This window comes from Microchirus variegatus (genome assembly GCF_963457635.1).
Source record: "Microchirus variegatus genome assembly, chromosome: 22".
Taxonomy (NCBI): Eukaryota; Metazoa; Chordata; class Actinopteri; order Pleuronectiformes; family Soleidae; genus Microchirus; species Microchirus variegatus.
In genome coordinates, this window is record NC_139823.1 from 1820738 (window position 1) to 1964916 (window position 144179).

Genomic DNA, 144179 nt, shown 5'->3' on the forward strand with positions numbered 1-144179 from the left:
TTTCTGGATACATGCAAACAGACATCTAACAATAATGTGCAAGAGTTTACTAAAGAGTTTTGCAAGTAAAAGGGTGATCAGGGGCTTGAAAGAAATGCAAAGGAACAGGAAAAACTGAATGACAGATAGAGCAGCTGGTTTGGAAACAATGGCGGCTCACTGACTGGAGAACAATGGAGAAACAGGATACGGAGCAGCTGATAGGAAACAGGAAGATTCACTCTGCAGAGAAGGAGATGCATTTCACAGTAAAAACAAACAGCAGAATGATTCCAGACAAAAGAGAGAAAAAAAGGTCTGGGGTCACTTGTCGGTCCAAGATGCCTGCAGCCCTGTGTTGATCTCATGCAAATCACCTCCATCTAGTGGACATGGCAGGAAATACTCTCTCCCAAAGGTCATAGGGTTTTTGAATCGTCTCGGACAGAAACCAGAGGCTGTGTGAGACTGTAGGAAATATTTGGTATTAGAACCCAACAAGTCAAACTGTGGATGTCCATGTGTTTCTTGTGCACATGGTTTTCAATGAGGGTTCTGGACCTGGTTTTTCAGTGATAATTTGATTTGTGTTTCATGTGTGCTTTTGATTTCTGAAGCTGATAGAGAGGCTGCCCTCACAGTGGGTGAGATATTTTCACTTGATGAACCTATTTCCAAAGGTAAGCTATCGATTAGCATTAGCGTAGCTAGCTGTTTTGTGCCTGTCAGCCAGCGTTTGTACCTTATGAGGTTGCACACTGGTTTTATTATATTAGCCTTTACGTTCCTTATCATGCATTACCAAAACTGAAAAATCTTCTTCAGCTCCCACTATAGAAATGCATACCTCCTACGGGCACTGCACTAGTTTCACAAAATAAAGTTGAGCTGTCTGTCTTCAACATTGGGAATTTTAGCTACTAGATCAAGGAATCATCTGCATTGATGAACCCCATGTAACATAGTAAAATGTGTCTTATTGTATTTGGAAATATCACACAAAATATCTGTATATAAAATATCTAAAATTTGAGTTTGCTTATATTACACACTGATCATCTAATCTGACCCATAGCCATACAGCATAAATCACTGAAGCGTTTGAGGAAGATTAATCCCATATTTGGAGCTGCATTTGTAATCTTTTGTCACATCTTGCTGCACATAATGATCAAGATCAAAATTTCAGCATTTTCACTTTGCCATTACCTCAGTCGCCACACATTTACCAAATCATTAGTTGTCTGATCCCTTCATTTTCAGTCTGCACAAAATATATTTCCTTATAAATACATAGAGACCACGATTAGCTGCTGGTTTGATCTGTGCAGACATGAATATTTCAAATGTGCATGGAACTGACTTAAAAAGGCCATCATTAAATCCTTTCCTTGGCAACAGATATAAGTAGGTGGATTTAAAACCCAGTAGATATCTATTCGTTCAGTTCTTTGTGACTGCCTGTTTATGTTGGGTTTTTAATTTAAACCAGTGTTAAAATGTTTAGCACATCGAGCACAGAAGTGCGAGAAAGAGCCGATGTGTTTTCAAATAAATGAGAATTGATTAACTTTTGTGCTTATATTTGTTGACATTGTTACACCATTGAACTTCTGGAAAGATTATGCTGATTTGGTTATAGACTGAAAATAAGACCTAATAAATCAGTACCAGATATTTATTACATTTAATGTAATACTAATAAGGAAAATATCACAATAAATAAACAAAAGTCTTTTCATCATTTTTATTTACTGCCTAGACATAAACATATCTATACCAGAATAATCATCCTTATTCTGCAGCCACAAACTACAAGAATATTAATTATTGCAATGCAGCATGCGTTTTCCAAAAACACTCACAACTGTTATCTATTGAGCATCAGAGCAGTGAAACTATTTGAATGGAATCCAAGTGAAGAACATGAGAAAAAATGTTTAAAGATAGATTAACATTTTAAAGCGATGAGCAATACAAGCACCTAACTGAATAAACAATTTCACAAATGAATTATTCATAAGAACAAGACTGATGTTCTGTTTTACCAAGCAGATACAGCTGTCAGATCCATGTAGATACTTTTCTTGAATGATACTGGTATAAAAAAAATGGAAACTATTCAGAACATGAAGATAGTATATAATATGTTTGCCATACATGTCTGAACCCAAATATACAATAGTCTCCTGAATACATTTAGTTATTAACAGATACCTTTCACAGAGGACATTTTTCTCTCCTGATATGAAACACCAGGCAGTACAAATTACAACTGTTTCATATTTACCCATTTCAAATTACACTGTTCCTGGCATCAGTCTGTCCAAGTGTTTAAATGCAGACTGGAGACTAGAAGGGCTGGAAAAACCCACCAAGTTTTTCTAATCAGGAAAGAGCAGAGATAGTATTTATTTCTATATTTGTAAGATTGTAGGGACTTAAAATGAAACGCAAATTAAATGAACTTAAAAATCCAGGTGCATATCTGTGTGCTTTCTAACCTAAACATCTTAGGCTAATGAAAAGACAGTTGAGAGTTAATTAATGCTTAATAATGTACTAACTAAAGTCAATTAAGGGACCCTTATTGTAAAGTGTCTTGAAGTCTTGAAATATGACTTTCTCTAGTCCTGGGTAGCTTTGTACTGGTATATTTTAATACAATGATGCATACTGTCTGACACAGCAAGTTGGCCATCGGGAAGCAGTGTCAGGCCACGTGGACTACTCAAGCCTTGGTCTACTATGGGCCACCCCACTCCCTGTGCTGGGTATAACAAGACTCTGTGGTCCTCTGCCCAGTCCGCTACCAGCACATTACCATCTGTATCTATACAGATGCCCCAGGGGCAAACCAGGACCGGTCCCATACCAGCACATACACCCAGAATTCTCACTGTGTTCCAGCCAGGCTCTAGGACTTTGATGCAAGGCACACGACCGGTTTCATTGCCTCTTTCAGACACTGCTACCATACCTGAGCTCAAACAAGCTGTCACTAAGTAGGGTCGATGAAACCCAGTTACCACTGTACGCTCGATACGAGAGCCTGTTTTGGGGTCAAGCTTGAGGGCAACAAGAGTACCTTTACGGATATCGGCAACCAAGAACTCATCCAACCTGGTTACTGTCACGCCTCTGGGAGCTTCTAGTTCATGTTTTGCAGAGCCCAGTCCTGATGCTCCAAAGGTCTGGAGCAGGCGACCATGCCGGCTGAACACCAGTAAGGCCCGTTCTGCTGCACAGCTTAGTGCAATCAAACCCTTGGCATTGACAGCAATGTCGAAGTAGTTCCGACATCGCCTGGCAGAGCCATCCGAAGTTGGGGAAGTCACTTGCTGGAGGACATTGCCACGAGGGTCAGTCACCTGTTTTAAAATGTACATTTAGTTTTAGTTTTAATATAATTGTCAAGTTAATCAAAAACGCTCATCACAACCCTTACCTGAACACGTGCATTTCCACAGTCGACTATGAAGAGTTGGCCCTGTGGTGTGGCATGGATACCACTTGGCAGGGTAAGGTCTGCCCTACCTGATCCCTGCTTCCCAAACTGCCTGATCAAATGAGGACTTGCGGGATTGAATACTGCAAAAGATGTGTCTCTCTCCTCCTCCAACTCAACCAAGGCTGGTTCTCCTCTTTCACCTCTGATTTGCTTTGGTTCTTGTGAGAGACCATCTATGACAGACATGGATAAAGACCTAGACCCAAGGGGCTGACTTGGGCCAGCCACTGTATTTTTTTTCTGTTGGTGGGACATAATATTATGACCTTTATATGAAGGGTAAGAAAGTGTTTGTCCCATTTCAGAAGCCCTTGGACTATGACTGAGAATTGGTGAGACTGAAGTCGAGCTTGACATAGAGTTGAATTTGCTACACTTCACCCTCCACACTCCTACCTGATCATTTGAACCACCACTGATCAGTGGCCGTGTCTTGTGTGTCAAGTCTACTGCAGACTTTGACAAACGGTTGTTGTGGTTCAAAGAGCCTCTGTTCATGCTATAGTCGTGAGATGGGCTAACGATGAAAGTGTAACTAGAGTCAAGGCTGTCAGTTGGTGACGGTGCTCGGCCCGAGTCTCCGAATGTACCATGAGAGTGTTCATCAGAAGACTGGCTGAGACGGGAATGAGGTCGGCCTCTAGAGGTAAGGTCGAAGCAGCTTTGGCTGGTCAGAGGCTCTCTAGAAGTCATCCTAGGGGATGTTAAAGCACTGTTGCCATATCTCAAATTTTGACTGACTTTTCCTCTATCACCTCCCTGGCTGTCTAAACTCATGTGGTAACTCAGCTTACCATGCTCCTGTCTTCTTTCTGGTGAAGGTGATGACCTCCGACCAGAGACCACAGAGAGTGACCTCCTTTGGTTCCTTTGAGAGTAATGTTTTCCATTAATATTCATCTTGTGCATCTGCTCCCTACCCTCAGTATCCATGTTTTTGAGTACAGTGGGTACAGCCAGGAATACATCATCCTGTGGTTGCTGTAAGGAGGCTGATTCCGTTCCATCCTCTTGAAATGACTCCCTCTCATTGTGCTCACTTTTTGGAAGCCAGTGACATATCTTTGTTCGATCCCCCTCTGATTCTAAATCACTTCGAGTAGAAAGGCTGATCTTTCTGACAACCCTGCCTGTTGGTGAAGTCCACCCCTGTTCAAGAACTGCTTTTTCTCCTCCAGCACTTTGATGAGTTGTGCCTTCAGATTCTATCTCACATGAATGTAAAGCACACATTTGTCCCTGTGGCCCACAACCTCCAACATGCAGACACAGGCTTTGTTGTTGCATGCTGATATCTCCAAAGGTGACAGCGTTTGTTTGGGAGCTGGGCTTGAAGTTCACTTTCTTTAGGGAAACAGAGATTTCCCAAGGTTGTAGAAACTCTGTGACCTCATTCAGCAGCTGATTTGACCCACTTAGGTCTAGAGCTGGTTGGTGACCTATTTCCTGGATCTTTTGTTGAAGCTGGGCCAGTTTGCTTAGCCTTTGGTCTAACAAAGACTGGCTAACCCGGACTGCTGCCATGTTCTCCTTCTTGACCTGCTCCAACCACTGCTGAGTGTCTCGGTGGTCTTGCTCTACCCTCTCCAGCAGACGCCGCTCCTCTCTGTGTGCTCCCAGGATTGCCCGCTCTATACCCTTCTTCACAGATTCGGTCTCAGTTGCATGATGCTCTTGTTGTCGATGCAGGTCTACTTCTGCCTGGGCAAGGTCATTTTGTGCCTGTATTACCCAACATGGAGGGGACCGAGACAGGAAAGTAGGAGACGGACTATCTGAGTAGTAATCAGGACTGAGGCTATGGGCTGGGTTAGGGGAGGCGGGACTGCTTTCCAAAGACGATCCCACAAACATAATTGCAGATTAAAGGATCCTCTTTTTAGCATTCAACTTCAGCTCCTGTAGAAACAAAATGGAAAGGGATTCTTTACACACAAATTTCACACTTATTAAAAACATTAATATCAACCAGAACTGTAGAAGCTCACAATGTCACATGCCTCACTCGGGTTAGAATGAATTCATTACAATTACAGTTAATTTGTAACACATATTGTGGAGTTGGTTAAATGGTGACACATTTAAAAACAAGACTTGTTGCGTTCATTTAAAAATGTTGTAAAATTATATCCTATCAATTTCTGCAATTGTATACTCAAAGTGATTTAAAATAGTTTAGAGGTATTACCTTTTCTTATTTTATATTGTTACAAATGGATTTGTCCACAAACTAAATCACCAACTGTGGGTTATACAGTAGCTACACATAGTATCTACAGAACAATGTATTGTGACAGTAATATAGAATGTTGCCCTTTACATTTCAATGAAAAGTTCCTATGACCAGACATAATATTTCTCATGGGGGAACTATATAACAGAAACTTCATCAAAGAATGAAGCTCAATTGAATTTGTTATAGCTATTTGGGCCAAGCAAAGGTGACTGAGTTACATCTCCTTCTTTTTTTTTTCCATATACTTCTTTTATTAGATCTATTGTGAAGCCTCCAAGTGCACAGATGCTCATTGATGTGCAATGAGGAGAGGCTGCAGGATGTGGGCAGAAAATTAGCTTCATGGAGGAAGACATTTTTGAGTTTTGCGCAGAGAAACCATTAGCAATTCAGATGTTGGCGGACAGCCAGAGGCTCCAAGAATGAGGGCTAGAGTGGGAGGTAAAGAGACAGCCAGAACAACAATATCTCTTGACTCCCCACTTCTGCACATCGTCTCGATTTTGATATTTTATTCATGAGCGATACAAAGTGATGGAGAGAAAAACGTCACTGAAAGATGTCTCTCCTTTGTCTCATGTATTGTGATAACAGTAGAACCACGAGGGGAGCATCATATTATAAACAGTTGTAAATAATAAGAAATGTATGGCCTCATCTTGTAGAAATGCATAGCTACAGCTCCGTCTTGTCTAATGTTTCAAACTTTCTTTAAATATCAAGCATCTGCAACTGAAAAAAACCTGTCTCAAATTGCAAAGTTTCTGTTTTAAATGAAGAATAATATGAATCAGTTTATGCCACTGGCTACTGGTTATGATTCCATGCAACACTGGGTTTTCTGTCATGACAAAATGTGGGTCGGCGAACTGTAAATGCTGCCATTGTGATGGTAAAGAAAGCTATATGCCCATTTTGAACATGCATTCTACAGAAATTACAGAATATAGGGGCATTTTGATTATAAAAAAAAAACACATCACAGTATCTGCAATCTATATAGAAATACACTGGTTGGTCTAGAAAATTCACGACTGGATGAAAATAGTGAAAGTATTGTGAGTGATTATTTCTGGCAGCCCTCCTCCCTATCATCCTCTGAGTATAAAGCTCTTCAAAATGTTTCAAACACAAATACCCTGAAACTCTGCAATTATCAAGAAGGCTATTACACTTATCTGACTGTGGAAACGTTAAGTGCAAACAGTTTAGTAAAGGGGAGCAAATCATTCGGGTCGAAGAAAGTGGAAGAAACCCTATCATGTCTGTCTCCTTTTGTGTGTCCCTCTGCTTTATTTTGTAGTTCTCTTTCCTGTGTGTGCTTGTGTTTCTCCCACTTACCTGCTGTCTCTGCTCACTTCCCCCTCCCTTCCCTGTTCTCTTGATGAGCCTCATCCGGTTCACCTGCGTCTGATCTGCCACACCTGATTTCTGTTCTCCGCTCACCTTCCTCCCTACATAAGCCTGCCCTTCCCAGTGCGTCTTTGTCAGATTGTCTCTCGGTGTCTCGCTTTCCATGTGTTCATCTGTCTCCCTGCCCTGATTCCTGATAACATGTGTTTTTTTTATATACACTCAACAAAAATATAAACGCACAAAGAAAAACTTGTAGCTATTGTTATGTGACAAAACATATCCAAAAATAACAATACAACTTTATCATTAAAGTGGCTTTAAATTGCAAGCATTAGGATCAATTTCAAAACAAAAGTCCTGTAGTAATGGCAGGAAGAACACAATGGGGGTCGATGATCCGAGTTCACAAACTTCATTAACGTGTGTGTTCACCATTAGCCTCACGCAGAGCGGTACACCGGCGACGCATGGACATCACCAGGTTGTCGATCGTGGCCTGGGGGGGTGTTGTCCCATTCCTCCTGCAGAGCCGCTTGAAGTTGGCGGCCGTTCTGGGGAACTGGAACTCGCTGGCAGACACGCCTATTCAGAACATCCCAAAGGTGTTCGATAGGTGACATGTCTGGTGAATACGGGGTCATTCAGTTGTGTTGCCACAGCTGTAACGCTCTGTGGCATATTGACAAGTGACAAAAGTCCACATTTTGGTGTGCCCTTTTATTGACCAGACCATAAGGAGTGTCTGTGTACTGGTAACACATATTGACCACCACTCTGCCATGACTCTTGTGAGTTGAAATATATATAGAAATATAGAAATATAGTCAGTAGGAGTGGCCAAGTGACACTGGACTACTGGGTTTGAGCAAAACAAATCATTCCATAAACAAATGCATCAAGAATCTGAACAAATGTCATGACATTCTATTTTTGTTCACCACTTCAAGTTTGTGCGTTTATATTTTTATTGAGTATATTTATCTGCCTGCCTGTTTTTCCTGACTGTCTCTTGTTTTGTTTGACCATGCTGTTGAATAAATCCTGCCTTTTTGAACTCTGAAACGCTGCCTGTGCTTGGGTCCTCTGTACAGCCTGACACTCCTTTGTCTCGTGTTTTGTGATAACAGTAGAACCATGAGGGAGGAGGTCATATTAACAGTTGACAGTACAACAGTTCTAAATAAGAAATGTATGGCATCATCTAGTAAAAATGCATATCTACTAGCTCCATTTAATGAATACTACATAGTACAATGCTTCGTTGTTGCTTTTTTTTTAGGTCTTGACTAATGTTTCAAAGTTAAAACCCCAAGGATAAAAAATATATATATATTTCTTTAAATAACAAGCATCTACAAGTGGAAAAATCCTGACTCAAATTGCTTGATTATAAAAGACCACACAAATACCTCAACTACAACTCACTTAAGTCCAAACAGTTTAGTAAAGGGGAGCAAATAATTTGGAACGAACTTAGAGTAAGAAACCCAAAGCTTAAATCTTCTGTTTCCAGATCGTAAACCTGACCAGTGTGGACATGATATTCCAAACACTATTCTATTGATAGATAAAATCAACTGCCATCTTTTATTGCGTTCTTATTCCCAACTCTAATGAATAAATGTCTTAACATGATCGATATCAATCATACACACCTTAAATTGATTGAATTTCAATTTTTTTTAGTTTGAGCAGCAACATCGGCTGTGCACATTTTGAAATAACAGCAGTTTTATAAATTGTAAAAGTAGTAGTTGACGATATTATTAAGGGAGTGTATTTATTAAATTGTTAGTATTGTATTTCTATCGTGGGGACATTTTAAAGGTGCATTATGTAATAAATCTAAAGCAACTGGCCATAAAATCCTCCTAATATGTCACAGAGACTCAGGAATAATGTTTATATAACAAACTGAACTCACCAACAACAACAGTACAGACAAAATAGTTGCATTAATACAAATATTTTGCAGACTGCAAATCATGTTTATGTTTTTGAAATCATATTTTGGCATGTGGCGCCACCTACCACCGTCTACCAATCATTGCATTCAGTAGAGTCTCAGCTGCCGAGCAACCACGGGTTGCCAGTTACTTCAGAAAATGAAACCTAAAAGACCTCTGTATTTTGAATTTGAATGTAGTAACTGTTTTTGGCCACATTCTTACATATGGCACCTTTAAGGAATTAAGTCCACTATAAAGTTTCTTTCCAAACACATAAACAATTAACCTTTCCTGAAGATTGTTTTCTACATACAGTTTGTGACAATTGTTCTTGTGATCTGGAGAAAAATGTTTGTTGACTTGCAGAAACCTACATGTTTCTTCATGTAACCGTCTTTTTTCTTTTCCAATACTCGTCTTGAAAGGTTACTGATACTGTGACTGGTGACTGTGAAGCCACTCGCATCTTTGTGTTTCAGACCAGGTTTCTACTCGTATTACTAAGCTGCATTATAGATGAGGAGGGTCCAGTTGCTCATCTGGTTAGTGCTCAGGTCAATTTAATTCGATGAGGAAGACTGTCAATGAGCACAGTGTTTATAATCCATGAAAATGATTCCAATTTGGTACAAAAATATATTTTAAAAAACTGTCAGATAATTTAATTTTATATTGGTTGTCAACTATTATACTTTTTTTTTTTTTTTTTTTTTAATCTTCACAATCATACAGAACTCAGCAACAATCAAGGACAGATCATAACAAACATATTTCATAATAAACCCGTGAAAAATACAAATCTGTCAGTGTATCTCACCTGCAGACGGGCACCAGCACTGCTATGACCCAATACTCAGCTCTCCTTTAATCCATCTCACCTTCCCTCTACTTGTGCCATCAACCTCTGGCCCATGCGCTGGCTTCTCTCCTCTCTTGTTGGTTGTTGCTAGGAGACCAGCAAGCGCTCTCCAATTTCCTCTATGCAAACTCAGAAGAGGAGTGTATCTGCCCGTGACATTTTTCTTCATCTTTAAGTTGTGTAATTAATACTTAATTGAATTCCTGATGCGCCTTAGATACGAGTTAATAATAGAGAGGCAGAGATGACAAAACACGAATGAGGAACTCTTCCGCCTTGCTTTGGGAACCGACGTTGGTGTACCCATTTAAAATACACCAGTTATCATTAGCTGCGCAGGTTTACCATCAGTCTACACTTGGAAATAGAAGTGCCAAGTAGAACCATATAAGGTTCTTCGGCTTGTCCTCATAGGAGAACCCTTTTGGAGGGTTCCACGAAGAACCCTTTTAAAACTCTTTATTCAGGAAAGGGGTTTTAAAGGGTTCTCTGGATCAAAATGGTTCTTACTGGAACCATTAGTGTTACCAAGAACCCTTGAAAAACCCTTTCTTCGGGAATGTTTTTTTTTTCAGAAGCAAGTGTTTCCAGGTAGAACCTCAGCTCTTGTAGAAGGACCATTTTGGAACCCTTATTTCTAAGAGTGTAGGGGCCTGTATACAAACCCTTAAAATATTTTAGATGTTAAATCATAAAGAAAAATTCCTCCAAGAATGTAGGAAGAGCATGATGGTTACACGGAGCACACATTAAAGCCGATGTAAATTCATACGGACACAAAACACAAAAAGAACACAACGACACAGACCTATTGCTAGGCAAAGAATTTATAAATTAATAAAAACATTCCCTTTGTAGTGTTCTTCTGACAGCTTTTTCCCCCAATTTGTATTTTGTCCTTTTTTTCCTAATGATTTGAAAATATAGAAAAATATTTCTGACAACATTCAACATCATTTTTTTTTTTTTTAGCATGATTTCCATTCTAACCTGTTAATTATAACCACATACCTCTGCATTTCTGACCCATTCCTCATTTTCTACAGTATTTACACGTGTACTCATTCTCAGTTAAAACGGGGGACAGGAGAGCATGTTTTGCATAGATCACAGCGGAGGAAACGCGAGACGCAAGTCAAAGCTTTCCAAAGAAAGAGGAACAAAGTGAAAAGATACTGTACATCCCATGATAAGCGATCCAAATTAGAAAAATCTAAAACCATGGCACAGAGAGAACATGACGACAAACTCTAGTTCCAAACTGAGGCTTTCAAACAAATGTGAGAAACAGTGAAGCTGTAATACATAATATAGCACATATGTATGAGGTGCATTTACAGTGAAAACATGTTGCAAAGTAAAATTCTCATCTGGCACAAATATTTGCTATGTGACGCTCATCCACTGCTAAGTATTCTTGCTGCTTGTCATTTAAAAATAGGACTTTGTTTTCTTTCTTTTTTTACTTTGGCTTGTTGTTTACAACATGTTTGCATGTACCCATGAATATACAAAACACAGATTCTCGAGACTTAATAATGCCGAAAATGTATGCAAAACAAAACAAAAAAAAAATTTCTTTAACTGACAGAAAAAAAATGTAGTGTTCAAGTAGATCGGTCTGAAACAGACAGCAAGAAAACAACAAACAATTGCTTTTTTTTAAGCTTAGCTTTGGGTTTACCACTTGGTGCAATCTTTGTCAGTTTGAAGTAAATAAAAAAAAAAAAGAAGACACATTTATCAAGCTGTGTAATTTTTGACAGACTGTCCCTCCTGTTGTTTGAACACACCTCCACACCAGTCGTTCATTCTCGGAGTTTAAAACAATGTCCATAAAGTCACATCATCTATCAAAGTAACCATGGAGCTTTGCTTGTTCTTGTATTCTTAAAAATAAAAAAAAGGGGTTAGAAATAAATACAAAATATAAGGAGTGAACAATGAATGTGGTAGTGTAGAAATGTACATAGGCTAAAATACATATTGTTTTACCTGCAACTGTGAGCGTTACAAAGCAGTTCCTTTACAACAGGGGTTCTCAAAGTTTGATACCTGAGGGCCAATTTAGGAACCCAACATTGGACTGAGGGCCGCCAAAGGAAAAAAAAAAAGTGAAAAAAAGAAATCCCATTTGTAATAATTTGAATGACCAGATTGCAGTTCTACAGTTTAGCGTTAATATAATGTAATTTAAGCATTAATATAATAACGCTTTATAATTTACTGTGTAATTACCCAGTATTTTGGCCATTGTTCTTACCTTCTAATTACAGGTTAATACCAAGTAACACATTTCTGTTACCATATATTTACTGGGTAAATAGCTAGTAATTGGGGGCTGTAGCTACCTAATACACTAAAATTCACCATATAGAAACCAGGTAAATACCCGGTATTTTTGTTTACACTTATTGGTCTGTATCCAGTAATGTCCAATAAACATTTAACAAGCTTAGTAGCTCCTGGATTAAAACTATCAACTGTAATTCATTGTGGGCCGCTAGAAATGTTTCTGCGGGCCGCCATTGGCCCCAGGGCCGCACTTTGAGAACCAATGCCTTACAACAAACCTAAAAACACAACTTTCCTTGTCCAAGCTTCAGCTGATAAATCACCTACTTAAGAATCATTCTGGGTTTTTACAGTGTGGGTCTTAATTTCATTGATTTGGCAATAGGTTCTCTCATCAGGCAACGTCATAGCACCAGTAAATTTTGTGAATACAACTTTTTGTCATATTTGGTCATTTAAATGCCTCTATATCACATGCCAGCCTTATTATTTGGGTGTTGTGGAATATGTGTATAATTGTCAGGAGTGTGAACCTTTAAAAACGGTCTATAATTGCCTCAACAAACACACTGGGAGTGGTGCAGTTATTGGTAGAGAGATTGTCTTTGGTGTCTGCATAAGTGTTACAGAGATTCATAAAACAGACGTTTACCTACGCGCTCCAAAAACGTGCTCCGTCTTTGACACAACGATTTGTAAATCGGTTAGAAAGCAGACAATATTGAGAGTAAAAGCAGGGGAAACTTTGTGCACAGCAACACCTTCTGGGCCTCTTTATCTGTGCAAAGGAAACAATCCCGTCCCAAACACATGGATGTGCGACAGACTAGGTGAACAGATGGACCGGCAGAAGGCGTCGGGTCAAATACACAAGTGATTTCTCTACCAATTTAATTAGCCGTGAGCAAAACATTCAGTGTGAAACATGTTCTTGTTGTCGCTGTTGATCTCTGCAGGCACCAGAACGACTCACTAAAATCACTAAATCCTACTGCATGGAAGCTAACGGAAGCTTGGCACTATTGCACAAACTGAAGGAAACTTATTCTACACGGTTTCATTGTTATTTAATTATAAATCTGACCTTAACTGGCATGCAGAAACTCCTAACTAATGATATTTAACAAAAACAAAAACTATAAATTCTGTAGAAAAGTGAATTACAGCAGTGATAAAAGATCGACATGTGCAAAACAGGACAACCCACAGCTATGGCTTTGACAGGTCGAGATGACGAGAAATGATGTGCTAATCGATTTCAGAGATTAAGACTTTGCAGAACGGCAGGCAGTTTCTCGACTGCTGAGAGTCTACAGAGAATGGCTAGTATGTGCAAAAAAACAAATGACTTCACAAGACACTATGGATTTTACAACGCAGTCATACTGGTGTCATGCTTCATTTTACAGGCTATTTCCCCAATATTTGCAGCCTAACTGCAGCCCTATAACATGAAGAATCACCCCGTCTAAAACTACCCACACTCAAAACAAATCCAAGCCTCAAAAGTCCACTTTAAACTTCAGAATTTGTCTTGGCATAACTCAAAACACTGTGATTGCGACTTCATTCGACCCCAAACACAAGACAATAAATTAAAAGCCGATCGAAACACAGGCACAGACTCCTCCTCCTCCTCACATACACATTAATACTTTGTACCTAACAATGAAATGAAGTGATCATTAAAAAAAAGTGTTAGTGTTAGAAAAAAAGAAATAGCAGCACATTAAGTTCCACGATGAACAGTTTTATGTTCAGTTTGGCCAAAACATTTAGAAGCTACCTAAAACCTCATCCCAAAAACTGAAATGGGGGGAGAGCAAATAAATTTTGAGCTCAGAGCTCAAAGAAAGATTTGTTTAAAGAGAAGTCAGTGAATGCATCCTTCGGACCTTAACTGTCAGTTTCCTTTCCTTAGTCAGTTAGGTCTTTTGAAAAGACTAAATGACACTTTAAAGGTATGAATTGGGAGACAATGAAGCCTTTCTTTCCCCAGTCTCCCTATGGCCACAGGTGAATGGCTTACAGATGGCCTGAAGACTGCACGTCACCACGTCACCGTCTCGATTTAAAAATAAACTCACACACACTCACACACACACACACCTGCTCCCACGTGCTGCTGATATGTCTAAAAATTGGAGCAAATGCAAAAAGACAAACACATTAAAACACAATATTGAACAAAAATGACATCAACTACCAAAAAATGTCCAGTACATTTGTGATGGTCGTGCTGATTCACAGGAAAAGTAAAGCGGTGCTCTCGCCTCACCCTCTTCCAGTTATTATCTCATTCATCCATGTCTAGTATTTGCAGCAGTGGAGCTTTTTCTGAATAAAATGAGGTTCTTGAATCTTACCGCAACTCTTTTTTCTTTTTTTCTCATGAGCTTTCACTATCGGCTTGTTCTTGATGGAGTTCTTTTTGGTGTTTGTCACACTTTTCTTGAGAATAAAACCGTCTTCTCCTCTGTGCCACCTGAACGCATCCTTTCAGCTTCAAAGATGAGAGTATCGACTAGCACCAGTATGTGCACCTATTTCTTTTTTTATCTGTGGCTTAAGTGTGTCACATGATACCATGACATAGTATGTGCATGTATAAGCTCCCAAATCTCACACATTTACTGAGATCTTCTGTGTATACAATGTAAATATAATACATGATATGCACACTATTGTTAGTTTACAGATGAGGACTTCCAGTCTATAATATCCTATAATGATTTTGGTACAAAAATGCCACTGATTTCCTCTTGCCGTCGTCTGTGTCATGGCAGACGACTCGCTTCTTTAACAGAAAAGTCTCAGTGCTGCAGTCTGGTGATGGGAGAATCCTATGAATCTCTTTTTACAGTCTTAACAAAAAAAAGAAGTGGAGGCTAAAAGACAGATTGAGGAGTCCATGTTTACCGTCTATTCCTCTGCCTCCTGGCTGTGAGCGAAGGGCAGGGTAACGGCGTGCTCTTGTGCCAGGGCAGCCAGCTCCTTGAGGAACTCACAGAAGATAACAGCACAGTAGACAGCATTCTTTACTCGCAGCGCCTCCGCTTGCTTCTCCAGGCCAGATGGTCCTCCACCTCCGCTGCCCCGGAACAGAGCGCTGTGCAGGGATTGGCTGCCGTCCCGTACGTGTGCGAGGGCCAGCTGAGCAGCATGCCGAGCGCGGGTTGGGCTGTTGGTGTGACGAAGGATCAAGTCTCCAAGAGATGGCTTACGACTCTTCACTGGAAGAAAGCATTAAATATACACGGTGTAACCTTTGTTGAATGACAGTGCCCTCTGCAGCCACAAGGGGGATTTTATGCCATTACAGAAACAAATCCTGTCAATGACTTGACCTCACCCCTGCCTTCCTCACCCACACATGCTGTCTGTTCTGCATATTTTATAAGCTCCTCACTGAATGACATAATAAACACTGTTTTGTAATGACTTTGGTCCAGTGTGTAAAATTTAGGGGGCATGAATGGAATATAAAGTAATTATGCTTATGTGTTTCTTGGTTGTTGTCTTCATTATGACAGAATGAGCCTTTTATACGAACATCACGAGTGAGTGCTTTCTATAAATGGCTGCCATGTTGGACTACCATGTTTTTAATTTTGGCTTTTAATACTTTTAATGATAACTGAAGGGTACAATAGGTTCTCCCACATGGTTGGAAGGGAAACATAAGGTGCAAAGATATATTCAGCTGCAACGCACAACCAATAGCTAAATATTACACACAATTTTCTACAATTCAGCATTAGCTGTTGTCCTAATGTTTACAGATGAGAGTTTTGTTTTAGAGCTGCAACTAACTAATTTTTTTCCCGATTAATCGTTTGGCCCATAAAATGTCATAAAAATGTTAAAAAATGTTGATGAAATGACGATGGCTTTGGATGTCTTGTTTGGTCCAAAAACCAAAATGATTCAGTTTTAATGATTTCTTTGTTATGTGGAGCAAAGAAACAAGGAAAATATTCACATTTAAGAAGCAGAAAAATTTGAAATCTTGTTTTAATCATGAAAAAAGCTTCAAACCGATTGATCGATTATCAAAATAGTTGACGATTAATTGAGTAATCGGCTCTATTTAGTTTTTTGCCCAAAACTGTATGTCTGCCCAATAATTTCTCCTCTTCCAGGCTCACCTAATGAATCCGAGCGCCGCAGGGTGGGAATAGCTCCAGACGAGTCAGTCCAGTCCACTTTGCCTCGGGCCACAAGGTACTGCTGGGCTTTCTTCAGCATGGCAGGAAAGTCCTCATGGGAGGCTGCGAATGCCTCAATGCGATTCTTCACAGAACCTAGAACCTAAAGTGAATCAGGGAACAAAGTTTCAGAGGTTTGTCTGATCTGCAAGGACAGTCGTCTTGTTCTGACAGATTTTTGCATCGGAAATATTAATTTAGGACTTGAAGATAAGACGAGCAGTCTTTTCCTACATAATTAATTACACTCCACAATTTTACCAGGTTAAATAGAGAGACAGATTATTGTAGCAGGAAGATAATTCATGTGAAATCAGTGTTTGCCTGCTTATGATTGTGTATGAATCACTCTGAGCTGAGTTCAGTATCATATTTTCGGATACTGTACATTGCCTTAGAATATGCAAATATCATCGTAGGCCTAATGGAGCGAGCACAGAAGTGAGGTGGGCTGAAAAGCTGTGCTTCAAAAAAACTGCACTGCAAGAGCAAATACAGAAACCTTTTTATGCAGTTTATCTGTATGTTCAGACACAAAAGCATACAAGACATTCCTTCACAATGCCATTATATACCAGGTGTCACCGGATGCGACGTACCTGGATCAGTGACTTGACACTGGGCTGGAAGACCATGTTGGTGTTGAGCAGGAAGGAACGCAGGAGGGGCTGAGGATAACAGGCCAGCTGGGCTACGATGCCCGTGAGCAGAATGTTGACGTACAGTGAGTTTTGGAGCATGTTCTCCAGCTTGGAAAAGAGAACCAGCATAAATGGCCCTGCAGAGAGAAAAGAGCAATGGATCACTGGAGGAAAAAAAAAAGACGTGGCACACAGCGAGCACTGAGCTGCATGTGAATGAAGTCGGTATGAAATCAGTCGTGTCCCTGGCAGCATTTTAAACAGCCAAGGTGGCAAAGAGGCTGTCTAACTGCGAGTAAGAGATTTAATGGGTAAAAGTGATTAAACGGTACGATATATCTTGACCCCATTTGTGCAGATGCTCTGTCTGCGAGTAAAAATTCAATCTATCTCCAATGAACTGTTCCCGTGGAAGAAATTTTGATGATCTGAACTCATAAACTTTGATGACTGACTAAAGTCAGTACTCCTCACTATTTCAGTGATTTAACATAATAAAAGTGCATCATTTATAAAGCAGTTTTAAGATAATTTGAGGTGAGAAATTGGCCATTTAGAGTCTAAACATGTGCTGTGTGTGTTAAGATATGACGTATTTATAGTTTGGCAGCGACGTTGTCGGCGGTGATCAGCTCGGCCTCTGTGGACGATCGGTGCGCACTGTGAGCCGGCACAGAGCAGCTTAGCTCGGCCTGTCCTGAGGACCAATCGCAGCTCTTGCCGTCTCAGTTGTCCCTTGACAGAGTGACGGACACTTAAAAAATATTTTGTGCAGTCGGAGACGACGCAGAGGCTCTGTGACAGGCTCTACGCACTTTACGCAGGAGTATAAATTGGGCTTTACCCTAATTTGAAGGAAAAAAAAAAGATACATGCAACATAATTAATTACCAAACATGTGGGTCTCACCTGTGTATGGCTGAGTGGCCGGCTGATTGAGTGGTCTGGACGGACTATAAATGCCCAACACCGACTCCTCTGCTTTTGTGTCACCTGACGGCTTCGCCTCCAGGGCCGAGGACTGCTGCTGTTCCTCCTCCTGCCGCTCAGCGTTCTGGGATTCTATGGCCGTGTCCTCCTTCTGAAAGACGGCTGTTCTGCTGCGCTCCCTCACCCGATCCTCCAGCTCCCTCAGTTCCTGCGTGAAGGCCTCGATGCTGATGCCCTGACCATTGGAGTCGCCAGGTGGCGGAGGGTCTCCTGGTGCCTGCTCCAGCAGCTCCTCAATGAGACTCTCTACGGACTGTTGCATCTGGTTGGTTTCTGGAAGATCTGTGGATGCGCTGTGTGAGTTTGAGGTGTCGCTGGTCAGCAGTCTGGTGTCAGATGTTGGCAGGGAAACAGAATTCTGGTTCGGACAAAGAGGTTTTGCGTCACTGATGTCACTGTTGTTAAAAATGGACTGTGGGACACTAGTGCAGCTTTGGGGGGGATGTGAGATGAGGGAACCATTTTGATTGGCATTTTCATCCAAATACTGCCTCTCTCCCAAGTCTCTCTTCACTTTCTTGACCTCCAAGCCTCTGTCTCGACTGTCTGAGCATCCATCGACCTGCCTAACCGTTCCATTATACATGGCCTGATAGCTAACAGTGATGGCTGAGGAGGGAGTGTGAGGGGCGGGGGACGAGGCAGCGTGGGAGGTTGATAGAGCGGTGGCTGAAGATGAGGATGGGACGAGAGGAGGTACAGGCTTCGGCTGAAGTTCCTCTCTCTGCAGGCTGCGTTTCTTGGAGCGTGGTGTGAGGGTGATGCAGCTGTTTTTGCCGATCGTAATATCCCACTCGCCGCTGTCCCGCTCCGAGCTGCTCCACTCGGACCGCGCAGCTGCCACAATGGCTGCCCTCTGCTGGCCAGGAGGGGTATTAGTGCTTCCTCCCTGCTGAAAAGAAAAGTGCTCAGGGAATATAGTCATGGAGGGGTTTGAGGCAAGGGGGGGCGGGGGTGGAGGAGCTGTGTTGGGGGAGGGGTTTTCTCCATCATAGGGTGCCGACCAGTCACGACAGGCCCAAGAGCAGAGCTCAATGTCCCGTCGGGCATCTTTGAGGTACTCCAGGTAACCAGAGTCCCAGTCCAGACACTCTGTGTGTGTGTGCTGCTGGTGCATCGGGCTGTCAGGGGATAAGGGGTGGGGGCTGGAAGTACCCGTCTGCAGAGGTTCCATGCTGCTGGGGGTAGAGGGACCCCCTCCTCCTGACCCCCCGCTGCTGCTCTGTTGGCGGATGAAGAAGGCTAAGCGGGATGGAGTGCTGGGTCTTGGCGGGACCGATGTCTCTGTGCTTGGACTGTTCAGCACTGTTTGATGAAAGGATTCAGACACAATATTTTTTTTTACTACACTGCGGCTATTAGCAAGGCAACAGCGATTGACTTGTTTTACATACACATGAAAGAGTATGTCCAGTATGCTTTATGTTATATTTTCTACAAAGTAGCCACAAGATTAGATTTGATTATTCAATTACTGAAACATTTGCTTTGTTTTACACGGAATAGGCTACATGTAGACACTAGGTACCAAAGCTGGTAGAAGGGGCATCACAAAACATTTAAAGCCCAAACTCAAAATCAACTGGTATATTTCTACGAACAGTCCTTTTCAAGAACAAAGGTGGCACTGGAAAAGCTTTGAAGGCATGTTCTCCATTTCAAATGGTCCACAAAAATCATGAAAAAAGACTTTATAGTTACTCACCCTTGCCCCAGAACGGATTGTCTTCATCCCGCTCAGTAGAGGACGCTGCATTCAACCGACAGCACTCTGGGATGAGTGATAGGAACTTGTCTGCCGACTTTCCATAAATGTCAGTCTCCTTGATAGCACGACGTTGACTCAACATTACATGGGTACAGGGCAGTAGATACCTGAGAGCACAGGCACAATGTTCAATCACTTCTTATACATGGTCTATGTTGATAACAGTGTTGAACTGTGGCAAACTGACACACGTTACTTGACACTGCAAGAACAAACTTTAACTTGAGGTGTTTAGATTCTCAATAATTCTGGTCGATAAATACCAAAGGTTCATAGTCACAGGCAGTTGAAATTATGCTAAGGTCCTGAAGATAAACTTACACAGGTACTAGTGGCCATGAATGTTTACTTACTAAAACACATTGGCACAGTGTGCCATCCATTAATGAGGTTTGTGGACAGACCTTATTTATGTGGACTTATTTTATTATTTGGACATTACATTACAAAAACAGATATGATTTGCCAATATGTAAATTTATTTCACAGTGTTGCACCTTGCGATTATCACGACTAGTGAGCAAGGTGACTGTGTGGCACATGACGTAAACAAACAGCTTATCAAAAAAGAAAAGAAAATGCTGTGTTATTCATAATAAACAAGCTTGTTGAAAGCATAACACTTAGGTAGAGGTGTTCAAATGTGCAAGCAAACCTGAGAACAAGCTGCAGCATGATGTCTTCACAGTGCAGGGAGAGCAGAGTCCTGAAAAGGCTCAGTGATACCATACAGAGCTGCAACAAGCACAAGGAAATTAGAAATTATTATAAAATAGAGACATATTTTGCAGTCTGACCATTGTAGTGTCTTGCATACATTTCTAAAAAATGTGTCACTTTTCAGGTGAAAGAAGTCATGACATGTGGGTTCCTCTTTTTCAGTGATTATTTCAGTGAGTATTACTTTTAAAGCGGACCTAGACCGGAAGTTCCAATTAACCCTGTTTTTTAGTGTGTATCTGCGTCATTACCTTGTTTAAGAAGCTCTGAATGTTCTAAACAAACAGTTCAGCCACTGCTGAGAACGCTGTTTTATTGTAATCTCGGCAATTTCTGCTGTCAGCCCACTCACCGCCCACTCAACTGTGTTCACATAAGGGCCTTGAGACTCTTTCACTCAAAGATGCACACAAGGAGTATATAAATACAGACCCTTGAATTGCTGCTGATGCGCGTGAGAAGTGTGTCCAGGATGGTGTCGTTGTCGTGGCAATGCAGAAGGATGAATCGAAGGAAGGTTTTGAGGAGGGAAGTTTCCGTCACACTACGCAAGAAAAGCTCCAGGTAGGCGGTGCTGGCGATCATCTCATCCACCGATGACTGTAAATATGTTTGATTCAGGAAAAAGCTTTTTACGATTTTGCCACATACAAAACTGAAGTTTTCTCACATAAAAATACTGAAAAAAATATAAGGAGGTCATTGATTATTCAGTGTAACTCTTATCTTATTTCAACCCTTTCCTACCTTGTGCAGAGCAGGCCCCATCACAGGTACAAGGAAGCCATTGTGGAGGTAATCCAGGAGCTGGTAGCGGACCAGGGGATGAGCTACTTGCACCACAGCATTGCAGAACTCCAGGGAGTTCATAAATAGCACAAGTGACGACACGCCTATCCAGTCCTCCCGCCGCAGGGCATGCCAGTCGTCTCCTCGAACCTCAATCTTCCTGGGCAGAGAGGAGTACAGGGCGCTGAGGCCTGTCGCTAACACCTGAGGAGAAACAGACAGGGATTCAGATGGGACTAGTGATTCTCAACAGCAGCACAGGCTGCATTTTTAATGTATCCTCAAAGCACACTGTGCCTCATACAACGGCACTTTAAGTAAATTATCATACACAAATATTTGGGGGTTTAGGGCTGTTGATCTCTTTTTTTTTTTAGTAAGTAGATTCTGTATGCATGCACACCTTAGCTCATGTCCAACATTTGTTCAACCCTGTTAAATGTGTTAAATGAATGTCTTCAAATGCAATGAGTTAAAAGGCTCTTTTGTAACATCTAGCGGCAGCTGTGAGAAACACAAGCAGAAACAAGTCTGACTCTATTTTTATTTTCAGGAAGTTAGACATTGTCGATTTGTACCGAGTAGCAGTTGAAGTAGGGAGTCTGTGACACTGTATGTGCTTATCTTACACACCGTGCTTGTCTTAAAAAGTGTAAGTGTGTGATGTTGCATGATGTGGTTATTTTTCTACGATGTTCAGAGGAAGTCCTTCAAGAGCTGATAGATGTAGATAAGGACGAAGAATGTTCTGTCAGAATGCATAGTCATCTCCTTCCTCTTCCATTAACACACACCATCACTGGTGCATCAGACTGAGAAAAACACACACACACACACACACACACAAGCAGGCTCATGCCGCTATCCTTTTAAGGACATGCATAGACTATCATTCATTTGTACAGCCTAAACAAAGTGTTATCCCCAACCTTTACCATAACCAGTTAATGCTTAACCCTAACCTTAACTAACTAAACACAAGATCATTGGAAATTAGGTTCTGCCAGGTTTTGACACCATGAAGACAACTAGACAACTAGGCTTCTCATACACACACAAACATAGAGACCTATTCATGTACGCATCATTCTAATGTCTCTTTTCTGTGAGAAGATTACATTGGAAAGCAAAGTAGTGTGAAACAAATCCTTAATTATCTCATAATAATAATGGATAATTGTACATATTTCACCGTGGGAATAAACAACATGACAGTAAACTGAGGACATTATTAAAAATGTCCCTATAAAGTCACTTCAGTTACAGCCATTGTTGTACACGCTCATATACTATTCTGGTCTAGCTGCCCAAGTGGGGACCAGAGTCCGTGAACGTTGCGGTTCAGTGTTTGTACAGAACGTTAACGCGAACACTCCAACAGAATATAGAGCCGCAATTTCACCGTTTTGGTGGCATTTTAATGACAAATATGCACATAAATAGAGCTAGTTTAGCAGCAGTCCTCCACCCTCTCTTCTCCCCTCGCCCTCTTTATCAGCAGCACCTGCAAACTTACTTTCTGTTCTTCTTCTCTACTTCACTTCCTCATCTTTAGGAATTTAACATAGAGTGTCAGAGCTTTTCTGTGTGTTTTCACATCCAACTAAGACACATATGTGGGACAAAGACATCTCAGCTGGCTAGGAACACAAAGGCAGTAGTGTCGGAGCAGGTGCAGATAATTCTTTACAAGTGTATTTTTTTTCATATGTTCTCAGCCACTAGACAAGAAATGCTGAATTTACAGGATCTTTAAATCCAAACAATAAGATCTCTGCTTTTACTTAAAGTTGTGAATTTTTGCATCCATGCCGTTCATGTTTAGTTGTAATATTTATTTGCTTTCCATGAAAAAGTTTGGTTTTCATGAACAACATCTCTTACCGGGCAGAAGTAGGAGTTCTCAGCAATGTAACGCGCCACAGCCTCATGGCTGGCCGAAGCCGCCATGACCAGCAGCAGTGCGTCTCGGGCCTGCTGTCCGATGGCTCCGTCTCGGTGGATAAATGGCACGAGGAGGGAAAAGATCAGAAGATTGGTGGAGCCCTGCTGGGCCGGTGCTGCCCGGAACAACATCTCCAGAACCACTGGTTGTCGAGCCATGGTCACACACACCTGGTGGGATTTTAGAGTCAGACAATCAGTGTTGTACACTACCAGCTAACATTCATATGTAGGTTATTATAAGTAACATGAACAGTCACTTGACGAGCATATTTCTTTTAAGCATTTGCCTGCCGTTTTAAGTAATCTGGGAATTATGCCCCATTAGTGTCCGTTCACATGTTTGCATTGAAATTAATAATAAAAAGGTTTTCAAACTGAAGGTGAATATACCTGATTGAGCAGCAGCACCAGACTGTTTTCCAGGACTGGAGGACAACCTAGATCTGGGTCTGCACAAGCTCCCATCAGCCTCAGCAGGGGGTGGAGAACGGCCGTGTGCTGCAGCAGAGGCTGCTGGGACTGGCCGATGAGCATCTCAAACAGCTTGAGCAGCGCCCCCTGGCTGTCTGGGTCCAGGCCACGTCGGAGATGCCACTGAACCAGGCACTCTAGAATGTTCTCTGTGACTACCAGCTCCAGTATGGGACCCATGGGTGGGACACTGGCACCGCCCTCCGAGCACTCGGCAGGCCGCTCCTCTGCCAGCAAACATAACATCTGGTCGGTGTGATTCCTCACTGCCGTCAGGTCATCGCTGGAGGAAGAAGGCTCGTGCTGCTCCAAAACCCAAGAGACCTGCATAAAGGAACAGTGTTTTGTGTGAGATGTAACTCTTGACATGATGATACACAGAAATGTAGCATTTCATTTCTACAGGGCTCTGGATCCTTATAATGGGCTTATGAAGTTTTATGAAATGGATCATTATGGAATATATTACATCTTTTTGTGAGGCTTCATCGCAGCACACATACTGTGGTCACATGGGCGTAAATAATAAAATAAATGATGGCTGAAGGTCACTCGGATGCTTTGGTCAAGCTCCTGCCACAGACATTGGCATGAGCTTGACCAAAACAGTTAAGAGAAATGGGACACAGCCAAAATTTAAAGCACTTAATACATTAAGTATTAAGTACTTGAAGGCATTTAAATAGCCTCCATTTATGTCATTAGTGGCAGCTGTGCACCATTTCTCCCATGTGAGGTCAGATCCCTGCTGTCATACGCATGATCAGACCTTCTGTTGTGCTGAAGTTAGTTTAAGTGGAAGTTTTTTTTTTTCTTTATTCTTAAAGGTGCATTATGTAATAAATCTAAAGCAACTGGCCATAAAATCCTCCTAATATTTTGCAGACTGCAAATCATGTTTATGTTTTGAAATCATGTTTTGGCATGTGGCGCCACCTACCACCGTCTACCAATCATTGCAGTCAGTAGAGTCTCAGCTGCCGAGCAACCACGGGTTGCCAGTTACGTTGGAAAACGAAACTTAAAAGACCTCGGTATTTAGAATTTTAGTGTAGTAACCGTTTTTGGCCACATTCTTACATATGGCACCTTTAATACATGAAAAACATGCACCACTAAAATAATAGTGTGTATATTATTTTGAGTAGTTCAACTCAAAAACTGACCGATGTTCTACTTTGACATTACTGACACCACAACTGCTATTTTATCAGATAGAATGTGACAAAATTGCACTAGCTTGTAAAAGAGCAGAACTAACCCATGAAATAGGGTTTCATAACATTTATCAAAAGGGTCAATCAGTCAGCACGACTGTAATGATGATGAATCGGCAGCTCTGCCATAGGCTTGTGCGGCTAAGAGACGTTCTTCTTTGTTTGAAGTATGTGGTAGCCAAAGACAGGAACCTATTTCGTGAAAGCTGTAGGCTACATACTTTGTTTGTACTCCCCCACAAAAGTTAGTTCAGTTACATACAACTGAACAATCAAGACTTAAAACATGGATTGGTTGATCAAAAAGGAAAAGACTATCTGCTCCAGTTTCCCTCCACTACCACATGCATGTTACTGTACCTACAGAAGTAGGAATCTTGCACAGACATGCAGAAATGATTCATCATCTTGCGGCTATGTTGGAATCTGTTCGTCTATAAAGAGTTCAGTTTCACACAGCATCTAAGGCAAGACTAACGAGAACCACTCAGATGCACTTTGCCTCAGAACAGCGTCAACATTCAGGCAGCGTCAAGGCTCTGTAACCTATAAACTTTTAGTCAGTAATTGAACATGAGCCAATCACTTACAGAAGCCAACTGAGTGTGTGTGCGTGTATGTGTGTTTTCACACCATGCGTCTGGACAGATAATCATTCACCGAAGGAGCCTTTAAATTCTAGCCACTCTCTAGTCTAAGAGAGACCAGTGTGTGTCTCTCTTTGGCTCCAGTTTGTCACGAGTGAAGCTCCAACTCGACAAGATAACCCATTTATTCTGAGGGGAGACAAGTGATCACACTGGGGTTGGGCAATGTCCACTTAATTGGCATTGTGAAGCTTATGCAGTAAAACACTGCGATGGATATGTGGTGTGTCAGAGAATTACCTTTCTAATATAATTTAGGTTATTCTGCATATGACAATGCAGCATTCTTACTCTGTGTGTAGCACTGCAACAGCGGCATATGCTGTAGTTACAACGATGGAGCTAAAAATAAGTTTCTTGTGTAATATAGTTCAACTGAGGACTTTATTTAAAACCTTTTTTAAAGAGTCGGTATAACAGCTGAACCTTGTGAATCAATTTGTGCACAGTGTAAACAATGTGCCATTATTAAAATAAAACATTTCATTGGAATTCAGAGAAGAGGTATTTTTCCTGTTCACCTGTCTCCAGTGGTTCTGAAACACCATTAGGCAGGTCTCTGGGTCAGCAGTGCAAGGGCTGGAGGGGGCAGCGCTCCGGCCAGATCTTGTCCCGGGACCCCGGGGGTTCAGTCTGCTCAGCCAGCTCATGCTGGACCAAGAGGGGGGCAGGTCAAAAGTGACAAGAATTCAAAAGAAGTTGTAAGGGGGTCTATTGAAAGGTTAGAATATGCCAGAAAAAGAAATTCAGAGGGACAGAAAAGACGGTGCAAGATGGAGAATGGGAACGTTAGGGGAGGAAAGAAGGGTGAAAAGGGAAAAGGAAAGTGTATCCAGAGAGGAGGAGGTCGGCTGTAGGGGGCCGTCAGTGCCAGTCAGGGTACATCCAAGAAAACGGCTTTACAGACTGTGTGACCCTGTCCGCCCTGTAGACCCTGTCATCCAGTCTGAAGCCAACACCACTCCATAGCCGGTCAGGATGGGCACTCTGCAATGTGGAAGCAAAAAAACAAAACATATTTATCAACATAAACATCATTTCACAAAAATACTCTTACAATATAATAGAATACACCAATTGTGGAAGGGGATGATGGATGTTGTCTATTATATTTACAGTGGACACATTGGTATTTTCACACCAACCCTGAAAAGCCTATTACGTCCTGGAAGTGTATTTTGACTGTCAACATTTAAGATGGGCAGCATGGATCACATATTCTCACTATATTATACATATAATTTCAAGCCTACATAAAAATACAACGTGAACCTGTGTACTCTGTTCTAACTTTTTTTTTCAAACCTAGTAATGTAGGTGGGAGCATTCAGAACCTAGAGAATTAAATATCAAGAAAAATAACAAAATACTGACAAAATTAATAATAATTTGTAAGATGATCATGACTGTAACACTAAATTATACAGGTTTCCAACACTACAATAAATAATTCATTTTTAGAATTATGTGCTCAGGATTCTCGATCTTTCCTATAGTCTAATAAACAAACAAAAGCAAGCCTCTACAGTTTGTTGTTTCCAGGGAAACCATGCAGCCCACCTACAGCCAATCTTCTGCTTAACATGAAATATTTCAACCACTTTTTCCTTTACTGTATTCATCTGCTAAATAAATAAATAAATTATTAATCAGTAAACTGACAGCGTGTCACCACATGTCATCCAGATTATTGTTAATTGGAAATCTATTTCTGTGAAATGGTTTGCTTTTTATATACAATTAATTTAAATGGCCCAATGTGGTGGTTAGTGCAATTATGCTCAAAAGGGTAACCAAGTTCATTCTCACAGTGTTAAAACCTAGGTGTAGATAACTAAATCTGTAAATGTTATTGCAACCAACTAAGTGTCCCTTTCTTTTCATGTGTAAATTAAACATGAAACAACACTAGTAAAAACATGGTGGTGCATATGCAAGCTCTGCAGAAGAGGACACATTTCTCATGCTCATTCTAAACTAATTACACCAAAACTTTTTTTCAGTTTTGGAATCATTATAGACTAATGGAAATGATGATGATGATATGAAAATGATATAACATTTATCATTTGTGGTAATATGACTAGGGATGAAGATACATGACATTTGAAGAGACAGGACTATAAGATTTCATGACTTGACTGAACAATCGATCAGTCCTTATTGCTACTGAATGTCACGCACAGTTACTGAATGACAAACAGCACTAACAGAGTGACAGGTTGTCATCAGGTGGGTCTCCGTTAATGATATACATACATCCTGCAATGGATTCAGTCTTCAAAGACGCTGCATGAATCCATAGTTACACATAAGGTGGAAAGAAATTTAACCTCCAAAAAGTAAAAACAGAGACATCTGCAGCAGCATAAAAACACAATACAGTCTACAATACATCACCAGTCACCACAATGCTTTTCATCTAGTCTGTTTCATGAAATAATGGTTAATTTACCACATAGGAATGTAAAGTGTGTTTTATTTTCAGGTTGCACACAGAGTATCATAAAACTGTTCAAGTAAGTTCAAAGCTCAACTACATTCCTCTTAAGGGAGCCCGTGTGCTTATTTGACTGTTATAATCTCAGAGCACAAAGTCTACAAGCAAAGATATACTGTGTCAGATGTTTAGACACAGTGGAGAGTGAGGAAAGCCTCTTTGTGATTTCACCACATTGCATACATACTGAACTCCACACCTGTTTTCTGAAAGTGCTTGCTATTCTAGATATGTTGTACCTGTCTGTTTTCAAGATTTAACCACATTGATCATGCCTGATGAAAGTTGCAGCGAAATGCTCATTGAGCGCTCATGGCTGACAATGAGAATTGTGAACGAGACCCTGAGCGAGAGAGCGGAGAGAGACACGAGCCAACATTTGCTTCACATTATTCACTGTGGCAAAGGTGGTCTTTAACACATCAGTGAGCTCTTGTACTAACAAACTGTGTCAGTCCATTCACTTTGACAGCAAGCTTCTCAAATCACCTTTAAAAAGGTACGAGCAGATTTACATAAATATAATGTGCACAATTTTTCCGATGTGCTGACAATACACTATATAAGGTGAATTACTGTATAGTTGAAGTTCTACTGTATACTGACACTTGTTTTAGTACCTTTACATGTTTCATAAAGAAGTCCATATGTGCCATATGTAAGAATGTGGCCAAAAACGGTTATTACATTCAAATTCAAAATACAGAGGTCTTTTAGGTTGGATTTTCAGACATAACTGGCAACCCGTGGTTGCTCGGCAGCTGCGACTCTACTGACTGCGATGATTGGTAGATGGCGGTAGGTGGCACCACATGCCAAAACATGATTTCAAAACATAAACATGATTTGCAGTCTGCAAAATGTTTTTTTTAATGCAAATATTTTGTCTGTACTGTTGTTGTTGGTGAGTTTAGTTTGTTATATGAACATTATTTCTGAGTCTCTGTGACATATTAGGAGGATTTTATGGCCAGTTGCATTTAGATTTATTACATAATGTACCTTTAAGTGTCAGACATCAAAATTCCCAAATGCAACAGTGTGTAGATGAGGTGGCTGTACAGGAACTTTGCATATAGAGTATTTAAACTGCCTGAGGAGATAATTAATATAATCCATCACTGAGACTTGGATACCAGAAATGAATCACATTTGAAAAGCAGAATGTGGTCATCATATTTGACTAATAATGAGTCAATTTAGTTTTTGTTTAAAGATAATAATAATAATGATAATCTTGAATCTTTCAACAAAACAATACCTTCAGAATAATATAGCATATGTTTATTTTCTTAATTTGAAGCTTGTAATATTCTGCGCTGAAAACTGCACATTAGAGGACAACTCCTGAAGCACTCCGTCCATGTGAGTTCCAGGACAACAACGACAACAACAACAACAACAACAACAACAACAACAACATCCACTTAGTTAATTCAGGACAGAGCAACGTTCACGGCCAAGTCAAGCATCAATCACTGCAGCGTTTTGGGTCATGTGTCCCTTTCCCTCTGACAGTCTGATAGCGCAAATAGTTTGCTTTAAACTACGAAAACGAACGATCTTGTCTGGAAACGGACTGGTTTGTTGACAATATCTCTTACATCTGACCTTACAGTTATCAACCTGCACCACATCTCATATTAAACATAGAAGACATAGGAGAACGATGGTTTCCACCTGAAAACAACAACCAGTGCATTTCAATGGCGAGATGGTGTAGCAAGCTAGTTGACTCTGCAAATATAATTAGCTGTCTTATATATGCAAACCATGTGAGAGATGTATTTATCTAGTTGACGTGCTGTTGCTACTTCAATGGGATATCTCGAGGTCACTCACCTTGGATGTTTGTGTATGTCTTAACAGTTGTTGTGAGGCGCTGAGGTCCACGGATGCCTGTTAGCTGGCTGCTGGTAAGTTAGCGCTGCTTGGATGCTAACGACTAGCTGCTAATGAATTCCACAATGTCAGAGCAGTAAACGGACGATCAGAGAGGAAGAAACCTGGAGACAACTGGCGAGCTAGGTCATAGTGAACCGGGGAAGCTGACACATTAACCACTCCTTCGTTCGAGCTGCTGTGCATCCTGTTAACGACAGATAAACATCCCACTTGGTCATTTCTTAGACACTCTTCCCTTTCCCGCAGCCATCTTACTTAGACTCCTCCTCCACGGCCTGACTCACACCTCTACACTGCTGCTCCTCACTGCTGGCAAAGGGCGTTGAGTAACAATAACAAAGCAGAAAACCCCACTTTCACAGTAACTCTGTTAAGTATATTGTACACTGTGTATTATATTGTGGAGATAGTTGTTGGTCAGTAAACTATAGACCTACAAGAAATGATGGATATTCTGATCAGGGGCGTTACAAAAACAAGGTACGGGGCCCTGAGTTGTGGGGCACCCCTAAAGTTGTGGGCGCTTTAACATTAGTTGACACACTTGCACTGCAACTGTTTTTGTTGCTGTTGTGATTGACTTAATTATTTTCTGTGTCATTGTCTTCCTATTTCAGTCTTGACTGAACTCTTAAACTTTGACCTGAGTGTGCAGATGTCATCACGTTAGCTAGTGGAAAGTAATAGGTCAACATACTTTAAACATGTTTTAATATATTATCAGTCAAGCAGTTTATCATTCAGTGCTAGCAAATAAATAAAAAAATGTTGTATTATTATTTTATTTTTATTTTTTTAAAGGAGATAAACAACCAAACTATTTACACTCTGTGTGTTCCACCCCTTGTCTGTAGGGGGTGCTCTATGGAAATATTTGTGTCAATAAATATTTTCACAAATCAATTAACATTTTTTAAGAAGCAAACAACACTTTTTAAGGATAAAAAAAAAAATAGATTTAATTATTTAAAAATATTGTTTTAAAATACACTTGTGTTTTGTCCTCCGTGATTTGTTCTTTTCGCCATGGGTTTTTTGTTTGCGGACAGGAAGCTGCCTGCTGATTGGCTTGAGTTTTGGAGTTTTTACATTAATGTCTCTTCTTTAAACCAACGTTAATTCAGTTCGATCCCTTGAAATCGATTCTGCTGATTCTGACACCTACTGGTCATGATGACTGATCATCATTTTTCTGCTCAGCTGCCACAGAGCTTGATATGTTCATTTAATCAATGTGGTAAGTCAAGTAACACAACTATACAGAAATATAAATATTATAATAAGAAAGTTAAAATAAAGACTTTAGAAAGAGCATGCATGAGGGTTCTGGATATGGACAAAACAGAGATGTCAGCTCTCTATCACAACACTCCTGTCTTTGTATATTTCTTTCAAATGTTCCACTTAGAGATACAGACTTTTTATTTACATATCACATGATTTCCTCCTTTTAATCATAATCAATAGAATAATAACACAATAGTTTGTATATTTATTCATTAAATGTCTATGTTAACTAAATGATGTACATGTAGTAAACTGTGTTTATTTTTTCTATAGTGACATATAAAGGCACATATCTATTGCTTGTGCTCTTTATTTCAATAATAAGACATCTGGTTTTCTAGATGATTAGAAGCGTTCCCAGAGGACACGACTGTTGTGCTTTCCTTCCATAGAGACCAGCGTCACCAGGCAGTGTACAGATACACCTGGTATGTTGTTAGGTGAACCACACAGTGCTGCCTGCCTAATGCAACTCATCCAGTTTGTTTGAATTATTGCCCGAGAAATTGTGATGCTCACGCAGAGGGCAGCGAGGTTAAGAGCAAAGAAATATGTGCTAAACTTTGGAGAATGGATAAAACAGGTGATGTTCATGTGAGAGGCAACCAATGGCAGAGACTCCTCAGGTGGCAACGGGGACAGAAGGTGAATGAGGAAGGAGAAGATGGGGCCAAGGATGAAGGGAAACATAATATCCTTCTGAATCTGAAGAGAGTCAAGTGAGTAATGAAAGCCTCAGGTTTGGTGTTTTGGATCAATTTCAATCTTCAAATTAATGTTTGTAGTTCAGCTAAAAACATATACCTGGAAGCTTCTACTATGTACCACAACGTTCATGTAAAACATGTTAAAACATTAACTTTGTTTATCCCAGTGAGACAAATGTGGATGTGCAAAATCAAATATTCTTTTAATTTTGGTGTCCTTTCTTTCATCATTTTGTTTTCAGTTGGAAAGACTGGGTGGTTGATCCCGCAGAACAATTTTATTATGTGTGGCTACAGGTCATGATCCTCCCAATTGTCTACAACTGGGTGATCATAATTTTGAGGTACAATCATGTATAATATATATAATATATACTGTGTATATTTACTAGGTTTCCTGAAATTACATTTTCCTGGAGGCTCTGTCTTTCTGTTTTCTCAGGACATGTTTCACTACTATTGCACTGAGCTACCTGCCTGTGTGGCTTACACTGGACTATCTGGCAGACCTCATGTATTTGCTTGACATGATCATCACTGTTCACACAGGTTAAAAAAAAAAAACTTTTAACTGAGTGTCTGAAATGGAACACAGCTCTATAAACTTTAACTTCACTCACGACAGTCATGAAAGAAAAGACAATAAAGTGCAAGTCATCTAAAAAGATGAAGTGCACTCCTAACTTTTTTGCGCTTTGCTCTTCCTTCTCCAGGCTACTTGGAACAGGGCATCCTGATTAAAGAACTAAGTCAACTGAAGAAGCACTACCTGCACTCTAAACGTTTCTTAAGAGACATTGTTTCCCTGCTTCCAACTGACTTCCTCTACTTTGTCTTTGGCATCCAAACTCCAATGGTGAGGATCAACCGCTTTCTGCGTTTGCCACGGCTTAATGAGGCCTTGGACCGAATGGAGACAAGAACCTCCTACCCCAACACTTTTCGCATCACCAAGCTCATGATCTACATCTTCGTGTTGATCCACTGGAATGCCTGTCTCTACTTTGCGCTCTCCAACTACATCGGCTTCGGAAGTGATCGTTGGGCCTATCCAAACATCACCAACCCAGAGTTTGCCTCCATGCGCCGTCAGTACTTTTACTGCTTCTGGTTTTCTGCCCAGATTTTCACCACAGTAGGGGACACCCCCCTGCCAAAAAGGGAAGAGGAGCAGTTGTTTATGATTGCAGACTTGCTCATTGCTGTGCTAGTATTTGCATCTATTGTTGGGAATGTTGGGAACGTCATCTCAAGCTTAAGAGACCGTGATAATGTCTTTTTCCCAAACCATGAACTGGTAAGTTGGACGATGAATTTCATATGCCTTCATGTTTGATTTCATATCAATTGTACTCACAATTGTAGAAAATAAACATTTTCTTTTTTTCATTTAGGTGAAGGCCTACTTGCGTAGCCATCACATTAGCAAGGAGCTTCGACAGCGAATTGACGACTGGTATCAGCACCTTCACATCAACAAGAAGATCATGCGAGAGAATGAAATTCTGCAGCAGCTGCCCTTGCACCTGAGGACGGAGATCGCCGTCAGTGTCCACCTCCCCATACTCTCTAAAGTCACCATCTTCCAGAACTGTGAGAAAAGTTTGCTGGAGGAGTTGGTGCTTAAGCTAACACCTCAGGTCAGGGAAAGAAAGGCTCAAGGTCATATGGCAGACATTGGGAGAATTCACCTAAATTCAACCATGTTGCCTTGCTGGTACAACACAAGTTCTCACCAAAAATATTTTTTTCAGGATTAAAATGTTTCTTGCGTCTCTTTCATGCAGGTATTTAGTCCTGGGGAGTACGTCTGCAGGAAAGGAGATGTGGGCCATGAAATGTATATCATCAAAGAGGGGAAACTAGCAGTTGTGGCAGATGATGGGGTCACAGAATTTGCTGTGCTGAGTGATGGGAATTTCTTTGGGGAAATTAGTATCCTCAACATCAAAGGTAACTAAAAATAGCAAGCACACTTTGCACTTGTTTAAACAACATACAAATGTATGTAGGTTAAAGCTCACATAGAGTGGTCCTGTTGCACATATATGTTAGTTATGGAGGTCTACTTACATACATTAACTTGTTTTTATGGTCAAAAACCTCCTAGTTGCTGTAAACGAGCCGATAGAAATCCTCTTTTCTGACGGTGTTCCCCAGCCGTGATATTTCAGACTCAACTCTCACCCCTGCTTCCCAACTGTCTTGTCATTGGCCAATACCCAGAAGTGACATATTCAGCACACCCGCTCTCAGAAGCGCAGCTCCCCCCTCTGGAACGGTGGATGCACTGCTACTCATTATCAAAACATTGTTTTAACAATGTTTAAAAATAGCTTTGTCATGACTCCCCTCCACACCGCAGTCCCTTTTATGACTTTGACCCGGAGTCAGACCCAGAGTCAGAAGACACTGTCGCTCACCTCCACAACGGACGTTCTTCTTCTTCTTCTGCGGTTCAATGTACGCAACCGGATGTGCAACTAGTGACTGGAGCAGCACGATCTGCTGTTCCGGAGAACCGTTGTAAGACCGGGTTTTTTCAGAGATCTCCCTGAGCCTGAGATTACAATAAAACACAGCGTTCTCAGCAGTGCCTGAACTGTTTGTTTAGAACCTTCAGGGCTTCTTAAACAAGGTAATGATGCAGATACACACTAAAAAACAGCGTTAATTGGAACTTCCGGTCTAGGTCCACTTTGATAAACTCAGAGGAGACTTTCTTTGCTTTAATGTGAGATTTTTTTTTTAGAATACTGATGTGATTAAACAGCTACTTTCTTTTTCAGGTAACAGATCTGGGAATCGCCGCACTGCTAATATTCGAAGCATTGGCCACTCTGACCTGTTTAGCTTGTCTAAAGAAGATCTTACAGATGTATTATCAGAGTTCCCTGCCGCCAAACATCACCTGGAGGAAAAAGGCAGGCAGATCCTCATCAAGATGGGAATGTTAGAGGAGAGTGGGGAGGGAGAGCCAAAGGAGGAAGAGAAAGTTGAAACCAAGATAAACAAGCTTGAGACCAGCCTGGAGGTCTTGCAAACAAAACTAGCTCGACTTATGATGGAACTGGAGTCGAGCAATCGCAAGATGCAGGCCAGGGTAGAGCAGCTGGAGATGGAGGCTGCAACCCTGAAAACTCAGCTACCAGAAGATGGGGAAGAAGGAGAGAGTGCAGATGGAAGAGGTGAAGGAGTTGGAGGAGAGTTTCAATGGGAGAGAGAAGAGGCAGAGGGTGAGGAAGAGCAGGGTTCTGATGCAAAGGTGAAAAAGGTAGGACAGGGAGAAGATAGTAATGATATTACCAAGGAGGGAGATGGAGAAAGCACTAAAAGCACAAAAGACGATGTTGAGGGGATGACTGAAAGAGATAAATCTGCTTTGAAGGACCAGTATGACCAGGAAAATGAAAAAGGGATGGATGGAGACAAAAACCAAGAAAAAGGAGACGATAGGCCTGGGAAAGGAGATGGAGCTGAGATTGAATCTGAAGACAAGACAGATGAGAAAACTGGAGAAAGAAAATCTGAAGAGGGGAGTGAAAAGGGTGACGAAGAAAAAAAGAATGGAGCTGAACAATGAAGAGCAGAAAAACATAAATTATTATTCAAATGTTGAAAATACAGGTTTCTCTTGGTTCTCCGGTTCCCCCCCCCACAATCCAGAAACATGCAGATTTTGGGATTAGGGAAATTGGATAGATAGATAGATAGATACTTTATTCATCTCACAGAGAAATTCACAAGTACACTGAATTGTGGCTATGTGTTGAATTGGGAGTGAGAGTGGATGGTTGTTTTCGCCCTATGTCAGCTGGGATTGGCACAGCACCAACCACAACCTTCACATGGAGGATAAAGCAATAGAAGATGGATGGATGGATGGATGGATGTTGAAAAAACCTCAACATTTCAGTCACCTAATATGTAACACAATTATGTCTCACTAGATGGCAGCATTGTGCTAAAAGTGTAGAGAAAATGTATATCATCAACATCGAAAACATCCCTGTGTTGCAAATAGAGATGATGTAGTTATATATTTTTAATGAACTTTGTTGATGTACAAAGAAAATAAAATGCAATAATTTGTGTTTACACTTTTGTGTCTTGTGAGTGGTTATGTTGTTGAATGGGACTTTTACTAAGGTACATTTACTTCTAATAGTTGAATACATAGATTTTTCTTGATCCGTGCACACGTTTATATTTTAATACAGGACTTGGAATTTAGTATTTTTTTCTGACTCAAATTAAACGTCTCATTTTAAAAAAGCACAGGTCGGCCCTTTAATGACGCACATTTTACGCACTTCCCGGAAGTGCAGTGGGGACATAGGCCCCATCGATTCAACACAACTGCACACATAAGCACTTACTAATAATAAAGCTCTGTTTGAATGTCATTTTCATGGAGTCCTACCGCTAACACATATGGAGGTCCAAGAGGAAAAACCAATCATCTATACTATGGAAAACAAGCCGATTGTGACATGTGAGTGTTTTTGAAAAGGAGACGTTCCGTCTTGTTTTTTCTGGTCTTGACAGTTAGCTTGTTAGCTACAGTCATTAGCTCGTTTAAGCTAAGCTACCAGGAACACCTTTACCAACCAGCCTGGGTGCATTGCGTGTGTGTTTATCGATTGGTTGCTGAGATTCCACTTGTCACTTCTATAATACTTGCACATGCTCATACTTAATAGCTGTCTGTGTAGTTTTAATGGAAAGCAGTGTCGCTCACAGTTAGCTAGTGGCTTTATTAATCAACAGGCCGAGCTACCGATATAACGTCATGACTAGTTGCTGCAGTTCTGTGAATTATTTCACCTTATTCCCCACTGGACAGTCACCTTTTCCAACAGCAGCCACCACAAGATATTCAGGCGGTGGAATCGGTTTTCCATTCACAAATCCCTTGGCGTCTAAAAGAAGCTACTTAGACAGAGGTTATTTTAGGAGGCAACTCGTGTACTGGGTGACAGCTTCACCCCACGACGCGGACTGCTCCATTTTTAGGACATAAAGGTTTACACGGATCCAGTAAAGGCGAGGACCTTAGAACGGAGTAGTCGGAATATGAAAGGAAATGATATGTGTGACGCTCAACCAGTTTTAGTACATACAAAGCCACAGGTTGCTTCTTTGGGGTGATATTTTGTGTCGTCTTTAGATTGTACACTCAATGGCCACTTCTTAAAGGTATCAGGTGTAGCTACTAAAGTGTCCGGTGTGGTCTTGCGGTGGCCCACCTATCCGCTTACCGCCACCTGGTACAGAAGGTAGACTGACTCTGATGAGCATGTGAAATACGCAATACAAAGCTAATGTCCAATACATTTTAAAGCACACACCTACCAGTAAATTAATGAACTATACATATACATTAATCCATGTTGCAAACCCTGACACATATGGTATGATGAGGAACCAGAGAGCAGTACAGGGCATTGACCCATACAAGCTCTGGACTATGTGCAGCAAGTTGGCTAAACTCGGCTAAACCTCAACATCCAAGAATAAAATGACCTCAGGTTGCTAGCTCCATTTGTTCTTCTGAGTGCTTTCTTAACACATTTCCTGATGCAGTTTATTTTCCCACAGTCAGAACATGGGACTTTCTGCATCTTCATGCATCGAGTTTGCGTGTTCTCCCCCGTTTGTGTGTGTGGGTTTTCTCCAGGTTTCCTCCCACAGTCCCAAAACATGGAGATTTGGACACTCTAAATTGACTGGAGGTGTGAATGTGAAAATGAATGGTTGTTTGTCTGTGTGTGGCGATCTGTTCAGGGTGTACCTTTTGCCATATGTCAGCTGGGATTGGCACCAGCGTCCCTGCAACCCTCATGGTGGATTGTTAAGTGTTTGTTTTTACCAATTTCAAAGGAAATCCTAAATTTAAAAGATTATCATCTTTTACATATGTCTTTGTGTTTTATATTTTACTGCACTGAAGTCTTAAAGTGATAGTTCCAGTTGTGACCTTGGTCCTTCGGTGTCCTCCCTCAGGTGCTGGAGACCAGGGCTTGTTTACATCTCTCTATACATCATTGGCCCAACAACTTCCCAGGGAGCCAATGGAATGGAGGAGGTGAGTACTGCATTTTGGGAAAAAATTGGTATTGTGAATGTTTTTTTTTTTATTGTCTACACTGCATTAGAGAGTTCCTGTCATTTCCGTTATGCATTTCATAAGCTTGAACTTTTTCTCTTACACATTAAAGCTCTGCTGTGTAATATCCTATAGCTAGGTCACTACTCTCCAAATGTGTAGTGTATAGAACAAGCTAAGTGACAAGTGATTGAAATACACTAAAGGTATTGTTCTCATAGCTTCTCAGTGGTTACTGTCTAAAGCTTGAAAACAAACTGCTGGGAATAAAAACAGAAATGAACTGAGCTTCTGCAGTGAGTGACCCAGGTTCTGTTGTGAGGAAGACGTATCATCCTCTGCTGCTGCTTTGTGGCATGCACACACACATAGAAGGCTGTCTGCACAAGTTAGGACTATGAGGGTTAGAAGGGTTAGTTTCATCTAAAGGGGTGGGCAGTAATATTGTTCACTCCTAAGGAGGGCCTGGACAACTCTCAGTAATTATTCCAACTGTCTGCTGACTTTATTAGGAGAGCTGTTATGTTCTTCTGCCTTACCTCTGTCACTCTGTGCAGTGCGGTAATGTCGCCACAGACATAAAACACTGCAATACTGATAAACACAGAGAAAGTGTAGATGATTGGCTTAATCAGCTTTGAGTGAACTCATTTTTACAGTGGTTTGGATGTGATGGATATTTGTTTATATTTAAAAGTTATGCAGTACAGCTTTAATGTCAGTTTGTTTTTGTGAAGTGTGGTCCAGGGTTTAACATCATTATTCATGTTTTTTATATATCTTTTTCATAGCCACAACAGTAAATGCAAAACATTACATCTATGAATCATTTTCACAACATTTATTAGGCAGCGGGATGTAGATTAATATAAAACTCTTCATTGACTTTTATAGTTGGAGTTTTAATAGTTGAAGTGTACCAGTTCAGAGATTTGCATCACTTTACTCCCCTCTTTACTTTCTAGATAGAGACATTTAATCTTGGGGTAGGAGTGCCTGTGATTCTGGATGACATTCTCATTCATATTGTTGTGACATATCGCCGTGCATAATGTTAGGATGTTTTTATGATGGTTAAATAAACATGGAGGAGGAGGTATTGCCTCACCTTGAATTTTTATGAACTGAAACGGGATGTCCTGTTTGGTTTTGTTATGTGTACATTAATATTCCATATAAGGTTATAACTTACTGTATGAGCACCATAAAATCTTGAATGAATGATGATGAAGGTCACCAGTGATGGCTATCAGTTTTTTGGTCTGTAGCATTATATGTTTTTTTTTTTTGCATGTTCAGACAGAGATTGTTGACCGTGAGCAGGCTAAATGCATTTGTGCACTGTTTTGTTCTGTATTGTAATGAACACAGCAGCAGGGGGTTCTTTTACTAAACGTTATTGCCACTGTTTTGCAGAGACAGCAAGATAACATAGCAACTGTTTTGTTTCACAGAGGGTGTATTGGAAATGGAAATTTGGAAATACTGCAAACGTTTGTCTCATGTAATATCCTGAATAATAGCACTGTCCTGTCTTTTGTAGTTGGATTTGTTCAAGGACAACATTGGTAAAGAAGATTATAGCAATACACCAGAGATTGCTTATACAATTTTAATGCAGCCTATAGAAGAAAGTTTGTAATCAGTTTGATGTTTATTTGAGAATTAAACTGCATTAATTCTATAACCCATGTAAATTGATTCATTTTCTGTACAGGACATATGGCCGTGCTCCAAAAATGATCCACCTTGAAGCTAATTTTGTCCAGTTTAAAGAGGAGCTCCTCCCCAAGGATGGCAACAAGGCTCTCCTCACCTTCCCCTTCCTCCATATCTACTGGACTGACTGCTGTGTGAGTCATAACACACACACACACACACACACACACACACACACACACACACACACACACACACACACACGCACACTCACACTCACACTCACACACACACAGCACTGAGGTTTTGCATTGTGCAATATCAGTCTATGTTGAGACACAAAGGAGGCCACCTGTAAGGCAACACATCTTTGTCATCCCACTTATATATCAGATGCAATAAAAGGCATTAATGCACGTGTATATCATACATTGTTAAGGAACAGGGTTCCATTATACCACTATACCCTCTTTCATAAGGAGATGTAGGAAGGAGGGAAGGAGGAATGCTTATGGCAGCTTCAGACATGAAGCCAAAAGACAGCTTTAGTGTGTTATTGTTTGACAGCCAAATAATGAATAGCATTCTTGTCATAACTGCTAACTGCTGTCTAACAAAGACTACTGCTCTGTTTGCTCTTAATGTCAGTCACTTAACTGTGTTTAAGCGAATGTTCTGCGAATGGGAAGACAAATCAACGAGAATGTTAATTAAAACATATGCAGTGGGAACGCAGAGAAGAATTGAGTCGACTTAATACTTGTTTCTTAAATGTGTGGCCACTATATGAACATTGGGAAGTTGCTATACTAAGCACATCCCAGGTCCTTTCTCGATTCATTGTGCATTCTCTTTGTGTATGTTTGGGATTTCTACTGGTGCTCCAATTGCCTCCTACCATCCAAACATTTTTTCATGTAATGCTCCTGTCAGTGCCCCTGACCAAGGCACTGACGTTCAATCTGGTGTTGGTCCCTGGGCACTGCACAGTTGCTGACACTGCTCCTAGTTCTTGGAGGGTTCCTAATAGAGGACAGTAAAATTCAAAGGAAGAATTTCCTCATTTGGATTAATAAAAAACTTACATTTGGAAGTTGTGAGAAAAGAGTCTTGATAAAGTTGATTTGGTCCATGTACAGTATTTGTAGGAGAGGTAAAGCCTGCTTGTCTACCTTCCTAGAATAGATTGGTGCTTGTGTTTTTTTATCTGGGGTAAAATAGGCCACAGGTATCTCTATGTGCAAAATATGCAAGGTCATTGAGTTAAGATAATGTCGATGCTGTGTTTTTAGGAAGTCAGTTTTTGGGGTGAAAAAATGTTGCTTTGTGTTAATAAAGGGAAACTAGAATGCAAATGTTCTCGCATTATTGATTGTGGAACTTTGCTTTAGAAAAGCAGAGAGGAGAAATATAAGATGGGAAGCAGGAACCTGCTGTTGCTGACTGAGCTGATGGTCAAATTAAGGAAGTACTGTCATTATTATGACATTTCCTAAAGATTATTGTACCAACTCACTTACCCTCTCTAATTTTATTGAAACAATGCACTTACAGGCAGTTATTTTACCATTCAAATAATTCACATGTAACATAACCTCTGCATTAATCTGTTGCAACCAACTATAAAATGTAGAAACCAAGAAATGGACAAAAATTATATGGCCATTGTCTCTAAAACACTTTAAAAATGACATTACATTCCTGACAGTTCAAACCACATTTATCATTGTATACCTAAACGATTGTTGAGAGACATGTTAATTTTTTAAAAGGTACGTTTAAATGTTCCTTTTAAGCCTAAGTCATGTGAATTGCATCTGTTGGATTGCAGGATACAGAGGTGTATAAGAGCACAGTAAAGGAGGACATGATGCGCTGGCAGAACAGCTTGCGGTCCCACAGCTCACCAGACTGGGTCATCATTGTTGTGGAGACCAATGATACTAAGAAAAAGAACAAGACCAACATCCTGCCTCGGTCATCCATTGTGGACAAGATCCGGAGTGATTTTTGCAACAAACAGAACGACAGGTGAAGAGAATCTGCAGAAAAGTGAATTTAATTAGAATTGACATAAGACATCAAAAGTAGTGGTCTGACTTCCTTAAACAGATTGGTCAGTCCCCACTTCCTGCTATTGCCACATTAATGGTATATAGTGGTTGTGATTTATCTCCTCTTTTACAGTGTTATTTATTATCATATGCAACCCTAACATTATAGCACTTTATATATATATTCTTCCATTTGAATATTTGGATAAAAGTCAGACAAATAAAGAATTAATATAATAAAACATTTATACACATATTTATAACCTCCATTATCAAAGCAGAGAATGTAATATGGGCTGAATATCAGAAACCATGTTGATTTGCCTTTGCTTCTGTGGTGCAGGTGTGTGGTGCTGTCCGATCCTCTCAAGGACTCATCTCGGTCTCAGGAATCCTGGAATTCTTTATTACTCAAACTGCGAACGCTCCTCCTCATGTCCTTCACCAAGAACCTTGGCCGCTTTGAAGATGACATGCGAACTCTCCGAGAGAAGCGCACCCAGCCTGGCTGGAGCTTCTGTGAATACTTCATGGTCCAGGTATAAGCCTTGGTAGAACAAGAATGGACTTGCACACTTTGATTTGGATTTTTCTCACAATCCTAACAAAATCAGAATCCACACATTGATCTCTGAAGTCTTGTACTGTGTTTGTGTATGTGCAGGAAGAGTTGGCCTTTGTTTTTGAGATGTTGCAGCAGTTTGAGGATGCTTTGGTCCAGTATGATGAACTTGATGCTCTTTTTACCCAATATGTCCTCAACTTTGGAGCAGGGGGTATGTATCCACTTCTGTGGTTGGTTTGCTATAGCAGTCCATTAGAATAAAATTAAAATGAGGAATTTTTGTATACATGGTGTAACTTGTGCATATCTATCTACAGATACAGCTAACTGGCTCGGCTCATTCTGTGCTCCGGTGCGCAACTGGAGTGGCTTGCTCCTTCGGCGGCCCATCGACATGGAGAAGAGGGATGGGATCCAGCGAGGGGAGGCCAGCTTGTTGGATTTAAGGAGCTACCTCTTTTCCCGCCAATGCACCTTACTCATCTTCCTCCAGAGGCCCTGGGAGGTCACTCAGAGAGCACTGGACCTGCTGCACAACTGTGTTCAGGAGTTGCGCCTGCTTGAAGTAATTTTGAAACCTATCTTTATTACATATATACACATGTACATGCACGTGTGTATAAAATATTAACAATATTTACACTTTATTGATATTGTTAAGAATCCAGTTTGAGGACTTGACCTGACGTCATTCCATATTAAACTGAATGTTCTTGCCATTTTTTGTCGCCAAGGTGTCTGTGCTGGAGGGGGCACTGGACTGCTGGGTGTTCCTCAGCTGCTTGGAGGTTTTGCACAGGATTGAGGGCTGTTGTGATCAGGCCCAGTTAGCTTCAAACTGCTCCCATACTGTTGGACTCTGGGCATATGCAACTGACAAGGTAACAAAATATTTAATCATATAAAGCTGTTGCTCCCTTGACTCTTGTAGCTTCCATGGTTTGTCATTGTAGACGACAGGTTAATTTGAGACATGTTTCATCATCTTCTTGCCTCACACTATTAGTCTCATAATGTGATCATTAATTTGTCCTGTAATTTGTGCTCACAGAGTAATTGGAGTTAACTTTGACTGAGGCTGTTTGTTAAAAATGTGTTAATTTTTCATTCAGTCATTAGTAGAGCAAGTACTAAATATTTTATACAACGGTTTCCTCCAAATAATACATAATAAGATGTTTTTTCCCCCTCTGTGTGTCAGCTGAAGTCCCTGGGGGAACTCTGTGGCCTGGTGTCAGAGAAGGGACCCACATCAGAGGACCTGAACAGGACAGTAGATCTACTGGCTGGACTGGGAGATGAGAGACCTGAGACTGGTGAGTTTTAAGATTCTCTCATTACAAAAAAGATTGATCTAAAAAAAAAAAACAACAACTTGTTAATTCCCAGTTAGATTGTGAACACCATCAAACAAGTACATATGGTGCCCGGGTCAGCCATATGTAATTGTCTGTAGCCTGTAGTTGTTAACAATGTATCCCACAATGGTGGCCTTACTTAGCTCTGGTTAGCTCTGGTTAGCTCTGGTTAGCTCTGGTTAGCTCTGGTTAGCTCTGGTTAGCTCTGATTAGCTCTGATTAGCTCTGATTAGCAGTTTAGCTCATTCAGGACTGACTGGATAGTCAGCCTGACACTCCTGTTATTTTAAGCTCTTCTAAGTTGTGACTTTCAACTGAAATTAGCACTTAAAACCTTTATCTGATTCATAGTTCAGTTTAAAACACATCTCCTCTGGTCTTTTACAATATCTTAGTTAAATTTGTCTGGTGGAAAATATGTATACACTGTTAGTTTATGCAGAATAAATGCAGCTTGTAACACCAGACGCACAGCAATGCAGCAGTCTGACTGTGTGTGTCAGTGCCATTAGGGTTTGGTTTGCCTTGTAAATGTCACTTGTGAGTCTAATTTGAATAATTATAAACAGTGCATTCCTAATGTCTAAGTCTCATGTCTTCCTCCACAGTCAACAGTTTGCAGAGCCCTTACAAAAAGCTGAAAGAAGCTTTGTCGTCTGTTGAAGCTTTTGAAAGACACTATCTTGTAAGTCAAATTCTTGCCACTGTTTTATTTTTTCATGTTAATGGTACTCAGCATAGCATGACATTAACGTACATTCTTTGAATTCCAATATTATTCATGACGTGATGTGTTGGAAACTCACTAAGCAGTCGATCTTGTTATGTCTGTCCCCTGTTGTTGTTCTCGTTTCCCTCAACCTCTGCCTACATCACCATGCTGTTGGCCTCCTTTCATCATCTTTCATCAGGAACTGTCTCATGCTGCTATGGAGATGTACACAGCCATTGGGCGGCTAAGGTCTGCCAGACTGGTGGGAAAAAGCCTGGCTGAGTTTTACATGTAAGGAAGGTTAAAGCAATTCAGTACTTGCAAACACCCATACATTCCAAGAGAAATGTCGAATAAGGCAGAATAGAACACTGTAACACTTTTATAATGAATATGAAGCCATAAAAGTCCATTTGAGACTTCATGTAATGACATTATGGCCAAAACAAATAATGTAAAAGTGTGATGATGCTTCGTAAAAACAAATAGTAGTTTATTATTGTGAAATTGTGCTTTCACTGTCCAATGTTATGTTGTTAATATATATGATACATTTACAAATATTTAATTGTTATTATTAATTGTCATGTACACGGAGCATAGCATTAATCTTAGTTTTTAATCTCTGTGTTTATTGCTTTAAAATGCTAAAAAGATTGTGTTGCCCAGAAAAGAGCTTGTATTTGTCTTTCTAGCTAACGTTGATGAATTTCTGTGTGTGTAGGAGAAAGGGGGACCCTGAGCGAGCAGAAACCCTCTTACAGGAAGCGCTGAAGTCGTATGTATCGGAGGGCTGGAGCCTCCCTGTCACTCACACCAGGAAACAGATTGCTGAGTGTCAGAAACTGCTGGGCAGAACTGAAGAGTATCTTTTACAGCACCAGTGTCAGCATATTTTTCCAGTGGCTATCTAAGGGCAAATATGTCCACTTACCTGTGCTCTGAGACTCGATGACTAGAGGGAATAATCATTGTCTGGTCATCAAAATTGTTCTATATGCCTTTTTATTTTTATACCAGAAAGTAGTTACTCAATGTGCCAATTTATAGTTGTAATTCTCATGAAAGATCCAATGATTTTTTTAGTTAGTCTTGGTTTAAGACTATGAGCATAGATGCTAACTGATTTTTGGGCTGGTGCACCTTGGTGTTTGATTTTCCTTTACAACCCTCCACAGTTACCTGCAGACCAGTGCCTTGTTGGCAGGTGATGTGAATCTGACCACCGAAGAGAGGAAGCACTTTTGTCAGGAACTTCTGACCTTTGCTGCCAAGTCTGGAGGTCAGTGTAAGTAATCAGGTTATTTACATGTTTACCTTCAAAAAGAAAGGAATAGACCACTATATCCTCTATATATATGAAGCCCTATTTTTTTCTTAAATGTCATTTTCTTCCTTCACAGCCCCAAAAGTGACTCTCAGTATGGGTGTTTTTGCTCAACTCACACGACTACAATTCCATCCAGCGACAGCCTCTGTACACTCTGGTGCCGTCTTGCAGGTGGAGCTCACCCTCAGATGTTTGATGCCTGTGTCAGTGCACATACAACAAGTAGCTGCTAGTATTCACTTTGACGTGGATCACGGGGGGACTCATGGGAGGTCCAAATCAATTCAGAGGCAAAAAAACCCAGCAACAGTTGAGTTTAATCAGGCTAGCTTGTCAGCAGGTCCCCCTTCCTCTTCAGCTGGGGGTCCCTCTTTAGAAATGGATGAAATTCAGGACAGGAGTCCTTCGGACAATTCTCTCAACTCTACAGGAGTGGTGTGTAAAAACACTCACCTGATCATGCGTCGTCATGACAGCAACTCGCCGCCAGACACGCCCAACTGTTTCAGTCCTCCTGCAGTTGCCATGAAGGAAGGAGCACAGATGCTGAAAGTGCAGGATGTAACGTTAGAGCCTGGGAATAACAGCATTACCTTCACAGCACCAGTAAGATACTTTTTGTGCCTTAATAAGAATGAATGATGTTTGACGTGATGGAATTTGAGGTTAAGGAGGAGATATACTTTTTCTTTGATGAGCTTTTTACACATTTCCCTCTTATATGACAACTTTGACAATCTTTGCCCTGTCTTGCTGTTTTCCTTCTTAGAGTGGACAACCAGGTACATATACATTGCGTCAGCTGTGTGCCATTGTGGGTCAAGTGCAGCTTGTGCTGCCTCATATCTACCCATCAGTCCAATATGAAGTTTATTCTCAGGAGCCCCAGCTCACTGTGGAGCCTCTCTCAGGTCAGATATTTATATATGATTGGTCACATTTAAGGCTTAACAAATCTGTTTTATGTATTTGTCACAGTTTTAAATTTTTTTTTATAAATAATTTGCATTGCTTTAAATAGGAGCTATATTTGGATTATCTCTTTGTAGCTGGACAACAAACCTTGTATTGGATGTTTCTCTTCTGCTTGTCACTTATGTGTATTGGCTTCACTGAAGTTGTTTTTCTGCTTCCAGAGCCACTGTTAGCCGGTCTGCCTCAGATGGTGAAGTTCACCCTGTTGACGGGTCATTACGCTGTGAAGAAAGGAGATGCTCTGCAGCTCAGCAACACAGACACCATGCCCATCCTACCGTCCACCAGCTGCACCGCCCGCATCAGTGACCCAACTACTGGTCAGTTCACATTTGAATCTGTTAATTCAATTCTTTTAAATTTCTTTAAAACTCATTTGTCTTTCATGGACAAGTCCCATAGGTTGAGTTTGGGGGATGGCAGTGGGGAACAGTGTCCCCCCAGTGGCTAAAATTATACATTAAGTCTAAAAATGTGTCCAATAAAAACATTTCTTGTTATTGTTTCTGTTCGACTATTTATATCCTTTTATTTTTTTTAAGGCCTTAAAATGTCTTAAATTCTCCCTAAAATCTCATAATAGGTCTTAAATACAGTTGTGAAAGGTCTTAAAAATCTATTACAATACTTTTATTTAAAACATGCATAAACTTCAGTCTCGCTTTAAATTGTTTCTATTTTTGAGGATGCGATAACATAACTACAACACGGAACTAAAGTAGGTCACCTTTGCTGCCCGGTGAGAATTTATTGAGCACCACTAGCAAGTGTGCTGTGCGCGCGCCGCGGTGCGTTACAGCTTAGCATAGCAGCGGTTTTGTCAACGATTTGTGGCTCTAATTTTCCTTCATGTCTTTTGTACTTTTTTGTCAGTATGGATTTGAAATGAGTCTTAAATTGTATTCATTATGGTCTTAAAAAAGTCTTAAAAAGTCTTAAATTTGACTTGTTGAGTTTCCATGACGACTGACCGGAAAAAGGCACGCACAATGTCATGTTTACGTGCCTCCCGATTGTTAAAATCCGGCACCGGAGTTCAGGCACCGTTTGACAGTTAGCGATGTTAGCTCCTCGAGTGTCGTTTAGCGTGCCTACAGTCGAACTAGAGCGGTCTGTTAATTAAAGGAAAAGAGCAGCACTACAAATAATCAGTGTACCTGTGTACTGCGTATGTGTGCCTCGGTTTTTAAAGTTTAGTGTTACTTTAGAGACTCATATTAACAATCGGGAGTCACGTAAACATGACGTCACATGCGTCTTTTTCTGGTCAGTTGCCATGGAAACGCGTCATGCGTGAAATATTCGTGAAAAAATTAGGTAACCAGTAGGGCTGCAACGATTAATTAATCTATTCTAGAGAGATTTTTTTGTTTTTTTAACAATTCATTCAAGCTTTGCGATTTTTTTTAGCTTCTTAAATGTGAATATTGTCTGGACAAAAAAAAAATCATTAAAACTAGGTTCCAGGTTTGCTAAACACTGATCAACAGTTCAACTATATTTTATGGACAAAAAAATATTAGATTAATCGAGAAAATAATTGACAGATTCTAAAACTAAACAGTATATTTCATTAAACACTGAAAAGACATCTCTAGCAGTGTTTCTTTGACAACCACTTTCACTTCAAGATGGAAATTGTGGCACTGATTTAACATGGTTTAACTCTCTTCCATGTAGGCTACTGCACTTTATTTTAATTTTTGAAACAATACAATGCCATCGCATCATGGTAGGTGCACCGTATATTTTCTTTTGTTTTTGTCTTTTGCCAATCACACCCCTGTGTGTGATTGAAGTTGTCAGAAACTGACGAAGCTTATGTGATACATTTTTTTGTTTTACTTAATCCTCTTGTACTGTACTCTACTATGTACGTCCATCTCTGCCTATGACTACGTCCTGAAGAGAACTTCTTTTAGAACCAGAGATAATTTGGTGGCACATATTATATTCTCATTGCTTGTTATTCTGTTGTCGTCCTGTGTTTAGAATCGGTGAGTGAAAGCGTCCTCTTCATTCAGTCGTCTGAGAAGGTGACCAGCATTAGTCTGCCCCCGACCCCTCCCTACCACACTCTGGAATTCCAGCTGGAGGTTTTGTGTATCATCCCATCTGGGACAGACCGACCTGCCAATGAGAGGCTGACCAATGGGGAGGTCCGTCATCGCCCACGTAGCTACAGTCATCCTGACACGCCTATGACCGCTATCGACCAGAGGGTAAGGCCCACTTAAAAATACATTTTTTTATTTTTCAGACCAAACCCCTAATAATAATGGATTTATTAATATATAATAATATCATATTAATTAGTAACAAAATAATTAAGATTTGTTTTTCTGTGTCTGTCTACAGATGTCTATCGACTGCCCCTGGTCAATCTACTCCACACTGTTAGCCCTGACCTTTTACATCCCCTTCAAGACCAAACACTCGCTGCTCTCTGCTGGTAACAGGTGTGCTTTCCATTCTCATTTACTGTATCTTCTGTATATATAAAAAAGACATCACATTATTTCAAAATGTTGAGTTGTAGACATCAATGTTTTGTAAATGTTCAGGCAAAACAAACTTCTTCAGTTTGTTTGGTTTGAAATAAGCGATGAGAATAAATGTTTAGAAAAAAACAGGAGTAGCTCTTTGCCATCTTCGTTTTGTCAAATTACCAAGGTCAGCGCACACCAGAAGTAAACAAACGTGCGGTAACAATTATTGTGTTCAATCATTCTATCTTGTTAATCTCATCTGTATTAATCGCAATGATTAATGCGTTAACTTTGACAGCCCTAATTTATTTAGTTCATTGACGTCCTTAACACGGTGCCGGTGTATTACATTAGTGTTTTGTATTGTTCAACCAACGATAATCATCCATGAGAATCGTTGGAAATATCTAACGTTAATAAAAATTCTTCAAAATACAAGACCATCATTTCTGATATGAACATAAAATGTTCTGCTCTGTATATTCTGTCTACTCATACACATGTATGATCTGTATTTTTTTTTTTTATCTCACCCAACAGGAAGTACCTCCAGGTGTGTGTGCACAATGTGTCAGATGTGAACTTTACGCTGGCAGAAATGAAGCTGACAGAGAAGCAGCATGCGTCACTGGAGCTACAGTCCCTTAACTCTAAAACCCAACAGGTGAGCAGAAAAAAACCCAACAAAACAAAAGAGAGCTTTGTTTTCGAACACTTTCAGAATAAATTGTGGTAGTTATTATAATGAATTAACTTCCACATGAACTCTGGGCATTGACAGAATGATTATTATTAGTTATTATTATTATTATTAGTGACAAAACACTCCCTTGTTTCCTTAGCCGGGTTGAAAAGTAGGCGAAGGGTGTGGAGATATATCAGATATCCACAACAAAGTGAGAGTTTTAATGTGCAGGTACTAAGCAGAGGACAGTATAATACCGTATCTAAACAATCTTTCAACCACATGCTTTACCATGTGATGACAGGTGTTATATGGGAGATCTAGCAGCTGATCTGTTATCTTGTGAAAGTTTTGCATGGTTTAGAAAACAGTTGGAAAAAAGGTTGTTAACTAACAATCATTGCTGATTTCTGTTGTGCTTTTTTTTGCCCTGTGTGCAGCTCTTGTGCAGTAAGCACAGCGTGTTCTGCTTGTGGGAGGTGAGCTGGAAGGATGACCTGCCTTCCTGTCTCCAGTGTGTTTTCTCTGCCAACTTCTCTCCACTCAAGCAAGATGTCTCTTCCTTCAAACCCTTTCACTACCAGTTTCAGTTTGAGACAGTCACTGTAAGTCATTTAAATATGTCTTCCTTTGCACTGAATCCCCTGGTTATATAGAAACATAATGATTTACACAGCATGTGGACAGTGAGTTTATTGCCTCAACAAGAGTCACTCCTACTGTAAATATGACCACTCTTTGATATTGTGTATCTCAGACATTGTACAGCGTGAGAGCTGAGATCCTGCCCCCTGCTGGTGAGCAACACTGTCGCTCAGGATTCCTCTGTGGACTGGAGGTTTGTATAACACGACTGACTGAGCCTGCAGAGGGAGAGTTGGCAGAGGAAAGCAAGACTGACACTGATGGTCCTAAAACCACCAAACTCATGTATGAAGGTATGTGTGCAGATTATTTTCTGTTTTCTCAGAGGACAAGTTAACTTAAGAAATTACACATTACGCTTTTTATACAGACACACAGTTAAATAAAATAAAACATTTTTTGAACAGCAGAGTATTTGTGATTATATGATTGTTCCTTGTGAATATAAGGGGGGAATACAATCATATTACTGCAAATTACAAATGTAGACATGACTGACCTTTAAATGGCCTAAAATAGTATAGTTAACCAATATATACTTTGAAATAAATATTTAGGGTTGATTGGTTGTGTTGTCTAATTGATAATCTATTGAGGAAAATTGTCACAAATTTGTCACAAAAAAACAGCCAAATAATCCAAAGTCTCAGCTTTGACTTGCTATTTTCGTTTGTTCTTATTTCGCTTCTCCATTATATCTTACATTTTATAGATGAAAAACGTTAAATGAAAAACCATCTCAATGTTTGTTATGTCAGTTTTTTACTAGAAGCCCAGCTGAGGCTCATTACCTCCACCAAGGAGATAATGTTTCCAGCCATATCCGTGTGTGTGTTTGTGTTTGTCAGCAGGATTATGCTGAAAGCACTGAGGCAATTTTTACCAGCCTCATTGGAAAGATAGAGTCAGGAAGAGGCTATACATTTTTTGCATGGATCTCGTTAAAGAGACAGATCCAGGAATTTTCACTTTTCTTAACATTTGGAGAAAAGCTGTTTTTAGATATTGTCAGTTTCTCAGGAATAGTTGTGTCTCTCTTCATCTTTAATATCCACCCTTAGTGCCATTCTAGTTCATGCATTTAATTTATCAACACACCCATGTTTTCTAGTAGTACTGATTTACTTGTATTTATATTTATTCAGTATTTAGTGCATATGATATCATATTTGTAATTTATGACCAGTCCATCGGCCCATTGTGACTTTGTATGTGTTCACAGTGGCTGACAGCAGCAGTAACTGGGCCGTGTGCGGGAAGAGTTCAGGGATGGTGTCGATGCCCATTACGGCCAACGCCACACACAAGGTGCAGATTGAGGTGATGCCGTTGTTCGCAGGTCACCTTCCGTTCCCCAAAATCAAAGTGCTGAAGTACCTGCCTCACACTGCAGCAGTGGCCATTCAACCAGACCCTGGTAAGACACTACAAATGTAAACCCACACAATTCTGTTTATTTACCAATGAAGGAATGGAGACTTGAACTTCTGGGAAACGCAGATGCAATTTTATTAAATGGGCCTCTTTTCAACTTGTTAGTATTGGGCCTGTTTGTGTTTGGCCAATGACATCACAGTCTGCAACAGCTTTGGTTAGCGGCTAGTTGTTAGCAAGTCTGACTGAATTATGCATTAGTAATTGGACTTCTATTATTAATTGTGTGTTTGTTTGTTGTTGTCTAACTTTGAGAAGTTAATACAATTTCGGAGGGACTACTGTGTGTGTTTAAACTCTGTGTTTAGTTTGATTAACACACTTATTCAGTTTATTCTAACATCATATAAATGTACTGAATACTGAGTTTAAATGGAGAGGGAAATCCCACTGACCCCTCACAAAGCTGTACTCTGTTTTCAGTTACATTGATAATGTTGGAATTTGTGGTTCACTTATAAGCTGTTGTGTTCTTTGATGTAAAACTGTATCCTGAACATGTAAATATAAAACAAAAGTGTTTTACAAAAAAAAGAACAGATTTTATTTTCATCACATTACACTGAAAGATGTTAATCTTCTTATCCTGTGGATGGTAAATAATCCAGTTTTTTGTTGCCATCTTCAGACAGCTGTGTGGAAAATGACAGTCTGTCCCTCCTGGACAAGACGCTGGACGACCAGGCAGACACTGCAAGCATTCGCAGCAGGGGAAGCGTCCACTCTGTTGGCAGTGTCGAACAGCAGCAGAAAGGCGTGGCGATGCCACGTCTGGAGCCCTTCAGCCCCGGACAGGTGTTCAACCACAGCCACGCACGGCAGGTGCTGGTGCTGCCCTCCACTGACGACCACATCATGGAGGTCAACGCTACATGACACCAGTGACAAGAGCTCCCACCCCCTTCTTAATAGGACTAAACCGAGGCCCTGGATGGACTCTGCTGAGCTTTTGCTCTGTGGCAGAACGGGTTCATGAGTCCATGTCGAATAACTCTGCGGTTTGCCCGTGTGGATTCCCCCTCCCCAAGCATGAAACATTCACATCACTGGAGACATTACAGACAAGAGGCAGCGACCAGCCAGTGACATCTGCTGATAGATTTAATAAAGATTTTTTCTTTGCCATATTTTGTACATAGGTCATTGAATGGATTTATAGTTATAAAGATAAAAATATATATAGATATATATATGAACTGATCAATCAGATTGGCACTTCCTCTGTGCTCCTTCAAGCTGAAGAATAACACTCCTGATTGTCCCATGATGCACCAAAGCCCTAGATGTGTGTACGCCTGGATGAGCTGTAACTCAAGTGCTGTAACTTTGACCGAGTGTTTCCAGCTGTGTTCATGTGCCTCTCATGTGGTCAGTCGTTTTTATATTTGAGACCGTGAGAAGTTGATTTACAAACCAAATTATCAAATCTTTTTTTTTGGAGAAAGATTCATCGTCCTCACAGATGGTGCCTTGCAGCCGACACAGGAAACATTCCCACTTATGTGTGATGAAGTAGAATATTAAAGCTGGGGTCAGACTACATCATATCAGCCTGATAATGTATCTCAATGACTTTCAAAGGTTATAAGAGCTCTTAGCTACTCTGTGGCAACCATGTAATACTGAAGTTGTATAAGACGGTGAGCTTTGATTGTTGGTTGTGCAAGTAATTGCAAGAACATATGACTCTAAAATACATTTTGTGTAATCTGGTCCCAGTCTCTAGAGTCTAGACAAGCAACTGCCAATTTTGTGAGTCACCTTAATGGATTTGCACATTGATTCAAGTAGAGTTGCCTCTGACAACAGTGTAAAAAAAACAGTCCCCAAAACTGATAATGCAAGTTGTGCTGTATTTGAAAAGATATAAGAAATCAAATACTAGACCCACAATATATTGAACTTGCTCTTTGAGAGTTACTTGATAATTTTAGAATTGTTTCTTCTTTTAAAGAGGGACAGAAATCAAGTAATTTCATTTTAAATATTAAACAAGTATTTAGAATTTCAAAAACAAGTTCCTGTTCGGGTAAAGCATCCTCCCCCTAAATATAATGTTAAATGAATGAAAACGTTTTATTGCTGCAGGAAGAATGTTCGTCACAAATATCAACAGTAAGATTAATTAAATTACTCCTTTTTTTCTTCTTTTTTTCTCTCAAAAGCAAAACGATCGATGACATGAGAGGCTCGGGCTGAATCGAGCGAGGTGTTGAGTGTCTGTTCAGATGTAGTTCTGTGTATGAATGTGTGAGTGAATTCAGTTGAGACTTAAATGAGGATCATACAGTGCACATTATTGTCTATCTGTTGTCTTACCTAGCAGTGGATTGTTCATATATTGTGTCTATATTTATTCTATGCATGAGTGAAGTGTGTGCGTGTGTGTGTGAGTGATTGTACGTCTGTCGTTAAAACTCCTTTTCCGAGCTATGCACACATACCGATAGGAGTTGAATAAATGAGTGAAATAAGTCGTTGTTGGATTTATTCATTCATTTATTTGAATTGATGAATGTCGGCTACTTCTCCCTCTAGTGCGCACTCATACAGTGTAACTGCAGCCTCCTGCTCTTGACCACTGTACATACTGACCTGTAAATAATGATTCAAATCAAAAATCATCTTTGATTGCCAACTATATTAAAAAAAAATCATTGGAACTGGTTTTCTGTATAGTGTTTACGTAGAACGTGACAACATTCTTTTTCAGGAAATATATTTTTCTAATGGGGCTACTGGCATGAAATTTTCACAAGGTGTCAGTAACAGTCCAAGTAGTGAAATGACACAGGGAATAAGTATTGGAAAAGGTGGTAAGCCAAGAAACCAAAATATGTCTGTATTTTGAAAGCAATCCTGGGCCCTATCAGTGCAAATTAATATCAGCTGGTTCATTCCTATCTCATGGCCTATAAAAAGGTTTCTCATTACTGAGGTGTCATACAAGAAGCATCTCATGATGGGTACAGGCACCTCTCTCAAAGCATTTGGCATCTTGGGGCCTTTCTGCATGGAGTTTGCTTGTTTATTGTTGCAAAACATATGGATGGCATTGGTTACAGGTGTATTTCTAAACATCTGAATGTACCAGTGAGCACCACTGAGGCTTTAATCTGGAAGTGGAAAGAGCATAATTGGAGTTTTCCAAGAGCCAAGGACCGCTCGTGGAGAGCTTCGGAAAGACCTGGAATTAGCAGGTACAGTTGTTTCAATAAGTAATGCACTCAACCACCATGGTCTCTATGCACACTTACTCCGTCGCTGAAGAGAAAGCATGTGGAAGTTTGTTTAACGTTTGATGAACAACATTTGGATAAACCTATGAAACACTGGGAGAATATCAAGACCAACATTGAACTCTTTGGATGCCATAGCACACATCATGTTTTGGAGGAGAAATATCGCTGCACATCACCCTAAAAACACCATACCAACAGTGAAGTTAAGAGGTGGGAACAGCATGTGGGGATGTTTTTCAGCGTATGATACTGGCAGAATTGAAGGAAGGATGAAGAGACAAGGGAAAAAAATCTATGGAAATAATTTAAGATCAGAGTTTATTGAAGAGGCTCACAGAACCTTTCAAGATTTGGAGATAGATTGTGTGGAAGAATGCCCTGTTTATTTGTGGATTAGTTGTGTTGTTAATGACATCTGCTGAACAGTTCATGTCAATAGCCCCATTAGAAATACATTTACTGAGAAAGACCTGTTCAATACAAAATTTCCCCACTGTATATAAAAAGTGGATGTAGTAGTTTTCCAGTTTGCTTGTTGGGGCTAATCAGGAAGCTAAAATATACTCAATAGCCACCAGGGGGCGACTCCACTAGTTGGAAAAATAACTCTCCTTGAGTGGAAGACAATGGGAAAATGATTTTCTCACCTGATTTAAAATATCAGTAGACATTTTCCTGAGAAGTTAATGCTCTCAACCACTTGTTTTAGCTCCTCATAGATCAATATGTCAATTTTGTAAATTATGTTCCCATGTAGAGGAAATAAGAATGGCACACAAGTGGACACCAGCGTGATTGACAGCTGGCCCCAACAGCCTATTGTTGATTGATTTTTCCATATGAACCACAGTTTTGTCATGTGTTTGGTGAACAAACCTGGAATTATTTTAGTCATGAATGAGTGACTGGACACAAATATAAAATGAAACCCTTATTCAACATAATTTAAACTTGGTAACTCTTGTTTTACATTGAGGTTTTACTTTGCTTTTTGGTTCATGATGAGCTTCACTCGCTCTGAGCACCTGACCTGAGATCAGTGTCTCCGTGTCCCCGCCCCTCCCTCACCTTATCTCCGGCCTGTCCGCCTCATTCTCATTAACATAATGATGCAGCTGCTCACCGGGTGGTGTCAGAGGTTAAAACTAACGTAACTGCGCCTTTTGGCACAAAAACCAGATCAGGTGAAGAACCAGAGCAGTGACGCGTTAAAAGCCAACATGAGGCCGACCGACCTGACCAGTGTCCTGCTGCTGCTCGCTGCGTGTTGTTGCGTGTGCGTGTGTGATCTCTCACACGTGGAGGAGATGAAGAGCCAGGAGCGGTTCTTCCTCAGCTCCCTCGGGCTCTCAGCGCGGCCCCAGCCCGCAGGGAGCCACCAGCCCCGGCGCCACGTCCCCTCTGCGCTGTGGAGGATGTTCCGGAGGTCGGAGAGCGTTCAGCCGCAGGAGAGCGACCCGTGTACGGTGTCCGAGTACGGAGTCCGCGGGAACATCATCCGATATGTACAAGACCAAGGTATCAAGATTACATATAATGATAATGAGATTGACTTTAAAGCCCCTAGATGATTACATAAGGTTTAAGATGTATATGTAATAATATGATGGATTTATATTATGCAACTCAATTATTGTTTTTATACTTTATAAATCATGGGAACATAACGTTTTTGGATAATATATAAGGTTTCTGACCATTTTACTACAATTTATGTAACTGCACTTATGTTTATTATAACATTGCATTGCCAAGAGCTGTGATTGATTAATTAATGTTATTTTTTATTTACTATGTAAAAGTGTATTTAGCAACACATACATCCAACACAGTCTCTGACATAATGTATTTAAATGAAAAAAAAGAATCGTATGTAAATTCTTGTATTTCTATAGCCAAAAAAGTGAAGTTATAATAAAGTGAAACTGCAGGGCTTACAAGCCTTAACACATGTTATCTGCACACACAGTTTAATGAATAGATAGATTACTTTTATTATGAGACAAATGTCTCAAAATGTCCATGTCTTTTTACTATAGCACTGTCTCACAATGCAATGTTAGAAAATTCAGAGTTAAATCCTTTCAAACTGAATAAAATGACTCACAAGAAAAGAGTAAAACGTGTTATCCTAAGACATTTTAAGTAATCATAAATCTAATTCAGTGAAATACTTGAGCCTCTCATGTCAAACTATTATTGACCTCCGGTCTCTGCAAACAACAAGAAACTAGAGCTGCAACTAACGGTTATTTTCGTCATCGATTAATCTGTCGATTATTTTCTCGATTAATCGGTTGGTCCATAAAATGTTGATCAGTGTTCGTCAAACCTGGAAATGACGATGTTCATCAATGTCTTGTTTTGTCCACAAACCAAAATGATTCAGTTTTAATGATTTCTTTGTTATGTGGAGCCAAGAAACAAAGAAAATATTCGCATTTAAGAAGCTGAAAGAATCAGGAATCTTGTTTTAATCATGAAAAAAGCTTCAAACTGATTATCAAAATAGTTGCCGATTAATTGAGTCATCGATTAATCGTTTCAGCTCTACAAGAAACTAAATAAACTGTGACGAAATCTAATCCCCCTGCTGATGTTTTGCAGGCAGACTGGTGTCTGGGTGGAACAGCGTCTGTCAAGCTTGTGTGGAGAAGCAGCTTTTCTTCAACATGTCTGTCCTGCAGCCTGTGGAGTTGCTGTCTCTGGCTCAGCTGGAAGTCAAGTTCCACTGGAAACCCTTCAGACCTGCGAACCTGCTGCAGGGCCCTCGCACCCTCAGCGTGTCTCTGTACAAAGTGATGCGAGCCACGCTGAGGGGGGCCGATCCCCAGGCCAATCGCAGGCTCCTCCTGTCCCAGTCCATCCAGCTCCGGCCCGAACCCATCTCCATCACCATGGACCTCACCTCGCTCGCGGAAAACTGGCGCAAACCGGGACGCAACTACGGTTTGGTTTTAGAGCAGCTTCCTCTCATCGAAGACCCAGAGGAGCTTCTTCCCTTTCACCCTGGGAACTCTCTCCCGCTGGAACCGGCGTTCACTCTGCCGCTCATCCAGGCCTCTCTGGTGGCCGTGTCCCTCAACCCCCACCAGTGTCGCTCCAGACAGAGGAGAAGCGCCGTGCACCTCCCTGTGACGCCCAGCAACGTGTGCAAGGCCCGGCGCCTCTACATCGACTTCAAAGACGTGGGCTGGCAGGACTGGATCATTGCTCCACAGGGCTACATGGCCAACTACTGCAACGGCGAGTGTCCGTTCCCGTTGAGCGAGAGCCTGAACGGCACCAACCACGCCATCCTGCAGACCCTGGTGCACTCCCTGGACCCGCACGGCACGCCTCAGCCCTGCTGCGTCCCCATCCGCCTCTCACCGATCTCCATGCTCTACTACGACAACAACGACAACGTCGTGCTGCGACATTACCAGGACATGGTCGTGGACGAGTGCGGGTGTCGATGAATTTCCGCGTCAGCTTTTTCAGTGTCTACAGTTAGAAAGTGTTGAATTCCTTCTGTCACTGCAGTAACGACATCGGTGCTTTTAAAGAATGTAAAACATTTTTATGAACTAGTTCTCAGACATTTTGAGAAGATTCTTTAAAAAAAAAAACATGATAATAAAAATGGAACATGACACACTTGAGGGCTGGTTTTGAAACACAAGTGTTGTTTTTTTTATTAATCCACTCCATCACAGCAACCTCAAAGTCAGATTACCTGCCTCCTACTCGGTTTGACTTTTTTATTAAACGATCAAAGTTAAAGTTAAATTTTTCAATGAAATTCTCAAAGATTACAATCTACACTAAAGTCGAGCTGTAGCACCACAGCAAATGTTTTCCCTTCAAAGTTCTTGAAAAATTTAAATTTTCCATAAGAGCACAGTGTTGGATTAACCCTTAATGCAAACCTTCACGTTAAATGTAATTTTAACTTCTTTTTTGTGTAACTCAAACTATATAAAAAATAAAATTAATGACAAAAAAAGCAGCTTAAACCTTGATATTGATACAAAGGTTCACAGTAGTGAAAGATAAGCACACACCGATATATGGAGATTAAGTTTCAGCCTTCATCACCACCGTTCCCCTGTGATACAAATGTTTCACCGACAGTCTCCGGCTACTCTTTATCTTTATCTACCTAGAAATTAACTCTCTTATCTCAACTCTTCCTGCATGATAAGACTCACCACCTCCTCCCTCCCAGACCCAGACAGACCACTGGGGGGTTGCCATGACGACAGCTGGTCGCCACAGCAACCGGGAGAGGCTGACAGGTTGTAGTAATTAGTGCGGGAGGGTGAGAGAAATGTTTTTTTTAGGTGTGAAAGAGTGAAGAGAAACATGTCCAAGAAGCTTGTTTTGACTACATACATGTTCCCAGTGAGTCATACAGTGTTAAAAAACAAAACACAAAAATTTTTTTTTCAAAGGTCCAGTCTGTAGAATTTGTTCTATATCATATGGTGAAACTGCAGATTATAACAAACTCCAAAGTAAAAGATTCATGATTAAATATGTCGTATTTTTCACAATGGGGTGCAGAACTCTTTTGAGATATATTCCTGAAAATTTATCATGATTGGGAAATATTGTAATTTTTCATGAACACTTCAGATTTATTTAGAATTTACAAGTATATGCTCACAGCGCTGTTGACAGTCGAGCATTCATAATAAAAGCGTACTTTTAGTGCTACAACTAATAATATACATTTTAAGGAAAACAACATATTTTAGACATTTTTCCTGTCATGTTTGAAAAATGTCTGGGCCCCATATCACTTTTGGAAAAACCAAGGAACCAATCAAAGATTTATGTGGTTTAATTTAGTGGGAAAAAAACCACAAAAAAGTCCTGAAAAGCTGAACATTATTGGCACATACAATGTCTGACATGTTGGTTTTCATGCGTGAGTTTGAAGAACTTTACATTACAGCAGGATATTAAATCTCTTACATTATCAGTCTGATCCACTTCAGCCTCTAATGCTCTGTCATGGGGGATTGGAGGCAGGGTGTCACATATTTAGATCATCTAAATCAGCAGCTGACAACAGCTATACTTTGTTTTTTAACACATAATCTGCCAAATCAACAAATCCATGCATATTTAATTCTACATTTAACAATATGGGATGATTTATTTCGCCTTGATCACTAATTAAATCAAATTCAAATATTTCTAATTATTAAAAAAAAAAGTTTGATCTGAAAGAAAGGAAGAGTTTTCTCCACCATTCAGCTTTTTGTTTACCTCCTTATACCTTGCTGTTATAAATTCTGCCAGTTCCCTCACTCACAGTGTTCCCCTCTGATGTGTAATATCAGTGAGCTGAAACAGAAGATGAAGGAAAGTGAGAGGGAGGGGGACAGCGGGGAGACGGGGAGCGAAAAAGGGAGACACCTCAGGCACTTCCACAGAACTTTGCTGTCAAAGACAAAGTCATTTCCACTTCTTCCCTCTGGGGCTGAGTCCACACACACACCACACTCAGATTTACAGAAGCATTTGTCTTCCTGTCTCCAAAAGTAAAACACACACTCAGTCACTCTCTCTCCCCCTTTCCTAAATGAATCTTCACAAGGTTACGCACACGGGAAATTATCTTCACTCTGCTTTACACCGATGCCTCTCTTGCTCTGAGCAAAACATTGTTCGTTACTGTTAGACACTGGTTTTTGAGAAAAAGTTTGTCTAAGGGCCAATTTCAATTCCTATCCCTATCTTAACCCTCAAGCTCAAGCCTTAATCTTAACTGGCCCTAAAAACCAAGTGTTGAGGGTTATTCTGTCACTTAGAAATGGGACGCCCCTTAAATGCAGATACGTCTTCAGACTGTAGGGGGCAGAATAACGCGAAAGCTGCGTCCAGTCTGTCAACTCCAAAAAAGAAGAAGAAGAACACATTTACGTCACGATTATTTATTACGATCCGTTTATCAGTCAAGTTATTAGGTTGTCAGTTAGTTATAAGATGATACTCATACAAATACCACAACCACAGACATATTCAGCTGACAGTTACCACACACCACGGCTTATTGAAAAGTAAACAAAAGCAAACGATCGATTGTCTGCACCGGCCGGCTATTGACAAAAGATCGTAAAATAAAATAAAAATAAATGTTACGCAACAATGAAGTCAGTAATCCATAATATGGGCCTAAACTAAGATAATACAATGGTTTTCATCATTTTTATATCTCTATTAACAAAGAAAATACTTAATTTGTAGCGTACTCGTTTCGCTGCTTTCATCTTTGTTATGTGAAAACATGCAATGCATTCTGGGTAGCCCTTGCTCCCAAGGGTGGTCTCGGAAAATCTCAATATTGAGGGCGATACAGCCCTTAAACTTGCGCCTCAACTTAATTTTTCTCAAGAATCGGGACAGCACTTGCACTTTACACATTTTTGAGATTGAGGGTTAAGTAAGGAATTGGAATATGTTGACTTGAGCCAGTTGTCATGTAGGGTGAATTAAGTCACTTCACATTTACACATCTTTAATTTGGTCATTTACTTTGGTTTGATTCAGACCGAAAATGGTGCTTGATGATCAGATATTTTTAATTTGCTCTAGAACAGGTCTTTTCAATCCTGTACTGCATGTTTTAGATGTTTCCAAACGGTCAACTCTTCAACAAGCTCTTCAAAAGCCTGTTAATGACCCATTCATTTGCCTCAGGTGTGTTGGAGCAGGGAAACATGCTAAAACATGCAGGTCAGTGGGAGAAACACTGCTCGAGAAGATAATATATCACCACTGCACGTGTCTTTACTTTTGTTCCATGATGATTTTTTTTGTGGCAACTGAGAAAACTAACAGCTGCTTGATCTGGTGATTAAACCGGGATGTCGTATAACTAGATAGAGTATATTTCCGTGTATTGTGGACTGCAAATAGTAGGAATCAATGCATGCACACACACTCGGTAATCATTTTCTGTGCACATTCATCGACTGGTGCCACAAAATGATATAGATCTTTGCTCGGCTTGTTCAATGACGTTTAAATTAATAATCAATAGCAGCTGTGATGGAGGCTGATTCCTCAGCCGTCCCGTCTGAATGTAGCTTCCTCACTCCATCTGTATCTCTGTCTTCAATCCATGACCATTCTTCCATGCTGCAGCACAGAGTTTTTTGGGGAAGATTGATCTGTCCATGACAGTTTTTATATCTACGACTGAAAAAGGTTTTTATTCAGAAGTCCTTTTAACTAAACTTTTTTCATGCTAGTACTTATAGATTGTTCTTCTCAACTTAGTTTTCTTTCAAATATTTTTCATTTTTGGGTTTAAAATGTTTCTTTATAGCAGGGTTTCTCATTCCTGGAGACCCACTGTCCTGAGTATTTGACTCAGGGGTGTTGGAGCAGGGAAACATCAATACATGCAGGGCATTGGGTCTCCAGGACCAGGATTGGTAATAATATATAATCTACCATTGTGTATGAAACTTGCTTTTATAAATAAATCTTAAGTGGCTGAACTGGAACTCCAACTGTATTAACCCTCAGGTTTATCATGAAACAGGTCGAAATTCATCTTCACCTCATAGGATTTATTCTTCATGTCATCATCTGCTATATGGTTAGAGTTTTGCTTGACTTTTAGAAGCTGTAATCATCAACACAGCATTTACACCATACTTTTTTCTACTTTTCTGTTGATATGTCAGTTATATTCTACTATTTATTTAACTTACTTACTCCAATTCAGATTAAGTTTAAATACAGCAAGCAGTAGGAAGACAAAGTCAGAATCAGCTTCTCCTGGATCAGCTATGGCATAAAACTGTTGCTGGCTTTACATAATTGAAAACTCTTACAGGAAACGTCCTTTATCTGCTTTGACACTAGACTACATTTTAGATCAAATGCAAGATTAATTCTTCTTGAGAGGTGGTTGTAGTGGAACATGGGACAGAGTGGAATTGCCATTATTTCAGTCAGGGATCTAAGTATTTGTGACAGAGTGGAAAATGTTCCTCTATCCACCAGCAGGGGGCAATGTGGCTTCAGCTCAAAGACCAGTAAAGGTATACGTGTGTGTGTGTGTGTGTGTGTGTGTGTGTATAAACTCTTATCAGTCTGAGCTGACCACTGCAGAGACCATCACTACTGATATGAATGTGGTCGTGTGTCTGTGTGAAGCTTAAAGATTAGTTTTTATCAATTATACATTAGCATTTGATTTAAGAGTTGGCTTATTATCAATAATATTATCAAAATATTAAACCTATATTTGTCCTGGTGTATCACATTGTATGCTTATTGCAATGTTTAAGCAAGTATAAAATATACTGTATATAAGTGGCTCTTTTTTGGGGGGTTCCCAAACAAATGTTATATTTCCTCAACCTTTTGGTTAAGATTTATGTAAATATATTTTGAGTTCCAATACAACAGTGTTTCTCGATTGTGGTCCTGTGAACCCACTGACCTGCATGTTTCCCTGCTTCAACACACTTGATTCAAATGACCGTAGTCGTAATCAGGATTTTGCAGTGCTCGATGATGATGATGAGGTGACCGTTTTGTGTGTTGAAAGCAGGGAAACATGCAGGTCAGTGGGTTCACAGGACCAGAGGAAGCCTGTCGTGTAGAAAGTTTGGGAAACACTGGTCTCGCTCGTATCAAGCAGTTTGTAGTTATTCTCGGTGCCTGACTGTCAACGTTTTCTTCACAAGGGATCCATACACACAACAGCTTAGCCAATAGGAGCATTATCTGTCTGAAAATGCTCTGTGAGTGGTCAAAGTCTCCTGTCACGGGCCAGATTGCCCAAAGGCTGTAAACCAAGGCTTACTAAGAGAGTTTGTGTCTATACATGGTGGTGGTTTATCCCATCAAACCGCTAAATCAGTGTGTTTCCTGATTTACTGACACAGTTCCAGCACGACAGGGCTCGACTCTACTCTGTTTATTTTGCTTTTCCATTAGCGACAGTACCTGGTACCTGGCACTTTTTAGTACCTGCTCTGGTGAGGTTCCAAATGAGCTGAGCCGATACTAAAATGTGATGTCGACAGACTGCCGGACATTTCTAAAATCTCAATATTTTGTCTGGAATCTGGTGTATTTAGTGACGGCACTGCTGAAAGCCTGCAATAGTGAGCGGCATCACGACCCCTTTTGCAGTATTTGCGTCTGGCCTCTTCTCTCCGGTCATGCAGGAAGTACTGAACTAATCTTTTTAATGAACTGATTCCAACGATTCACTACACTGAAAACAACTGCTTTGCTCATCACTACTTTGTGTGTGTGGCGTATCAAACGACGTCACAGCAGTTTTAATGAAAAACCCAGTGCCTGGTACCCAAACCGTGTAGAGTCAAGCCGTGCCATGCTGAGTGGTGCTAGAACTGTATGGTGGAAAAGTGCAATTAATCAGCATTGTGTGAACTCATTTACCTGTATTTAAAAGCTAGGAACTACAGCTTTAAGGTAATTATACAATTATTTCTCAGTAAAACTAGAACTATGTTGCCTATCCCAGCTTTAAAAGTAGAACACAACACTCAGTTTATATTACGATAATTATTATTAAATGGCAGAAACTTTGCTGTGATGCAATTTCACATTTGCTCACATAAAAAAACATGTAAATAAATATTTGACACTGCAAAATGTGATATGTTAATGTTGTTGTTCCCCATCTCTGTGACTAGATGTTACTTAAGAGTCACAACTGTGACTGTGGGCACCGCTGATGGGAGCAGACGATCACATGAGTGGCAAAGATGAATTTGAGGCACTGATGTCCACAGTGAGTACTGTAATACACCATGTAATACGACAAGCACTCTGACTAATGTTCTGTCAACACACACACACACACACGCACACACCCCCCCCCCCACACACACACACACGCACACACACACACTTCTTGGCTTGCATGTCTCTAATCCTTTTACAGTCTATGTCACACTGACACACACTTGGCGCACACACACACACACACATACTCTCTCTTGCTCTCTCTCTCTCGCCTAATCAATGGTAATGCAATCTCTGTGTATCCTGCCCAGTAACACAAGCAGCTCTGTCATTAACATGCTAACCTACACCTTTGGTCACACACACACACACACACACACACACACACACACACACACACACACACACACACACACACACACACACACACACACACACACACACGCGCGCGCATGCTGTTTGCATGTAGGAACATGTACGTACAATCATCGGCACACTCAGCCAGATGTTGCACAGGAGACGTTGTTATCACTGTGCTGTGAAAGTCCCAGCAAGAATATGAGATAATTAACAATGTTTAAAACTACGCAAATTAGTTTTTTTTTTAAATATTATAACCAATTAATCATATAACTTTGTGAGTGTGCGTGTGTTGCAGTGAGGGCAGAAGAAAAAAAGATTGCAATCCCTGCTGTTCTACAGAGCTTTACTTCAAGCTTGTTGTGATTTATAAAGTTTGTGCAGCATTTTAAAAGCCTGATAAGCTTCACAGGAGTCAGTAGAGTACAAACCAGAGCAACATTTGTTATGTAGATGCTAACACAACTCCACAGTGGCAGATACTTTTTCCTATTTTCCTGCACAAAATACTGTAGCTCAAAACTCAGGATCAACAGCATTAGCTATAGGGTGATGCGTTTGTTGAATGCAGCAATATTTGCAGCACAGTTCACAAAGAAGAAAGCTCTGTCTGGGAATTCTGTTTTCCAGTTGTCCACCTGTACCATCCTTTGTTCAACCTCGACGATACTTCTTCAAATACAGTAGAGACATTCAGTCTTACTCACTGAGCAATCAACTGAATAGAAATTGGTGGTCAAACTTCAAAGTCACCGTGACCTCAGGAAACAAGATTTTAGACCCTTTAACATTTCATTTCTCTTCAGTCTTTTCAGTTTCTCTTCTTCTCTTCATCTAAGAAAAGTATGAAAAGAAATGTGTAGACTGAAACTGCATTAGTGTGCTGAGGCACACAACTGGGAGATGGACGTCGAGTTTCATTTTCAGTTCTTTAGCTTGTTATACATGTTAAACCTTATTTTGGCAGGCATACTTCTGATTACCATAACTCATAGATAAACGTTTTTCATATCTATGAAATTCAAAAATTATGGACTGGCAATCTGTCCAAGGTGTACCCCACCTTCCACCCTATGTCAGCTGAGGATAAAGTGGTAGACGGTGGATGGATTAATACCGGAAAGCAGATAGATAGCACTCACTCATTTAATATTTTTTGAAAATTCTACAGCCATAAAATCAATATAATAATAATAATAATAATACATTTTATTTGAAGGGCTTTTACTCAAAGATACTTACACACAATACATCATAAAAGCAGTAAAAACAGCATCAAATAATAAGTTTTTGTCATTGATATGAAAGTTCAGAGGTCAGTGCAGTCACGGATTTGTATGGGGAGAGAGTTCCAGAGGGAGGGGCCAGCAACAGAGAAGGCTCTGTCGCCCCAGGTTTGGTGCTTGGTCCTGGGTGGTAGAGACAGGAGGTTTGCGTTGGATGAGCGGAGGCTACGGGATGGGTTGTGGCGGTGGAGCAGGTCAGTGAGGTAGGAAGGGGCCTGGTTATGGAGGTGCTTTGTGTGTGAGGAGGAGGATTTTGAATTGAATTCGTTGTGGGACAGGAAGCCAGTGGAGGTTCTGGAGGACAGGGGTAATGTGGTCACGGGAGCGGGTGTGGGTGAGCAGACGAGCAGCAGAGTTCTGGATGTACTGGAGTTTATTATATATATTTAATATATAAGGTTTTTGATGGTGTGCTGTAGAGGATGCTGTTGCAGTAGTCAAGTCTGGAGGTGATGAAGGTGTGGATGAGGGTTTCAGCAGCAGAGAAAGAGAGTGATGGGCGGAGTCGAATATAAATCCAGGCGGCCTGAATATCATCATGGTCATAAGAGGGTTAAACATGCAGTGGCGTGGTTGCCATATATTTTTGGAAAATATGTAAATGTGATGCTACACTTATACCCGGGGTTACACTGTGCACTAATGCATCCGCATACATAACTGTCCCACTGTCAGTTTTATAGTTTTCATTTTCACATGTCAGCAACAGGCAGAGATTTAAAGTAAAAATGTGTTTGCAAGAGCAGCACCAGAGAATTGTCACATGATAAGAGATGACAAGACAATAATAACAGACAGTAAAGTCATTATTTACATGAAATATCCAGCAACAACATGTGTAGTAGAACTTATCTATAAGCAGAGTTACGTCTTACTTCCTTGTCTGAGAGAAAAATATCCACACAGGCATTCCTGTCACGGTCCGTCGTCAGAGGCGATTCTAGAGTCTGTAGGGGCCCTAGGCAAAAATTCCCAGGGGGCCCTTCTAACCAGTGTTCATCACCATTATGTTACAAATAATCTGACACCAATGAAAAATGTATGCGTTCAAAATATTTTTTTTTCAAAATAAATGAAATGAACTTGCAGAACGATAACTTCACAGAGGTTAAAGTGAGGTGGGGCCCCTTTAGGGAGGTTTACTACTGAGATGTCATTGCAAATTGCCCAATGTTTTTTAAGGGGGACGGGGATGCGGCTGGTCACTGCACATTTCAGTATAAACAACCCTCAGACTGGGGCCCCTATCGGCTCGGGGCCCCAAGCAGTTACCTGCCTTGCCTGTTCACAAGCTGCGCCTCTTTCCGTCGTCAACGTCCTCTTCACTTTCAGGTGTCTGTATATTTAAATTCTTCTGCAGACAATCATTTTCCTTCTCCTCTGGTCAAAACATTTTTGGGAGGTGTACTGAGCCTGTTTAAATTTGATATCTATATTCAATATCTTCGACGCATAGTTGCTGCTCCTTCTGCTCGCGTTCTGTGTGTTATTGTATTATTTGGCTGGGTGGCCCAATCGTCCAAAACACCAAACCAAAACATAAAAGCAGTCTGAGGCCCTCAATTGAAAATGTAATTTGTGAATACATAGTGGCTGTGCCAATATAACATGTTTCCTTAATTTCTGATGACACATCATTGTCATTTTATGTTATGTTATTTTATGTTAATATAATACATATAGTCTTTTTTACATAGAACCTTTAAGTTTCTGTAATGCTACCTATTAGAGTGAAATTATATATGCAGGCGCTATTACAGTGTTTAGAGACATGATGTGTTTCCTCAGGTGTGGACTAAATGAAAAAAACAAACATAAAAATATATTGCATTGAGACAAAGTCATTTGACACAACGATTACACCCATAGTGGTTCAGTTTTGGTAGACTCTGCTAACAAGGTCAAAAGCAGTTCAAGCACATTGCATTTAAATGTGTAATAAGTAAATGTAAAGGTCTCTGAGTGCAGTGCGATGTTTTTTTTTTTGTTACACTGATCAGACCACAGAACGGTTAGTGCAGGATAAGAGGAATATCGTTTTTATTGCACTGTCTTTAATAGTTTCCTTCAACCCCCAGTAAAAATGGCTCCCAGCAGCTTTGTGAAAGGGTCTTAAGATGAAAAAACTCTTAGCTCAGAAGTTTTTTCGGTGCCATTTAGGAGATCTCCTGGTGGTAAAATAAAATACTCTGTGAATATGGCCCCTGGACGTCAGCGTGAGTTGTGGCTGGTGGTGTCCTGTAATGAGGTGACAGCAGGTTCCACCAACACACATTTTAACACACACACACACACATAGAGGTGAGACGATTACCCCTGACCCTCGAGCCTGCATATGTGTGTGTGTGCGTGCGTGTGTGCGTGTGCACAGCGGCATGGGCTGAGGCAGTTGAGTACTTAACTCAAAGCTCACACTGCTTCACACTTGGACAGTTCAGTGCGTTCACATTAATTCTTACACAAATATGATTTTAATGAGCTTCAATGAACATCAGCGTCACTTATTTAGACACTTGAAGATCTTGTGGTCAATGACCCTCCCCAGGTTAAGGAGCCATATTTATGGAGGATATTTTTGGTCACTGAGCCAGTGCCATGACAGAAGTGGAACTTCTACCGTGATGTTCATTAACTTAATTGCGACCGGAGTCTATTTTATACATTTTTTAGCCCATTATGTCCGTTCTGTGGCTCCCTGCTGTTTCAGGTAGTCATTGTCGAGGTTATGCTTTTTTTAGTAGGTGTAGTTTGTGGGATCTTTGCAGGATTATGCAAATACTATACTGAAATTATTTTGATTAAACTTGGTGGGAGGGTGCAGACCAAGGACAAACTCATTATCTTTAAGAGTGGATCCAATTAAGGGGGTGTACATAGGATTACTTTTTTTTTGTTTTACTTTGTGACTTTGTCATCTGAGTCTAGAGTGTGAGATTTGGTGTGGATCCAGGACACATTTTAATTTGCGCAACAATTAACATCTACACATGTGAACTAGTGGATGTCTGAAATGGTAAAACACTTATACTGTAAACATCTTTGATCCTTTATGTGTGATGGCAGTTTTTATTTTGAGGGGGACATATTATGCAAAATCAACTTAATCATTTAAATCCTCATATTTGGGACTCTGGAGGTCCTATTTGTTGCCAAAGTGTGAAAAAAGATGACTCACTCATGTTTTTGTGGCACTTCTCAGTCAAAGTACAGTAGATAATACATGTGATGTTGACTTCCGCACTCATTGGGACTTTATAAGACGCTTAATTCCTGGAATTGTTGTCTCGTGGTGTTCCGTTTTGTCCGTAAAACATGCAAGAGTGCTGGCGAGGGCAACGGTATCCGAAAAACGGAAGTCCGCAAAGTCTGAGAAAAGTTCTATTCTTGGCTCCTCAGTGCAGCACAGAGTCCTACACAAACTTCCAGCCTCAGAGGATTTATCTGTCCAGTGGATACATGTTTTATACGACGGCAATGTGCCTGCTATGAGCCTGCAAATGATCACTTTTCCACTCCCAGTAGCCTCTGTGGCTGATGTTATTTCCTGTCCCTTAAGATTCGTTTTACTTTTTTTTAAGGTGGACCTAAAGAGATACTACTAAACCGAGCATTCTGAACAGGACTGTTTTGGCAGGGTGATTGAACTGCTGTGGTGCTTCATCCTTATGGTATTTTGAACAAAGCATGTCACAGACATGTTCATTAGGACACCAGGGAACTAGGTTAACTTGGAGAAATAGGGTATAATGTTCCCTTTAAATGTTTTTGACCATTTGGGTGCCTTGAATCACTGCTGGAAGAAAGCCACAATAAAAAAAAAATCACACCCATACGAGTTCCAGACAGGATTGAAATCACTGATCAGCACATGCAATATTAAAATCACAAATTCCCCAGAGGAACAAATCCTTTTCTGAACGAGGCCTCAATGCATCTGAGTTTGGAGTGATGAAGGGGGAGTCGCTGACAGGATTTTTTATTTTTTTTAATCTGTGCACACTAAACCAGAGATACAACAGGTATTGAAGATAGGAAGACATATATATATATATATATAGATCTGACATTGGTTGAACACCGTGTGTCTTTGTTTGTGCATGTGTGTGCATGCACTGGCGAACACATACACGGCAGTGTTTTTTTTTTCCCCACTAGGACTTTCAGACCAGCAACCAGTCGAATTTACAGCATATTGATTAAATTAGCATTCGTTCCACAAACTGAATATTAACTCAGCCAACACACACACACGCATGCACTCACGCATGCATGCACATTTGCATACATGCACACGCACACACACACATCTTTGCCATGATTTGCACACAGGTCATAATGAAGGACAGTCAGTCTCGCACGCACTCACACACACACACACACACACACACACACACACACACACACACACACACACACACACACACACACACACACACACACACACACACACACACACACACACACACACACACACACACACACACACACAGTAGGCGTACACGGCAGTGATTAATTTCTCCTCAGAGACTGAAAATTGACTCTTTGGAAAAAAAATCCTTGGTCATAAGGCTGAAGGTGCGTCTGGTTTGTAGGTCAGTGAGAAATGGCGACAGGCGATGATCACCTGTCCCCTTCTGCAGGGAAGAAAGGAAATTTTATTTTCTCTCTCATTTTATTTCTCCAGGGAATATTGACAGAACCGATGTACAGAAACATTCAGCACCACATTAATGCAGGCAGCTGTCCAGTAATAGTCGGTACACCTGAAACAGAGTGAGGCCAGAAACCCAGTGACTCGTTGTGTAAGCAAATGTAATATTAACTTGTGTAAAACATGACAAATATTGTTGTAAATCACCACACATCAACTTTCTGCTAGGGACGTTGTCTGGTATTTCTTTTTCACAAAGGGATGACATAACATGAAGAAACAGTGTCTACAATAACAGCAAAAATCCTTCATACAATACAATTTCACAATAACATTATATGTGTCTACAGTAAACCAGTTACAGTACTTTAAATATCTACAGCAGTGGTTCTCAAAGTTTTTATACCAACTGACACCTGAGAAAATATTGAGTAAGTAACACAATTATCGCGTTATACAGTGGTGTAAATACGCACTCTGGTCAAAATTCTGTTGAGGAAAAGGTTGGAATGGAACAGTCTCTGCAGATTTGGCATATTTAACAAAATAAGAGTTTGATTATATTTTGAGAGAAATGCAGAATCGCTCTGTTTATGAGTGAATACAAGTGTTACTATAATCCCACACAGCAGCTCAGGAGCTCCATGATTTCTGATAAGACCCAAGGCCTAAGTTAAAAAAAAGGGCACTGAAACAGACAGACACCTCTGTTGTTGGAGGTCTGTGAACTGGGCTGAGATGTGCATTAAAAAAACACTTCATGAAAAAATAGCCTGTGGGAACTGAAAGGAGAATTCTGTGTTTAGTTACAACTTAGCAGAGAGCGGGGGAAACTTTGTCGGGACAACGCCAGTATAACCAAGATTAATAATATTTAATACAAAATATAACGTTTTTAATGTCACATGTGTTTTCAATAACAAGTGTAGCAATCAGGTGTGAATCAAGACGTGAAGGTAAAATTTCGGGGGTAAAATGAATGACTGTGCCAGAAGCACACGATAAGCACGTGTGAGCCTCATGCTCGCATGCGCACAAGGAGTAAACAATGATCACCTTTAGGTGCATGGATTTTTGCACATACGCAATTAAACCAAATAATGGGAAGCTAATGGTGGAAAGGCTATGTGATGGACAGAGAGAAAAAAGAGGGTCTAGGGAGGAGTTTACCCCCTGACCCAGAGAAGAAAAGGAGGTGCACAACGAGCGCAACTTCAGTATGTACTTGGTGCTGCTCACTTGGTTTTCTTTGTGGATCCTCAAATAAATACCTTTTGGACCTGAAGACAACAGATTCAACTCTTTGTTGTAAGGTCTTGCACGATAATTCCTCAGGTCCATTACGATCACATACCCTGGTTTATACAGTCGAAGAGTAGTTGCGTACCACTGGTGGTACACGTACCACAGTTTAACAACCAGCAACACAGTAACAGTACATCATGTACTGTATCTACAGGGACAATATATCACACATCTACATAAACACAATAACATTACTTCATATAGTAACAATACTTGTATCTACACAGTAACATTAGTATCTACAACACAACAGTAACAATACTTAATATATCTATACAGTAACAATACTTTAAGTATCTACAGTAACACTGAAACAATACTTCATATTATAGAGTAACAGTACTTTAAGTATATGCAGCACCACAGTAAGCATACTTCATATATCTACAGTAACATTAGTACTTTATGTATCTACAATGACACAGTGAGGATATATCACAATAACAATACCTTATGTATCTACAGTAGCACAGTAACAGTACATGATCGATGTACATCAGTACATGTACTTCATGAATCGTGAAGGCCTTGTGTAGGACAGAGGGGTCCTTGTACACTGTCTCATAGTCAGTCCATGTACAAAAGGTATTTCCTTCTTTCTGAAGGTCCTGAAGCTTTGGTCAGACTGTTGTATGTATACTGTCTAAAGGTGAACAATAACAATGAGCAAACAGAAAGGCTCTCCTGAATAAAAGAACATTATGTTAATTCTGCGCTCTCTTTAAACAATACCTGCAATTTAACGGATTCTTCTCCCCCTGAAATCAACTAAAAGGCATCTTACTTAAATAATTAAAAACAATCTCATTAAAATGCATGAAACCCCTTGATATACCAGCCTAGCAGGAGACTAATGATATGCACTAATTAGGCTTTTCGGATCATTTGCTTCCTCGTTCGTTCCACTGACTTTTGTCTTCCTTCTGTCCCTGTTGACAATTTTCATTCATGAAATTCCATCATCATTATTTATGGTCATTTCATAATTTCATCATCATAGTTACATTCTAATGCAAAATCAATTCTCCTCTCATTTACAAATCTGACGTGGCTTCATCTAACAGGTAAACGGGGAAGTGCCGTCAAAACATTTGAAACACCAAACTCAGTCAGAGTGACACTATTTACATTAAATGAAGTGCAAGACAATGTTTTCAATGACAAAATGCTACACTTAACACTAATCATATCATTTAATTTTCAGTGAGCAGCATTTAGAGTCTTGTTATGATGTGTGTGTGTGAGAGAGAAGAACACCATTAATGCCTTCCAAATGAACAAGAATTATGTAAAAGATGTACAGTTCTGTATTTCTACAAAGGATAAGAGAACATCCTTCATCATGGATGATATCTCAACTGTCAGTCTGCTTTCATGTTAAATATCCACTGATTCTACTGTATTGATTGCATTGTTGGGACTTTCTCCTTTTCGTCTGTTTCTGATGATCAGCATTTTCAAGTTAATCATATCCAGACATCAGATATCCCTGTCCATCTGGTACTCCTGGCAGATTCAAAGCAAACAATCAAACTGAACATGATTGTTTGTGAAACCTGTGAAAACACGAGCCATGGTGGGGCCGGATTTCTGGATTTCAAAGAACAACAGAGCTTCAGCCAGAGTGAGCTGAAATAATCAGGCATCACATTTAGACTGAGATTCAAATGCTTCTACACTTCTGCTTAAGAGTTGAGATTGTAGTGATTCTTGTTTGTTACAGCAGTTATAGAAGCTTCACAACTGACAAACTGTGTCAGTTAAGGATCATGGAAATACGTTGTTTTTTTTCATTTAATGAGCACCATAATGTGACACATTTTCCAACTAAGGTCGTTTTCACACTTAATAGTCTCCGCTAGACTTGGGGCCAATTCCAATTCCTATCTTAACCCTCAAGCTCAACCCTTAATCTTAACTGGCCCTCAAAACGAAGTGTTGAGGGTTATTTTGTCACTTAGAAATGGGACACCCCTTAAATGCAGATACGTCTTCAGACTGTGGGGGGCAGAATAACGCAAAAGCTGCGTTGTGACGTAAATGTGTTCTTCTTCTTCTTCTTTTTTGGAGTTGTCAGACTGGACGCAGCTTTCGCGTTATTCTGCCCCCCACAGTCTGAAGACGTATCTGCATTTAAGATTAAGGGTTGAGCTTGAGGGTTAAGATTGAGGGTTAAGATAGGAATTGGAATTGGCCCTGAGACCTACAATTTTAGGAGTTTGCTTCTTTTGTGTGCATCAGAGTACAAATGAACCAGAGTTTCCGAGCAAATTAATTTGGGTTCGATTAATAAGGCCTGGTGTGAATGCACCTTAAATCCACTTCGACTACTGAAGCAGTACATAGGAAAAACACACTTATTTTGGTCTCATTTCCTACCTCCCCTGTTTGCGCACACATCTCACCATTTGATGATGAAAACCTATATGACACTGCACCACCGAGATGTGGTGGAGGCATCAGCTGAAAATGCTGCTCAGTCACTTTAAACAGGGCTGTGTCTTGTGTTGTTCAGCAGCGTTGTGGATCCATCGCCTCGCTTTACTTGAGAGATGTTAAATTTTCCAAGAAGCAGCATGAGTGATTTCCAATCAAATTAAGATTACATCATCCAAATGTTTGGTGGACATTAACTGCTGCTACAAATTCGGCCATGACAGCCACTTCTCTGCTTACTTCCAAATGCTGCGGTTCCCCTGTTCAGGAGAGAATTACCCAGCAACTTCTTTGAATTCTGCTCTCTTTCTTGTCTATATTTTAAATGCATCTCTACTGCAGTCTTGTTTTGCTTCTCTGGTCAAGATGTTAGTGAGGCTGTCTAGGTTTGGTAATGCTTGAGGAACTCTTCTGGCAACCCATGTGTGCTACACGCATATACATTTCGTACATATGCAGACTGTAGAGGCTGAATCTGTGTCTCTACACTCCACACCTCCTCTCACAGCTTTCCTCACTGCTGTAAGATGTAACATGATGCAGTTATCACCATGGAGATCACTTAGAGCTGGACACTGGACAGTGTCAAGACTCTCAGCCTCTCTCTCTCTCGCTGTAGATGCGATTTCAGCGTTAAGATCTGCAGAGAGCCAAAACAGATGGACGGGCACCGAAACGCCTACACTAGAATTTAAGAAGTCAAATTCAGGGGGCCGGATTCTCAACAGTAGCTATGCCTCGGAAGAAAAGTGTGAGTGTGAAATGACAGAGCTTACATAAACACAAGCTCAGCAGCTTTGTGTTACCAATAAAGGACCCGCTTACAATAGAGCAGCAATGTTCAGCCTTTTAGAATTAATTAAACTGAAAAGCGAGAGCTTACAAAGGCAGAAAAACACAGCGAACGCTAGTATGGTTATGCAAGCTTGATGAAACGTTGTGAGAAACATTTGAACTTCAGTATCCTAAAACAACACTCTGCATATGAAGAGCTGTGTGGGTATCGCAAACAGAAAACCAAGAAATTGTGCCTTTATAAGAATTCCAAGCTTTTTGATGTTTTGTTATTACTTTAATGGAAAATCTGCGTGGTTCGAATTATGTTTTTAATGCTCAATTTGACACACTGCTACATGAAAGTTAAATACGATCACAGCCTTAAATGACCAATTACCCTAACAACAAAGAGCCCTTTTTTCTGTTTTAATGAGTTATATTTCCATTTCCATTTATTAGAGACCCAACTGCTTGTGCTCTTAACATGTTTTGCAATTTTGGTCAGCGCCATTTTGGGATTTTGAAATCAGGAGAGAGAGTGGAGTTGAGGAAGAAGCTGACTGATCACTGTCTGTGACATCACATGTGCACCATGCTACAGCCACTTAATAAATATGCATTTAGATTGGGGCTGCCAATAGATAAAAAAAAACAAAAAAAACCCTCACATTCTGGAATGTGTTAATCTAGATTAATCATGATTCAACATTTGCTTTACTTCTAATGACTAAATTAATGAGTAATCAGACATTTCAGACACCATAGACTCAGGCCTGTCTGGTGCCAACCAGGTCATCTTAAAAGCAGGGTAGGTGTTCAAATCGGGAAGCTGCCAGCATATTGTGGGCACTATCGATGCTTTGTGTTATGCATCGTCGGTTATGTTAAAGGTCCCATATTATGCAAAATCAACTTTTTAATCATTAAAATCCTTATATTTAGGACTCTGGAGGTCCTATCAGTCGGCAAAGTGTGAAAAAAGATGACTCACTCGTGTTTTTGTGGTCCACCTCATTCAAGATGGAGGAGATAAAACACGCAATGTTGACTTCCGCACACTCACTGGGACGTCATAAGACGCTAAATTCCTGGAATTGTTGTCTCATGGAGCTCTGCTTTGTCTGTAAAATACGCGAGAGTGCTGGCGAGTCCGTGTAACGTTCTGTTGGCTCCACAGTGCAGCACAAAGTTCTACACAAACTTCCAGCCTCAGAGGATGTATCTGTCCAGTGGATACATGTTATATGACAGCTATGTGCCTGCTAATGATCACTTTTCCAAATGCTGACTTCTGTGAGCTCCCAGTAGCCTTTTTTTTTCATTTTATTTTAATGTTTTTAAAGAGATACTACTAAACAGAGCATTCTGAACAGGGCTGTTTTGGCAGGGTGATTGAACTGCTGCGGTGCTTCATACTTATGGAATTTTGACCAATGCATGTCACGGACATGTTCATTAGGACACCAGGGAACTAGGTTAACTTGGAGAAATAGGATGTGATATGGGACCTTTAAGCTTTGTATTTGTGTCCCAGGTTGGTTTTCATGTTTTTGCACATTTCTTGTTTTATTTTGGTGGGTGTAGGGGTCTGCACTTTGTCTACCATTGGCCTTGTCTCGTCTGATTATCCTTGAGTGCACCTGTGGTGATGTCCTGATGGTTTACACCTGGCCCTTGTTACCTCTCTTCCATATTTTGCCAAAGCCTTGTCGTATCAAACCTCCTCACTGGTTTTCTGCGTCTCATTGTGAGTTTTTTGTTATTAGATTATCTTAGCTGTTTTACGTCTCGTTGTAGATAGATTTATGTTGAGCACGCCAGCTCCAGTTTTGGTTTTGTTATTTGTCAAGAGAACAATAAAAATCTCTTAAAAGACTGACTGCCTCAGAGTCGTTGCCCATGGATCCAAGCTGAGAGTGTAGCGTAACAACTGGTGAGTTTGCCACTTACTTTCCACTCGTTGGTGATGTCGAGGAATTCCTCTGCGCAGGTCTCAGCAATTAGTCGCGCACCTGCATCTGACAGTCAATGGAAAGGATTGCGACTTCCAGTCATTGTCAATAAATAGTGCCGTGACACCCAGGTAGTAAACTGTGGTTTTATCAGTGATTCTGTCGCTTAGCTTTTCAAAATTAAACAACAGTCACTCACCTCTCAGTCTATACTCAACAAAAATATAGACGCACAAACTTGAAATGATGAACAAAAATAGAATGTCATGACATTTGCTCAGATTCTTGATGCATTTGTTTAAGGAATGATTTGTTTTGCTCCAACCCTGTAGTCCAGTGTCACTTGGCCACTCCTACTGACTGTGTCAGACGGAGTCTGTGCTCCGGTCATGGAAGAAGTACTGAACAAATAGTTTTAATGAACTGATTCTAATGATTCAGTTACACTAGTCACCCGTTTGTGTGTGTTACAGGTAAAACGAAGTCACAGCAGTTTCATACAGGCGTGCAGTGATGACTCCGCCCACATTAAGTAGGTACTATTTTTGTAGTGGAAAACCAACCTGTGCCGTGTCGAGGCGAGCTAGGGCCATAGTGGAGTGAAGTGAAGTGAAGAGGTGAAGTGACTGTTTTGCGCGGATAATTCCGGGCTTTCATGTGAGATCATTGCACACCAAAAGTAAACAAACTTGTGTTAACCGTGTTTAAGCGGAACTAGACCGGAAGTTCCAATTAACGCTGTTTTTTAGTGTGTATCTGCGTCATTACCTTGTTTATGAAGCCCTGAAGGTTCTAAACAAACATTTCAGCCACTGCTGAGAACGCTGTGTTTTATTGTAATCTCGGGCTCAGCGAGATCTCTGAAAAAACCCGGTCCAGTTACGTAAACACCGGTTCTCCGGAGCAGCAGATCATCCTGCTCCGGGCACTAGTCCGGGTACATCCGGTTGCCTACATTGAACCGCAGAAGAAGAATAACGTCCGTTGTGGAGGTGTTTCACGAGCGACAGTGTCTTCTGACTCTGGGTCTGACTCCGGGTCAAAGTCATTAAAGGGACTGTGGCGGGGAGTCGTGAAGAAGCTATTTTTAAACATTGTTAAAACAATGTTTTGATAATGAGGAGCAGTGCATCCACCGTTCCAGAGGGGGGAGCTGCGAGAGCGGGTGTGCTGAATATACTGGCACAAGACTCTGGCCGTTTCTCAATATCCATACTTGTGTGTACTTGCCCATACTTGCATACTTTGTTTTTAATGCAAACATTTTGACCTGACAGTGTGAATTTTTGTATAATATTAATGTTTAATTTATTGTAACTTTGAATTTCAGATTTATATTAAAGTCGCACTGTCATTGTATATGTATTTACATATAATGGACACTATTTTATGGTGTATAAAATATTTAAAATGTGAAAATAACAACAATATATGTATTTATTAAAAGTATTTTATATGTTCATTCAGCAACACTGTAGGTGGCGGTATTGAGGCTTAAGTGCTTCGCGCCACCCGCCATTTAAACAGTAGAACAAGGAAGTACACTGCTGTTCCAATTGAAGAATCGTGCTCGTGTACTCCCGTACTTGGCAAGTATGTACTTCAGTCGTACTTCTCAAGTATGTACTTTCCAAGTAAGCAAGTACATACTGGCATACTTGGGTATTGAGAAACGACTCTGTCTTCTGGGTGAGAGTAGAGTCTCAAGTCTCGTGGCTCGGAAACAGCGTCAGAAAAGAGGATTTCTATCGGCTCGTTTACAGCAACTAGGAGAATTTTGACCATAAAAACAAGTTAATGTATGTAAGTAGACCTCCATAACTATCATATATGTGCACCAGGACCACTCTATGTCCGCTTTAAATTATTTTATCACATTATTCTTGGCTTTATTCATTGGAAAAAAGTAACGATTAATGCGTTAACTTTGACAGCCCTAATTTAGATACATTTGCTGAAATGACTGATACCATTGTTTTTTTCTGGACAGTCTATAGTTCTCATATTTCATCACTGATCTTAGTCTGTAATATCAAACGACTGCTAAGTCTTTCCATCATTCAATTTCTCTCTGTCCACCGAGGGTTGCGTACTGTACATGTCTCGGTAACATGTATGTGTGACTGCAGGTCCACTCGTATTACAGTGAGGGTCCCGAGCGGTCACCTAATCCCACATTCCACTCCAATACATTGTCCTCTATGCAGAATAGGCAGTGGAGGACACATACACTCATAATCCAAATAGAGGTGAGTGTGTACCTAGTGGACACGGCTGGATGTGACTCAAATGAACATGGAAACCATAAATTCACCTTGTCACAACACGAGTCAAATTTTAGTCTTATAGCAAAGATGACTTTGACAAGAATTTAAAAAAGAAATAGAATATTCACATAACTGAGGCATGGACGATGAAAGGAAAGGTTATGATCATATCACCTTCACTTAATCTAATTTGTATCTAAAAAAAAAAAAATTGGCATCCTACTACTTGGCCGGTGTCACTTACTGTAAGATTTATCCGCAGTGTTCAGTTTCATCACTGATGTAGTGATGAAAGATGTGATATGGTGCTGGTTACCATAGCAACAATACTGACGCTTCATGCATTATTATCAGGCAAATCATCAGGAGAAGTAAACAAATGGGATGAAAACCTATTTTAACAAAGCTTCAATTAATCTGATTTGTCAAAGACCATATGAGAGCTCCATCTCCATCTCTCCATATTATTTTATTACTGTTAGTCATTTTATATTCCTTTTTTGAAGTACAGTAAGAAGGATATTTGGCTCTATTACAGCTCACTTTAATTTCTACAGTAAGTGTGTAGTATTATTAGATGCAATTAAAGACTATTAATGGTCCTCAGTGAGATAACAGAGCTGAGAGGGAGGGTTGAAACATCTGCGACCATGTTCTCGTAGCTTGGGGAGAACAGAGATGGAGACAGATTGAAAGAGAGAAGAGAATGAAAAGGAAATAAGGTCCAGTGCGTCCTAGAATAGAAAAAGAAAATCCATTTATTCGGAGAGGCCTGCAGGGCTGGAGGTAGCGGGAGTCCACCGTTACTCCACACACACACACACACACACACACACACACACACACACACACACACACAGACATACGTGAAAGGAGAAAACCTCTCATAGTGGAGAAAATGAATTATTTTCCTCCTTTTCCTCTTTTTTCCCCTTTACAATTTTACCTCTGTCAGCGCAAGCACCATATTTCCAAACACACGCACACACACACACGCACGCACGCGCACACACACACACATAGTCACTCACCTGGTCACCTGCCCGAGGGGTTGTGATACTGTGCACTCCTTTCAGGGAGCTGTGTTCTTTGTCTGCCTGGAAAATAGGAGGCCATCAATAACCATCCTGAGAAGAGAAGAAGGCTGAGAATAAGACAGTTGAGTGAAGATATGAAGCAGACTGAAGATTGAATGATGAAGGGAAAACATGTGGGTTCCCCATCCACATTTTAACAGAGTTTCAGGAAATCAGTAAAAACTAAAGGCAAGTTTGTTTGCTACCATAAACAGGTGCTGGCTCTAAGGGTGTATTCCAATTCCTTGCTTAACCCTCAATCTCAAAAATGTGCGCTCCCTCTAGTGCAAGTTCTGTCCCGATTCTCAGACAAAATAAAGTTGAGGGCCAAGTTTAAGGGCTGTATCGCCCTCAATATTGAGATTTTCCGAGACCACCCTTGGGAGCAAGGGCTACCCAGAATGCATTGTGTGTTTTCATATAACAAAGATGGCGCCGAAAGCAGCGAAACGAATATGCTACAAATGAAGTATTTTCTTTGTTAATAGAGATATATAAAAATGATGAAAACCATTGTATTATCTTAGTTTAGGTCCATATTATGGATTACTGACGTCATTGTTGTGTAACATTTATTTTTATTTTACAACTTTTTGTCAATAGTCGGCCGGTGCGGACAAGCGATCGTTTGCTATGGTTTACTTTTCAATAAGCCGTGGTGTGTGGTAACTGTCAGCTGAATATGTCCGTGGTTGTGGTATTTGTATGAGTATCATCTTATAACTAACTGACAACCTAATAACTTGACTGACAAACGGATCGTAATAAATAATCGTGACGTAAATGTGTTCTTCTTCTTCTTCTTTTTTGGAGTTGACAGACTGGACGCAGCTTTCGCGTTATTCTGCCCCCTACAGTCTGAAGACGTATCTGCATTTAAGGGATGTCCCATTTCTAAGTGACAAAATAACCCTCAACACTTGGTTTTGATGGCCAGTTAAGATTAAGGGTTGTGCTTGAGGGTTAAGATTGAGGGTTACGATAGGAATTGGAAATGGCCCGAATTCTGCATTTGAATGTCATTAAAGGACTTTAAAGGAAGGGTTCGCTGGTGAAACCTCAAACAATTGAGACAATGAGATAAAGTCATGAGTGAGCGTATGGCAAGCATCAAATATTATCATAATAGCGAGTGCATATACGATTATTGCCCAATTAGGCAAAAACAGAGGCAGGTCATTTTTCCAGGATTAACAGAATCATTTGATTTACAGTCCTACAGTTTCCTCAGCAGACATTTCTTTTTAGGGCCCGAGCATGAAATGAGGAACCTATTGTTTCTGTTCAGTTGATCATTTTTCTCCAAAGTTGTACTCATTTTTGAGGGGTTAACGTGAATAAAAACTCTTGAAATTTGCCACGGACGTCGGGTCAGCAAAAAATGCGATAGTGGCATAGGGCCCTAACCCGTTTATAGACCCAGGGCTCTATAGCGCCCCCAGAAGTCAGGTTATGGTCAGACAAAAGTGGTCCGATTGGGACGAAATTTGGTGAGTGTTTTAGGCTTGGTACAAATTTTCTTGAATAATTTTTTGGGAAATTTTGTAACAAGATAAAGTGGTCAAAATTGCATAAAATTCTACATTTTTAATTTTTTTGTTTGTGTCTCAGCCGCACATAGTTGTTCCAATTTGAACCAAACTTGGTGCAGTTGTTGCTCTCATGATTCCAAACAAATTTGTAATGTACTTCCATTAGCTCCACCCACCCAAATGTCGGCCATTTTGGAAAAAATTAAATGACTAGTCTTTCATGACTGCGTGCAGTCCCCTGCCCGGCCCTTAACCATAATAACCAGTCATAAGACTCAACATTAACTTTTCTTTGCTTTAAACTGTCGGTTCCTAAAATTATTAGTCCTGGTCCGAACGAAAGACAAGAATAAGAGCTGAGAGCTGAAATAAGCTAACTAAATTGAAGAAATTAAATTTTTCCACTTCCCTCTTCTTTATGTTCTACACTGAGTTGGCTCCTTTCACCTCTCATTTCCTTCATTGAGCCAAACAACAATATTTTCCCTCTCTTTCCATTTCCCGTTTTTTTTTTCTAGCCGTCTATCCTTCCATCCCTCTCATCCTATTTCCTTCTCTAATACTCCAACCTTCAAACCACCTCTGTACCACCATGCTCCAAAGTCCAGAAATACCCTCCGCTCTCTGCCACCCGCTGAAATATCACCTGTCACTGCTGATTTTACCTTCACCTGATATTCATGCCAGAAAAAACTCATGCCAGTTATATTCACACATTTCCACCCTCTTTAATACACATTTTAAGTTCAAACATACAGAACACTTGGAGAAAATGCTAAAAAAAAATCACCAAAAAAAGGCTTGATGCTGGGCTAAAATGGGTCACACACACTTTCTCTTGAGGTTTCTGTTCCTTCTTCATCTACAAGAATACATTATTCATGTCCAGCTGCTCCCAACAATTACTTTGCCTCCAGACAACCTGAAAACTAAATAAAGTAAAAGAAGAAGAATGTCAGTAACGTGCATCATGTTCTGAGTTTGTCATCATAGTTTAATGTAGTTAAAGTAACTTTTGTAATCTTGCAATCCTTGTGTGTTACCTCACAATACTGTAATTAGTTTGATAGTTGTAGTAACTGTCTTATTGAACTCTACCTTAATGACATGCAATGCTCTATTAAAGCTGCTGTAAGTGATGTCGTCTTGTTTTTGCTTATTTTAACAGTTAAAGGTCTAGAAAATATCCATTGACTAAGTGCTTTTGCCCATCTTTTACAACTTAGGGCCAATTCCAATTCCTATCTTGACCCTCAAGGTCAACCCTTAATCTTAACTGGCCCTCAAAACCAAGTGTTGAGGGTTATTTTGTCACTTAGAAATGGGACAGCCCTTAAATGCAGATATGTCTTCAGACTGTGGGGGGCAGAATAACGCGAAAGCTGTGTCCAGTCTGTCAACTCCAAAAAAGAAGAAGAAGAACACATTTAGGTCACGATTATCATTGAAAAGTAAACGATAGCAAACGATCTCTTGTCCGCACCGGCCGGCTATTGACAAAAGATTGTAAAATAAAAATAAATGTTACACAACAATGACGTCAGTAATCCATAATATGGGCCTAAACTAAGATAATACAATGGTTTTCATCATTTTTATATCTCTGTTAACAAAGAAAATAATACATTTGTAGCGTACTCGTTTTGTTGCTTTCGACGCCATCTTTGTTATGTTAAAACACACAATGCATTCTGGGTAAACCTTGCTCCCAAGGGTGGTCTCGGAAAAAATCTCAATATTGAGGGCGATACAGCCCTTAAACTTGCCCCTCAACTTAATTTTTCTGAGAATCAGGACAGCACTTGGACTAGAGGGAGCACGCATTTTTGAGATTGAGGGTTAAGATTGAGGGTTAAGGTAAGGAATTGAAATTCACCCTCACTGCATGTTAAAATAGTGTATCAACAATTTTCATTTAAAAAACACTGTAGTTGTATGTAAACACCAGATATTGTGTGTTAAATTTGAAATTCAATCAGTATAAAACATATTTAAAATAACGTTTGTTGGAGTTGTTGTCTCAATGTCCAAAAACAGGCCCAAAAAAATGGAAACTATTTTTCCATATATTTTCTCTCTGGTGACAAAGATGCTGATTCACCAGCTTCTTGCAACTGCGGAGTGAATAACCAGCGCAATAACCACACGTTGGTTTTTTCCGTGCAACTTCTCAGCTTTCAGAAACAGTTGGAATTTTTTTGAATGCACAAACCATCGTGTTACGATACTGTAAAGTACGCTGGTGCAAAACGTGTAGTCTGCGATACGCTCAGTGTTAAAAGGTTAAAATCCATAAAAAATATGACTTAATGTATGTCACTAGAGTGTAGAGGTATTTTGTATTTCACATCATTTTAACTTTAATACAAAAGTAAGCAACAATTATTCAATATTGTAGATGAAACACCTTCTGAATCTGTATTCAACATAAACATTTTAAATATTATTCCGAAAGCAAAGACATTTTAAGAATAGCATTCAGTAAGCACAACACACACTACTACATTTTTAGGGAAATAGAAGAAGAAAAACATATTCATGGCAACAACTTGATCCTTTCAGTCATGTTTATTGGTCGACATGTTTCAATTCAGCTTCAGGTCAACTTTATTGTTGACCACACTGTAAGTCCAGTTTTCCATCTACCTTAAACCAACACGCTGTGACTGTAGTCTGAGACTGATCATTTCATTTCATTCTAGTCCCTCCTGGCTTTTGCCTCTGATGGAATCCCTTTGAAGAGCACTTCAGAAATAATTACCCTTCTGAAAGGAGAACTTTCGAGAGGATAAATGGCGCTCTTTGCTCCACTGAAGATCCAATGGGCTTTATAAACATGTCTATCCATATATATGGCTCCCCCTCAGTTTTTTGATTAAACCATATACACAAGAGGTGGAAACACAGCCTGTAATCTAGTGTAATAAATCTGGCCTTTGTGACGTTGATCTTTGATTTGGTGACATTATGTTATTTAGTATGAGCAGCTTGGTAAAGAAACATATTTCTGTTTGTTTTTGGTAGCACCAACTTCCTCAAGATGTAGTTTGTGTCATGTTCAAAAATTATTTTCTGTCTAAACTGTTCACTCTTCGCTATAGCGTACAAGCATATTAGGTATATTATGCCTATCGTGGTTACACATTGCAATTATCTGCATTATTTTACATCATGTGCAAGATTGTAACCAATCCACACATGTTTACCTGATTATAGAAATGCAATAACTTGATTTCATTCATGAGCTTTATCTTTATCTTGTTTAAAGGTCATTCATTTCATTGTACTTGATTAAAAGCCTGTAAACAGCCAGTACAATCAGAAAATGCAGTTTTTCAATTACCAAAAAAGGGATTGCAGCACAGCAGCGTTTCTTAAAAGGCTGCTTCTGGCTTATATTTGACAGCTCGTGGTCATTTGTTTCAGCAAAACAACCAGTAAAAATCTGTAAGTGGGAAATACAGCCAATATATAAAAGTTTTCCTGTGCCCAAAAATGATTGCAGCTCCTACTTTGTGACTGTATAATTGTTTCTGAAATTGAGGTTAAGTTGATAGAAACCTAAAGTGAAATATGGATCAATTTCAGAAGTTGGTGTCCTAATGAACATGTCAAAACAGCCCCGTTCAGAACTCTCTGTTTAGTAGTATCTCTACTATCTCTAAAAAAGAAAAAAAAGTAAAACGAAACTTAAGGAACAGGAAATGACATCAGCCACAGAGGCTACTGGGAGCTAACAGTAGTGGTCATTTGGAAAAGTGATCATTTGCAGGCTCTAGCAGGCACATTGCGGTCACATAAAACATGTATCCACTGGACAGATAAATCCTCTGAGGCTGGAAGTTTGTGTAGAACTCTGTGCTGCACTGTGGAGCCAAGAATAGAACTTTTCACGGCCTTCGCGGACTTCCGGTTTCCGGATACCGCTGCCCTCGCCTGCACTCTCGCGTGTTTTACAGACAAAGCGGAGCTTCGCGAGACAACAATTCCAGGACTTTAGCGCATTGTGACGTCCCAATGAGTGCGGAAGTCAACACCGCGTGTTTTATCTCCTGAATTTAGACTGAGGAGGACCACAAAAACATGAGTGAGTCATCTTTTTTCACACTTTGCCGACTGATAGGACCTCCAGAATTCCAAATATAAGGATTTACATTATTAAAAAGTTTATTTTGCAGAATATGGAACCTTTAAAAGAACAACACCAAGATATTAATATCAGGTGACAATCAAAGTATCGTCTTTCTTTGAGAATAGGAAGTAAGTGCTGTCTTTCTTCTCTGATGGGGGCATTTTTAACTACTGAGCGACCACACTTTTCTGATTTACTGTTGATTACTTGTTAATTAAAACAAATGCCTAATTAAGTAGACTTGTAGCAGACTGTTTTCAGTCTCGGAAGTACAATAAAAGTCATCATGGGAGAACACAGCTATTATCGGCACAGCTTCGTCAGCACCTCCATGCATTCAGGCCAACTCGGTAAGAAAAGCTTCAGGCCTGCGGGGCAGACAGTATTTACTACCAGGGATTCTAACCACACCCTCTCTTCATTTGCCCTGTGTGCGTTTTATTATCGGTGACTAATATTTGAGGTAAATTTGGCCTTACACTTGGGAAACTTTAATAAATCTTGATCTATTGAGGAATGATAATGACCTCTTAAAAAATGGCTCAAGTTGTCCCTTCTATCATGGTGCTAAAATAAAGCACTGATGCAATAATCCCCAATAAAGAAAAGGGTATACTTAAAACAGTCATCATTTTAGACACACACACACACACACACACACACACATGCACACAGGGGGAGGTATGTGATTGGGGAAATAAAGTGAACTATATATGGGCAATTTATCTTATTACATTAGAGCCGTGAGGTAATGTGAGATAGTGTTAATAAAATTATTAACCATAAAACACTGAAAAGACTTAGTTGGGATTAGAGACAGGGAGATGGACTACATTGTGGCCAGTATATCCTGCACCTACTGACACATTGGAGACGGGGAGGAATTAGGTCAGGGCTCGAGCGTAGAAGGAAATAGATGGCTACAGCGGAGATTTATGTGTGACACCCTCTCTCCAGAGAGAAATAGAGGGGGAGAGACAGAGAGGGAAAAGAGAGATGGGAGGTTGGTATTGGAACTAAATCAGACTGTCAGTTGGTGCTGAATTCTTCCTGAGGCGACACAGGGAGAGAGAGAGAGAGAGAGAGAGAAGAAGTGAGATGGAGGGAAAGGAGAACAGAGCAATGGAGAGAGAACTGGGACATGGAGAGGGAGAAGAATAATGATGGGGAGGCAAAGAGGCTGAAAGAAAGATCAGGGTGGAGGAGTTCATGGGGCAGAAAACAGCACAGCCAGAGTGAGCACACAGCAGGGATCGGGAAGCTTTTATATGATGTAACTTACTCTGTGGTGTTGAAGCAAGACGAGTTATTTCAAGCAGCCGAAGATGTAGAAGTGTAGAAGTACTGTTCTTTCTTTCTTTTTTTTTGTAGACAGTATTGGCTGACAGTTGGAGCATAAAGTCGACTGCTGAATCATCAGTGCAAAAGAGCTGTGTTAGAAAATAATAGGTATATGATAAGAAGTACAATTTGAAAGTGAAAGTGAAATGCACACGTGTTACACACAAATGTTATCCTCACCAGAATTTTGGTGTAAAATATCAAATTAAAACATTTGTCTTCTGTGTTTACAATGGTGAGAAGTTCATGTTCATATTCTTTGCCATCTTTCAAGCAATTTCAGCAACTTTTGTTCCCATTTAAATCAATGGCAAATGGTGGTGTCTTCAGCATAATAATGGATATTTGGGGCTAACGGGGCCAAGTATCTATAACAGTCAACAGCTCAAGAATAAAGCATTGTATTTTTAGTCTTTCACAGCTCTCATTCTCCCATTGTATTGCTTTTAGTAATGCACATAGCCGTAGGTAACTATAGGGACTATTGGCCCTTTCCCACTATGGTCCCAGGTCCGCTCGCCTCCCCACGGCACGGCACAGAATGGAACGGTTTAGGTTGCATTTCCACTAGGGTTAGGGTTAGGTCAGCAGTGCTGTCGCTAAATACACCAGACTCCTTAACCCTAGAACACTATCGCTCAAATTCAAAACACCATCACTAACGCCGGGTGATGTTTACCCGAGTTAATAAACACACCCAATAAAAAGTACTTATCATCAAAATCTATCAAAACATGACAATACACATTTGAGTAGTGCTCTTTTATTTTAAACTGTGTCATGTATAACAAAATGAAAGAAAAGCATCATGAGGGGACCATATAAAAATGCTCCAAAATGACTGGAAAATTAGGAATTTGGGAACAAAAATGAAGATGAAAACTTGGTTTTCATGAAAATCACATACATTTATTTGCTTGGGTGAAAACCACCCGGCAATGGTGTTCTAGACTTAAATATTGAGATTTTAGATATTTCCCTGGTAATTGTTTGTATTTTTAACTGATCTACAGTTCAGCAATGTTGGGCTCGATTTACATCGTTCCTTGTCAGCACAGACACTTTTATTTTGAAATTCTGTGAAATATTGTCACAAATTATTGGTATGTCTGGCGATATGATAAAATATAATGGTACCATTTTCCACTCATATTGCCCACCCTGCCTTAACAGCTTTTTCCCCAAAGATGTTGGACTTTGTTCACTTGACCGGCCCCCTGTTGACCAGTCTCAGTTGCCCCCAGGTCATTTGAGATTGAGACCCCTGATTTAAATGAACAGAGTATAAGGTTAGGTGACATGATGTACAATGAAGGAGCCAGATCAGCTCTATGGAATGTGCCATTTTGGAGCACCATATTTTTACAATAGCACCTCAATGGAGAATCTTTTAAGATCTGATGCTAACTGAAAGCTATATACAGTAGCCTCTCCAACACACTTGGACGGCAAGGGTAAGGTGAGGGATAATCAGCTGCAACATGCAACTTCGATATATTTTACAGAGCATACCTTCAGACGTGGTAATGCTGTCTGCAGGTTAGCTACAGCCATGACTTTCATCATATCTTGGTCATAAACCTCCTGAGGTTCTTTCATGATTTACTGATTTGTTCACACCAGTCTTATCTGTGGTTGTGTGGAATACCAGTTATTTGGTATTTTGTTATTATAATAACCACTTTTGCACAATAAATGCCAGTGGTCTCCACATGTTTGTTTTACTAATGATACAACTTTAATGCATTTCATGTTGAAGCTTGGAAAAAAACAACAAAGTCACAGATCAATTCTGCTCAAGGTCTTCCATATAAAACCACTCCAGTATTGATTAGTGGCACAGTGGTCTATTTATGTAATCCAGTACACTGTGTCTCATACATCACTAACCCATTTTTTTTTTTTTTTAATTTAGGCTGTGTCCCATGCATGTACATTTTTAACATAAAAACCAACTTGGCCGTATCACACAGGCCACCACAACCACCATGATACATATACTCACACACACACTATACACACACACACTAATCAGTGTTACACTTGGTGCCAGTGAGCCTTATTGAAGGCTGTGTTAATGATGACTTTAACAAACAGTGTGTCTTTAGCTCTGGTCAATAGCCCTAAAGAGCCACAAGTCACGTCACCCATTACAATTAGGGTGGAAATATTAGAACTGCTGCTATTGCACTAACTGTCATTGTGTGTGTGCGTGCCCCTCTCTCTGTGTGTGTTAATGAATGTATTGAAATTGTCATTAATGTGTGCGATGACTGAACACTAGCAGAGCAATTGGGTTTATGAAAGCCTCATTGCTTCTCATATTTCAGCCTTAAGCAATATAAATGTTTATGTGTTTGCTCATTGACAAGTCCATTTAAAGCAGCTTCCACAGACCTGACAGGCCATAACTAATTCTCTAAGTATGCCTGCCCAACAGTGTTACACTGACACACTGAGCTCTTCATAATAATGGTCTAATGGTCCTTTTGTCTCAAATAGAAACATCATCATTGATATATACTCTAAGGTCAAAAGTTTGTGAAAATTGGTCTATGGTCACCTGGGACTCACTTGAAAACAATAAACACTATGGTGCTATAAATGTGTCTCTCCTTCAGACTGTCCAACAGATTAGACCACTCAAGACTAAGATCAGAGTTATTCCCAAGTCCAAGACTTTTAGGGACTAAGTTCGAGTGAAGACCTACACAAGAATCAGACCCAAAACCAAGATGTTTGGGGACTTAGAGTGAGCCAAACCAAGACTTTTGGAGACCAAAGCAGAGCATTGAGTGGACTCCCCTTGGTCTTGACTTGGTTCACCTTGCTTTGGTCCTGGTCTTAAGCCCAATTTATACTCCTGCGCAAAGTGCTCTGCGTAGGTTACGCAGAGCCTGTCGCAGAGCCTGTCGAAGAGCCTCTGTGTCGTCTCCGACTGCGCAAAATATTTTTTAAGTGTCCGTCACTCCGTCAAGGGACAACGGAGACGGCAAGAGCTGCGATTGGTCCTCAGGACAGGCTGAGCGAAGCTGCTCTGTGCCGGCTCACAGTGCGCACCGAGCGTCCACAGAGGCGGAGCTGATCACTGCTGACAACGTCGCTGCCAAACTATAAATACGTTATATCTTAATACACAAACCACATGTTTAGACTAAATGGCTAATTTCTCGCCTCAAATTATCTTAAAACTGCGTTCTGTGACACAGAAAATTGAGAAACGGCAACTGTTTCAACAACAACAGTCTTTCTCTCTCTTTCTCTCTCTCTCGCCATTGCTCACTGTAGCCAAAAGCACAACAACCTTGCGTAGCGACCCCTACTGATCGGGCGGGAAATTGCAGCGCGTATCCGTCACCCGACGCAGAAGTATGAAGGCTCGAGGGGTCTCTGTGGTTACGTAGTCGGATAACGCATTACGTAGTCGGAGAAGTATAATGTGGCCTTTAGTATATTTCTTGTTCTTGACTCAGGTATTTAATCCCAGTTATTAGTCCATGGTTATTGTTCTTTCGTGATGTGTTAGTTCAGAAAACCCATTTCTTCATTAACCATGGCTTCGTTCAAGTTAATGATGTTAATCATGTTGCGGGAAAAACAAATGTTTAATTTCCCTGTTCTATGGAACTAAAGCTTACAGCCCATACCATTCAAGACAAAAGGTTACAATTACACATAAATATGTCAACAGAAGAAAACACTGAATTATTTGGTATGTACAAGATGATACAGATGCAGATGTGCTTTGTAAGATCACTTTTGTCCTGACCACTGGATTACACCAGGTTCTTCTGTTTGGACATATGTTTTGTTTGGACTTTGTATTCTTCAGTTTCTCCTTGTGTGTTCTTTGTTCATTTCTTCTTCCTGTCTTGCCTTCCCTCTTGATTGTCTGCCCCGCCCTAATGTGATTCACCTGTGTCTTATTAGTTTCACTTGTGTGTGATTACACCTGCATCTCTATCCCTGTGTATTTAGTCTCTGTGCATGCAATGTCTTCATTGGTTCACTTCACCCTGTTTAGCTCCTGAGGCTTTTGCTCCCAATGTTTCAAGGTTTTCTTCTGTCTGTGTTTTATTGTTTGTCCCCTCCTGCTTTAGATTAGCCTTTTGTGTTTTTGTTTTGCATTTTGCTCCTAATACATGACAACTTGTGCTCGGGTAGCCAACCGCTCAGTAAAATAAGGATTTGTTCCCTATTTGAAAGATGAAAGAAGTGTTCCATCTTGAACAGATAAGGAACGCACTTTGTTCGGTGCAAAACCATGACAGACAAATTACACATTAGTTCCCTAATGAAGATTGTGCAATTTTCACAAGGGAAAATAAAATCCTCCTCCTGTTGTCAGACCCTCTCGATCTGTCTGTCATTCTTTACTATCCAACAGAACGTGGGCACTTTTAATTAGTCGTCCGAGTCACTGTGAGTCCTGTGTATTGCAGCAACATAGATACAGCCAGGTGTAAAGATAAAATGGAGACAGGAGAACACTGCTCAGGCGAAAAAAAGAAGATAGCAAAAACTATTCTATGATTTTTTTTTTAAACTCATATTTGATTGATAGAAAGTTGTGTCCTGTACATTTCTATTTTTTTACCATGATTGCCATCTTTCCCTAAACACCAAGCACTTTTGTAGACCTAACCTATAAACCAACATGAGGTGTTTTGTATGAGTTGTATGAGCACAGGAAAAATGTTGTATAACAATAGTCGAACGAAAATGAAACTTAATAGACAGGAAATGACATCAGCCACAGAGGCTACTGGGCGCTAACACCAGTTAGCATTTGGAAAAGTGATCATTTGCAGGCTCTAGCAGGCACATTGCTGTTATATATAACATGTATCCACTGGACAGATAAACCCTCTGAGGCTGGAAGTTTGTGTAGAACTCTGTGCTGCACTGTGGAGCCAAGAATACAACGTTTCGCGGACTTCCGGTTTTACCGGTAGCCAGCACGCTCATGTGTTTTATGGAAAAAGCCCATTGTGACGTCCCAATGAGTGCAGAAGTCAATATCGCATGTTTTATCTCCTGTACTTAGACTGAGGAGGACCACAAAAACGTGAGTGAGTCATCTTTTTTGCCGACTGATAGGACCTCCAGAGTCCCAAATATAAGGATTTAAATGAATCAAAAGTTGATTTCGCATAATATGTCCCCTTTAAATAAAATGGAAGGTGTTGAATTGTAGAACTAGTAGACCAGGAAGTCACAACCAAAATGTTCTCTGTGGAGGATTTTCAATACACATAACCAGCTGGTGCTACTCTTACTGTTACTTTGAACATAGGTTACTTTATCACTGGTGTGTAATGAATCTCAGGATAAGTTGAGAACAGAAGGATACATGCAGGATAATGCAACTGCAAATTACCACAGAATGTGTTCCCAATTTCCCTTGATATCCCTTTTGATATCTAGCAATGCATTAGATTTTTTTATTTTCATTTGCCAAGATTTTACAAATCTGCTGCTCAGAGTTCAATATATAAAAATAATAATACAAAATTGTATTCAGTGTGTTGTGCTTAAGCAAGAGCAGCTCATAACGTCAAATAATTCCAATAAAGTTCTTTAACAAGTGGACTATTTTGAATCACTGGAACATGCGTCTGACTTTTTCCAAATGTCATTTCAATGATTTGAATGCTGCAAATAAAATTCCATTAACTCCATTTAGTGGCAGGAGTCACAGCGATGGTTATCTGAAAACCTTAAACTGCGAATAGAACTGCAGAACGGCTACCAAGTCTAAGTGAGAAAATGTGTTGGTGTGATTCAAGAAGCCCTTAAAGGAAATCTCTATATCTGTGTGTGTGGATGCGATAAAGCTGCAGAGCTGGAATAGTCTCAGTGCACTCAGTGTTTACTTGGCCTCCATTATCTTTTATTTGAAGGCTGATAGCGTCTCTTTGCAGGGAGCAAACGGGCTGTAAATCAGAAATGTGTTTGTGCATGGGTATAAAGGAATTCACATATACACAAACACAAGCATAAATATGCAGGTGAGTGCCTGGAGTGCAACAAACCTCTCCTCATTTCATTTTATTGTGTAAAAATTAAAGAGGTTGAAAAGAATGAACCTGATGTGTCCATTTGCTGCGCCGAACAAAACAAACCCTCGGTGTGAATGTGCACATTAGCCATAGCAAGTTTCTCTCCTTGACACATTTGAATATGCAAATGTTTCCTGGCACAAAAAGCCTTGACAAGCTGTTATTACATGATTCCAGTGGGTGCAGAGACAACAGTCTGAAAAGATATTAGAGGGGGCAGAACAAGAGAGGGGAGAGTGGTTCCAGACAGTTGCTGGGGAGACGTGTGTGTGTGCGTGTGTTGCCTGCATGCATGTTGTCGATATTTGCAGAGGAATGTAATAGGAGCACAGTGGTGTCACTGCTGAGCAGAACATGGGATGTGATGGGTCATACTGGGGAATGAAGGGATTTTTAACAGAGGGCATCAACACAAAACAACAGTTAAAGCGGACCTCGTCCGGAAGTTCCAATTAACGCTGTTTTTTAGTGTGTATCTGCGTCCTTACCTTGTTTAAGAAGCCCTGAAGGTTCTAAACAAACAGTTCAGCCACTGCTGAGAACGCTGTGTTTTATTGTAATCTCGGGCTCAGAGAGATCTCTGAAAAAACCCGGTCCGGTTACGTAAACACCGGTTCTCTTGAACAGCAGATCGTCCTGCTCCGGGCACTAGTCCAGGCACATCCGGTTGCGTACATTGAACCACAGAAGAAGAAAAACGTCCGTTGTGGAGGTGTTTCACGAGCAACAGTGTCTTCTGACTCTGGGTCTGACTCCGGGTCAAAGTCATAAAAGGGACTGCGGCGGGGAGTCGTGAAGAAGCTATTTTTAAACATTATTTAAACAATGTTTTGATAATGAGTAGCAGTGCATCCACCGTTCCAGAGGGGGGAGCTGCGCTTCTGAGAGCGGGTGTGCTGAATATGTCACTTCCGGGTGCTGGCCAATCACAAGACTCTTCTTGGTGTGAGAGTTGAGTCTGAAATATCAACAGTGTCAAAAAAAAAAACTCCTATCATACAAGCCCTGTCTAGATGATAGAAAAATAGATGCCTGAAGCTAATAAAAAGGGAAACATAATCAGCCATTAACATGTTTTTTTTTTCCCTTTTCCAAAGCTGTAGGTTTTGTCATGGTTCTCCAGCCTCTTGTTGCCAGATTGTTACAGACCTCTGTATGAGTAATGTCACGGCTCTCTTGAAGATATCTTAGTTATCTAGTTCTAGTTATTTAATTGTATTCTGCTTTGTTAACTCCTGTACTCTAGTGTACCCAGAACTGCATGCATGTTCATGCTTACCTTCCTCGCCGTCTTTGTCAGATCTCCACCTTCACCTCCGGTTCCTGCATTGTTCATCTCATCTGTTAACCCATTCTTCGATAAACCGTTAAGCTGTAAAACACTATCCAATCCAATAAAACTTTATTTATTAAGCACTTTAAAAACAACAACAGCTGAAACAAAGTGCTGTACATCAGAGATAAATAATTAAAACAAATAAAACATACAAACGTGTGACCTAATAGACCTAAGAACAAACAATAAAAATACTGTAGAAAATATTAAAAAAACACAAATGAACAGGTCATACAATAAAACTATAAAAAAGATAAAAAACAACATATCATACTGGGTAGAAAGGCAAATTGGTTTTAAGATGTGTTTTAAGAGTGGACAGTGAAGACGCCCCTTCACTGTCTAACATGTCTAACATGCTGTGGAAGATAATTCCACAGTCTTGGTGCAGCAACCGAAAAAGCTCTGTCCCCTCTGATCTTCTGCCTAGATTTTGGTAACTGAAGGAGCAGCTGATCAGCTGACCTCAGAGACTGGTGTGGAGTGTAAGGATAAAGAAGCTCAGAGAGGTAAGGCAAGGCAAGACCATTTAAGGGTTTAAAAAACTAATAAAATCATTTTAAAATGCACAGGCAGCCACTGGAGTAAAGCATAAATGTGATGCTGCTTCTGCCATCGTATTCTCCACATCTACTACAACTAAATCACAACTAAATACATCTTAAAGACCCCAGTGGGCACTTACCTATTAATGAACAAAAGGCAAAATCTATGTTACTGTAAAAGTCAAGAGTCACAGGTAAATACACATGTGACAGTTTTACCCATTTTATTGAACATCTGCACGTGTTATTCTGTTTTAACTATCAAAATCCCACTGTAAGCTCAGTGGTTTTTCTTCCAGCCTTCTCAACATCACTAAAGGTGTGCCACAGGGTCCAGCATTAGGACCCACTCTTTTTTTACTATCTATGTAAATGTGGGTCAGAATACAAATGCATCTGTACATCTTTATGCAGACAATACTATTTTCTATTGGTGCTAGCAATTCTTCCTGACTTTTCATCTGCTCAGAATACAATTTCAATAAATTGAAATTGGGTTTCTTCTTCACAAACAAATCCTGGTTCTCGTTTAATGCCAGGAAACGGCTTGTTACCGCTATCTTCTTGGCTCTTCTTGATTATGGAGATATCATTTTCATGAATGCCTCTACTCAATCTCTTTTGTTTGATGCTGTCTACTGTGGTGTGCTAAAATTATTGTAACTATCATTACAGGCTGTAGGCCCCTCACTCACCATTGTTATCTTTGGTCAGCTGGTCATCATTGTGTATGCACAGACTCTTGCATTTGTACGATTTCATTTACATGTCTATCCTACGCCTGCTGTCCACATATTTATCCTCCTACATGTTATGTACTCAATGCAGTCATAGCTTATGTTCCCAGGACTTCTTCCCCTTCACCTTATGTCTGTTTGGCATTTTTCTACTCTGTCCCCTCAACCTGGAACATCCTTCAGCACCGTCTCAAGTTGTCTAACTTGATTCCCTCAGTGGATTTTCAAATTCAGATTGAGAATCACTGGTGAGGGCATCTTTGGGAACTGCTTAGGAATTGCTCATGTTCATGAGTATTTTAATTTGTTTTGTTTGGCACTTTGCACATTTCCTTTATTGTTGTGCTGTCTGTCAGTAATTATGTGTTGTGTCCTTGACAGATCTGTCTTGAAAACGAGACCCTGTGTCTCACTGGGAATACCTGTATAAATAATAATAAAAGAAATGCCTGCAATAAAGCATCCCGACATGATCACATAGACATGATCTGTGATAAAAATGTAAACACATACTCATTTTAAATACTGTATTTATGATTTGCAATATATACATAAAATGTCACCTGTGCTATATTTATTTTTCATATTCATGTAGTAAATATCTAGAGTCCAGTCTTTCAACTTGATGTGTGCCGACTGCATTGGACAGTGAAGGTCAGATGATAATTTGGAGGAAGAAGCAACAATGAGAAAGGGGAAATGACTACACCTCCCATTTGCTGGTCATTTTGTAAAGGTCAGGAGGAAAATGTTAAAAATCTAAAGGGAATAAGAAACTGCAAATGGCACTGAGTTTGGAAACGTGTTTGCATGCTAAATCTCTAACTTCCGTTTAACTGTTGGCCTTGGCTTTGTGGCATTTTAAACTATTTTCCAAGGTCAGACCTCTTCATCATCAGCATGGATAAACAGATTTACACCTTTTAGAGGTCTCTACAAGGTCTTCAAAAATCCCCTCTATCACACCCATCTCTTATATTTGCCTTTATTTCTATCACGACCAATTGTTTTTGAAGGAAATTGTAGCAGCCACAATAATGTTTTCAAATTACATCTATTGATGAAATGTGGCAAATATGTTGATATTAAAATAACAAAGTTTTTCCCTTCCACTTATAGTAGCCACCACCTCATTAAGGGACCGTGTCTATGTTCCCCGGGTCCTATGTTACCCGCTTTGTATGTGACCAGGGAACATAGGACCCTTTCCCCGCTTTCACCTAAAAGGACCTGGGGAACATGGGACCCTAACCCTAAACCTCATCCTAACCCTAACCCTACCCTACCCTACCCTAACCCGAACCCGAACCCGAACCCGAACCCTAACCTTTTACCCTGGAGCTCCACACCCAGGCTTCCACAAAGTGGGGAACATAGGACCTTTTTTGGGAAAAACGGGGAACATAGGTACGACCCCCTCATTAAAATGTTTGGTTATGTTTAGTTACCCTCAGAAATTGTCGAAGGTTGGGGAATAATTGTGGTCTGGTTCTATTAAGACTCCAGAAAACAGTGACCTGTACTTAACCTTACTCTAACCACAGCAGGAGTCTGGTCATGGGTCTGTTGTAGGTCAGTAATTTGCTTTTCTGGGCCTGTGCCATCAACTGCAACCAGCTCCTGGCAACTTGTGTTTCCTACAAAATGTATTTGTTGTTTAAGTTTAGTTAGTGCCATTATTTCTAGTTACACCACCCACAACAGGCTGATGTGTAGCCCCGTTGCAGTCCAGTGTTATGAACAACAAATACTAGTGGAGGTTATTAGTCCTCTGTCCTTGTGACAAAATATACGGCCACACATTTAATGTACTGCTGTGGCTTCAGGTATCACAGAATCAAGCTCCAGCGTTGGTTAATATTTGATGTTTACGGGTTTGTGTGCACTGCAGAGACATTAATCAAAGAATTTGTTGTCCTGTATACTGCCTCAGAGCAAAGGATATTTATTAAGACTAAATTGAGAAACAAGTCCCAAAAGGAAACTTATTGATGTAGTGTCAAGAGATGGCGTGGCTACAGGTAGCTAGCTCAGAGCCCGTGAAATGTGTTCAAGTGCATTTAAGAAAACAATCTTTAACGGCAAGGTCTTTTTTTTTTTTTTCGATATACTGCATGTTACAAGTCTTACATACTAATGCCCAGCATTCTGAAAATGGTACAATAAAATAATACTTTGTATTGCAGGTTTCCAACTACAGCAGCTTCAACAACCTTTGCTATTATGCATTTAACTCATTGGCATTAGGAAGTCTTTTCAACATGGTCTATGAGCCGTCTCCAGCATAACACACCCTAGAGCTGTGAAAGACTGCTCTTGATGGTCAGGACTCTATGCCAGGTGTGAGGATTCTGTTTCTTTTGTGGTTTCTTTCCCCTTGGCAAGGCACACCCAGTTCCTATTTCTCATCAACCTCCATATAAGAACCTGGTCTTCAAGTCCAACACTCGGCCAAATAATTCTGTCCTCTAGTTTGGTAGTGCAACATCTTTGAGATATAGATGTTTCAGGGAATGTCTGTAGACTTGACTGTAGAGGAACAGAGAGAAACACTGACCACACATACAATAAACAGACGAGGACGAGCTGTGGATGTGCAGTGCAGCTGACCGTGTGCGGAACAATCACAAATCTGCCTTGTTCATTCAAGTAAAAATGGTGTCTGCGAAAATTGGTTTGTTATCTCCTCCTCTTATTTTATGATTCAGTTTCACTGTTAATCTTCAGCTCTTTATTTTTTTTTTCTTCACTTGTGTATCTGAAGTTCTCAGGTTGGATTTAGTTACTTTTCATTGACAATAGTTGGCCAAACACAAAGAGTATGATGACAACAAAGATCAGGACAGTGAATGCCAGCACAAGAGAGAGGTGTAACTATGACAATATCGCTTTTCCAAAGTAACATACACAAAAACACGGGTCGCGTTTTGAGATTTTCCCACTCTGGGACCCATTTTCAAAAAAATATAATTTCAGTTCTCCCAAACTGTTGTTTCTGTGTGGATGAAATGCCAATACAATAAAAAACCCTGCAGATTCACACACACCTGCTTCTGTGTGGACAGGTCCCCAGTCTACTTTAAACATTTTGCATCTCTGGATTTGTGTAATTATTGCCGTTTGGTTTGTTCCCTGGCTGTCTTGACTTGCCTTGGGCTTTTTGTATTGTTTGTGTCCTGTCCTGCAAGCTGGCCCCCTGCCCCCTGCCACCTCTGCCTGCCTTTAATCTTTTGTAAACTACTGTGAATTTTTTCAGGTTGTTGTGTGTCTCTGCTTTGGGGTCCTGATGGCAGTAATAATAAATATTGAGGAAAAATAAGTATGGGAGTTTTACAAGACATGATAGTTCATCTTGACATGCTTTTCTGATAATCATATCTGTACAGCAATAAATCACAGGACATCCTTGCTTCTCCTATCACTGTTGAAGTGACACCAAAAAGTTTTAATTAGATAAGAGACTAAAATTAAAAATAGAGTGTGAACAAATGTAGGGGACACTGGCAGATGACATATAAATACAAAGGGTAAAATCAAAGAAGATTCATATTTGCATGAACATCTTTCCTGTGTATTGTGTAGGAACAATTGAAAAGAGGGTGTAAGTGTTATTATTATTATTATTATTCATAGCACAGCCATAGCATGTGGATGACATATTTGGAAGTTCATGGGTTGGTAGTGTCCCGGAGGCACAGTCTCACGATCTTTTGTAGTGAAGCTCAAACTCAAACACAACAACAGAGATCATCTGAAAAGGCAAGCGCTTCAGTCATCACAGTTCCTGTCTGGACATATCAGACAGGAACTACCAGTGAGGACCATTCAGCCAAGCTGCCTCTTTACTGAGATTCACAAGGCCCACACTGAGAATAGGATTGCCTCACTGGAGTCCTACCACAATCTGTAGAGGTGAACAGGGCTGAAGGAGTAGAGGAGAACATATGAGGGAAAATATTTTGAACACCCTAAAGGGCAAATATCAGAGAGCCTGAACCAAGTTGCCAAAGGGGTAGACAGAAAAAACATACCATTGCCTGAGGAAGACTTTGACCCCAACTTAAACTTAGAGCTGTGCTATGATTTTGTCCTTCTTATGGGGTATCCCACTTTTCCACATTTTTATTCGCAAAGACAGTAGTTGGTTAGTAACAGTCGGAACAATAAACCCCTGGGAACCACTGCTTTCAGATCCCCTGCTGATTTGGCCTGGTTTCTAGTCTCCAACCTTCCATGAGCTGCCATGTGGAGTCACAGCAGGATTCTTGATGACTGAGAGGCACGGACGTTAAAATGTAAATCCTTTACATTTCATGAAGTATCATCAATGCACCCTGTGGTATGATTATCACCAGCTCACAGAAAAGTTTGGGAGAAAAGGAAAAGTAGGAGAAAGTCATCAAGGTCTTTCAATTCTTTCTGCATATGCACACGGATCCATTCATATTCAAATGAAGGAGTGGATCTGTCTCGTATGCCACACATGTGCCTAATTCCACATTTTATTTCAATATTGTCTAAAGGCCACATTATACTTCTCCGACTGCGTAATGCGTTATCCTACTGCGTAACCACAGAGATCCCTCGAGCCTTCCTTCTTCTCCGTCGTGGTGACGGATACGCACTGCAATTTCCCACCCGATCAGTAGGGGTCGCCACGCAAGATTGTTGTGCTTCTGGCTACAGTGAGCAATGGCGTCCGAGAGAGAAAGACTGTTGTTGTTGCAGCTGAATAACATTGAAACAGTGGCCGTTTCTCACTTTTCTGTGTCACGGAATGCAGTTTTAAGATAATTTGAGGCGAGAAATTAGTCATTTAGAGTCTAAACATGTGCTGTGTGTATTAAGATATAACGTATTTATAGTTTGGCAGCGACGTTGTCGGCGGTGATCAGCTCCGCCTCTGTGGACGCTCGGTGCGCACTGTGGCCGGCACAGAGCAGCTTAGCTCGGCCTGTCCTCAGGACCAATCGCAGCCCTTGCTGTCTCCGTTGGAGTGACAGACATTTAAAAAACATTTTGAGCATCCGCAGACGACGCAGAGGGCTCTACGTAACCTACGTAGAGCACTTTACGCAGGAGAATAAATTGGGCTTAACCTGGAGTACGCACAGTCACCACTTGAGCCTGAGATCTATTGAGGATACTGAGGGTTGGTCATCAGACAGTCAGTGTTTGCAGCACCATCGGCCCTTCACATGATGAGTCAGTGTTTGTTGATGAGAGCGATTAAGATGACAGAGACTGTGATTGACCTGGTAACCTCTGGCCAATCAAAAGATGAAAAGAGATAAACGATGCAGCACACACCTACATGAACCTTTGTCCATACTCTGGTTATTTCATTTGGTCATTCAGATGCAAATACTGTGACAACATGGCCATCTGTGTGATCACCAAGTGACTAGATAAACAAACGCTGTAGATTATTATGTGCAGCTTGCCATCATTTGCTGGTTAGGAAAGTCATTTCCTCTCATGCAGAATGTACTGATTGACCATTGCTGGAGTTGACGCGGTGTGTGCAAATGCAACTTTTTTCCCTGACACATGCCAAGTTCAGGCAATGTTTGCAGTTTGCCACCATTCTTTGTCGCTGATTGACTGTCAGACACTGCCAGTGTGTGTGTCAGAGTATTGGCTCAGATTTTTTGCACTGGGCACAGACATCTGCATATGGTTTACATGCATCATTGCAGACCTCTGTGAAACAGATACTCACAGAAACTATGAATTGGCCTTTATGTGTTTGTGGTAAAAGTGGTTCATCAAGCTGGGCCACATTTTCTACACCCCATTGGTGCTGGTCACCTGGAACAAAAAAACAAAAAGAAGACACTGCAGAGTTGATTTTACAGTATGGATGCAATCTGCACGTGTCAGAGCCGGTGAGCCCTGGACCTAAAATATGCCAAATACATGTTTTATTATGCACAGGCAGCATTTGACGCAATATTGAAGCGTTTGACTGACTGTCAGGTGCCTATTATCCCTATAGGGCTTCTACAGCTGAATATGTGCATGCCTTCTGGGATAATTGATCAGACATCTTCCTCCAAAGCACAGGCAAACCGCTGTAAGGCACAAAGCTCTGGCATTGTGCCAGCTGCCAGACTGTCCCATGTGAATGTGACAGAGCTGCCTTTGGCTGTCAGAAAACCCCCGTCAAAATAAATGGATGACAAAAAAAAATCCCATTAAGGTAGGAATTTCAATCCAAGCTAAACTAACTATAAGCACTTGATATGGTTGAATAGCAGTCATAAGGATTAGTTCAGGTCAAATACAGAACGTCCTGGCTCTTTTCCTTCACAGAACTTAAGGGCTCACCTTGACCTACTCCTTTTCCTTTAATGATGCATTAAAGCAGCCAGAGTAAATCAAGTTGTCCTCAAAAAGGCAAGCATTCAATAAAGAGAGCAAACTTGCTTGATAATGAGTTTATATGTGTATTTTGACCTTTTGCTTTTATTTGATAGAGTCTTTAAAGGAGAGACTGTCATGGTCATGGTCATTATTCCATTACTGTTTTTAACTGTTTTTTTTTTCTATGTATGCAGGAGCAGCTTAGCACAGGCTGATTACACACACCTATGTCTCATCACTACCTATTACCTGCGTTATAAAGAGCTAGCTCTTCAGTTGCTTGTTGCCAGAGTGTACCACATAGTGGGTGGATCTTGGACCTGTGCCTCCGCTCCAGCATCTTCAGCTCACCAGTGCCATGCTCCTGTCACCGCTGTCTCCGCTCATCTCCACTTCCCTGAAATTATCATTAGAGAACAAAGAGTATTTCATGCTGCTGAGTCTCCTCCTTTGTCCAGATAGTACAACATTACAGAGACAAGAAACAAGGTCAGGGAGTAGGTATAATCTGGGAGTTGAGCTGGCAACATGCTCAACAATTTGAAGGTCACCAAAAATACAATTCCATTTAGTCTTTTTAGTGCAGCTTGCCATCACTTGCTATTATTAAAGTCATTTCCTTTAATGCAGAATGTATTTTGTGATTGTAATTGATGCAGTGATGCGCATCCACCATGTGGCGACCAGGTCGCTCCCCTTAATGAAACATGCTTATTGTACAAGTTATGCCATATAATCAAGGTATTTTTATCGTTAAAGGCGCCAACGGTGACTATACTCAAATTCAAAATACCTTTTGAAGGTCTTTTATGTTACGTTTTCTCCGCCATTGTAGCTCAGACGTACTATAACTGGCAACCCGTGGTTGCTCGGCAGCTGAGAATCTACTGACTGCAATGATTGGTAGATGGTGGTAGGTGGCGCCACATGCCAAAACATGATTTCAAAACATGAACATGATTTGCAGTCTGCAAAATATTTTTTTTTAATGCAAATATTTTGTCTGTACTGTTGTTGTTGGTGAGTTCAGTTTGCTATATGAACATTATTCCTGAGTCTCTGTGACATATTAGGAGGATTTTATGATCAGTTGCTTTAGATTTATTACATAATGCACCTTTAATTATCACATGTCTATGTCTTGGTTCACCAATCATCACCTACAATCATCTACTATGCATTTTCCACTCATACAGTGAATCAGAAACTATAATTTGTAATAACATGTCTTAGAGAACCAAACTACTCCATTAAAAAACGTTATCTGAAATTACAAAGTTTCAATGAAAACAAATATAAAATGAAAGCAAACTGAATGGAGGAGGAGGAGAATAAAAAAAAATATTTTCAGAGTCTCAGACATTCCCAGTGAACACAGAGGCCACTTATGACCTGACCTCTTAAGAGTGAATCAGCCAAATGTCAGGGAAGAATAAAAGGAGAAAGACACAATAAAACTGTACATGAATAAGCTGCCAGTTTCTTTTTCTACAAGCCCCGAAAGGTCAAGAACCACTCAATATATACTGTATGTTTCCAGATGTCAGAATAACTTACAGTAATAAATATATATTTGAAAATACAGCCGCTGTGCATGTGCACAAACACACCCACACCTGCACTGACAGTCACACATTCATCTGGATGGTTAAATGTCATTAGAGCTGACAGTCTGAGTGGGCACAAGAGCAGCCAGTCATTTACTGAAGGGTGCTCACACTGAAGTGTGTGATGGCTGTAAACCAACTTCCTCTCACAGTCAGTCCCCAGCTCAGCACAATCACATGCACATAGGGTTTTATATATATATATATATATATATAGAGAGAGAGAGAGAGAGAGCGAGATGAAGGTTACACAGGATAAGTTTTGGGGTCTGCTAATGCTGATAAACCTGATACTCAGACAACAGGGCTTTTCAAGAGGCTACAATCTGACTGTCAGTCCTCACAGACATGGCTTTATAGTAGGTACTATAGCAGCAACAATAAAATGCCTCTCAAATTCTGATCACATTCTCTACATCAATTGACAGGAGTTAAGAACCAGACTCAAATCCAGAGAAACAATACAAGGGAAAAATGACCTTACATACAATTCAGCTTGGTGGCAGGAGTCTCTTTGTAAATCTATAAGACAGATATTTTGTGCACAACAAAATGTTGCATTGCTTTTTTTTTTTTTAAATGTAATCGTATTGAACTTAGACTCCAAATCTTTGCTGAGGTAATTAAAATCCCCACTGTGTAAACACACTCCCTATTTTGCAAATTTAACAGTAATTTAATTATATATATACATATATATATATATATTTACATATACAAAATAAATGCTTGTTTGGCCATGTGATGGACTGGCGCCCTGTCCAGAGTGTACCCTACATTTTGCTCTGTGTCAACTGACTGGCACCAGCGCTCTTTATAGGATCCCCACCAGAATCATATCATTTTTTACATTGGATCATAACTTTAATTCCCTGTAAATGTAGCTGTTAAAACTCCATCCTTCATTTTTAGAGTTACATTGCTCACAGACAGAAAAACACAGTCAAAAACAACAGCCATGGTGAAAGTAACACTACATTTATTTACGTTTGCAGATCTTATCTTTATTTTCATTATAAAGTTATAGGATAACATTTTGGCATTAAAAAAATGATACATTTTTTTTTTTTTTATTAATTGTAACATCAAATAGACATGAGGTACTTTTGCTAAGAAACAGACTTGAAATTTGCTACGTCTCACTTGCATTTATAATAAAATTCAGATATTCTTCAGTTTAAAAAGAAAAAAAAACAAACCTCCGTTTGACTAATTAAATGAAAAGTGTCTCTGTTTAGGGCAAACCTGCATAATGCATCTCAGTGCAACTCCTTTGGGGACAGTTTAATGGCAACAAACAGCAAACACAACAAACGAGGAGGGGAAATGCCACTTCCCCCCTCGGCACGTCGCCCGTACCTTCCTAATTTGATCCCGGCTACGTTGCAGACAAATTTTCCAGTTCAGCCTGCAGCCAAATTAAAAAGTTCCACGTCATTAAGAAGGTTGAAGGTAGCTATACTGTTAATGAGAGACCCAATTAGCCTTTACCAACACAAAGAATCTGGGGAGGGAGTGACTCATAGTTTCCCTCCTGTATGAAAAATTTGCCAAGTTAGCGCCAACAAAAAGAAAGATTGAGAGACACCACTGATCATAAATATGATTGTGTATTTATTTAAAGTGTGCAAAGACATTATAACATGTATTGTTTATACAATGTTTAAGTTACTGAAAGGAATAAAACAAGAAGATACTGACAATAAAATGAGGTTTTTTGTTTATAAAAGTGCGTAAAAATAGTGATGTGAGTGTTTTTAAGTTGCAGTTTGCTCAGTGATGTATGAGATGTTTCTGCATTCAATATCGAAAAACAACAACACCCATGTTATATATTGCATAGTGTACATTAACCAAAATGAGCCAAAACACTTTTTAAATCCATAGAAATTCATATGAATATTCAAGCTAATGAACTTTCCTCATCTACTCTACCTGATTCTGCTACAACTTTCAGGACAAACCCTCTATGGATGCTGATACTGATGAGCCAGTGTTTTGTCTTCTTTTTTTTTTCAAATGTTATTTTATTTTGTGTATTTGTCAATAATTGATCAGGAATACTCGGTGCTGTTTGCTGTGTGCTCTGCTGCCAACACTCAAAAACACAGGGACAGCAATTCCCATGATAACATTTTGTTGTTTTTGATTTGACTGAAATACTGCAAGTGGCAGAAATGACATATTGTGCAAGTAGAGTTATGGTGAACAACAAAAGCTAAAAGCTAAAAGAGAAGCTAGGGAACATACATGTATCATCCCTCAGTGCAGAAACACTCTGCCTTCACCATATAACCACCATCTTTAAGCATCGTGGAATAATTTTGATTAAAATGGCATCTAGAGACTAAGAATGGGAGAAAAGTGGTTAAATTGCAACTTTCGCCCAAGGGTTTTAATACTTGTCTCATGTTGTGACAGGTCTGCAGATCGTGAAAAAGAGATTGCTCTGCTCCTGTGTGGATGCCTCTCTTCTACAAGGTGTGAACACTTGTACTCTCTGGAGTTAAGTTTGCCTGGTGCTACATTTCCGCTTAAATTTGTCATCATGTAATATTGTGTCATCTGCTTCAGACGACGGTTGTTTTAAGTGCAGGCAAACATGGAAATGTTCCCATGAACGCAGCTCACTGAGCAAATCATCTTTATAGTCTCTGTGCGGGGGATTAAACATCTGTATTGTCAACACAGTTACATAAACTTAACACTTTCTTCATTCTATACAACTACACTACAACTACAATAACAATATCAACTATGTCTTGTGTAGAGTTTAACTGCGACATAATACATTTTCCAATTAAATACCACGCAGGGATGTAATGGTGCTTTTTTAACCCGATTTAAGTCACAGATAACAGACCACAGATGAAAATAGACAAAACATAAAGTCTTGTCGTACAATTTCAAGAATGGACATTTTTATACTGTAATTATATTTTAAGCTCACATAGAGTTGGTCCTGTTGCACATAATATGTGACCACTAACATATATTATATGTTAGTTATGGAGGTCTACTTACATATATTAACTTGTTTTTATGGTCAAAAACCTCCTAGTTGCTGTAAACGAGCCGATAGAAATCCTCCTTTCTGACGGTGTTTCCCAGCTGCGATATTTCAGACTGAAATCTCACACCCAGAAGACAGACTGTGTTGTGATTGGTCAGCCAGCGTAGAGCCTTCCCAACTGTCTTGTGAATGGCCAGTACCCGGAAGTGACATATTCAGTACACCCGCTCTCAGAAGCGCAGCTCCCCCCTCTGGAAAGGTGGATGCACTGCTACTCAGTCCCTTTTATGACTTTGACCCGGAGTCAGACCCAGAGTCAGAAGACACTGTCGCTCGTGAAACACCTCCACAACGGACGTTATTCTTCTTCTGCGGTTCAATGTACGCAACCGGATGTGCCCGGACTAGTGCCCGGAGCAGGACGATCTGCAGTTCCGGAGAACCGTTGTTTACGTAACCAGACCAGGTTTTTTCAGAAATCTCGCTGAGCCCGAGATTACAATAAAACACAGCGTTCTCAGCAGTGACTGAACTGTTTGTTTAGAACCTTCAGGGCTTCGTAAACAAGGTAATGACGCAGATACACACTAAAAAAATTGGAACTTCCGGTCGAGGTCCGCTTTAATCAGTCATAATTAATCAGTTCTAGCTCAGTTTGGTATACCAAATGGTAGACATGTAGTTGCATTTTCTTATCCTGCTTTCAGCTTCCTGCTTTAAATTTACGACTCGCCGACTCATTCAAACAACCGATGTGTCGTGTTGAAAGATTGCGGCGATAATCGTACTTGATACAATGATAATCAAACTGAAGGCACTTGTCAGATGTATTCTCTTCTCTCTGTCCCTGGTCGTCTAAAACACTATTTCCAGGTCTCAGGGGGTCTATTGTAGCAAAGATAGGAGAGAAAGAGAGAATGAAAGAGACAAAGTACCATTATTTTAAACCTGCAGGTCAATGACAGAAAGAGCTGCTGGCAAATTAGAGAAGAAGAAAGACGACAGCCCTAAAAATGTTTTAGGGCCACTTTTATTTTCTTCTTTTCCAAATTGATCTCTTCCACACCACTTCCCTTTCTTCTCTTTTAATCAACTCCTGCTCCCATACCCCCAAACTCTCCTTTATCAGCCTCCATCTCGATCCTGCTCCCTTCTCTTTATCTCTGTCTCCTCTCTCTGAAAGCTCATCTGAAGCACAGCCGTGTCTCCAGGGAATGCAGACCTCTCGGTCTCCATCAGCCTCCCTTCTCATACGTTTTCCTCTGTCCTTTCTTTTTTTTCCCTCAGACTTGTCAAATCAGCAAAAAAGGCAAACTGCTCAGTTTGCAAAGTCACATGCCCGCCACACCGTGACCAAAGATCCATCACAGCGGTGACAAATGGCGGGAAATTACAGGATCGACTGCGGCGGCATTACGTTACCAGTCCATTTACTTCAGAAAACATTATTTGGGTGATTTACAGTTGAAAAGATGTCCGTGGGTGACAGCCAATGAAGTTACAAGTGTATAATTTCAGACAAAATGAATTTAATAGGTTTTATGTAGCATTTCAGCCTCATTAAAAGCACTGCACACTCTCAGCAAACCTGCATAAGTGCTTACACCTGACTAGATGTCTTATCAAGACTGTGGTGACTATGGTTCATTTACATCCCCCTCACACACACACACACACACGCTGTGTTTGCTCTGTTGCACCCGTTAGGACTGAAAGAGGGAGTCTGGCACCTCGGCTGATACGTCTCCCACCTTCTTGAAACTGCAAATCACCAGACATAACTCAAACAACTGGAAATCACATAGATATTTGGGGATTTAGAAAACTTTTTTGAGCAGGAGAGTGTATACGCATCAGTAACTTAATTCGGTACACCTGCTCAACTGCTCCTTATATATGAATAAATATCTTATCGACCAATCACATGGTGGCAACTCAATACATTAAAGCGGACCTAGACCGGAAGTTCCAATTAACGCTATTTTTTAGTGTGTATCTGCGTCATTACCTTGTTTATGAAGCCCTGAAGGTTCAAAACAAACAGTTCATCCACTGCTGAGAACGCTGTGTTTTATTGTAATCTCGGGCTCAGCGAGATCTCTGAAAAAACCCGGTCCAAATCTCACGGCTGGGAAACACCGTCAGAAAAGAGGATTTCTATCGGCTCGTTTACAGCAACTAGGAGGTTTTTGACCATAAAAACAAGTTAATGTATGTAAGTAGACCTCCATAACTAACATATATGTACAACAGGACCACTCTATGTGAGCTTTAAGACAGACATAGTCAAGACAACCCACTGGAGTTCAAATTGAGCAGTATTTCAGAAACTGCTGATCTACTAGGATCTCCTTTTTTATGTATGCAGTAGTCCGTCTGTGAATGAATTGGATTTCAGAGCAAACAGGGCCACAGCAACAGAAGATAAAACTGGACACATTATTAAAGGTGGGGTGGGAGATGCTGTATTTCTTGTGAATCCTCTTCACACCCTGATTGTATCCAGTTTATTAATGCATTGTAGCAAAGCGAAAAAAACGGCAGCTGTGGAATGGTCAGGCCTGTAAAAACACCATCCAATCATAATGAATGGTCCAAATTAATTAATTGGATCATAATGCATCAATCAACCTGCCATCTGCCTCTCCTCCCCCCATGCACGTACACCTCTTCGCGCACTAATCCAGCATGCGCAGAAGACATTGTCCGAGCTAAGGCTAGCTTGCTAAATCCAACAACAGTTGCAGCAACGCTATGGCAGAAGAAGTAATAACAACAGATGTTGGTCTGAAATTAAATAAATTAGGTAAAGCTACTGCCAAGAAAAAGGCTGATGCAGAGCGATCCAAGGCCAGAGTGAACATGGTAGCCCTGTTTCTACTGGGCTGGTAGGTTAACTAGAGAGTATTTTGTTGTTTTTCAGCAACAAGTTGTCATTTGTATCCAAAAAAGGATCCAAAAACCTTCACCGAAAGTTACTGGTGCTGGGCAGTGCTTATGAATCTGTGTTCCTGTGCTCTGGAGGGGTAGATTCGGAGGTCTGAAGAAAAAGGCTTGCACATTTGAATTCAAAATGTAGCCTGTGCTCTAACTGTTTTCCCAGGATCTCCAACTACCTTTAAAGTCAAGTCAAATAAATTTCATTTATGTAGCCCAACATCACAAAATCAATTTGCTTTACAGTCTGTAGACTAAGTGACACCCTCTATCCTTAGACCCTCACATCGAGTGAGGAAAAACTCTTGTCCTTGTCCAGAGTATGCGTGATAACTAAAGAAATGAACAGTGAGTGCATGTGGCGATGAAGGGACATGTCAATTATGATGTTCAACTTTTAATGATATGAGATACACAAAAGAAAACATAAATATCTTAGTAGAATCACTCAGTTGCTGTTGGTTTATAAGAGGTAAGATAAGTTGATAAGTTAATATGTTAAGTTCTGAGTTTAACAAGCTGTGCTTACTGCGGTTAAACCTGTGGGTGATTTCTGTGGTTCAGACATCTCACATTTTAAAATTCTTAAACTTTGCATCAACCCTATCTGCTTGTGGGTAATTCTGAATAATTCATACACATCTGACGTGGACTGTTGCTCGTGTCTGGTCCTTGTCAGAGCAGGATGATAGAGATGGCACATAAATGCAGTGGTGTGTGAAGAAATAAACCAATAGCCTGCCAGAAGGCAAAAAAACTCCAGTGTCCAGGGAAACGCTTTCATCCATTCCTGCTCATAAAGGACGATTTACAGCCACCTGGGGCTTTGACCAAGGCTGAGGTGTGTTTGTGGGCATATGGGACTCTGAGTATAGTTTTGTTCACAGGGGTGCGACGAATGTGTCTTGTAAAATCAAAGTTGATTTGTTTGCTTGTCAACAGCTTGCGTGCACACACACACGCACACAGACATGCACGCGTGAAGAAGAAAAATGCTCGTAAGGCCTGAGTACCTTGTTAATAATTTTTGGTTTCTGTAGCATATTACTTGTGCGGAGTGTTGAGAGAAATAAATCTGAAGTTTTTCACCTTTTGAAGACAGACAAAAAAAAACACCCTCCTCACAAACACAGTGTATTAAATATTAAAAAAAAAAAAAAAATAATGTCTGCCATTCCTCCAGGCCACACATTCAGCATTGTGAAAGACAGTCACTCTAAAACACTGCACTTCATGTTGCAGCAGGTAAGACACACACAAGTGAACTAAAACAAGCTTGTGTCATGTCAAAATGGTCTATTGGTTGTCATATATTTGACCAACCTATTAGATCAGCTCACTATGCCTTCATCAGCACCATCTAGGGACAGGTATTGAAAATTCTGTTGACACATAAAAAGTTATTTAGCAGATATGAAAAAAATCTCAATATTAAAATAGATTTATATCATTCAAATCATTGGTGTACAAGTGACATTTGCAGGTGCACAAGCTGAATCTTTGTGTGTTCTTGCCTTTGCATGATTCTTAGCTCACAGCACATGGTGTTTGATTAACGTATATAAGCTAAATGCTATATAAGTCTTTTAATTAATAGAGCTACTACATGTAACTACAACACACTGTGAGGTAGCCTGACTAGGGATTACAGGTCTATGTGTGTATATATATATGTGTGTGTATATATAGTAGATGCGAAAATAAATGACTCCCTTTGTCACCTCATGTTTTCTGTGAACATGCAAATGACTGCAACTGAATTTGCATCTCACCTGCATAAACAATCAGGAATGACACGCGTACAGCACCCTTTCCTCCTCAGGCTGTTCATTTTTTATTTTTTTATTTTTTTAAGAAAAAAAACAGCCATTTACACACACAAACACAGTCTGTATTTATATGTCATTAGAAAAAACACACCAACAACTAGCTTGCTATGCTGAAACTGCCTTATACTTAGCGGAGCAGATGCAGACACACTTCATTCTAATGTATAAATTGATTCTTCACTTGTGCTTGTATACTGGGACAAGGACAATTGTCCAGCTGATCCGTCTAGTCAAGCTACAACCATGGCTGGACTTAACCGTGCATGGAAATGTACTGAATGACTCAGTAGCAGCTGAGATCCTGTCAGATATTTGTTCATTAGCTCAATACAGCAATGACACATGAGGCAAACTACACACATGCAGCAGGTTTTCTGTCTCCTGTCTTATATAATGTGTATTTAATGTGACTTGACAAGCACAGAATTCCCTTGAGAAATGTCATCATTGTATTTTATAATCTGAAAGTTCACTGAGTAGATGTTTGACTTTTCTGTACCGAAGCTTTTAAATGGCTACGGTGGATAACGATTGCAGGGTCCTTAAACTGCTGCTGTCCGTGGTGCTGAAGTGAATTACTGAGTCTTTACAAACTAGTAGAGTAGATCCTTGTTGATGTCAGTTTCTACAAAGACAAGGCAAGACTCCTTCCTCCTTCATGCATAAATGGAACATTTGACATTGAAAAGTCAAATTAGTAGAAAGGTTAAGTGGACATTCAACCCATGGTGTGTGTGAACTGTTTATTTCATACCCACACATACTCAGTCAGAACAAGTGCCTTTCTACATGGAGTTTGCATGTTCTCCCTGTGTGTGTGTGGGTTTTCTCCAGGTTCTCCAGTTTCCTCCCACACTCCAAAAGCATGCAATATGGGGATTAGGTAGATGGACACTGTAAATTAGGTCATTGGCATAGCACCCCTTTCAACCCTCATGTGGAGGATAAAGCGGTTGAAAATGGATGTATTTCCATCCATCCATCATCTACCGCTTTATCCTCCACCAGAGGGTCGCGGGGGGTGTTGTGCCTATCTCAGCTGACATTGGGCGATAGGCGGGGTACACCCTGGACAGTTCGCCAGTCCATCACAGGGCCACATATAGAGACAAACAACCATTCACTCACACTCTCACACCTACGGTCAATTTAGAGTGACCAATTCACCTAATCCCCATATCACATGTTTTTGGACTGTGGGAGGAAGCTGGAGAACCCGGTAGAAAACACACGGGGAGAACATGCCCCAACATTGTCCCAAAACGGGGCTCGAACCCAGAACCCGGGTCTTCTTGCTGCAAAGGCAAGAGTGCTATGGATGGATTTCCAATAATGAAAAGTAATGAACAAATATAAAGGACAGTGAGTGCATCTGTAATGCTGAGGATACACAACCCTTGTGGCCTCTGGCCTCTCTCCACTGGCTTCTGGTCAATTTTAAGATTAATTATTATTTTAAAGATTTTACTCTTTGTTTTTAAATCTTTGAATGGTTTGGCACCACACGTTGTATACTCCCTCTAGGACACTGGGGTCTGCAGATCAGCTTCTCCTTGCATAAAACAAGGCAAAAAAACATCACCTAAACTGTGGAATGAGTTACCCACCCAAGTCGAACAGGCCACTACCCTGGAAACTTTTAAATCTCGTCTTAAAACTCATTTTTTCTCCTTGGCTGTTAACCCAGCATGAGAAGTGGGTGGTGTCTGGTGTCTTTTTTTTTTAGTCATTGTTCTTTTTATGTACTGTAACGTTGTGCTCTGAATCTCTGTGCCTGTATTAAATGTTTTATCTATGTACAGCACTTTGGAAACCATTTGTTTTTAAAATGTGCTATATAAATACAATGGATTGGACTGGATTGTCTTTCTAAATTCCCTGCAAAGGAGTCATGGCAGGGTCCGATTAGGTAGCATCCTTGAAATACAGCTGTTAAATGATGCTTTCTCGACATTGAGGATTACCTATCTTTTCCTCCTCATGTGTGAGTGTTTGAGAGGTGTGCTGAAGACAAAGCCGAGCCCCACCAGCTGCACTGCATCCTGAAATCAAGGCATCTACAAATACTCAGTTCTACCATCTCTGTCATACTGATGTCACCCTGCATTCAAGCCGCTCTACACAGTTTTTGGTGTGTGTTACAATTGACTAATCCTGTTCTCAGTACCTGTAGTCCTGTGTGCTCAGCTTTACTCCCTGTCTTCCTCTGAATCTCCTACCATATTGATTATGGTCTGCTCAGAGGTCACCTAAAAATGAAAACTGTGACCAGGACAATCTTGGTGCATCCTTTGAGGACTTATGCTTAAAATATCCCTGAGTTACTGGTAAAGCCCAAAAATAAACGAGTAGCTCACACACTGAGCCGTTTGTTGGCTTTGGGACTCAACGACAATGTGCTTCTCTCAACTTGAACAGAGGCACCAGCTGCTTCTATTCGCCTGCCAGCAAGAAGCTTCACTTCCAGGGTTTCTATTAAGAACTTATTGCACTTTGTAGCAAGAGTCTTAGGCTGACTCCAATTTAAAATGGAGATCATATATGCCCTTACACACCCATTGGTTATATTGCTGAATGTCACTTTATAATCATGCTGACCTAGATAAAGCCTTGGAGAAAAACTGCCCTCCACCTTCAGACTGAAGCCATGTTTCAGTTTTAATTAGAGGGTAGAAGTTTATCTTTCTCTCAGCCCTTCTATCCCTCACTCCATTTCCCTCAGCTTCCTGATCGAGGCAGCAGCAGAATATAAAATTGCATTCTGGGATTTAATTGGCTACTATACTTGTCAGGGAGGACCTACACACACCAAATGCACACTCAGACAGACCTGCTTCTCTTTGCTCCTCCATAAAGCTCATTGAGTTTTGCATTTTAATGACTGAAAAGCAAGAATCAGAGAAATGGATAGAACTTGAGAACATGAAGCGTTGGCCTGCACCACCTCTGCTGCTCCATCTCCAGCACTCTTATTCCTGCATTAAAAAGATTGAAATATGCCTTATTGTGTATGTTTTCTATTACTATCGATACTTTGGTTATTTACAGTTACACGGCATTCTTACCTCAAGCACATTTCTACAGTTTATCATGATGCTGAAGAGCAGTTTGCTGTGATTACAGTGGCATATCTGGGCCAAGCTGAGGTTAAGGCCATGGTTATGGTGGATGCAAAATCCAAATTTAAATCATTATCTGGTCCAGTTGGAGAAATGCTGAGGATGGCATTTCCATACTTATCTGTAATTTAAAAATTTCAGCACGTCTCTGCTTTGATTCTCAGGATTTTTTTTTTTTTTTTGAAAGTCCATAACTCAAAGTACACAATCAAAGGCTCTAGGAAATACCTTTGACTGGCTCATGGTGATAGAGGATAGCTTGAATGTGAGTTATATCCTTGAGAGGAACACATTTGCAAGTGTTATGGCTGAAAACTCTCTTTCTGAGGCATCATTTTAGCACAAACTAATGAAATTTTCGGATTATTGCATTAAGCTCTTTTTATGAACTACATGTTGTTAACAATTATGTATTTTATTGTATTAATTTTCCCCACTATATTGCTAAGTATATCATGAATATATGGATGGTGATGGTTTGAAAGAGAGTCTTTCAGTGTGGTGTCTGCACATTTTTTTCTCCACATACTCGTGCAGTTCAAAGCCATGCAGGTGAGACTTAAGACTCTAAATTGACCGTGGGTGTGAAAGTGAATAGCTGTTTTTTCTGTGTCTCTATGTGGTGGCCATGTGTTAGTCTGTTGACCCGTCCATGTTGTACATGCTGCTTCTTGTCCACTGTCAGCAAGAATTGGTTTCAGCTCTCCCTGTGACCCTTAAAGGATAAACAGTCGCAAAAACAGTGGTGAATTAAATGTTAAACACAATATCGTTAAATCATTTTTTTTTCTCGCATATGAATTCCGTCCTCCTTAGTAAGCAGAGATTCCTCGAGTGTTACAGAACATGTCCCCTCCTGACATGTTGTTAAAAAATTACAAAAAGTAGTTTTGCTTTTATTATGATCAAAACTTCTTCTTTTGACTAGAAATATAGGTCCATTGTGTATATATGTGTGCGTATGTGTGTGTCCCTGTGCTGTTATTGTTGTTGCTCTACCTTAGTTTTTCAACACAGTCACCCACTGGGAGATGCTTCAAAGCATGGCATTGCTGTCGGCTGAATTGCTTTGTGTTTCATGTGTCCTCTATTTTTCCACCGAGTCCCCTCACTCCCTCACTCCCCCTTTCGCACCCGCTCTCTCCCCCATTGTTTATTAATGGCCCAGATGTGGCGATGGCACATGGGGAGCTCATTACACAGAAGACAACACAGAGCAGTTGTTTCCATATTCAAACATTTTGGGAGGAGGTGCTTTGATGTAATATGTAACCGAACTCGTGTACAGCCTCTAAAACTAACAATCTTGCTTGTTCGACAGTTTCCACTCTGTGTTTGATTAGGTTAGAAGGAGGGAGAAGAGGAGGTTGAGGTGTTTTCATGCATTATGTAGCATTTATGTAGCTGTGGCTTGTGAAGAGTTTCAGAAGGTGGAAGAAAAGTGACGGTTGGAAGTAAGGGAACGGATATAAAGTAAGGGTGTGAGGTTAGGAGGGGGAAGGAAAGGTGCAAGTGCGTGAAGATGAAGTTGGAGGTAAATTGGCAAAGAAAAAGGAAAGTGTGTGAAGGGATATGGGAAATATGGGGTGAGGAGGAGAGACATGCAGTAAAAATGATGGAGTGAGGATTATGGAGAAACAGGCAGTGAGAAGATTGAAAGTTGAAGAGGCTATAGGAACTGTGAAGTAGACGTGAGGAAGACAAGAAGAAGTGGAAAAAGATGGCGAAAGAGAAGGAAGACAAATGATGCAAAGGGGGGAAAAGAAGGAGAAAGAGAGAAGGGGTTAAAGAGGTTACGAAGAAATATGAAACACTGAACAAGTGGAGCTCAGCAGTGGAGGAGAGGAGCAGGAACAGATTTTGGAAAAAATGGAGGCCAGAAGGGATGGAGTGAGGTGGATAGGGTGGAGGAGGCGAAGACAAATGGAAAAGGGCTCGAGAAAAGGAGACACAGGCAGTGGAGGAAAGGAGAAGGACAAGGTAATGAGGTTGTTGTGGAGGACGACATCAATTAGAGGAAGGGAAAGTACGCCGAAGAAATAGTGGGGCGAAGGGGAGGATGCGCAGAAGATGGCAGAGAGAAGAGGAGAGGAAAGAGAAATGAAAGAAAGATGGACAGACGAGGAGGACAACAGGTAAGAAATATGAGGATCAGCTGCGAAAGGAGAGCGTGGCAGTGGAGGAGAGGAACTGGGGAGGAGAAGATGAAGATGGAGGAGGAAATATGAAGAAAAAAAAAGAAAAGTGAGAATGAAAGAGGGAAACAAAGAAGGACAAGGTGAGGAGGAGAGCGTGAAGAGTTACCCAATTGAATCTTTCTGGTTCCGAGTTGTGACACGATGAAGTGGAAAAGGCGAGAAGGACACAGCAAAGAAGAGGAGGAGGAGGTGGGCGTGAGGAGTCAGAGTTGTTTTCATCACAGACGTGTGTTGTGTTGATTGGATGTGTGAATACAGCAAATGTGTGTGTGTGTGTGTGTGTGTGTGTGTGTGTGTGTGTGTGTGTGTACACCCAAGGGTAGAGTCAACCTTTTCACATGAATCGTCTTTATCAGCCACTTGTTTGGTTTTGAGCCTCATCACATAATCTGTTGTTATTGACATAAAACCAGAGTTTTTTTTTTTTTAATATTATTATTTATTTTCATTCTTATTTGTAACAGCACAGACCTCCAAAGTTTTGAAAATGTTTGAACAGTTTTTCTATTTTCAACAAAAGGAACCAGTTGTTATCCATAAAAAAATGCACTGTACATCATGTCAAAGTGAAGTTTCCTCCACCATGGATTTATCTCATGCTGCTGTTTTCCATATCCTCACTAACACAAGTGTTTTTGTGCAGCTCGCTCTCTCTCTTGGTGTGTGTGTGTGTGTGCGCGCTTGTATGCGCGCGTGCGCGCGTGCGTGCGTGTGTGCGTGCATGCGTGTGTGTGTTAGCAGATATGAGCCTTGCAGATCTGCCTGTTTGTTTATTCTGTGGCTTCACCGATTCAAATCAAATCTTCTATAATTTGCTATGTCATGTATTCAAGTTCAGGGTGTGTGCGTGTGTGTGTGTGTGTGTGTGTGTGTGTGTGTGTGTGTGTGCGTGTGTGCGTGTGCGTGTGTGTGTGTGTGTGCGCGTGTGTCTAATCTGAAATAACCATATTCATGTGGTGCTCCTCTCAACCCCTCTGGAGGGAATATTACTGACGCTGATTTGGGTGACTATGATAATTAAATCCATTCATGATTGATGAAAAGTAGTAAGGACAAGTGTCTCTACATGCAGTCAACAGAGTTGCATGTTTGGAGTTGGATGTGTTGGGGTTAAACTGCTGTGCGAAGGATCAGAGTAAACATTTAAGCTATGTCAACATTGTTGTTTGGCTTTGTCCTCCAGACAAGAAATGTTGGCTGAAATTGTCTGTTTTCAAAACTACTAAGACTCTGAACTATGACATAGTGAGACTGTACAACCTTTTGTGATACATAAAAAAACAGTGATTTTTGCTTAGCTTTATAATTTGCAGATTTAGAGGATTTGGTGGGGCACACATTTTCATTTTCATTTTCAAGAACCAACCAAGAGTTCACTACACGTTTATAGCAGTTACCTTCAACACAGGACCCAAGCCCATGACTGCAATCCCAAACCCTACAGATCTAGTGGACCAATGAAGACCACTATTTGGTGCAGTTATGGTGCAGTTGGGGTAAACACCCTATCTTCCAATGAAGCCAACAACTTTGTGATTATTGTTTTTAATTTTACTTAAAGGGACACTATGTAGTATTTATGGGTTTATATGACCCAAAATCCACTTTTTTATACATATTATGTGCTCCTGCATTGTCTAGTCGCTGTGTAATAGTTTTTTGTTTAATTTTCGTAGTGTTTCAAAAAGTCATGTAAAATAACATGGTCACGGGCCGCTGTTGCATTGCCACTGTTAGCAGCGAGACGCCATGTTTCTACAGGAGCCTGTCAGGAAAAACCAGAGAGAACAAATCAAGCGTCACTTTACTTGTAGGGGAAGTCCCGCCTCCACTGACGGAGCTAATACGATATACAAAAGACACACTTATACTACTGAATAAATACTAGAACCTTATCTGCTGACACGGAGAAAGACGACGAGGACGACATTTGACCGGCTGAGGATACCGTATCGCTCAGGGAAGGGAGGGGGTGAGCAGAGCAGCAGTTTGTTGTTGTACATTTCAGCCTCTCCTCTAGATGTCACTATGAACTACTTACTTCACCTTTAAGTTTCTTTTTCACTTATACTACACTTATCATTGTGTTTGAGAAGCTGCAATCACAATTTAGTTGTACTTGCAATAATTATATTCTACTCTATTCTATTATAATCTGCATTTAATGTGACACATTCAAAGACAAGTCACACTGTTCATTAGTGTTATCCTCAGTTGCCGTGATGTTAATTCTGTTTGTCTGTCTCACTTTTCTATTCCACCCCAATCCTATAATATGATCTTCTGAGGAAGTGAAGTATTTCACTTTTCTTGCTTGCACTAATTTGCTCATTCTTCCATTCAGAGTTTGAGGGATTTAGATAAGAGCATTATAATTTAGCTTTTTTTCTCCCCTCCTCAAATTTCATCTCCCTTCTTCTTCGGTTTCCCCTCTTCTTCTGTTCACCGCCCCTGCACTCTCCTTGGCCTTGATATCAAATAAAGATGAAGGTGTCTCTCTAATCGACATTGTTGCCAATGAATCATTTAGCAAAGCTAGTCTAACATCCCAGATTCCAGGTCAGTGCATCTCACTACACATCGCGCTGCCAGCAGAGTTTAGCCTGGTACGTCCTGCCCACTGCAGGCTGGCAGCGCTGTGTCTCTGCTGTTGCCAACCAGTAAATGCCAATTTTTTTTTTTTTTCCTGCCTGACCATCGCCAGGACACGGAGCCCTGATGTGTGTTGGCATTTCCCCGCTGGAAGAGAAAAATGCTGAGGGAGAGGAATGTTTTACAGAGAAGCATTTACCATTTACCAGCTTGATTTGTGCCAGATTAATACTTTTGTAAAAAATGTGATCTCAAATATTTGTGATTTGACAAGTTCAGTTGCTTGGAGTTATTTTACCCTTTACCCTACTTGCTGGGTTGTATGTTTTTGCAGGAATTTTTTGGGCTACAATTGTGTCACTTGGTGCTGATAAAAAATGCAGGTTGTCAAAGAATATTTTGTTACTGTCACAATTTCCTCGTTATTTTGCATTTAAAAAAGCTTGTACCTGAATAAATATTTACAGAATATAAATGTGGTGTTGTTCATAGAAATCTGTGTCTTTATACAAGTCTGTAGTGGGCTATGAGGACACATTTTGATTAAAAAAATATGTTTTTATTTTTAGGACATTTTTAGCACATACACACTAATTTGAGGGTTAAGACTGATTTGGTTTAGGTTAATGGTAAAGGTAAGGTTAATACATTTAGTTGTGGTGGTTGGGGTTAGGGTAAGGTGCAATAGAATGCATTAACTCTGTAACAGTATGTTATTGTATGGCTATCTTTGTGTGGACTGAATAACCTATAAACCATAGAGAGTGATTTACATATGGTTGACACATGAGGACCAGCCAGTATTTGACATTCTGCCTCGTCACCTCTTAAAAGGGCTTTTTTGGGGGTTAAGACTTGGTTTAAGGGTTAAGGTAAGGGTTATACATTCACGTCTAGTGATGTCTATGAGTGTCCTCTCTACAAATGCTGTCCCAACATGTGTGTGTTTGTAGGTACCTGGGTTTTTCCCATGTTGTGGGGACCTCAATCTGTTAACACACTCACATTATGGAGCCTTTGTCATATCCCGGGATGGAAAGCAAGTCCCCATAATATAAATAATGAATTGCTGAATCTGAAATATGTTTTAGGAGGTTGGGATCACTTTAGGTTAAGGTTATAGATATAGAGCCGGGTTAGATGTTATGGTTATGATTAGCCTTCAGTGCAATATTTAACTTTTTCCTGCCTGACAGGAATTGTATATCCCCTAGAGGGTTTTTTATAGGTAGCTCTGCTTGATATTCTCATGAGACTTATATTATATTCTCTTTTATATGCGGAGATAGATAAATACAAATACAAAGTAATGTCCCCTGAAATAATGGAGACTGTGTGTGTGTGTGTGTGTGTGTGTGTGTGTGTGTGTGTGTGTGTGTGTGTGTGTGCGTGCACGCATTTGTGAGCATGCTGCAGTGTTTGCAGCCAGCCTACAGAAGTAGGTCAGGAGAGAAGGGCTCCACGAGAAGACGATGTGAACTTGTCACCTTGAATTGCGTTCGAGGGCTGCTGAGGGAAGAGAGAGAGCGAGAGGCAGATGTGAGAAAGAGGACGAGGAGAAGGATGAGGAGAGGGGAGGTTTCAGAAAAGAGAAGATGAAAGTGGGGGGTGAAACTGGGGTGCAGAATGGAGAGAAGTAAAAGGGAAAAAACATCAAAAATAAAGAAGGATCTTAAAAGAAGTAAAAGTAAAGGCCTCCTAAATGTCACATTTATGAGGCCTTGGTGATTCGATTTAGTTTAGATATTTTGCCAAATAAAAATGTACAAACTCTTACTTCACAACAAAGTTATGCATGATGTCATTCATTTTGACGTCATTGAAATATTGTTTAGTTTTATTGTTCATAACTGACTGAACTAGTATACTATGTTTATATATTATATTATGTTTGTTGCATCATGCCCTTTAGTGAAAAATAGCACTATAGCAGTTAGTGGAATTTATGGCAATAATATACAACCACTTAATGATGATGCACTAAACCCACAGAGAATTCTACAACTTATGGCTTTTTTAAGTAATTGCTTTGATTCAACTTTGCCTCAATAACTATCATTTTCCTTTTGTTTAATTTATTCAAAACATCTTTCAGATAGGAAGAAATATATTATTTAAATTGTTGTAAACTTTAATTATTTTAAATTGTATTCATTGTTATAGTTCATGAAACCAGTTCATTAAGCCGCAGTTGCATAAATGATAATATTACAAATAATACATTTTCATGAGGGCACAGAAAGAAAATCAATCTATAAACAAAACACAATTATCCATTTTATCTCGAAAGTGATGACATTACACACTGTTTATCACAGTTGTACCAATAAATGAATTAATTCTAACTGAAATTATAATTTGAAAGAAAAAACATTTATAATTTAGAATTAAGAAAGGGTATCAGACAAATCCCGTTCACATACAGACACATTTATAAAAGGAGAGATAAACCATCCATCTCATTTCATTTCACCTCTTCACTCAAAGCCATTGACTTTCTGTCACTTTCTCTTCCGTCACTACACTTCAGTCCTTTTCACTTCAGAAGAAGTCAGTGCACAACAAACGAGTAAAGTGGGAAAAATAATACGAAAACCAATATAAAAAACATCTTTGATAAACTACCGTCACCAAGGACAGCGGCACGAGGAGAAAGGGAATACTGATGGGCGAATGAAGAGAGGATGAGTGAGACAACAAGGGACAGATGCTCATTTTATCTCAAACATAAACACACGGTGGATGTTCAGACGTCTCAGCGAGGCAACGTGTCTCCACAGAAGTCACTCAGTCCTTGTGCGCTACCTCGTTTTTTCATTTGGCTATGAACATGGTAAATCCATTAACACGAAGGTCACTTGGTAATGGACATGTACAGCAGAGCTCAAACACTGTAGCTGTCCTTGGTGGACAGATGTGGGAGAAAAAAATATATATATACTTTTCCAACAGAGCAATGGCCTCTGAAGGAAAACTGTAGCATGTGTCTCAGAAAAGTAAAATAAATAACATGTGTTAGTAACACATAGACAATGTGTTTTATTGTAATCTCAGGCTCAGCGAGATCTCTGAAAAAACCCACTCCAGTTACGTAATTCTCGCATTTCGCATTTCTCCTGAACAGCAGATCCTCCTGCTCCGGGCACTAGTCCGGGTACATCCGGTTACATAGATTGAACCGCAGAAGAAGAATAACGTCCGTTGTGGAGGTGTTTCACGAGCAACAGTGTCTTCTGACTCTGGGTCTGACTCCGGGTCAAAGTCATTAAAGGGACTGCGGCGGGGAGTCGTGAAGAAGCAATTTTTAAACACTGTTAAAACAATGTTTTGATAATGAGTAGCAGTGCATCCACCGTTCCAGAGGGGGGAGCTGTGCTTCTGAGAGCGGGTGTGCTGATTATGTCACTTACAGGTGCTGGCCAATCACAAGACAGTTGGGAAGGCTCTACCCTGGCTGGCCAATCACAACTGTGTTTCACTTATTGGGACAGCCATTGCAGCTCCAATAGAATCACCGGGAGGGCTTTTCCACCGGGGTCGCCACCGCTCTATACATGGGCTCGTCTTTTGCCCTTGACAAAGCGATGTTTTTCCACGTCCTACGGCAAAAACCATTGTGTTTTTGTAACGTGGTAGCAATCTCCTTCCATGAATTTAAGGCCATTTGTCTCGGTGCTCTCAGACACGAGAGTCATAGAAATGCTTGTACAAGCGGACCTGCTCGGCCAGTCTTCCCTTAATTGAAAAAGAAACGCCGCAACAGCTTTTGGAGCTATTACAGGATATGACGTTATTTAATAACGTCATATCCTGACGGAAGGATATGATATCCATATCATAAACCATAAACCTTGCTTTAGGTGGCGCAGTATCTCTATAAACTAGTGCATATTTAATCAGTTTCCTGTTAAATTTTAAGGCACAGAAAAACAAATGGTGAATGGTGAGATGGATCATGCTGTGGTCCTGAATGTTTCATACCTGCTGTATGTTACACGTGATACAAAAAAACTCCAGTACCATATACATGCAGGAGTAATCGGACTATGAATCACATTATCCAGGTTAGTCTGATTAAGACAAGTCGGACTAACATGTTTACATGACATTAAAAAACAACAACAAATGATTGTCTTTTAATATGCATGTAAACACACTGACTATTTACATTTAACAGTTGCCGTCTGTTACTGTAAGTCAATGAAATAACTGCAAAGAGAGTTTGAGGATGAAAACTTCTCTCTGCTGGATTTAGAAATTTGGAGCCTTGTTTGAGGCTTTGGACTAAATCCTGGATTAGCGAGGCCAATGAAGAAAAACAGCTAAACTCATTCAACCTGCTCAGCCACAAATTTAGTGAAGTTGGAGAGAAAGAAAGACAAGAGGGAGGGGTGAGAGACAAAAAAGGGGGAATGTTTTAAATACAAGAAAGGAAAGGAGAGAGGTAAATTCTTCCTGTGTTGTGAGGAAGGTTAATTTGGTGTTTGGCTCAGTCCAATCTGCCTGTGTCACAACACATCAATATTCCAAACCCAGAGGATCAAAGACTTGCATGTCTCTTCAAGATCCAACACGAGCAGATTGTTTCACTTGTTTCGCTGCTGGACTGTTAATGTTTTTTTTGTTTTTTTAAAATAAATGATCAAAGTGGTGGAGCCTTTTTCCGACAATACGGACAATACAGTTTCAGACCAATTAAAACGAAAATGTTCAGAGAGTGCATACCTTGTGAGTGCATCCACTGAAATATGGAAAGAAAGACCACATTTATAAATCCTGTACAGTATCCACCACTTTAATTGGATACAAGAGATGGGAGTAAGTCACAAGCGAGTCTCAGGTCTTAACCTTCAGGTCTCAAGTTCCAAGTCATTCTAGCATGAATCAAGCAAGTAACAAGTCTAATCGTATGAATATAGAAGATGATATTCCACATTTAAATATATTAAAAATGACTTTTCCAGTGCTAGAGTTTTATCTGTAACAATAACACTGTGTTACTTATAATGTAAGAATTGCTTCATGGTCCCATACAACTGAATTGTTTATAAAAGAAAGCTATAAGTAACAGCTATACAACCAAAGACCCTAAAATGTAAAGAATACTGACGTTAGGCCTTTTGTGCACTAATCATAACCAGCTTTTGACCCACCACGGTGTTAATTAGCGCTAGCTTAAAATAACGAACAACTGACTTCCTGTCTGACTTTCCTTTGGGGAATTTGAAGTGTTGCATGCAATTCCACGTAGTGGTGCTGGTGTCACTCAGTTGCCAGGTTTGTACGCAAGGCCACGTGGCTTGAGTTGCCCAATCTATTGGATACACTCTCGCCGTGATGACAGCTTGTGCCGACACGCGCTATTATTTCCTCCAATATTATATTTCCACACGGTTTCAGTTTGTTTTAACATAGCAATGGTATAGTATACTATAGTATACTATAGTAGTTGGTGGAGCATATTTTAGACAGGTCAAGGTAAAGGCAGACAAATATGTTAGATTTCACAGAATGTCTTGAGCCAAGAATAAGCAATAACAACATTTTTCACATGCCTGCAAAATTTCGACTAACCACCGAATGCAGCCATCAAAGGGAAACTGAAATGAGCTTTGCTGCTTCTTATGTCTCACACATGCAATCATACTGTTGTGGCAGGCTGAAACAGAAATTACAGTCATTTTGGTAATGGCAATGAAATAAAATCGCAGGATGAGGCTTAGACAGTCGAAGCCTAAAAGTCAGAATGCTGTTTGGAAAATTCTCCAACACGATTTGAAATGATTTCTGTCTTGATCTGACCTGGACCATTCCATGTCCGGCATCTTTGAGCAGACGTGAAAGGTGGGGAAACTGAAGTCCTTTTGAATACTTTTATCCCAATGGTATGACAAAACAGAATGCATAGTTATTGTGAAGGCATGATCTAATAACATCAGGTTTCATGAAGTGATGTCACGCTGACTAGACTCATCCCGTATTAAGTGAAACATCAGTATGACCGTATTGACTGGCATGAGTGTTGCAGATCTCCTGAGATTTCCACCCCACACAGCTCTCCATAAAAAGGTCTTGTTAATTTGAAAGATCTGAGGAGAGCGATCTGACTGTGACTGAGTTACTGAGTGAGTGAGATAAAGACAGTACATGAGATAGAACCTCTTTGTCAGTGTCATAAGCAGGAAAGCGTCGCCAAATGGGCAACATGTTATCCTTGAAGAGGATGAGTAATAAAAGCTAGTCCACTTGTATGGGGGAAGTTTTCTTAGCCCACTTTGAGCCTGTTAATATGAATCAACCACTGTATCAATGATTACTGCTGCTGAACATGAGCATCTCTTGATCTATAATGGCTATTTCTATCTGCTGGTAATTAGATGTGCATGGATTTTAGTAAGAGCATTTTACACATAGGACTGTTTAACTTTATGTTTTTTAGTGAGGTTTGAGTATGTTGTACTTTAGCATTAACCAAGTAAGAAACCACCGTTAAATCTAATAGAAAGTCAAAGTGAAAGAAAGTTCGTTCAAGTGTTGCAAGATGGCATTTTAAGTTTTAGCAGAGGTGTACACTCTCACAGCACTTTGATTTCTGCAATGTTTACTGATTTATTCATGAATAATCCTGAAAAACACTATCTCAGAAAGTCAAATTTCCCCCAACACTCCACAGGTACTTGGTTCTGTAGTTTAACAAATGGCACCAAAAACCTCCTTGAGAGATGGTGATCAAGGTAAATCCCTGAGCTGTCACATGATTTCCTTCTCTCTGAGTCATTAAGTTGCACATTTTATCAACACGTGTTCAACAACACCCACTTGGATTAAAACCCAGAATGTGAGTTGCTGAAAAAAGAAAAGCATTAAAAAAAAACACAGCACACATTCCTCCGTTCAGCGTTCATTTTTGTTCGTTCCACCAACTCAGGAAGCACTGAGAGTCATGTGAATCAATAGGACAGAACCTGTTACTTTCCATTAATGATGCTGTGTATGTGTGAGCACTAATTAGCCTCCATTAGCTTGGACAAGAGCTGCAGAGAGAGGGGAGCATCAAAATTTAATGAGCCTCTTGAAGCCACTCTGCAAATTTGCTGTGGTTTAAGTGATGCATCTAACTCTCTCTCTCATTCTAACACATGTGCACACACACGCACACACACACACTCGCACACACATACACACAAACACTCATTGCTAGTCCTTTCAAACAAATAGGTGAGTTAGTCAATACAAGTGATATTAGGTCAAGGGAAAACATCATGTCCACTTAAGAGGGCTGCTTGTTTCTGGCTGTGAGCCACCGGTGAGATACATTTACTTACAGGAACACTGTGCATGTTCCACTAAATACTGTAAATGAGGATAGATGAGGCAGATTGGCCCTTACTTCACTACATTGAGCCAATCCAAACAACCCCCCCCCCTCCTTTTTTTTTTTTTGTTATTATTTGGTTAACTTCAACACAGGTTTTGGTTGAGTGATTCCACATTCACCATGTAACATGTTTCATGAGTCTGATCCAATCTTCATGGTTTTATATCAGTATCAAGCTTATTTCTGGTCAGAGGTGTACGATGTTTACAGAGTAAAGTCTAATTATTTGAAATGTGCGTTGTCATTGGAAAATGTTTCAGGAAGGAAACACGAAGATTCAGTTATTCTTGATAGGAGGCAGATTTGATGCAGCCACATGATCATCATCTAAAGGTGAGTTTTATGTATTTATCTTTACAAATGAATTACGTAACTCAATTAATGAGCTATTCCTGTAGACGGTGGCAGGCAGGCTGCGCCGCTAATTCCAGGAATCTGTCAAATGTGCAATGATATGAGACATTTTGCATCTGTAACCATGTGCTTGTTTCCCCTTATTTTAAGCCATTTAAGAAAAAATACTGCATTATTCAGGCAATTATATGGCAGCGTTTTTTTTGTTTATTTTTGCCTCCATGACATGTTCGTTTCTTTCTTCCCTTCTCCTTTCAAATATCTGATAACACAACCCTACAATAACGGTGTCTTAACCAGCTTTAGCAAAGTCTTGGGGGTTTTAGGTAATTTATTTTACTCTAACCCAGTTATGACACTTTTATCGACCAAAATTCAAGTTGCTTTAAATCACCTCTCAAAAAAGTCCATCATAATTGTAACATTTTCCATATGAGGCCGTCGCTGAGGGGGATTCTGCAGTGTTTGATGAGCAACTGATAAACCTTCATGCACAGACCCACACACACTTCAGACAGACAGAGAGTCTGCCTCCTGGGCCACTAATGGACACAGGCAGCAGCAGAGATCAATACAAGCAGACACACAGATGCCCGAGCGAGAGAGAGAGAGAGCAAGAGAGGGAGAGAGGGAGGAAGGAAGGGAGGGAAGTGGTCTAACAGAAACACATTAATGGACTTTGCTGGTTGCTTTAGTTTGAAAGTAGAAAGGGCAATTAGACATGGTTATGTGTGTGTCTGTACATGCACATTAACATGTGAAAATCACTACCTACATACTTACAGGCTCATCAGTTGTTTATATATTATATATTATATAGGTAAATTATATGTGCGTTTCCTTCTTACAGAGCAGCTGAATGCATGTAATCGTGTAACTGATGGTGTGAAATGGTGTGTTTTGTGTGCGTAAAAGACCATTTAATGTTTATATGTGATATGTAAACCTATTAAAAATAAGGAAACTACAGCATAAAACATAAGGGATTAAAAAAAAAAGTCACACATCTGGACAGCGAAACAAATGCTGCAAAAAACATTGTTATATTGTTAAAAATTTAAACAATAGTTCATATAAATCAGGTATAAACACATATTACAACCTAATAGTTATTGTTACACTTCATCAAGTACAAAACAAAACAAACCGAGGCATAGCTTCATGTCTCCATGTCTCCACAGACCATGCAAATAGGTGAAGTGTGATTTCCTGATACCTGAACAACTGACTCTTTTCCCAGTGAAACAGACATTGCTCATTTCACGTCATCTATTAAAGGGACACTGCGTAGTATTTATGGGTTTATATGACACAAAATCCACTTTTTTATACATAGTATGTGCTCCTGCATTGTTTAGTCGCTGTATAATAGTTTTTGTTTCATAGTCGTAGTGTTTCAAAAAGTCATGTAAAATAACATGGTCACGGGCCGCTGTTGCATAGCCACCGTTAGCAGCGAGACGCCATGTTTCTACTGGAGCCTGTAAGGACAAACCCGAGAGAACAAATCAAGTGTCACTTTACTTGTAGCGGAAGTCCCGCCTCCACTGACGGAGCAGGAAGTCTGAGGTATAAACAGAGTGGAAGTGGAGTGGCCGTGGTAGCTCGCCCTCTCCCTCGCCGGCTTCTGACAGCTCTACCGCGGCCACAAAGAGCTGTCCCTCGTCCTCGCCCTCGCCCCCTCCCTCACGTTGTCTGTTCGCCCTCAGCGGTACCGGACGTATCTTGGCTCTGCAAATGTAAATACGATCCGTGCTAACCCCATCTCGAAACAGCTATGTGAAATAACTATCCTTTCCAGTTATTGCGGTGACAGTTTGTGTGAACATGCACCTAGCTTGCTAGCTCGCTATTAGCCATTAGAACGCTAACACGGTATGAAAAAAAAAAAATATATCAATTAATTTAGCTATCTTACATGTCTAAGACCAGTGCTAATACGATATACAAAAGACACACTTATACATCTGAATAAATACTAGAACCTCATCTGCTGACACGGAGAAAGACTACATTTGACCGACGTTTGACCGGCTGAGGATACCGTAGCGCTCAGGGAAGGGAGGGGGTGAGCAGAGGAGCAGTTCTTTGTTGTGAATTTCAGCCTCTCCTCTAGATGGAACTATAAACTACTTACTTCACCTTTAATGCACTACAATGTTTTTGATTCCTGCATCTTGACATCACTGCCGAACTCTTCGTACCTCAAACTCGTTAAGAACGTTAGATCCATCAGCAGAAGAAAAAAAAAGAGAAACTCCTAGATTACATTTGTAATAGCTTACGAGTAGCTCCATAATTTAATTTTTGCAGCGAGGAGACAGAAGCTTGTCGAAGGACTGCAGCTCTGTCTGAGCTGTGATGACACATACAGTTCAGCGGGGGTTTTTGACCACTTTTCTGAGGAGGCATTAATTATATTCATATGCCAATGTCCTTTCCTGTTTGTCTTATCTCTTACTATCAGTGAAATGGATGAAAGCCATTACACTGAATGATGAGTTTGTGTTGCCTGGTTTATTTACACAGGAGTTCAATTACAGCTTATAGATCTACTTTCAGCTAATGTTTTCTGAAGACAAACAAACCTCCAACTTAATGAGTAGCCCGCTAGAACAAATTTGGACTAAATTGAATTAGACCTGGTGCTGATGCTGCCCATGCTGAGTATTGCGCAGACTGGCTCATTTGTCAGTGCCACGGAAGTGACGACGTTTACATGACTTAAAAAAAATAAATAAAAAAATCTCACTGTGTAACGAGCTCAGGACCCGGTTATGAAATACATGATGTAATTATAAGTCATTTTAAGCCACATAGCAATTATTGTTAGCCATTATCAGCCACACAAAGCTGCAGCCACTTTGGTGATAGACCGGAGACTGCCTCCATTTGTCACTGTCACGCACACACAAAGGGAAATACAAACCAATGCACATATATATGAGCAGAGTTACACACAGCTACACAAATATACAGGCTCTTTGCGCACACACAAACTGATTTATTGTTAGTGCAGAGCCTCATCTTGTGATTGGATGGTTCTTTCTTTTTCTTTTGTCTTTTTTTTTTGTATTTTGCCCATGGCACTTAACTGTTTCTTGTCACACGTGCAAAACAACTGGATTTTTTTTTTTTTTTGTATCTTAAAGCTCACATAGAGTGGTCCTGTTGCACATATATGTTAGTTATGGAGGTCTTTATAGTTTACTGTTTGTTTTGAACCTTCAGGGCTTCTTAAACAAGGTAATGATGAAGATACACACTAAAAAACAGCGTTAATTGGAACTTCCGGTCTAGGTCCACTTTAATATAACAATCCAACATACTGATCGTCTTGCAATATATGACTTTGTACAGTTTGTTTCATATATACTGTAGTAAGTCCAGAAAATGTCACAAAAAAAGGGTTTGGTAAAAGTTTTCCTGAGTGCACTCATATGTTTTCAGTTTAGTAACTCTACAGTTGCTACAGTTGCAACAATGCAATGTCACTACTAAACTGACTTAATTTGAAAAACTCCTCACATGTGGAAAGTACGAGGTACTTGGTACACGTTGTTTTTGTCAATACCTCCACTGACACTGGAAAAAAAGCTTTTACAGAGAAAAAAACAGCGACATTTCCAGGGCATTCTCACTCTTAGGACGTCACATACCGAGGCTTGGTCAATTTTTCAAATCACTGGGTACACCGTCAGTGCGATTGTTCAAGGTGCAGAGCCGTCTAATCTGCTGCTGTGGAGGCTGAAGCATGAGTGCAGAACACAGCCAGATCAAAACCACCATATTTCCCTTATCTTTACCAAAGCATCATTGTTGCCTAAACTACAGATGGGGTTCTGGGTGTAAACCCAAGACTCTCTAATGTGAGTTGTGTACATCTGCCATTTTTGGTGTAAGTGAAGATCTCTTGTGTAGTGCTCTCATAAAACCGAGTTTGATTTTCTGGTCTGGATCTCATCTTTTTTTGCCCCTTACCCACCTCTCAACCCTGATCTGCCATTACATTCATACAAAGGAACACTGAGAACCGAACATGGGTGAAAACAATTTGCTTTCAATTTTGATTTCAACATTGGTTTGTTTCATTTTGACATGACAATGAAAAAGCCCCACAGATGTGTTTAACTGCATCCATGGATACTGTCGGCTAGGTAACAGGGAAAAATGTTTCATCACATCACTGTGTTGCAAATTACAGACGAGGCCAATGCAAATACACTGGAAATGAACAGAGGGTGATACCACGTTCACCTCAAGTTGTGTAGAGCAGGGGTTCTCAAAGTTTTGATACCTGAGGGCCAATTTAGGAACCCAACATTAGACTGAGGGCTACCAAAGGAAAAAAAAAAAACAAAAAAAAATCCCATTTGTAATAATATTAATGACCAGATTGCAGTTCTACAGTTTAGCGTTAAGTAATATAAGCGTTACTATAATGTAATTTAAGCATTAATATAATAACGCTTTATAATTTACTGTGTAATTACCCAGTATTTTGGCCATTGTTCTTACCTCCTAATTACAGGTTAATACCAAGTAACATATTTCTGTTACCATATATTTACTGGGTAAATAGCTAGTCATTGGGGGCTGTAGCTACCTGCTTATTTCCAGCTTATAACCCAATAATACACTAAAATTCACCATATAGAAACCAGGTAAATACCCAGTATTTTTGTTTACACTTATTGGTCTGTATCCAGTAATGTCCAATAAACATTTAACAAACTTCGTCGCTCCTGGATTAAAACTATCAACTGTAATTCATTGTGGGCTACCAGAAATGTTTCTGCGGGTTGCCATTGGCCCCCGGGCCGCACTTTGAGAACCAATGGTGTAGAGTATTCAGTTATAGTTATTTCAGGATTTAGAATGAGACATTTTTTTTAACTCCCGAAACCACTTAAATTAAATTCAAACTTTGTTTTTTGACTCACGAGACAAAATAAACGTTTAACCAGTGTGTGTGTGTGTGTGTGTGTGTGTGTGTGTGTGTGTCTGAGGGGGCACACTCACCTTCACATTTCTTTGACCTAGTTTCAATGTTGTCTCTGCTACACAATTTTTTAAAGCTGAAGAAAAAGAAATCCCATTTAAATCCCCCCCCAACATGTCTGACCTTCTCTGCTGCCCCTCCAAAGACACACACACACACACACACACATACACACACAAACAGACAAACGCACACACACACTATCTTCATGTTGTCCTCTTTCTGCTTGGCTTCACTGCCGAATTTGGGCAGAGCGGTTGAATAATTTAGTATTACCCCTCCTTCCAAAAGAGAAAAACAAAATGGAAGTAATTTCATTTCAATACCCTGCTTTCCCCCTCAGCCAAGGAGACAGTGTTTGTTAATGTTTGTTTATTTTTCAGAAGGATTACAGAAAGCACTGAACCGATTTGTACCCAACTTGGTGGAAGGATGAGATGAGGCAAGGGAAGCTGACAATGAATGAGGAAGCCACTCTTTTGTTTCACACATCCATTTACAGAAAAATGAACTTTTTTTATGAGTTTCCTTATTATAGTTAAATGGAGCAAATGGAAAAATGTTTGTTTCATTTGTGAATTTTGACACAACATTGGACATTTTTTATTGTTTAAGTACGTATTTCTAACATTTACTGCACATTATATTGAACAATGTCCCTCATAATTGTATCACTTGTGTGTTTAATGGTGTAGACAGATAACAAGTCATCTGCATTATCATCTGCATTACTCAGATTCTTTCATATCAAAACTCATCAATGGGGAATAGCGTGTGTTAAGGGACCAAGTCAAAGTCAAAGTTTATTGATATAGCATGTTTAAAGCACGCACACGGACTTAAGCAACACAGGGAACAGTAACAGAAGTAAAGTTATTTTATGTTAACATATACAGTATATACATATTTTAACTATATTTAAGATCCTTATACAATTGAACATGTATGCTTTCTATATATACCCCAGTTGTTGTGAATTGTTATTATAGGGTGAAATGTGTATAAAACTGGGTGCAGAGAGTATATATGAGCCGGGAAGGCTTATAAGGAGCAGTACGTTGAATGTTGGACACAAAAAAAGTCATATTTTTTTAGAATACATAAATGAGCTGCAATGCTGTGTCCAGTAAGCACACAACTGGAAAAAAAAAACACAAATCTGTTGCCAAAACAATTAACCATCATAATGGAAAAGCTGCCGCTGTTGATGAGACTGTTTGACCTCAGTTTCTCTCACTCAGTGGAAGCCTAAACTGTGATGGAGCTCAAGCAACTGAAATGTGACACAGCACTGAGTCTATTTTTCTAATTTTAACATTGTTTTTTTTTGTTTTGTTTTGTTTTTTCAAATCTGCAAGACAAACAACCCATAAAAAGATCAGATTTCATTGCACTGTTGTCTTGTCATCTTTGTCCCTCGAAATGCTTTCTCTTCCTTGACAGTGAAGCTCTCTCTGTTTCTGAGTTTGTTATTTTGGTTTCCCTCTTCACCCTTAGGCAAAGCTTATCAGACAGACCCTGAAGTATTGACGCCAAATTCCCAGTCTAGTTTCACTGTGCTTCCCAGCAGGTGGCTGCTCACACACACACACACACACACACACACACACACACACACACACACACACACACACACACACACACACACACACACACACACACACACAGATCGCAATGGTGAAGTCCTGAGGGAAAACAGTGAGGAAAAAAAAAAAAACGTAGAAAATAATACCGCGGCTGCCTCGGCTCATATGGAATTAAAGAGCTTTCTGTCTTCTGTTTCTGATTCTTCTTTAACCTGCAGCCATCCTCCCAACAAGACAGATTTTGTAGCCTGTGGATCACCACAGCAGGCACACACACACACACACACACACACACACACACAGTGTGAGAGACAGAGAGAGAGACACACACGCACATACACACAAAGTGAGAGAGAGATACTTTCCCTGTGTATAGCTCAAATATAATTATGTTAACTTAAGTCCTGAGGCCAGATGTCTTGACAACAGTCGGTGAGTTTAGCCTCAGGCTCTGACTCATATATATAGAAAATGAGAGCTGAAAGATGGGGTCAGAGGTCAAAACTGATGCAGCAACACATTTATGTTCTATAATGTACAGTGATCGCTGAGAACTGAACATGAAACCTTCAAATGTCGAGAAAAGTACTATTGAAATACTCAAGCTGATGAAATCAAATATATAAATAACATATATATCATGTACTGGCATTGATGTATACCATGTTATTGGTAAATATAGTTGTCAGGAAGTCGTGTTTATGTTAGGTGAAGTAAGTAGTTTATAGTGCCATCTAGAGGAGAGGCTGAAATTTACAACAAAGAACTGCTCCTCTGCTCACCCCCTCCCTTCCCTGAGCGCTACGGTATCCTCAGCCGGTCAAATGTCGTCCTCGTCGTCTTTCCCCGTGTCAGCAGATGAGGTTCATGAGGTGAGGGAGAGGGCGAGCTACCACGGCCGTAGCAGACGAAGCGGAGAGAGAGGAGGCGGGACTTCCGCTACAAGTAAAGAGACGCTTGATTTGTTCTCTCGCGATTGTCCTTACAGGCTCCGGTAGAAACATGGCGTCTCGCTGCTAACAGTGGCTATGCAACAGCGGCCCGTGACCATGTTATTTTACATGACTTTTTGAAACACTACGAAAAATTATACAGCGACTAGACAATGCAGGAGCACATAATATGTATTAAAAAAAGTGGATTTTGGGTTATATAAACCCATAAATACTACACAGTGTCCCTATAAGTGTTTTTTTTTAGTTAGGGTTTTCGGTTTTTGTTACCCAACTTCCTGTTTTATTTTGGTGATGGCTTTCCACTGTCTCTGTTCACTGTCTCTGTCTTCACTGCATCCCTGTTGATTAGTAACCACTTGCACCTGGTGATCATTACCACTGCCCCTTTAAAAGCTCCCCTCTGCCCTTGTTAGTTGTCAGTGGGTTAAGGCCACATTATACTTCTCCGACTGCGTAATGCGTTATCCGTCTGCGTCACCACGGAGACGCCTCGAGCCTTTATACTTCTGCGTCGTGGTGACGGACACGCGCTGCAATTTCCCGCCCGATCAGTAGGGGTCGCTGCGCAAGGTTGTTGTGCTTCTGGCTACAGTGAGCAATGGCGTCGAGAGAGAAAGACTGTTGTTGTTGAAACAGTAGCCGTTTCTCACTTTTCTGTGTCCCGGAACGCAGTTTTAAGATCATTTGAGGCGAGAAATTGGCCATTTAGAGTCTAAACATGTGCTGTGTGTGTTGAGATATGACGTATTTATAGTTTGGCAGCGGCGTTATCGGCGGGGATCAGCTCCGCCTCTGTGGGCGGTCGGGTGCCCACTGTGAGCCGGCACAGAGCAGCTGAGCTCGGCCTGTCCTGAGGACCAATCGCAGCTCTTGCCGTCTCCGTTGTTGGCTTTACTCATGTTTGTGCATAGAAGACAGATTCCTTGACGCATGTGGTTGTATGTTGTTCACTTGTTTATGGGATTCTTGCAGCATGGGTGTCGTTTTGGTTCCTGTTTTTTCACAGCCAGGCTGTAGTTTTCGTTTTTGAGCCTGTTCGCTCCTTCCCTAATTTTTTTGTTTGGACTTTTGGTCGCCATTTTTGAATTGCTTATTAGCGCAAATAAAGTTTTTGAAACCTGCTCCAAGTCTTGTGCATTTGAGTCCAAGACCTTGAATCCGGTCGTAACAACCACCACCTACCGCCTGATTGAAATATATGTATATTGGCTGCTTGCCAATCTGCTGATATAAGGTGCTGAAAGAATATATTGACATTAATGGTGTGTGGGACACAGGGCTATGAAAGATTCAACAACTATGTATTTTTTTATATATTTTTTTTTGAAAATGATAAATAAATACAGACCTTGTTCATGAGGAGATTCAGAAGCAAATCATCATTTATGCAGGTGGAATGATGTCATTTCCACCGTGGCTCTCATCAATATTCCAAGCCATGTACATGTGTGATGTACACGTGCACTCCCATGCATCCAAAGATGACCCGCAGATGGTTGTCTCATGTTTCGATAATCTCGTCCTAAGAGTGTTGAGATGTGAAGACCAAACCCAAAAAGACCTGTGGCAGATATTTAGGCAGCGATATAAAAATTTTAAACTAAATACCTGTGGCATTTATTCAAATGAAAGGCAGATGGTGCAGAGCAGATAGTGGAGCAGCTGAGTGGAGAGATAAGAAAGCTGCTCATGGAGTCTGTTTGGTGTCCTGATCTAAACACCTCGCTGTGGTGATGGACACTTCTAAGGATGTGAAACCACTGTGAGTAGTGTTCAGTTCATCTGGAATACATTGCAGTGTAAACTACACATTAGAGACAACAGCACTTCTGTCAAGTTTAACAACTGATTTACTCTTGAATTTGGATCCACATGCAGATTTCCACCAAAATCTAGTAATTCCTTTCTTGTGCCATAACCTACATCCACAGATAATTCAAAATCCTTTGTTACCTTTTTCCAGTTTAACTGTTCACAAAGAGACTAACAAACAAACACTGGCATAAACATAACCCTCTTGGTGGAGGTAATAAATGCACAGTTGTTGTGCTTTTGTTGTGGATTTTCACTTTATTTTGGGGGCTTTACAGCTCCACCTTTTTAAATCTGTTATGTCACCTAGTGCCAACAGCCACTAACCTTCAACTGACACTTGTTAATCACACTTTTTTTTGTTTTGTTTAGCTTTTTTTCAATTTTTCTCACTTATTTGAGGAGCTGTGGAGACACATGTTGGCACCACTGGATCTAGACAAACATGAACTGAAGCACAGAGATCATTGCTCTCATATTGTGCCAAGTAGCATATAATCAAAAATGCCATCAGATGTTTTTCAGTTAGACAGAAGCAAAGCAACCAGAATTCATCACAGCTTCCTCCTTTAGGTAAAGTTTTCTAAATGTAACTAGGCAATTAGGCCAAATCAGGACCTCATATGTTGTTTTGGGTTTATCAGCATAAGAAACCCTCCACCCAGGCCATGGTTGGTTAAACCCTGCTTTGTGTCCCAGGAGTGCTACTCTCAATTAAAGTCCTTTTGTAGCAACAGATGGTCCCTGAACACAGCACAGCCCCCAGATAACAATGCCACTACATTGTAAGTTCAAGGAGACAGCATTGCTACATACAACCTGTAGTCTCCCTAATTCGTTCCTCCTAGACATATGAAGTCCAACTGAGACATAATCACCTGCTTCAGGTCGACATCAGGTCCACACACAGCGGCCAAATACGCCACAAACTTTACATACAATGTGAGGTAGATGCGAAATTACACTTCAGTTGTCCCAGGTGACCAGAAAAGTCTATGTTTCTGCAACAGTCAATCAAATACTGCTTCTGCTTTTCAGACAGTCCCTCCAAACATCATGCACATCATACTGCTGAAACTATTTCATCTTCTGACTCTGGGTCAAAGTCATAAAAGGGACTGCGGCGGGGAGTCGTGAAGAAGCTAATTTTTTTTTTGTATATTTTTTTGTCTTTTTATTGCCTTTAATTGATAGTGTAAGTGCAGATAGACAGGAAATGGGGAGGCAGAGAAGGGGAAGACATGCAGGAAAGGGCCGTCCGACGCGGGATTCGAATCGGGGCCACCTGCAGTGAGGACTATAGCCTCAACATGGGACGGCAGCTCTACCAAGTGACGCCGCCCACGAAGACGCTATATTTAAACATTCTTCCGGGTACTGGCCAATCACAAGACTCTGTCTTCTGGGTGAGAGAGTTGAGTCTCAAATCTCGCGGCTGGGAAACACCGTCAGAAAAGAGGATTTCTATCGGCTCGTTTACAGCAACTAGGAGGTTTTTGACCATAAAAACAAGTAAATATATATAAGTAGACCTCCATAACTAACATATATGTGCAACAGGACCACTCTATGTGAGCTTTAAGATTAGTCCCACATGTTGACATTGGGTCAGAAATGGAGGACAGCTGCTGAATGTGTGCACCACATGCAAGCAAGACCAGGTGAAATGGGTTTAGTAGAAAATGAGGAGGTTGGTCTGTTTGTCAACAGGCTGTTGAACTGCAGTTGTGGTGGTTTGGGCATATAGTCGGGATTCCTTGTGGAAGTTTTGGGCATGTCCAACTGGAAGGAGACCCTAGGACACACTGGAGAGACAAGATCTCTCACCTGGCCTGGGAAGGCCTCGGTGTACCACCTGGGACAGCTGGTTGAAACAGCAGGGAAGAGGCGTGTCTGGGCCTCTCTCCTGCAACTGCTGTGCAAATAAGTGGCAGAAATGAATAAATGAACACCGTTGGATGCTTGTTGTCTGTTGCTTAGCTTTAGCGTTAGCCCCGGGTTGTTTTGTCACATGTGAAGTAAATTAAAAATTATCCAGTGACATGAATTACACTTGTAAGACTACACAAAAAGTCACTTTGTGTTCATTGTGAATGCACATCAACAATACTGAATACTAAATACTATGTTTACATTTGAAGTGTTGTCTCCAAATCAGGAGGAGCACACTCTTAGAAATAAAAGTGCTAAGTAGAACCACATAAGGTTCTTTGGCTTGTCCTCATAGGAGAACCCTTAGTGTTACCAAGGTCCCCTTTAAAACACTCTATTCGCTGGAACTTACTGGAACTATTAGTGTTACCAAGAACCCTTGGAAAGGGTTTTTCAGAAGCAAATGGTTCCAGGTAGAACCTCAGCCCTTGTAGAAGAACACTCTTGGAACCCTTATTTCTTAGAGTGTAACTCATGTCAATAAAAGGGCAGGATCTTTCACTCCTCATCTGTTTTATGTTTGACGAGATCAAATCACCTCAGAACCATAACTTGCTCAAGCAGTCAACCATTTGTCTTCATTCTCCATGAGGTGTTTGTGGCCTGCACCTCCATGGTTACAATTTAAGCAGAAACTGCAGTCATCTAATGCATATTTCATGTACAGATTCACCTGAATGTAAACAGACACAGTTGGAACCAACTACATATTTCCCCAAAAGCAAATTCGTCTCCAAATGGGAAATAAGAAATACAATGTTGTTTTTTTGTACAATTGTGTACAAGTAGCCCTCTCTCATTCTCCTCTCACTCCTTCATCCTTTTTTCCTTCCACATTTACCAAAAGCAGACAAGTTCTGTTGCCAAGAGTGTTTCTCATGCCAGTACCTCCTCTTGCAGACTATGAAGATAGAGGAGGACAGATGAGCGATGGGTAGATTAAAAGAGGAATGGGAAGATGGAAGGCTAGACGGACATGAAGAGACAGAAGGTGAGGAGGCGGAAAGCAGTTTGGTAACTTTCGGAGTGCACAGCAGAGAGTTTCAGAGGGGCAAGTAGGCATGTGTGTTCATGTTGAGTCTATCCATGTGGGACGCTCATATCTGGTGTGAGTCTGTGTAGGTGTGTGCTCGGTGTGTGGGTGGATACAGTATGTGTGATAAGATTTCTGGTTCACAGAACTTTGGAGAAAATCACCAGAAGCACAAACTAGAAAACTGCGATTTGGAGGATATGAAAAATGAAATGTTGCCATTGTTCACCACCACCGCACTCTCTCTCTCTCTCTCTCTCTCTCTCTGCCTCGGCCTGGTTTCTGCTTCACATGACCTTCAGTGAAGAGTGAAGCAAAAGGCTTCCAGGAGCATGATGTCATCTCTGCATAAAACATGTTGGAGTAGAGCAAGACTTCTCTTTTGGAGCAATGATCTCATCGTTTTACAGGAAAAATCTTCTGAGAACCAAAAGATTAAAAAGCCACTGTCAGCGCAACATATCACATCAGAGCTCAAATCAAACTCTGGCTTCATTTAAATGGAGGAGTATAGGTACAAACACACACACACACACACACATATACACACACACACACACACACACACACACACATATACACACAATTATCCGCTTTTCATAGAATGACTCATATCCCATCACCACATATTAAAGTTGTAGCTCATTTACAGATTGTGTCAGATAAATTTAGTGCTTAATAGCAGCACAAAGCTTAGAACCTCAAGGTTGGGAACTGGGATAATAATAATATGCAACGTACACATACAATGGGGCGTAAAAAAATAATAATTCAGAAGAGGATTCATGAAGCAGATTGTCTGTAAAGAAAAACAGAGAGCAGATGTCACCAAACTTTTGTATCAGTTTAATTCAATCCTCTGGCAATAAGGATATTATGAAGGATTAAAGTGGCAGCAAAGGAAGGGTTTGGCATTTATAGTCAACTAGAGCACATACTTTTTTGTAAAACACAGGTCTATAAAATATAGAACGGAATAATAAGACAGTTGGTGTGGTCTGAAAAACAGACCTATAACCATAACACCCAGCCTTGTGTCTGTAAGAATGCAGGAGAAAGGTTAAATTTCTGGTAAATGTTAGTACCTTCACAAATACTTTGACTATCTAAGTGCTGTAAATAATTCACTAATGTATGGTTAAATTTGCCATACTAAAATCTGTTTTTTAGATTTGTCGATTGCAGGTGAATGTCTTGCCAAAAGTTCAAGTCTGAAGTTAGTGCAGATGGTAATGGAATTTTAAGTAACTGTATATCTCTTTCCACAGTCAGTAGCCAATGAGGTGTTTGTTGAATCTGTAAAATGCACCTTCATTTCAATGCCAACACTGAGCATATTTTGTTATGTGTTTACTTTTCTTTCAGGCCACACAACTTATAATAGTTTACTGTGATTTTATGTTTGTTTTCTTTGTTTTTCTGTGCTTTTATAGAGTTTTCACAGCATCTGTTGCTCGGCATCTGCTCTATGACTTTTGGTTATGGTACAAGGTGTCACAGCGCACAAGGTGAAGATGTATTAGACAGAGGAGACATGTCTAAGCAATAAAAACTGTTCAAAGAGCCAACCTGATGTTCTGTGTTGTGATGATTTTGGACAGATTTTTGACTTGTGCAGGCAGGCTGTTTCCATTATTATTGTTAAGCTCACTTTTCATTTATGTGCTTCTCTAAAGTTGAATGAACTTTAGTCCATGGTTTGAAATGGTCATCAATGAAAGTAAATTTGAAAGTATTACTGGGGGATATAATGGAATGAAAGCTATTCTGAGCCTGCGTGCATACCCAACAACTATTTTATTCTCTTTCACAGAAATGTGCTAACAAGCACCGTGGAAGCTCAATACAGAGACAGCTCACTCATTTGGGTTTTAGCACAACAACCTCAGCATGAAATTATCCTTGAGTGATCTGAAATCAAACAGGTGCAAAAGGATTGTGGCACTAATGGTGTCTGATCAGAGTAAACAAAACATGAACAGAAACAAAGCAGGAAAAAAAAAAACACAATCTGACATCTGAATCTGTTTTTGCTTCTGATCAGTTTAGTCAAATAATCAAACCAATGAGAGCAAAGATGGAAAATTGAACATGCAGTAATTAGTGGAGAACATCACGACCTCCTGCTTACACACTCTAGGCACAAAAAGAGAAACGTGAGAGCAGACACTGGTTAATTACTATTGGCCCTCCATCACTGTCCCACCAGGCATCAGCCTCAGTTGCTCCTGGTGCTAAAATAATTAATGCTGGTGCCGTCATCCCTGGTCCCTGTAGCCATGGCGATGAGAAGATCCCCCCCCCCCCCCTGGTTGTCAGGCAGCAGTTAACCAATGAGGACAAGGTTTGTGTGAATGTGTGTGTGTGTACACAGTCCAATAAAGATTGTTTTTTTTTAGTGACTGGAGGTATGACTTAGATTCCAGACCTCTTTCCTTCCGATCAATGACATCAACTATGAATCAGCTTAGCAACAAAATTAAAGTTACATTAAATCAAATCCTGTGGTGAGAACACTGAAAATCACCACTGGGATTGAGTAAGTGTGTCTCAAATAATTCAATTTTGACTTAGAAAAAATAAAGAAAAACAAATAATAATAATTAAAAAAAACAACCTATAGGGGCTTTTATTTAATAAAAAAAAAAAAACACCCAGAAGAACATACAGTATACAAGTTCAAATAAAACCAGGTTCAGCTTAACAAGTATACTGTTTCATTTCCTGAATCACCAAGGCAAGAAAGTCATTTAAGGGGTTTGGACATTTATTTCCACTTGCATCATCCAGGTTACATTTCCATCTACATATATCCAAGCCTCTCTCCTCTCTCGTACCAGCAACACATACAGTATAAATATTACCTTGATGTTCCAGGTTGTGAATGACCATCTATTGATTTAACAGTTGCATAACAGCCAAAAAACCTTTTTACACCAAACAAGCACAGTTTCTAACAGACACGTCCACCAACCCAAAATGCTAGATATTTTCATGTAGATATCTACCTTCCCTCTATAGCTGTTAAAGGTATCAAAGGGTCCATGGTAACCTTTATCTAATAAAGGTTTTAATAACATAAAAGGTCCACAAATCTATGTTCCTTTCCTTGGAAGAATATTTACTCAAAGGCTAAAGGCCAAATGTTAACTACTCCAAATATTCACAAATTACAATGTAACAACTAATTATGCATGATTCATTTAAACTAACCCTAAGCTCAATTAGCTCAATACTCACCCGACAAATATTGTACACAATCAACATTTTTAAATCTGTCTTCTTGCAAACAACAGTGATATTAGAGAATCTATTAAATGCTTGTTTTGATTTAACAACCACGCCATGGTATTGACTCTGAGCTGTTTTTAATATAGTGGTCAGCTGAGACAGGCACAGCACCCCCGTGACCCGCCGACGGAGGATAAAGTGGTAGATGGATGGATGGATAGTTGAACACTTATGGACTTGCTCAATGTACAAAGTAATGTATTTGATAAATATTCTGTTTTAAAAAAGTAAGAGAAGCACTGCACTGGGCAGCTTTAACAAAACATGCCAATCAAACACTTTGTGGAGCAGCAACGAGATAACTTAGAAAAGTAATTGACCATGTGATATTTCCATATGCTAAATATCATGATCTGTAAAATGCATGATCAACACAGGCTGAGATTTATGTGTTTGCTTACAATTGTG

General features: G+C 40.3%; 4 protein-coding genes across 5 annotated transcripts; 3 read left to right on the plus strand and 1 right to left on the minus strand.

Annotated features, from left to right (window-relative positions):
* Positions 1–15107: 15107 nt before the first annotated feature.
* fhip1b (FHF complex subunit HOOK interacting protein 1B) lies at positions 15108–26233 on the minus strand (the record flags this gene model as incomplete). Its single annotated transcript, XM_083908931.1, has 11 exons — positions 15108–15418; positions 16334–16496; positions 16993–17171; positions 17944–19329; positions 19730–19899; positions 20448–20527; positions 20945–21112; positions 21260–21505; positions 23186–23416; positions 23639–24043; positions 26105–26233. The coding sequence occupies 11 exons, from the start codon at positions 26231–26233 to the stop codon at positions 15108–15110; spliced, it is 3468 nt and encodes a 1155-aa protein (XP_083765057.1).
* Positions 26234–31845: 5612 nt separating this feature from the next.
* cnga4 (cyclic nucleotide gated channel subunit alpha 4) lies at positions 31846–35565 on the plus strand (the record flags this gene model as incomplete). Its single annotated transcript, XM_083908395.1, has 7 exons — positions 31846–31994; positions 32225–32326; positions 32425–32531; positions 32696–33279; positions 33377–33622; positions 33770–33935; positions 34772–35565. 7 exons carry the CDS (start codon positions 31846–31848, stop codon positions 35563–35565), a joined length of 2148 nt encoding a protein of 715 aa, XP_083764521.1.
* An 811-nt stretch (positions 35566–36376) lies between these two features.
* On the plus strand, positions 36377–54586 carry trappc10 (trafficking protein particle complex subunit 10). Of its 2 annotated transcripts, none has more exons than XM_083908900.1 (23): positions 36377–36477; positions 37989–38070; positions 39809–39944; positions 41582–41781; positions 42148–42343; positions 42469–42580; positions 42687–42934; positions 43104–43250; positions 43571–43685; positions 44336–44412; positions 44639–44730; positions 45164–45304; positions 45618–45727; positions 45843–46375; positions 46539–46680; positions 46906–47064; positions 48737–48966; positions 49103–49203; positions 49774–49897; positions 50359–50523; positions 50676–50856; positions 51786–51980; positions 52626–54586. In XM_083908900.1, exons 1-23 carry the CDS (start codon positions 36417–36419, stop codon positions 52871–52873), a joined length of 3795 nt encoding a protein of 1264 aa, XP_083765026.1. In that variant the 5' UTR covers positions 36377–36416; the 3' UTR covers positions 52874–54586. The 2 variants fall into 2 exon arrangements, with proteins under 2 accessions (XP_083765026.1, XP_083765027.1); XM_083908901.1 differs by having other exon boundaries at positions 45618–45721.
* Positions 54587–56459: 1873 nt separating this feature from the next.
* On the plus strand, positions 56460–58700 carry gdf3 (growth differentiation factor 3; the record flags this gene model as incomplete). Its single annotated transcript, XM_083908396.1, has 2 exons — positions 56460–56757; positions 57847–58700. 2 exons carry the CDS (start codon positions 56460–56462, stop codon positions 58698–58700), a joined length of 1152 nt encoding a protein of 383 aa, XP_083764522.1.
* Positions 58701–144179: the final 85479 nt, after the last annotated feature.

Coding starts and splice junctions, on each gene's coding strand:
- trappc10 (XM_083908900.1), top strand. CDS start 36,417: ATGGAGGTCCAAGAGGAAAAACCAATCATCTATACTATGGAAAACAAG. Junction 44,731..45,163: donor AGCCTGGCTGAGTTTTACAT/GTAAGGAAGGTT, acceptor CTGTGTGTGTAG/GAGAAAGGGGGACCCTGAGC. Junction 49,204..49,773: donor CTGCTCTCTGCTGGTAACAG/GTGTGCTTTCCA, acceptor CTCACCCAACAG/GAAGTACCTCCAGGTGTGTG.